This window comes from Numida meleagris, chromosome 5 (assembly GCF_002078875.1).
Source record: "Numida meleagris isolate 19003 breed g44 Domestic line chromosome 5, NumMel1.0, whole genome shotgun sequence".
Taxonomy (NCBI): Eukaryota; Metazoa; Chordata; class Aves; order Galliformes; family Numididae; genus Numida; species Numida meleagris.
In genome coordinates this window covers 29387073-29517939 of record NC_034413.1, presented here as the reverse complement: position 1 = coordinate 29517939, position 130867 = coordinate 29387073, and the positions used below count along the sequence as shown (strand labels likewise).

Genomic DNA, 130867 nt, shown 5'->3' with positions numbered 1-130867 from the left:
CCGCTCCGCGCCGACAAAAATGCGGGGGGGCGGCGGCGAGGCGCGAGGGGGTGGCGCGGGGGCGGCGGCGCGGAGAGAGGGTCGACGGCGGCTCCCCCCGATTTTTGGGGGCCCGAAAGATCGGGCGGGAGCGCTGCGGATCTGACAGGACCTGCGCGTATATGTCTAATATAAAGCCCATTTCCTGCGGCGCGAGGGGCGCTGCTCGGCCCGGCGGGGCGGCCCGCTCCGGGCGCGGGGTGCGAGACCGGGCTCTGCGCTCCCCCTCGCACCCCCCGCTAGCCCCCCCGCCGGTGCGGGATGCGCGGGGTCCCGGGAGGGCGGCGGCGGGGGGCGGTTATATAAACACCGCGCGGTGATGCTCCCGCGCAGGGAGGGGACGCGGCAAAAAAGCGGAGAACAGCCCGGGGCGGGTCCGAAGCCGCCGCGGCCCCAACGCCGCGAAACGCCGTGGGGAGACGGGGGGGGAAGGTGGTGGTGTACATAAATTAAATAAATAAATGGGGGGAATAAATGAATGGGTAAATAAATAAATAATCCAGGGTCCCGTAATGACGGCAGCGGTGACGTCAGCACCGCGCGGGGCAGCAACAAGTGCGGGGCGGGGCGGCACCGGGGCCACACGGGTGTGCAGTGCGGGACGCGCGGCGCGCCTGTGTCTTGGGCGCGCACGGGCTTCTATTTGTTTATTCATTTGCGCCGTCTCAGGTGGGTAGGGCCGCTCCTTCCCACAGCACGAGGGCCAGCAGCAGCTCCCATGTCCTCTCGCACCCGAATCCCTCGGCTCCTGCCCCAGACCGCCGGTGACGTGTGCCGCGCTCCGGGACGTTGCGGTGCTCCCGCGGCGGTCACGCACTGCGGGGCAGCACCCGCCTCCGTCCCCGCTCTGCCATCGGCTCTACGCGAGTTTCACCCCTCCCCGAACCGAAATAAACTAAATCCTCGGCTTGTTTATAGCAGAAATTGAAATTCCATATATAATCACAAGTTGGATTTTGTCCTGCGGGCACTGGATAACTTCACATGCATATTTTGTAACTTTTCTCCAGCCAAAAAAATGTGCAAAATGCTGTCATGTTTCTGTGCTCTCCTTAGAACATACCTTGTGCTGAAGCTTCTCAGAAGGGGCTGCTTTCAGTGGGGAGAGGGAAGAAGGCGCCCGGCATGCAGGGTCAGTGAGCAGTGTGCAGCCGTGACTCTGCACCCATGGCAGCAGCACGTTGTGGGTTACAGAGGAAACGGGATCAGGATCAGACAGAGCAGTGTCTGGAAATTAATACATAAAAACAAAAATAAGACTGTTCCTAATCAACAAAGTTGGACCCAAAAGCATTTAAAGCATTAATTCATTAAATAACTTTATTTTCGTGCCTTACAATTAAAAATAATTGTGGTTAAGAATGTTGGGAGTCATGAAGCAATTTGAACCGAAGTCTTCTAAAGCCATTTTCATACTTGGAACAGAACCCAACCGTGATCCAATCTCAAACCTCACGATCCAATCTCAAACCTCACATCTGCATGCACAGGGGCCAGGGCGGGCAGCAGCATTTGCTGTATTTCAGCAAATACATTGCTGCTCGGGGCTCTCCCCGCCGGGCTCTGCAGCAGCTGTGGGCTCTGTGGGCGCTGGGGCTGCTCAGGGCCAGCTCTGCACAGAGCAGGGGTCAGGTGGCTGGGGCAGTGCTGCGGTGTGTGCCCAGCTGCTGGCCGCGATGCACCTCTCAGATGTCGTTAATTGAGTCTGATGAATTTGGCTCCAGCGGGACCTATTACAGCAAGAATACAAGTGACATCAGAGCCATAACTCATACAAATCAAGTCCCTGAATTACATCTGAAGGCAATATGAAAATGCACATGGGACTGCAAACGGTGTCAAATAACTCTGTCGTACCTTATGAACACCACCGAGCTAACAGAAACAGCCGTGTTATCGCCCTAATGACATTACACGTGTGTAACGCGCACACACACAAACGGGCTGCGTCACCACAACGCCATCACTCCACTCACAGGCTGAGGAGTGCGCTGAGGGAGCACTCTCTCTCAGGTCTGATGGACACTGGCTCGCAGCAGCCTTCTCCCTGTGTAACGCTGTGCTGCAGGAGAGCTGGGCCACAGAGCTCATGCATCCCAGGCTGTCCCCCCATGGCCAGACACCCTGGTGCCTGTCCCAACTGCCCCTCCTCGCTGCGGTCCTGCAGCAAGGCACTGATCTATCTGCCAGCAAAGCTGCCTTTGCACAAATCCTGAGTAGCATCTCTCTGGTCAAAATGGTCCTCCGTGCAACCCAACTGTTTATTTTTTAATTGTAAAGCTCAGAAAGGAATGTTGTGTGCGAGGGCTTCAGATGTGCTGTGCTTTATAATGCCACACAGGTCATGCGCACACATCCCACATCCATCTCCTGTCATATCATTTACCTCGACTGCTTTCAGTGAGAACACCATACACACACACATCCTCACACGGTGGAGCTGCCATTGTAAATACCATCCAGGGAACGCCAGCCCATGTTTGCCCACGTTGGCGGCCCAAGCAAGTTGTGGCTCCCAGTGTGCCAGACTTACGTCGATCTCAATATGTGAGCTGACCTCATTCCACTCAGCAGGCCTCAGCCAGCATGGCGTGTCTTCTGACTTTGGTTTTAATGAATTGTCGTGTCTGGGTGGCCCCTAGAGCTGGGGGAGCTAGGCAGGGAGACGATGGTCCATCCCAGGTGAGGGGCACACCAGGCTCATATCTTCCTGCCCTCCTCAGATTCTGAAGTTCCTTTCAGGACATCTTTGCCTTGCCCAGTGCCCAGCAGCCCCGAGCATAACGTGCTGAGTTATCCAAGGGCGGCGTCTGAAGAGCACAGCTATCTGCCACACCAGAGTCTTTACCTCACTTCCAGCTCCTCCCTTCCCTGCTCAAGTGAGCGCTGCACGCATTGTTGAAGTACAAGCATCCCCGAGGTCTAACCGTGATGGATCCAGGCCTCTGAGGATGAGATTTTTTTTTTTTTCTTCAAATCCTCTTGAGAAACAGATGCTTTGGCTCATCTTCATTATACCTACTCTGATTTATTTTAATTGCTCTGGGTATCCAGAATACTACGATTGCACAATCTCATGCATATGCCTTTAAAAGGAAGCTTGGCTGCAGTACTGAGAAGGCAATGTTACATACTAAAAAAGTACTATGCAAAATCTAATTTATTTTGGAAATCATTGAAAGGAGTTCTACTGAAAATTCACGGGAAAACATACGCCACATTTGAGCAATGATTTTGAGAGGTGCTTTACCTAGCTTTTGGATAGAAAGGGCTCTGAAAATTGCATTCCTCCAAAACCTTCTGCCTTCCATGCCCGGAATGGAAGTGCAGTCAGTGGCAGCGATGTGCAGTGGTGTTATGGCCGTGGGGGCAGCTGCCAAGGGCTGTAACAGGACTGCAGAGGTACCTGAGTTCCATCCACCTCTCTTCTGATCTGATGCCATTCTCGAGATGCCAAATATTGTCTGCTTGTAAAAAAAAGCCTACAGAGACTTTCTTCCAATTAAGAAAAAAAAAATAAGGTACTTAATAGTTCGACCTAGAGGAAAAAGAGTTTATTTTGAAGTCATGTCATTCTGCATTATCTGTTATTAATGCAGCGCTTTTCTGGAGAGAGATCCATATCTTACAGACAGCTTTCTCTTTCTGCGTGTTTTTTAAATATCTCTCTTTGAACAAATTAATACCTGCCGTAAATACCATCCCTGAAGCCAGCGGGAGAGAACTATGAAAGAATTTAACCAAAAACTAGGGGAAAAAAAAAGACAAAAAATACCTTTGGCATATTGATATGCTTTCCTGTCTTACAGGGAAAGGAAATGCCATGGATTTGGTAGGCTACCTACACTGTATTCGTTATTCAAAACCACGGAGCTGAGGTTTTATCTTGCAGGAAATACATTAGATCCATCCCCAGCAGCCCTGGCATCCGCAGAGAAATGTGTCTGTGTGACCTGTGCCTCTGGATGGGCAAGAGGTACTGTGGGGGGTGTCCAACTAAACGGGCTTTGCACAACACTGAGATAAGTAACCCCAATAAATTTCACTGGTGAAGGAGGATATCCCTAATCATATCTTATCTTTTCTGGTCTTTAGGGGGAACCACAAGCACTTTTCCCTTCATTTCACTTGTATCATTTGTGTGGGATCAAACTGGATTCATGTCTATTGAAAAGGACAGACCCAGAACTGCAGCCAGTACTACCACGAAGACAGGTGCTTTCACAAGGGACAAGGAAGGTATCCATGCTAACATTGCTAATTTTTCCAGAACAACCAAGTTCATGGCTGCTTGGCACCCATGGGTCATGGGGACCTTGAGGAAGCCAGGGCTGCTGTCCTTGCAGCACGCAGCACAAAGCTCTGAACAGTGGGATCTGACCTGTGCCCGGGCTTCTGAGCCCCTGCTGTTGGACTCCTCAGAAACCACCACAAGCAGCAATAAGATGTGCTGTGAACAGGCAGCGACACCACCATTTAAAGGCTACACCTTTAAACGCCCACAAATTTACTTCAGGTTCAGAGGCTCTAATGAGATTCTAGTTGGGAGAACGAGCCCACAGAGACTATCAGGAATATTAATGTTATCACAGAAGTTTATTAGTGCCTGCACGTCTAGAAGTGGGTAAGGAAGCCCTTTGGGTTTTGTTGCGCTATCAGCAATTATCATGCAAAAAAAATTATTTTCCTTTTCTTCCCTCTGATTTGGTTTTGAAAAAGAGGCTCCAAGATTTAACTTTGCAAAGTGTTTTGGTTTATCGGCGGAGCAGATGCATTCTCTGTTGCCTTCTGTGTACCTCCATTTCTCAAACAAGAGCTGAGGGCTTCCTCCCTCCTCACACCTCCTAAATGTGCTGCTCCTAGCTCAGCTGCTCCGCATGTCTCATGTTCCGGAAGTCTGTAGGTGCTTCTGCCATTGCACAGAGTTACAGCAACCCTTCAGAGGTGGGTTTGCATGCCAGGTTTGTTTGCTACTTCCAAACCAAGCCAGAGCCCCTCACTTTGCTCTCCTCTTTCTGTTCCTGCTCTCATTTCTGCTGGTGGAAAGTATCGCCACTGCTTGATTTACAGTGGGAGTGATGAGGTCCTGTTGTTTATTCAGATGCCAAGAAGAAATCAGCGATCGGCTTTGTGAGGAAAAAGCCAACAAGATGTGAGCACGGGCTCCGGAAATGTGTCCCTGACATGCCAGAAATCCTTCCTGTCCTTTCTCTTCTTTTTCTTTTTTTATGGGTTAAGGGCTATAAAATCTTGTGCCTGTAATCTCTGCTGAGATCTAATGCCTTGATCGGCCTTTCTGAAGGGCTTGCATTCTTTTGAGCTCCTCATATGCTCAAAGGGTAGAAAAAATTCACAGTCACAATGACCGGTGGGATTGGAACCTCTAAGCAAAACTCTCAGTGCTGTGTGCTGAGCTGGTGGTGCTGCAGAACCAATGGGCTCGGTGTAGGAGGCTCAGGAGGAGGAACGTGCCCAGAAGGACATCCATCTCCCCTGCAAGTGTGATGCAGGAGGCCTGGCCAAAGACAAACTGGGCTTTTCTGACTTCAGAAGGAACCGTACCATCCTCGGTTCCAGCAGAGCAGCAGCATGAGTGCAAAATTTAACCCCTATTTACATTTTGAAAGAAACTATCAAATGCATGCTTGCTCTCAGAATGACCTGACCTGGGATGAGAGCTCTGCAGCAGCTGGCCATGCCCAGGGGAGGAAGGCTCCGCCTTTAGGAAGCAGCAGCAGCAGCACCCACTCATTCTCAAAGGCAGCAGAGGTGCTCCTCTGCCGGGCAGCTTGCCTGAAGCCGTGCAGGACTCTCCGCCAGGCAGTGCATTCCCTCGTCACACCAGTGTCATGAGCATCTCCCCTGACACAAGCCTATCAACAGAACTCTCCCAGCTACAGGCAAGGCCTCAATTTGGTCTTGGTTAAACTCCTGCTGTTCGGTGTGCTTTGAAAAGTGGGGCATATTGCTGATGGAGGAGCTCTTGGCTGTTACATTTAATTAAGGATTCTGCTGAAAGTTCTGCTTAAAATAACAAAGCTCGCTGTTTAGAAAAGCGTAGGTGATTCCCCCAGAGGCCTGGCCAGCATTCCTCCTCCTATTGTATAACATTATTGATTAATCAAAACTAATGCTCACAGCTGTTGCCTGATGGATAATGTCTTTGGTGTTTGCCTGCATATAATTATTTACTACTTTATTGATGTTATTTATTTCTTCATTAAGTATTGTTGGCTGTTTAATTATGTGAAACACAACGGCAAGTGTTGCTGCTAAAAGCCATGGGAAGGACTGCCCAGAGCTGAAATCTTTCTACCATAAACCATAAAAATAAATCTAAAGATAAAAATTTTTCAGCCAGCATTCTGAATGAAGACCATCAAACCGCAAATGCACTACATGCAATCTGGAGACCCATGCCAGCGTGCCATGTTCAGAGAGATTTGTAATGCTGATATGACTGCGTATGGCAAAGGACCTTTAAGACTTACATGTTTTAGCAGAACTCCAAAACACATAGGAAAGGTCCCTGTCTGTTATTCTTGGTAGCTGAATGTTTGAAATAAATCAAGAGGAAACTGATTTCCAAGATCTTACACCTTAGGAGTACCTAACAAAGCCCCTTCCAAAACCCAAATCCTGTGCCAAGTTCTGAGGACCTCCCAGGCCAGATGTGGCCCTGGTCAGCATTCCTGGTGAAAAGCTGGAGACTCTCTCAGAGCTCCCCCCATGGTGCTCCTTTTGCCTCCTCACCCTCCATGAGGGATTCAGCCCCCGTGTCCCTGCCCCAGCGTGCTCCCGCCCCTCCTCAGAACCACCAGGCAGGTCTCTGCCCAGCCCTGCTGAATCAGGGAGCCAACGTCTAATCCTTGGATCCGTGTGAGACGAGAAGGGACGTGCTGAGGATTACTTTGTGCGTGACATAAGGCCAACCTGGAACTACTTTTATTTGCCAAGACCAACCCATGAGGATGTGGGGACAAAATCAAGATCTTAAATTATCTCTGGAAACCAAGAGGCAGTCAGGACAAAGCAGATTTAAGACACACGATGGCTTTCAGCAATCTCTAGGTACCTACTGTTTTAAAAGGCAGCAAGGTGCATGACTGCAAATGTGCTATTAAAGAACATGGATCTTCTTAGTCTGTGAACAAACAAGAGGACCCACGAATCCCATTGTAGCTCACAAACCATTAACGCACCTATAATGTATCCAAAGTCACCTCTGTATCTCCTTAGCCACAAAATAAAAATTCCAGGCAGGCCTCAGTAGGCCCTTTCCCCAGGGCAGGAGGGCAAGCAGCTCTGGCAGTCGTTGGTTGGCTATCAGTATGTGTTACTTGGTACCTACTAGTCCAAATGTTTCCACACAGACCCCTGTACATCTCTTTCTCACTTCTGAGGTAGCGCATTAAATTTAACAAGGTCTTAGCTACCACTTTATGAAAAGTAGATAGGATGGTCAATTGCCAAATCTCTAACCTCCCTGTAGCCTCCCCCTAACACATTGGCCATCATTTTCTTTCTAGGAGCCCAGAAGAGGACTAGACTTATGCCTGGCACCATCATGTCACCTCTGCCTGGTCCGATGCTCCTCAAGCCCAGAGCATGACTCAAGTTTGCTCTGGAAACCAGATTCTGTCCAGATTCTCAATACGCCATGTACACTCACCTCTTACTTTAGACACATCTGGGAAAGACCCTATGCTCTCAGGTAGTGCCTCCAAGCGGGAAAGGAGCACACCTGCAGTACCGTGTTCAAAAGTGCTGGGAGTATGGCCGTGCTCAGCTGCACTGTATGGACACTGAAATCAAGGTGAAACAGCAGCAGAATCAGGCAGTGCCTGTCAGCTAGTGGACATCTCTCTGGCTAGATGCTCTCGTCTCATACTGTAGGTCACAAAAAAAACCCAACCAACTGTCCCAGTGGATTAGTTCCAGCTATCTTCTGCATCTGTTCCCTTTTTTTTTGGACTTATGGCATCATGAGTACCACAATGGGAGTTCTAAAAGATAGCACAGGGCTGAATGACAGAAGAGAAAATGCAATAGGAAGGCACTGAGAGCGGAAAACATGAGAAAAATAATAAACAGAGGGAGAATAAAAAAAGAAAAAGCACCATGATGGGCCTGGGGAATTTGGTCTCCACTTCCCTCCTTGTTTCCTCTCCAACCTCCACGTTTTCATGCGTTTCCTCTTCCTAGAGCCAGTTCCTCCTGTGTTTTCAAATGTCACCATCTTTCCTGTATCCCCTATGCCTACATTGTGTAGGGTACTGTGGGCAGCTTTCCAGCAGAGATGCACAGAGTGATGGGGAGCACAGCTAGGATTTTCAAAGGAAACTAAGGAAATCTTTATGGAGAACTTGGTGAGAATTTGGCACTTGGCACTCTTTTCCTCCTTTGAAAGTCCCACCCTACAGGAACAATCTAAACAAATGTATGCCCCAATGCTGATAAATCCATTTGGAAAGATATCAAAGAAAAGCTTGCTAGGTTTGGAGACCTTTGAAGAAAGGGAAATAGCCTGCCAATCTGATGCTGAGATCTTGCTCATTCCACCATGTGTTCCAAATCATCTGAGCCCTCCATGGCTCCCCTTCTTCCTCAGGGCGTGGAGGGCAGCACATTGCCTTGCTGAATTAAGAAATTTGGGAGCCAGGAGGACAGCATTATTTGAGGAAAATTCAAGTGAAAAATTACTTGACCATGGAAGTTGTTACTGTGCCTAAAAATATCTCAGTGACTCAGATTACGGAAAACGGCAAAGCTATAGAGCAAAACCATAGCCTCTTCTCAGCAGTCAGCTGGCTTCATTCACCAGCCTGGCATCTCTTCCCCTTATGGTTTTAATATCATAAGAGAATTTTTTTCTTTTTTTTTTTTCTTTTTTTGTCTACAGTAAGTTAATGTTTAATGAATCGCCACGTACTGTTCTTGGTGTTTACATGTTCTCCAACTAACCAAATTTGTAGAGCAAATTAAAAGTCTCTAAGACCAGGACAAGTGAGTTACAGATATTTGTTGCTCCGAAACTATCGCCTCGTTCAGTCCTGCATGCCCCCAGAATAAACGGTTTCAATTATGTTTTCACCTTCCCCAGCAATATCAACATCTCTCACAGTTGCTTGCCAGGGCTGTTGCTCCTTAGTCTGCAACCGTTACGGCTTTGTGCACATATGCTTCCTGTGAATGTGCAACCTTGCAAAGTACCACGGTCCCAGTGTTTGCAGTGTAACCTATTAAACCAGGCTGGCTCAGGACCAGGAGCGGTGGAGAAGCATGGGAGAAGGAAAGGTGGAGACTACAGTGTTGCTGATGCTTTTTTTACACGAATGAGATATGTAGGTGTGGCCTGGTCCTGTCACCGACCAAAATATAAATAGCAAATGGCCTCTGAGTGCACAATTCCCAGCCCTACACAACGAGTAGCTGGTGTGGTTCCTCCAGAGGCTGTTACCACGGGGAACCTGGTCCATCGCTCTACAGGTGCAGGGACCCCTCCTTTGCTCCCAGCACAGGTGACGCTTCAGGCTCTGGCCCCTGCTTTCCCCAAGGAGCACCCCACAAACAGCTGTGAAGGAAGCCACCAAATCCTTCAAAAACCTGTGACCCAGATGGGAAAGTGAGGGAGCCCAGGTACACTGCTTTCCCCACACACACTTAAAATCTACCACTCACTTTGCACAGTGTTGTGGGCCTGTTTCTCACGTGGCCGAGATGGTGGTGGTGATGAGAGCTGCGGCTCGTTTCCACGCTGTGGGAATGCCCTGCTACTGCTGCACAGGGCACCTCCAACACCAGCGGGTGCTGCGGGGAGCACTGCGGGACCTAGAGAAACCAACACAGAAAAGGAATGATGCTCATGTTACTGACAGTAGAATTCCCACTGGCTCTGGCAGGGCCAGGCCCAGGCCCTTGTGTTTTCCCAGGCTCATGAGGATTTTAAATTCTGGATTTCAAATGATAGTTTATTTCTGGCTGACCTGTTTGGCTTGAACTGTGTTTTTGACTGTTGGACTTATTTTTAATCTACTGTATTAGTACACAAATGTAATCAAGAACAAAATGTTACCAGCGTGGAGTTTTTTTCCTACCCGCTCGCATGAGCTGAGCACTTTAAGTTCCCCAAACCTATAGAGATCTGCCTGCGCCATCTGACTCCTTTCAGGGCAGCACTGCATTCCTTGTGCTGCAAATATACAAAGGGGAGGAAGAGGCAAACACAAAGTGCATCGGCCACAACTCTTGCTTACAAGAAACGCCACAGTGCGGATTTTAACAATTAACATTCCTGCTGGGTAGGCAGCTACGGAGAAAGCTCATCGTTTTTTTTTGTTTTTTTTTTTTTGGTCAAATAAACTTCTCACACACGCATGCATTTGAGTCATTTTTTGTCATTTGATGTCAATGGCAGGCTGTGACATTCCTCTGTGTTATGTTTTTCCTCCCTGCTATTTGAAGAACGAGATTTTATCTTTCTTCCCATCCCCCCTCCCCCAGCCCATGCCTATTTTCCTAAAACCTGCCTTTCGGGTCAGCGTGCTGCAAGAGATTAATTTTACACTGCAAGAAACAGCGAGCAGGCTATTTCAGCTCTGACATCTGAGAAGTCTGTTATAATACTGCAGTTTCTCTAAATTAAATATTAGGAAAAATTAAACTCAATTGTGGTTCGTACTCCTATGGAAAATATTTCTGTTCAAAACAGCCCCTCCACGCTACACGACCGAAGTAACTGCAAACACAATAAATATGCAGCAAGTTACAAACCCAGATTATTCAGGTTTTAAGGCTTATAACTAAAAGTGGTTTAATGTTTCATGCCTAATAATAGATTACTCCTATCACATTTCTAACCTTTATTTCTACCAGCTTTGAAGTCCAGCCATATAAAGGCTGTTTGTAGAACCACACGAAAGTTAAAGCAAATATTACTCAGAGTGATTCATATGAACAAGAATTTGCAATGAAGGCAGAGGGTTTTTTGTGTCTGTATCAAAGGAAATGAAATGTTTGCAATATTTTCCAGTTGATAAATGCATTAAAACATTTTAGTTGTGTAGTACGAACATTGCTGACATAAACAGACTTTGACCTGAAACAGATTGTATTAAGCTCTGTGGGGGAGGCAGCATTAAAAAAATAAAATAAGAAAAATATATCCTAGATTTCAAAATCTGCCACAAGGTCACTGCAATCCTTAATTAGCTGAATACATTAAGAGAAGGCTGGAACACGGACTCTGTAAAGAGAGCAAGTGTATGTTTAATCCTCTGTTCTTTGCTTACAGATTACCCTTTCAGAATGAGTAACCTTATTTTCTTTTTAAATATCTATTTACCTTTTTGAGCTTTGCATAGCAAAGCAGGTTTTTTTTTTCCTTCTCTGTTGCAAAAGAAATTAATTTGTAGCTAGTTGCTATGCATTGGCAGGATTTCTGCATAAAGAATGTAAACCATCTATCTTTGTATTCAAGATATAGTTAATCTGGCAGTTAAAATACTTTGGAAACATTTTGATGACTTATCTGGAAAAGTAGCTTTGCATTTTCAAAGAAAACTCAGAACAGTATTGCGAGGGGAAGATAAAAGATATATGAAGTGTTTGTTCCAAGCGATACTATTCATTTAAAGATCAGAATCTGACCCCACCCAAGCAATTATTGTGGAAAAACAAGACAAAAATCCTCATACAGCTTTCTGACACAGTCTTTATTTGAGAAACAAAATAACTATATTACAGTTATAGCCTAATGGATTGCAAGCTGTTTTATTGGAGGCAGCTGAATCCCGTTTAGCATAAAAAAGAACTCTGTTTGCTATCAAGAACACATTTACATTAATATGACTTTGACAAAGTAAAATAAAATCGCATTAAGATGATGTAAGTAGATAAGACAATGAAATCTCTGTGAGATAGTTTTGGCACACCAATTAGAGTCAAGTCCCTGCAGGAAAGGAGCATATTTTTACACCGAGTATCCATGTGCTTTTAAGTTGCAGAGCAGCCAAAATTAATTCCACGCTTAAAATATTTCCAGCAAGGGAAAAAGAGTTTATTATTATCTTTATTTTTCCCTCGAAAAGGTAAAATTTCTGATAAACTGCATTTGTGGTTGCAATAACACAAACACGTTTTGTTCTCCGCACCAGTCTGTAATCATCTTGATTATTGCAAGGGACTTTCCAATATAGAGCAGCTGAAAACAAGGTTTTAGATTACATGGTAATTTAGGAATGCATGAAAAGCCGAGCAGTCCCCATAATGGAGCGCTGCACATACTCCATGGCTTTTACAGCTAAACATAACATACGTTTTGTGATTCATTCAGATGATTTTTCAGGTTTTTTGGGCAGGGCTCTACCAAAGCGCGCCGAGCCCAAGTTCTGCCCTGCATTTGGGAGCCCCACCGCTCTGACAGCAACAACCACCCCAACACTTGGAAGCCGCTCCTTCTGCATGGTCACTGAAAGCAGGGCAGTGATGGATGGCGATAATACTGTGGGTTTATGTCTAATTGGGCCTTGGCAGCCCCAACGTTTCTTTTGGAGCTGAACTCCCCTATTCCCTTTGCAAGGTACACGCGGCGCTGCGTGGCTGCTGGTCCCAAAGGCACTGCACCTGGCGCAGCCCCGGCCCATGCCCCCTCAGTGCTGGACACCAGGTGTCCCCACCTCGCTGCGCTGCTGCCACTGAGCAACCAAAACAGTCCCAATGCTGCGTGTTCCATCGCCTCCAATCCGCCTGTTGCAGGGCTGCGTGCGCAGGGAGAACGTGTGTGCTCGCAGATATCCCTCAGCCGGGCTCATATTTTATGTTGTCACTCGATATGCCTCAGCCGGGCGAGGCAGGACTTTGCAGAGTTTGAAATAATCCAAATTCAATCACTTTAAAGCTGCTACAATATGCAAGTCCTGGCAGCCGCTTTAAATTAATGGAACATCAGATGTGCTCTGATCCTTTCAATTTCCTTGGGCAAGGGAAATTCAGCAGCGGCGGTGGGGGAACATCAGGCTATCAGCGAAACAAATGTCATCTTTTGTCTGCTGATAGAAAACGCGCCCAGCAAAAAGAGACACTGTATTTATTGCTCCATAATTAAAATGTATTTCTCCATGCAGAAGGGATTAACTCAGTGTTTTGGACAAGTGAACGCCACGCGGCCTGATCCATACAGACGGGCACTGCCATCGAACCGAAACACAACGTAGCTTCTTATTTGGGGCTTTACAAACACAGCCAGATATTTTGTCTGGGTGTAGGTATTTGGTTTTTGTGCCTGCTGGCAGGTATATCAATACAAATAGCAGAATGCCGGCTGCCAAAGCCCAGTCCCAGGGCAGAGATGGGATTTTGGCAAGAACTGGAAAAAAGAAATATCCATGGCAAGCCCATGCAAATTCCCTTGGTTTGGGGTTTACTTTGCAAGTGCAAACATTCATCAGGTTTGTCAGAAGGGCCGCAAACCTGACAACCTTTTGATCAAACCTTGGCTGTGTTTGGAGGAAACCTGTGCTGGAGTATGTTTTTCAAGATGCAGTTCAGTGGCTTTGCTTTTGAAACACAAACAAACCCAAAAATTCAAATTAGGGCTCTGAACCTTCGCACAGACGTTCATGGAGCACGGTTTCACTGATACATAGGGCTTATCACAGGGCGGTGTCCTGGCTGAAAGGGCACGTGCTTCATGAAGTCTTTTTCCTGAAACAATATGATAGAAGCTGTCAGAGTTAAATTCAGGACAAGGTATCTCTTTAATTCTGATTTTTCACTTATTTGATTTATATGAGGAGAGCCTGGCTGCTTCTGTGCTGAGCAGAGCTTGTGTTGCCAGACAGTATGTTTTAAGTTATTTTTAAAACGCTGCCTTTTGAAGGCTCTTAAATCCTTTGATGTAAATGAAAATAAAATCATAGTTTGGAATCTAACAGGGACTTTTAATCTTGATCTTAAAAGCATGAATCATGCTACAGCACAGAGTAAAACTATTTTCTGTCCTTTGCATTCACCTTCCATGCACATGCTGATATTTTGATATTTATGGGTGGCAATTAGGGATCTCAGGTAGTCCCAGGTGCCTTGTGCCAAGCTCTGTGAGCAGCTACTGCTGACAGCCTACGGATGAGATTTCCTCAAGTCTTACTCATTTAAATATGACATTTCAAACGAGCCCGATTAAACCCAAGCAGAAGCAAAATGTCTCAACTTCCACGCATGTAACGTTATGGCAACAAAATTTGGACTGATTACTGTCTTAGAAGAGCAGAACTAGTGGTAAAGCAGTGGTGGTGCAATAAAATCACAGAAAAACTTCTCCCATAGCCACCGTTGAAAATCCAGCCACCATTTTCTGCCAGAACTGAGGCCGAGCCCAGGCCTAGCCCAGAGCAGAAGCCCAACCGAGTGACTGCTCCTCCAGGTTAAGAGTAAGAACAACGTGAGCATTTCAGCTGATTGTTCTTCAGTCACTATTTGAAAAATGGCATCCCTACATCAAGCAGGGTTAGCAGCTGCCAGGATGTTCATTTGGGATGGACATCAGGTAGGAGCAGCAGACACCAAACCCCACTGGGTCTTCCGGTGGTCTCCAAATGAAGATAACAGCAAAGTCATCTGGGGATGCTCTCCTCAGGTCAAAGTGCTCCCCTCGGTTTCTCCACCAAGTCAACTGCCTGGGTGCTGCAATGGTGCAGCATGGCTGATAGCAGCCAGATTGGGGGCCCTCATCCCAACAGGCATCCCAAGAGCCACGGGATAGCTGTTCACAGCCCATGGACACCCAGCCGTGAGTAGGGGCATGCTGTGGTCAGAAAGGGTATTTGGCCCTTGAGGTTGTGCCATGGACATTGCCAGACTGCTCTTATATTCCAGAATCCTGCCTTAGTTTTTGTCCCAGAAAAATAAACTATGATCAGCAATAAATGAATCCCAGTGTTGATGCTCGTAAGTTGCACAGTCTGCTCCTGTTGAATCTGAAGAAAACCTACAATGCACTCTATAGTTACATCTGCCAACAGAGCATGACAAAAGAAATGATCAAGAAAGACCAACCAAGTTCATCCTATCTGTGTGAACCAGGCGCGGAGCTCCATGTCTGGATCCTTCTAGATTTCAAACTCTTCATGACCTCCAGTGGAGTTTTAAGATGAAGAATGTCAAAATTTGTTCCTAAATAAAAAGTAATAAAAAGTGCCAAATTAATATAACAGCATAGTGGAGCTCCCATTTACTGCATACAACAGTCAAGACATTCAGACTTATTGCTCTCACTACAATTGTAATTCAGTTTCCTTGTGCATACATAATGGTTTTATCTATTCTGAATGGGGTTATCTTTAGTTCCTTAACAAGCCCATATAATTCAGCTGTCACAGTTTCCATAAGAACAGTAACTTGGAATTTCCTGCCTTTAATTTGGACTCACGCCTGTCTACAGCACTGCATTAATGATGTTTCCAGTGTGTGTGGTGACTGTGAAATCAACCATTAAGCATGTTACATATATATTTATAATGTTCAAGTACCATTTGTAGAGCTAACATCTCAAAGTAATGTAAGGATCCTATCTTCACAACTCCAGCAGCCCCAGTTCAGCTGCCTCATCCCTACTGCAGGCTTTGCAGCTGGGCTCTCCTGCAAAGGCAGCACACACAGCCAATACAAACCTGCCCCAAGTCTCTTCCCTGTCATGAGGAAATTTCCCGCTGTCACAATACAAGAAGATGGTGGCTCCCATAACAGAAACTCCTCCAGGTGCACACAGCAGCACCTCACCTGCCGCAGAAGCATGTTAGGGGAGTGTACACAGTCAGTCTCATTGCACTAAGCTGTGCCCAGTCCCAGGGACTTCTACTGTTATCTCTATTTGGTACAGAAACAAAGCAAGACATTTAGTGGTTGAGACCTGAGGCTCCCAATTAGCGTGCTGACAGATGGCTGTTTTCACTTTTGCTTCCCTTACTAGGCCCATTCATTCAGGGTGCTCAGTTTAATTACACAGAACCATGTGCCCAAAAGCTTGCCCACTTTTTTCAGTGTGCATTGCTTGGTTTAACAGAGATGCTACCTTTCCCTAAAATACTGCTCCAGAGTTTCACCATGTTTTGTAGTATCAAACAAGATCTTTGGTTTCACTGTGCTCATACTTGGCTGCTGCCCTGCATTTCAGGAGACTAATAACTCTTCAGAGAAGAGCAGCTATTATCTCTCCCTTGGATCAGAGCACCCCCCATCAAGTACCCACAAGGGCAAGGAGGGGCATCAGTGCACAGCAGAAGGCAGCAAACATTCAGGACGAGGCGATCTGCATCAGCACAGACTTGAGCAAGACAGCATCACACAAAGACCCACTAAATCTCCCTTTCTAGGTTTCCTTCCTCTAAAGCGCAGGTGCCAAAATACACGTGTAAGCTGAACAGTTCAGTAGCAACATGTTGTGTCAGCCCCCTTCCTCTGACTCAGTATCATAGAATCATTAAGGTTGGAAAAGACCTCTAAGATCATCTAGTTGAACCATCAACCCATCACCACCGTGACCACTGAACCTTAGCCTTTTCTCATCTCAAAGATTTTCTAAAACGTTTATTACTCTTAAGCTAATCAGGTCCTAATTTGCAGGATAAGGAGAACTGGAGGTGAAAAACTAGACCCACAGAGGGCAGAGTGGGTGACTTCCAGCATAGCTCCAGGGCAAAGCTGTTCCCTCACAGGATGCAGGCTATCCTCCTAGGAAAAGCAAAGAGCTGGAGCCAGAGCAAGGGCCTCAGGGCTATCTGGGCAGAGCCAGCATAAAACCACCTGCCATTTCAGGAAGGATCTCAACCTGGAGCCCACCACTGTTACACTGCTTACAGGGAATGGCTCTTACCCATTTATCTCCTGTTTGCTTGTGTTCAATGGCCTTATGGAAAAACGGCATCAATAATGAATAAGCAACAAATGCCGTGCTCTGTCTCTCCAGCTCTGGCTCTAACAAAGACCATCAGGTGGTACAAATTACTTCACCTTACTCATGCTGATTTTTATCAGCTGGGAATTTGGCCTAAGTTTCATCTGGTTTAGGAGAGAAACAAAACATACAGTAACCTGGCTGAACTGACAGCAGAGGTAGACCCCAGTTTCCACAAGATCTGGCTGGTGGGGTATGGCTGTCTGCACTGACCAGCTGTATCTGGGCGCAGAGAGGCTGCTGCAGGCCTGGTTGGGCATCGCGCAAGCTCTGGCGCAAACTCTGCATGAACCAAAGCTTCCTAAAGAGCCTGCAAGAAGGTGCAGAAGCCTGTCCAAGGCTGAGCAGTGCCAGTGACACAGCAGATGCATATGTTTCTAAGAATACTGCCTGGCAGCCTGGCACTGGTGAGTGCTGGAAGCTGTACCGCACGTGCACACACAGCCCCTACTATCATTAGAGCTTCGCTGCTTTGGCACCTCTTCCTAATTTACTTAATATCTATTTATACCACCCTGTTTCTGTTTTGAGCCTTTATCAGATGCTGACATGTTTTTCTGCAGAGCCAGACTTTGGAAGGAGGCTGTGGAAAGGAATCATTGAAGGGAGCTTAAAACTTCAGAGCACTTGGAAGCGTCATTCCCAATCTAGCAGTGACCACTGCTCGTAGTGCAGAGGCCATTTAGCCGCTTTTCCACAGAGCCAGAGCAGAGCTGTCCTGCCTGGGAGAGGCCGGTTCCTGTGTGCATGCCGAACTGCAGGACAGACTGTGAAGGCACTCAGAACAACCCAGCCTTGCTTATAGCAGGTCTTGGCTTTCCACACATGGATGTGAGCCTCTGTTTTCCAATGAGGTCTGCAAATCAAGGGAGGCCGATAACCACAGCGTAATATCGCTCCAGCTCTATCTCTGGGGTAGTGGCAATTGTGCTCAATCATCAAATACTTCTGAAATAAGTTGCCTTGTTAGCATCATCATACTGCAAACATGGGGGTAACACTTTATTTCCTTTTCCTCCAACTGTGACCCAGTGATATGTTTGTCATGGGTTGGCTGGAGGACATACAGAGCTCACAGGGAACAACTTCTAGGAAAACTCTATGTACATTTTGCCTGATTCAGCTGTTACAACTCCAAGCTCAGATGCAAGTAGCAGATCAGAAGAACACAGCTGTTCATGTTGACATGTTGCTGGCCTTATGGAATGATGATAAACAGCTGGAAATGCATTTGATGAACTAAGGGATAGGGACAGAGCAAAGAATTTCAGGCTCGCTGGAACATAGCAAACAAATAGGCAATCAACTAAGGATGTCAAATTCTTCCTCTGCAAATCATTTGTATATCTTTCACTGCTTCTTACAGTGGGCTTCAGAAGGACACACATGGCAAGGCTGTAAGCTTCAGAGCTGGCCAAGACTGCACAGACCCCCTGTAAAAATCTCACCAGAGGGCAAAAATATTTAAGGTGGATATGCATCTTCAAGCAGGAGAAGAGAGATGAGAAATTCTCTCTGTTTGTGGATAAGTGAAAAGATGAAGAATAGCTTCAGTAGGAAATCTTGGAGGAGCTCGCTTTCCTTTCTTCCTCCCCTGAATAATGACACCCTTAGCAAGTCCTCCTGCAGAGCAATCCCCAAGCTCCAGAGCACACTTCTCCCGGCACACCTCTGTTTCAAAGGTCAGGTGGGCGCTGAGAGCTGCAGGACTTCCCCACAAGCTGTTCCCCAGGAACCACCAAAGCCCTGTCTCAGAGCTGCCTTAAACCAGGGAGCTTATCCGGGTATTTCAGTGGCTCCTAGTATCGTATTCTGTCATAAGTTTTAGTTGTTGCTATTCTGAAGAAAGCTTTTGTTCAATACAAATGCCTACTTCACGATGACATCATCTAAGACTGGAAAAAAAAAAAAGCACAGCCTGGAGTAGTCAGGCATGTGATGATGTATAAATAGCACTGACAGAACAATATTACAAACTCTATTGGTACAGCTAAGATAAAAATAGCAAGATGCTGATTCATCTGAGCTATCAGTGAGAGGGATGGCAGGAGGTTCAGCTACAATAAACCTTCCCAGCTGAAAGCATGCTGCTTCACCATGAATCAGCTGCTCAGATCTTTCATTCTGCTTGGAAAAGCACCTGTCTCTGGCTGTTCCAGTCCTCCATTACTGAACACATGACATGTAGGGCCTGAATTTTCTTCTGTTTCCCTTATGCTGAAACACGCTGCAGTCAGAAAGTTCTCAAAGGCTTTATAAGCAAGGAGGAAAGGCAGAAACATTTCTCAAACTGCTTGCTGGATGCTTGGCGACAGAATGTTTTGGTGGTGGCAAAATGGTATTGTTCACAGCTTTTTCTACTTTGCCTTTGTTTAGAAAAACAAGCAAGGAACCACTGTTTCAATAAGCCTGGAAACACTGAGCTATGCTTGCCACACCCCTGCATCTGCAAGGACTGGGTCCTTCTGTGGGTTTCAGTAAGATGCATGCAAAGTCAAGTACACCTCCACAGATGGGGTTCTTTTCAAACCTTTCAAATGAAAGAAAATGAAGCCAAGCTTAGAAATACAGGAATTCAATAAAAAAAAAGAGAACACAAGATCGCTGATTTGCTCCTTGGAACACATCAGCAGTGATTACTTGTGTAGTATCTTCCTATGGCCCAGACCTTTTGTTCTTGTTTGCCTTAACACCAGTCATGCTGATGCTCTTCAGTACCAAAAACTTGTGCATGAGAGCTGCCAGCTTGGGTGCTGGGGAGCAGGACTTTGCACTACAGCTTCTCTACTTCCAAAGCACGTGCCGCAGTGACAGTAGCAGCTACATGGACACGAGCACACTGGCCCCATCGAGCAGTTGCTTGGTCCAAGCAGAGCACCGTATCACCTGGCTGCATCTTGGTTTGCATCAAAGCACAGTTACTTGTTTAGGACCATTAAAATGAGCAACGCTTATACAATTATGGAACTTTATATTAATTTTTAAAACTTGCAGATGTTGCAATCTGTACATATGGGAATAATGCCAAATGTTACAATGGCAAAACAATTATACTGGCTGGCTTTTAAAGATAAAGAAGTAGAATGAAAAATCTCACCCTATCACTGCCACTACTAAGGCATTGATGTATCTGGTTTGGTACACACCTTTTAGTTAGCAGCTCTGCATTTCTGATAGTGAGCTCGTCAGCTGATATTTTTATGAGCAAAAAAGATGATAAAATAATGGGGGGAAATAACAACAAGAAGTCTTTGCTTTTTAACTATTTTTATATCAACATAATCTTTCTTGCTATGCCCAGAGTAGACCTTTGCTGAACATGAGTTTCAGAGAGCAAAGCCAACAGTACTGTACATATCTGCCACTTCTGTCAGCGTTCCCCTCTGGTGCACACAGTGCTGGGAAGAGGCACCCTTTGGACGTCACTGCTCTGTCGTGCAGCATCTCAAAGCATTTGAGATTCTAGTGTAATTTTGTCTGAGGTTGCTGGTTGATCAACATACTGAGGTACTCTGCAGAGAGCATTTAATCGGTGCTCTACATAAGCAACATATGTTTCATATTACCAACATCCCCTTTGTATTTCAATTGCACTTCAGTACTGGTAGATTCTACTGATGCTAAGCCCAGCTTCAGCTTTCAAGCTCAGGAGAATAACAACATAATAACAACATAACTTGCTATTTGTTTATGTTAGTAATAAAATCTACCGGTAACTGTGATTTGATCATGGCCACAAAAGCAAGACTAGCCAAAGGAAACCTTATCAATAAACAGGAGATGAAGAAAGTGGATGGGTTGTCTGTGGATTTTCTAAATCTAGTCCAAGAAGCTGACGTTGAGGTCTGAAGTCTTAACTTGTTTTGGATCCCAGCTTTCCAAAAGATGGTTTGGTGGACAAAGATAGATTAGCACTCACCTCTTCCTAGCATAAAGGTGTTGAGAGATGGAGCAGAGCCACACTCTACAATTGCTGTTTTCCTACACTCATCAGAAGCTGCCAAGGAGCAAGTGTGGATGCACCACCCCAGCACAGCAGCTCTCCTTATCACTGCTTTCCCTGGGCATTCCTCACTGCTTCTCCTGCCCTGCCTCTGTTCCTCTTGCCCCACGATCCTGTGCCTTTGGGCAGGAGAATAGTGTCTTTGTATTGCAGTTCTAAGCCATCTCAACAGCTGCATATGCATAATCACTGGACAGTTTATTGAATTGCTATAACACAGCAATAGCACTACAACTATAGGCATGCTACACGTGAACAGATCAAATGTATCTTTTGTATGTTATCTGTGCTGATGCATTAGCCTTGCATTACTGAGGTAGAATAAATCTGGTTTACAGAACACTCCTAAGCAAACAGTTTCAATTTCTGATATCTCTTCCCCAATATCTCCACCATGAGTAAACACACAAAGGTAATGTTGGCTCACCACAACCTGGCTCAGTGCATTTTACAATAGAGCATTCCGATAACACCATAGACTTACATGTGAGTAAGACTTGTCATACAGCAGGACAATTTATTCCCATTTCCAGTTTAATGGAGCTTTTCTGATTATTTTCACAGCATTGTGCAAGGTTTTTTTTCCTGCTGCACAAAAGGGAAAAGCTCCTAATATGTTCCTTAAATGCCTCATGAAGTTAATGTGACTTATTCTCGATCATCAAGAGAATGACACTGGAATGAATGAAAGTCAGTATTTTTTCTCCAAGTCTCTTAATATTCAGTCCTCATATGGCATAAGGGAGTAAACTCTCAATTACACAAAGGCAAATACAGAGAAATCCGTGAAAGTCAATAGAGTTATTCTGGACACCTGAGTAATTTGTCCCTTGGTATGATTCAGTCTCCAAAATCCACTCTGAATGTCCATAATGACCGTGTGCTGTTCACTGACATTTTTAGCACCGTTACAATTCTAATTTTTTCCATGTTTCACAAATAACTGGAGTCAGTTTCTTTCAGAAGATGCTGTTTCCCCAGCTTGACTTCTCTATGAATAACCTCAACCATCGTTATGCTACTTTTGCTCAAATGTTTCATTATTAACAATAAACATCTATCCCAGATGCCTTATTTTCAGCTTCATTAGACGTTTTACTAGTTCATCTTGAGTCACGTCAATATTTACCTTGGACAGGGTTCCGTATACTTTAGTTTCTAATACCAGAATTCTCCAGACAAGCTTATTGTTCCTGGCTTGACTTCTCCCAGTCACAATTTAAGACTTTTTCTTACACACTGAATAAGATGCAAATTCATCCAACTATGCGCTCCACCACATGCTGCCAGGTATGCCTATTCCAAACATCTCCAAACTGATTTACTTCAATTTCTGTGTAAACACAGGCCCCAAACCTGTACTCAGTTACTTTGAAGTAATTTCAGAGTAATTTAATCACTGCAATTAGCAGAAAAGAAAGCAGAAATTAAATACCAGCCTTCCAGGCCTATTACCACAACAGCCATTTCTACTTACCTGTATCCCAGAGAAATGGTGTCAGGAAACCACGAGGCACTGCCAGCCGCTGCCTCCCTTACTCGCACTTCTGTTTGTTCCAAACTGTTCAAACTCAGATGTTCTTCTGAGAGATGGGACTGCTTTTCTTTACTTCAGCTCTACCCCCTGCCCCTGACAAACAGGATCTACCTGTGCCGAGTTGAGCACAGCACAGAAATTGTTGTGCTGTTTCTATGTACTGAGAAGAAACCTTGTAAAATAGCGAGTGGCAGCAGGATGCCACATTCTCCAGGCAGGAGAGCAGAAGTACTGAGGATCTAAGCTTTCCAGTAACATTAACAATGTAAGCAACAGCAACAGCAAAAAGAATGGATGAAGTGGTTTTTAGGGTCATGGTGGAGCAATACAGAACCTGGAAGGACCAAAGGAAAGTGGAGCAGGTACTGCCCCTTGGGAGGCTGTGTAAAGGCAACCTCTGGCTTGGCAAGGCATTGGCAAGAACTGCTGTATGGCAGCAGCAGCGCATGTAAAGGAAAGCAGCCATGGGGAGGAGCAGTGCAGATGATGGGGGGATGGGGTCTTAGGGGTGATAATGGAAAGCCAGTCTGTCTGTGTGTGTACCCAGTGCTAGTGATACCTGAAATGGCTCAGCAAACGTATCTGCAGGCACCTCTGTGCTGTAGTCCACAGAACCCTCTGGATCCAGGCAGCTCCTTCCTCCCGTATGCACGCCTGCTGGAGAGAAGTTGTTCTCAACGAGAGCAAGACAAAGGGGAACAAAAATTTGAGAAGTGGGATTGTCTAAATAATTTTCTTGATCTTTATGCTGAGTTTACTTCAGGTCCTTTTTCAAAGCAGCAGCACAAAAAAGGCAGTGTGAGGTTTGATATATTTATATTATATATTCATGGACTGCATTGGAATAAAACATTTTGAATTTTATATTGGATATGAAAAAGCAAAGGTGTCAAGCTGGGAAAGTGCTTTGAAAATAACAAAGGACTTTATGTGGGATTGTTTGAGGTCATTTTATCTGCTGTTCTTGACAGTATTTAAATACCTCCTTTCAATTTGAAATGCCTTTGCTTGTCACTCACTGAAATCAGAGCTGCAGACTGGCAGGGCAGCTGGGCATGCACCATGCGGGGATACATGTAGAAAGAAGCACTTGGATTTTTGGAGATCTCCAAAGCAAGGCTTATACCTCTGCCCACAGCCCCTACATGTCATGAGGTGTCAGCATGGCTGGGAGAAGCAATGACCCACGTTCTCGTGAGAAGGGAGAGAACTGGAAGGCCAACTTCCCTGAGCAGGCCACTCCTTGGAGCAGGGCAAGAGACGGCTTTACATGCCAGGCGTGCAACATCTCAGCAGAAATTCAGGATATGAAGCTGAATTTACAGTGTAATAACTTCAGTGATGCCACAGATTCATGGGACTAGTTCTGAATTACTTTGCTTAGGTGCTTTAGTAATAGCAGTGCACGTAAATAATTTATGTATTTAGCCCACATGCCACTGCTAACGTCTGAAAAAGTTACACCCATGCAGTGTAATGAAGCCAGTATTTCTGTGCACCCCAGACAACATTGTATCCTACAGACTGCTCCCCTGTGTTTCGACCCAAAAGGGCCATACTACTGTCTCAATACAGGCAGGGAGATGAGACAGGATGAGGGACCACTGCTCCCCACAAACACATGGAACCAGAAGATAAAAGGGAAGAGCTGAATACTGGATGAAATGCAAGTTTCATGTAAATGATCACTTACAGAGGCCTAATAAGTGATTCTGTGCAATTCGTTGTCAGAGATTCTCCTCTGCCATTTTTTGTTTTGAATTTGTATTTAGAAGATTTTTTCCCTTGGAAGATAATGTTCAGGCTTTAAAATTTGTATAAATCTGTCATGACATTCATCTGTCTCTCTACAGAAGTGGGTTTTTTGTTTGTTTGTTAATAAAGTGTCTTTTCTTCTTTTTAATCTGTTGACTTATCAGAATGGAGTATTTAGGATAAGCAGTGCTGCATAGGATGGACAGCATGTAGGAAGGCTGCTTCCTAAATAATATGTTCTTTTTTAATCCAATCAGTGAATCAGTTTTGCATCTTCTGCATTACTCAGGCTGGGGACTGATCAGGGTCTTCACTGCAAATGTCTCAGCTCCCAAGGACTGATTTTATTTCCAGACAAAGGAGGACTCAGCTGGAGACAGAGGCTTTACTGCCAGCCACCCACCCACCCCTTTCAGTGTTTTTTCTCTCCCGACTGAGTTAGGGGTGCTACTCTAAAGAATTTACGAATTGCTCCCTTCTGACAGCCTCTGCTGGGTCCCCTCACGTTCGTGTCCCTGCTCTGCTCTCCATCCCACCATCCAACTGAAAGCCATCATCTTGTCCACTCCACCTGCTTGTCCAACACAGCTGTGAGAATCCCACTGTGAGATTGGGTTGTGTGCTGACAGGTGCATGGCCATCAGCTCTGTGCTGCAACCTCTGCTTAGAGCATGGACAGGGAAGGGACAATACAGAAAGGCACTGCAGAACAAGAGTGCAGAGGGTGCCTAGTGAATCCTCACATTTTCTGCTGTGGCTGCCCTCAATAGCTTCCTGGGAGAACTCCTTGCCCAGGGTCTGACTTGGGTTTGCACATCTGAGGCCTGTGGCCACAGAAGACACGTTCTCTCACTTTGCGCTTTATGAATGCTTAGTCTGAGGTTACTCTACCTTGTGACCTATCTAAAAATGACATTGGGTTACTGTACCACGATCAGTTTTTTCAGTTCCTCTTGTTCACCCTTTGCCTATATGTTTTCCATTATTCTTTCCTTCTGTTTTTTTCTTTCCATCAAAATACCTGGAAACATTCCACTACGTTTTTCCTGCTGCTAAATACAAACACTTTCTTTGCTAACTTCCACTTGAATCTCACTTCGAATGGCACGATGGCTTTACACATCATTTGTCAAATACAGCCCACGATCTCTGTGTCAATTACAAGATAAAGATATGGTAATCCCACCTGTTTGAGTTCTGTTTTCCTCTTAGCTCTGGTCAGAACAGGGAAAAAACTCTCCGTGAAAAGACAGGATGTGAGGATGCTTCTGGATTACTCACTGAAAAAAGGTCTGAGGCTCGATTCTTGTTACCAGTCTCTCCAGTGGAAACATTGAGTGACTCCAATAAAAACAGTGGAGCTGCAGCAGTACAGCAGAGACAAATCAAGGCAGAGGTTTTGGAATACACTGTTCTGTTGTTGTTTGTTATAGAATACATCTCATGTTCTGCTCTATGAGCTTTTTGAAGGTTTACACAGCAGCCAGCTTATACAAGAAAGTAGAGCAGAAGTTCAGATTATGAACTTTGATTGCTCATGGTTTATTCAATATTTTTAATCAAGTTTGTAAAGGTTTCCTTCCATCAAAGAAGGTCCTTTTTGATTAATCAATTGAATTTGATATTTTCTCTATGGAGCACACAAGGCATTATACTCCATTGCCAGTTATTTACAGGCAGCTTTGCAGCACACAATAGAACAATTATTTTCTAAGTAGAAGAACTGTGATCAGAAACATTAATAAACCACTTAATAGTGTAGCATCCTCTTCTTCCTTTAAAGAGGCACAATAAGGACATATCAAGCCATTTTTCATACAATCTGCATAATTTCAAAATAACACGTTCAGGAAAACAGACTTGTCCTAAATGCCCTTCATCACATTTACATCTGTAACAGCTGCAGTCGCAGCTCTGTTGGGCTTGATTTTATTCAGTTTTGCAGGATCAACATAAAATCTGGGCTGAAAATTAAAGGGAGTAAATGTACCCCTGACAGTCAAGAGAATGATTTTGGTCTTGGAGTATTTCTGGCCAGAACTCACTTTCAAAAGCAGCTTTGTCATTTGTGCTTGGCCTAGTCCCAGTAAGTGCTATTATGATTTGTTACATTTTCTGTAGAACCAGGAGACCATCTATTAGCCCCACTGTATTGTATTGAGCTTCAATTATGTAATAGTCATTATTCTGCTGCATATCCAAAGCTTTGTAAGAAAGTTTTAGCTCTGGAAAGAAATGTACAAGATTCTCAAATGATTTTGAGGAAGATCAAACTCCCTCTTTTTGCTAGTTGAAAGAGGAAAGGTTCCTTCTTGATATAAATCATGAATAATTTGAACAGACTTTTTTCTAAAGAAAAACTCCTTTTTCTTTGAAAGCCATTGATAGCTTGGGATTCAAGCGAAAGAGAATAAAAGAAGAAATAATGGCTTCTTCCTAGAAGAGAACGTGATAGGTATGCCTCCAAATTAGTGAGATTTTAATTTAATTCTAACAGAGGAATGTATGTGTGTGTGTGATTTGAGTGCTTATAAGTGAGGAATGAGGGTCTCTCCCATCTCTAACCTGAGTGAGGAGGGGGGCAGGTCCTCAGCCAGCACCAGCCCTTCTGGAGCCCCCTCGATGGAGGTTCTGCAGCTGACATAAGTCACAGATGTGCCCTGCAGTCCCGTTTGCTCATTTAGCTGCCCGCTGAGGTTCTACAATGCAAACTTAATACCTAATCAAATTCCAGAGGCCTTCCATTTCCAGTCAGTATGAGCCATCCTCATCTCCCAGACTTGTCGACAAATTAACTACCACAAAATAACATCTGCTACTAGTTACCTGGCATCATCTTCTATCATCCCTCAGTGTTTGTTTAAAAAATAAACAACCCAAAACACTGGCTTTAAAAAGCACGGACATCAAAATAAAATTTGATCATCTCCAAGCAACTGTCCCCTTCACAAACCATTTATCTGATGAAGGCTTCAGCTTCCAGTTCTCAGAGGAAGACTCGATCATGTGTGAATGCTCCCTGCTCTCTGCTGACAGCCGGACACTGCGGTCCCGTAACAACCAACCACCAGGTACAGTCAGTCCAGGTGCTGTCTCTGATTTTTTTCAGCTAATAACTAATGCAGCACATACAACTTACTCACAGCTTATATACGCAACAGCTGCTCTGCCTCAGAGTAGCAAAACCAATTATTCCCTGGTATTCTCAGGAAATGGAAGAGAAATGTTCTCAAGACTGACAGATTTCTGAAATGATCTTTCTTGAACGTATGCTCAGTTTAGCTGGTATTTTAGTGAAATGACTGTAGCTTTATACCAGCTGAAGGGAAAGCAGAAAGTAAATCAGTAAGCTTTCTTTCAGACAGACTTCAGTATCTCAAAAATTCGCAGCTAACAGAAATTTACTACCAAGGATGCATTCCTATTACAAAAACAACAATTTCAAACACCACTGTACAACATGACGTGACTACAGCCACCGCACAGCAGTGGCTCACGAGTATGTTTGCCCCTCTGAGATAGCAACTGAGAATAAAGCAGGTAGTAACACAGTTTGGCCACAACTATGTTATACTCTGGTTATTTTTGCAGTATGAGTTATAAATGGATCAGATGCATTTGCATTTCATTCACTAATTCCAATCCAAGCAGTATGTGTGTCCTTGTTTTTCATAAGGGAAAGGAAGTTGCATATCTATTTTATCCAAAAATAAGAAAAAAGGGTGAAAAAGAAGGAAAAAAAAAAGAAAAGGAGAATTGGAGTAAAAAGCATTTTCAAGTTGCACATTTATTGGATCAAAGAAAACAAGGCATTGAGCCAGAATCTAATCTTGTCTGCCACTATGTAAACGATGAGTAAGTCTGCTCGGGTCAACAGAGCAACAGCAGAGTCACATGAGTCACAGCACACTTCTCTTTGAAAAGATTTCTCCATGGCTAAATATACTATTGCAATTGCTTCAAGAAAAGCTCTGCATCAAAGTCTAATAAATGCTGGCAGTGATGCTGAGCTCTGAGCAATCATAAAGCCAAGAGGATGAACAAGAATTAACAAGTGGACTTAAAAACCTACTGAACAAAATGGAAGTTCTGCCTGAGAACTGAAGTATCAGAACTTTGGAAATGAAAATCAAGACCTAATTTTTCCACTACCTACACTTATTCACCTTCCAAATGGATCTGAAGAGAAAAAGTAGAAAAGGAAAGAATTTTATTCAGGATTCAATGCAGAAGATACACTGAAATCACTAGACCAAGTTCATATAAGTTACAACTCAGCTACGCAACAACACAGAGTTTGTTCCACTATCATTTTAAGCAGCCTGTCCCTAACAAAAGCCTTGCTCCTCCCACGAACAAGCGTTAAACAAGCCTATCCATTCTACCTGTGAACAGGAACAGCCAAACCAAGAGAAACCAATCCAGCACACCGCCCCATCTGTGATCTAGCAAAACAGTAATTCTAATGAATACCTCTTTTATCTCCATCTGATATACACAGTGCTGAATCTGGAAAAATGAGAGCTCACTTAACCATAAAAGAGATGCCCTTTGGTCTTTTATTTTTTTTCAATGAGATCATAATTTAGTGCTATTACAATTATAGTTTTAGGTAACCAAAATTACTTATCAAATGTGGGTTTGCATTTCCTATCAACAACATATCAAATTAGAAGAGTTATGAATTTCTCTTCTACCTAGCCTTTTCTTTGGGAGCCTGATTAAATGCGTATTATTTCTTCTTAAGTGGTTTTACAGGTCATTTACCTTAGATTTATGAGTATCAACCTACTTTAGGAGGTATTAGATAGCTTTAACGTTTGACACGTATTCTCTAAATCATTTACAGTGCTCTCCATTTGCACTAGATGATCAGTAATCTTCTCAATATTAGGTTTTATTGACAATGCACCATAGAGAGTTCTTATTATATGATAATGATTTAAGATAGGTGTAAGACAACGAACTAATAAATTCAAAAGCTTATTTTTGATTGTTGACAGAGAGCTCAGGAATAATGTGCATGCATCTAAATCACAATGTTTCTCAATAAGGTAAAACACATGCATGTTTAACCTGACAGGAGCACAGCACAAGGATTTGCAAACAGATCCACATTCCTGCTTTGGGACCAACAGCCTCACGCTCATAGTTCTGTATTTACTCACAGAAACCCTCCCATGGATGTGAGAGTTCACTGCTGTGTGGAAGTACCCGTGCCTGTCCCACACAGCGAGGGTGCAGGCAGTGGTGCTGAGGAGATACACAGGGGCTCAGCCTGGTTCTCTGGTTCCTGAGCACTGGACCATGCCTCCCTGCACCCAGCTCAGGGCAGGCTGCTGCTATCCATGCCCAAGCATGCCTCTGTTACACTTGAGTCACACCAAGGTAAATATACCCATTGAGATCAAGAAGCATTCTGCCAGAGTAAGAAGCCAGCCTGGAGATTAAGGTCTTAAAAAATTAGTCTCATTCTTTATGTTTGAGAGACAATATCCAAAAAGTGTTACATATAACACAGACCTTCATGTTGCCCTACACAATCATTTCACAGAAATACTGGCACTGACAGCAACTGAATTCAATTGGATAATTAATTTAACTTCCATAGAATATCAGCCCCTGTATCTGTATCACTCACAAAAAAAATTGGAGTAGAAGAAAAAAAAGCAGAAGTATTTGGTGGCAAATGAGTATCTCTCTGTAGAACTGAAGTCTCATCTGCAATTCTGCAATCCAAAGGTAGGTCTTTGAAATGTAGTCAAGAGATCTGTATCGGTCCTGCTTTTACAGTACATCATTGGAAATGACTTCTGGGGCACTGGCGCTGCCTGAACCGGCAATTTGTTAAATTGAAATGTGACATCTCAAAAAAGAAAAAAAAAAAAAAAAAAAAAAGGGTGGAATGATCTCAAAGCAAAAATAACACAAAATCCAAACCCTGCTTTTATCCAAAAAGTGAAAAATTGTGTTAGTGGCAGCATTGTCACGTGATAATTACATATGACTGTGAATGTGAATCGTAAGGAAGTACAGTACAGCTTGCTTAGCCTCACCTTGCTCATTCAGAAAACAAACAAACCCCAAATCCTTACTCAGACTAAAGACTTGGCAGACGCGCTCAGCTGCTTACAAATGATTTAGGAGCAGTGAACACTGAGAACTCAACTCCAATCAAATTACTCAATGCAACACAGTAAGCATCACTTTTATGTTGATTTGTTAAAACCAAACCCCGATTTACGGACAGAAGGGATGAGAGAAAAAAAAACAAAAAAAAAGACCTCCTCAAATCAGTCCACTCCAGTGCAGCAGGAACAGTTCTGGCCTTGAGATAAGGCAGTATCCCAGACCCCCTATTTAATAACACCTTTGCAGGCGAGTTACTAATGTGCTGTGAAATAGTAGAAACATCGCAAGTTCTATTTTTCTTACCAACGGATCTAAGCACATTCTGCAAGGCAGTATCTACATTTTTGTCTGCTTGTTTCATTCACTAAGTTCCTAAATCAGCAAATTTTAGCAATCTTCAATATCTCTCAGTGATGAGTGAAATTTCTTTTACTACTGTGAAGAAGGGAGGAGGTCAATAAGGCTTGGGAAAATTTGCTAGTATGATCTGTAATACAAATTTGGCAGAAAAGAAATTGAGAACATTTCTTTGGAAAACAATCAAAGGGCAAAATTTTCCCCTTGGAGCTGCATGGTAATTCAGTACTTACATGCTCCAAAGAAACTTGCGACTCTGATGATTAGGGTAGCAAAATATCCAGTGTCTGCCTGACAGACCAAACACAGTGTTTTTTCCTCTCTCTATATTTCTCTGTTCAGGCAGGGCCACGTGTATCTATTAAAACACAGACAAAGACTGAATGATGCATCTTTGCTCAGGAAGATTATAATCTGGGAAGAAATGAAAAAAATATCAGGGCCGGTGGCAGAGATTTAGGCTCAGACTAGCAGGGCGATGTACGCTCACTCTTACCTGGACCTTGGCTGCTCCTTGGGTACATGAAGTGTCAACAACTTTGTGGCTCGCCACTCACACCACCTGCACACAGACAAGTGACTGATAAAACTGAGGAGCTGGACAGCCTTTGGGACAAGTAGTCTTCAGCCTCCTGAATCTGTTAAGGCTTGTGTTAATCAGTACAAACATTAAAGTATGGAACTTGCTGCTACGGAATAGTATGGTGGCCAGGAGTACAACTGGGTTCAGAAAAAGACTAGGCAAATTAATGGAGAAAATGTCACTTGATTCAAATGACAGTTTGGTTTGGGTGCTTACTTCAGCTCCAGAAGTTTCTGAAGCACTGATCAACAGAAGGGAATGCCAAGGTCCTTCACTCTGAGGGTGCTCCATTCCTATGGTCTTCCATAAGCATCTCTCCTAAACAATGCCAAAGGAAGGAGCCCGTGAGATTTGGATCCTGCTCTCTCCAAACATGACAATTCTTAAACTATAATGAATGCAATCATAAAAACAGACTGTTTAGACAAGAAAATTGCCTTGGCTGGAGTTTATGAGCTCAAATTTTGAGAAAAGGTTGTATGAGACATCTTCAGAAAGGATCAAAATAGAACTCAATTACAAATCTGAATTTTTCACAGACTAACCTCCGTGGAGGGAGGCAAAATCCCGAGGCCTTCTTTGCCATCACTACAGGTACTGGCTCATCCAGAGGATTCTTCAGAGCACTTCCACAACTTCCCACTCTGAATCACCATCCGCATCAGCATCCCACATCAACACAATAGCCTTTTTTTCCATGAGCAGAGAAGTACTACACTCATTTAAGGAGAATGACTTCAATGGATCATTCTCCCTCATAGCCTCTGGATGATCTCCTTCTGCCAGAACACAGGTCTCCCCCCTTGCTCCCCCTATCCCTTCTTGCCAGGGCACTTACAGCAGCTGACCTTTCCCTTTTTGTACCAGCACACCTAGCCAACTGTCATGGTTTTGTGATTTTCGGTTATTGGTATTCCACATCATAACATCATGTAGTGGATATACCTGGTTCTCAGAAGAGGACTACTACAGTCCCCACGGTACTTTGCTCCTATGTTACCATTTCCAGCCGGAGGGAAAAGATAAAAGCTCGCAGTATAAAAACTTGCAGATCACGAGACCTCGTCCCTTTTTCCGCCGTCTCTCATCTTGGCAGCACCTCGCTCTCCAGCCGTCTTATCGTCGGTAGTAGAGTAAGGCCTACCTTGATTTTTGGGACATTCTCTCTCTCTGTATTGGATTTATCACCTTAAATTGTAATTATATTGTATTATAGTGTGTTGTTTTGCATTCCGATATTTTATTTAGTAAATTAGTTTGTTTCTCCTCAGATTGTTGCCGCTGTTCTTTGCTCTCAGGGCCATCTCCTTACCCTTTTCCCCTTTTCCCTTTTCCCGGGCGTGGACCCATGGATCCCCCGTCCCCTTCGTCACGGAATCGGGCCGAACGCCCGTAAACCATTGACACCAACACTGCAAGTGCAGAACTCTGTGCAACCAGAAAGCTCATACTTAATGTGGTCATTGCTGTGTCAGTGACACTGCAAGCTTTAAAGCAGTGGGCTACTAATTCTACTGTGTAAAAAGCCAAGCTGTTTCCACCCTGCAAATATTTTATATTCTGTTCTTTCTGCAGTATTACGAATTCCAAGTTCTGTTTAATGCTCTGCATCTGAATGGGACTCCCAATTACATGAGTCACTGCAACTATCCTTTGATTATTTTTTTTTTTTTTTTTTTTTTTTTTTTTTTGCTCACGAACATGTAATCTGAATCCACAACTGCTGGAGTTTGAAGCTTGCTCTGCACACTTGAAGTGCCATGACAAAGTGGGTTGAAATGTTACATACAGTTTTGAGTTGCTTGTGGCAAGCACTGCTGCCTGAGTGTTTTGTCATTGCTGTCACTTTCTTGCGAATTGTGGCAGAGAGGTGGAGGTGATCTCACCTTCAGCACAACCCCTCTGTACACCAGCGGACTGGAGAATGATGTGGTTGCACATTGTGGCAGGGGCAGCTATAACACCATCCTAAAATGAGGGGAAGTGAGAGGAGAGAGGGTGAATTTCCCAGTTACCTGCAGTATCTTTCTTTCACCTTCAGGATGGCACATCACACTGATTAGTGCTAATGAGAGTATAAACATCCCTTTCAAACACCACTTACACCTACATGCATTAGCTGTGAATTCTTTACCAGTCTTGGTATGCATGTAAGCTCACCTGTGGTATCCACACTGCCATAAACAGCAACTAGCTGAGGAGGAGAGGGTACAGTCCACATTTGCATCCTTTCTTTTGAGCAGCTCCTTCTGCACACTTCTGAATTTTCTGGATGACACTCTGGGATCAAACCTGTACTATGGAGGCTCCATACAGCAGAAGTAGCATCAGAGCACAATCTTTCACAGTGGCTTGCGTAAATCTCACCAGAATGAGAGTGATATCATGGGAATGGCACTGGCACGGGCTGCCCAGAGAAGCTGTAGATGTCCCATCACTGGAGACACTCAAGGCCAGGCTGGATGGAGCCCTGGGCAGCCTTGTCTGGTGGGTGGCAACCAGCCCATGGCAGAGGGTTGGATCTAAATGGGCTTTAAGGTCCCTTCCAACCCAAGCCATGCTGTGATTCTATGAATTCCTTGTCAGGAGAGTCCAAGCACCTTATAGGATTAAGAGGCAGAAATAGGAACTGAGAAAGTTTAAAATATATCACTGGGGGAAATGAAACCAAACAAAGCCAAAAAACAGCAATGACAAAACAAACAAACAAAAGCCAACAAAATCCCACAATGTTAGTGTATAATACAGAGAAGTTTTGTGTTACACAGTATGAACTGAAAACCAAATCCCTCAATGAAAATAATAGACTACTCACTGAATAAATCCTTTCAAATAACTACAATACCCACACCTGCATAAATGCATTTTGGTGGTTAACTGAACCGTGTGCTTAAAAGTCTAATTTAAATGGGCAAATGCTGACTCTGCGCACATTTTGTGGTCATGTTGGCAGTGTAGGTTATTGAAGAAAATGTCTTTTTCTCACTTGTGAAAAGCTAAATTTACAGCCTACGCACAATGCTTTTCTGGGAAAGCAAATTTTCTAGGAATGTCAGTTACAATTTTAGGAAGGAAACAATGTGGTAATTTTAAAATTCAAATTAAGCATTGATGCAGAAAAGGAGAAGAAAGGCTTGAGAAGAGAAAGCTGTGGTAAAATACCATGGAACAGGTAAAAAAAAAAAAAAGTTTTCTCTTTTTGCCTTCTTTCTCATCTTTTTTCAAGCCAGCTTCTTATTTGAAAAACTGCTTTCCATCTTTTCAAAACTTCCATCCTCTGCCAGTGTAATGCAGGAAAATACTGCCTGAAAAGCTTTTCTTTTACTTGAAGATAATTACTAGTTGTTCACTATCTCATTACAAAATCCTCGCAGAGACCGGGATTTTACCACACAGATGCTAAAAATTGTCAATATTATACCTTACATAGGAAAAGCTATAGTGTTTCTTCTGTTCTCTTTCCCCTGGAAAATCCCCACTTACTTGGCAGGTATGGCAGACTGTAACACACCTCCTTTTCTACAACATCTGTCTGATTTAATTAAAAAGCTTTGCAGGGTGGGAATCTGTTAAGAACTACGTTAGGTATGTATATTATAAAGAACTCTGTCACGTCAACAATGCAACAAAAATCAAAGATTACTATGCCAAAGCCTTAACTTTTGGTAAGTCCCAGAAATGACAGTATACTTATTTTTAGAGACGACTATAGCAGTAACTCAACATGACACGGGAGACTTTAAAAACAGCAAGCCTGATTTAAACCAATGGAAAAGCCAGGAATACAGACTGGAGACTGTTCTTAATGCACCATATTGCATCTGAACATTTTGTCCCTACCCATCTATCCAAAGCATGACGTTTTGCATTTCATATTAACATTCTGAAGACATGAAAGGATTCTTCAAACTGATGTTCATATGCCGTGTCAGAGCATGTACTCCAACTGCTTAGAGAGATGTCATGTCCACCTTTTACTCATGTCCTCACCTTCCCCTTTGCCTTCCAACCATCTCTCCTCCTATTTCCAAAAAATCCCCGGGGCTGTTTTTATTGGTAGCACTATTTCAGCAGGAGGAGCGCTACAAATATCATTAGCTCAGCAGGAAGAGAGCTACAAATACAGTTTGTGGAATTTGAACTCCACTTTGGATTTCTGCAGCATGTCAGCTGTTATGCATATGTACTAAGAGTGAATGCTAACAAATCATTGCAGTAATGCTTGATGTTTATATACAAATTCTCATCTTCAAAGCACTTCAAAATTTCCCAGTTCTACAAAATCTGGGAGAGAGAGGAAGAGATACAGGCAAGAGCCTTTCTTTAGCGTTGATCTTAACACGACTATTGTTAGTCCCTTTATACTTCACCATATAGAAAGAATCTTGCAGTCTGCAAATTTGATTGAAGTGCTAAATTGCCAATAACATTTTCAGCAAAAACTTTTAAAAACACTTCCCCTCCATACAGATGGTTCTTTTCAGAAACTCTGTTCTCACCTTTAAGTTCAAAGCCAAGGAAGCTTGTGATACAGGCATAATGCTCTGGGAAATTAACTTACGTAGCAAAATAAAGGACATCGTGATTTCAGAAAGCTTTTCACGACAAAAAATAAATAAAAAATAATAATAAATATATATATATATATTCCAAAGCAATAAAGGAACATAGAACATAATAACGAATCTTAGATATTTATAAAGATTTTTATAGGGTAAACCAGTAATTCCTCATGAGTTACTTCAGTGTTCCAATGGGAAGAGAGAGCTTTTGTAGCTGAAAGGAAGCCCTTATTAACTTGCTGGCCAGCACTGGATAGAAAAATGAAGAAAACTTTAAGTGCATTGATACAGAGTTCACTTCTCCTGATCACGTAGCAAGAAGCATTTTCCTCAACGCATGAGACCAAGCACAATATTCTGCCCGTTGAACATTTCAAACAATTGCTTTACCAGAGTTCAGCGCCCACATCTGACACGTCCCCTAAAGACCATTTCCAGGCTGTTGGCACTGAAATGCAGCTAGCGGGTACTGCCCTGAGCGTTGGAGCTCCTTCTGACGAACAACGTGCAGGCAATGCCCCCTCCTGGCTGTGCAGGGCAGGCAGCAGCAAACCAGGCCGCCAGGTACACTATTTCAGGTTGGTTGGTTTTTTTTTGCCTGGGATGGGTCAGGCTCCTAAAAATGGAGGTAAAGTGAAACAGAACCTAAAGTTTTACTTAATGAGAAACAAATATGAAATTGTAATGAATGTAACATTCTTTTTCTCAAATATTCCATAACATTTGTACCAGCACTCCCGCTTGAAAGCATGACTTGTATTCAACATGCTTTCTAGGGCACAGAGTTTTGTAATATAACATTTAGTAGAGTTCATGATTTTGAAACATAGGCATTAAAGCAGTTCTTCTAATGTCATTAGGGATTCTAATGTCATTCCTCTTGTGTTTAAAGCATTTCTGTGTCTGACAAAATATGGAAGCATGTTAGCATACAGAGGGGTGGGAAATGCATTCTCAGATGAAAAGTTACATGCACTCCAGGAAATCTTTGTGGGACAACTGTAAAAGTGCAAACTCTTCTTTTATGCAATTTTATGGTGGAAATTAAAAAAGAAAAAAAGAAAGAAATTAGTTTGAAAGCTTAGGAAGTAATTTAAAATGAAATGAAATATATTGCTGATGAATAACTACAGTGAAAAGTGTTTACGTGCATGTCAGTTAAATTCTCTCCTTATTGTATCTGCAATCCCTCAAATGATGTTTTCCCTGCGTGTATTCTCCTTCTAGCAAAATATCCCGAAAAAGCAGAAACTGTTAAATATTTCACAACTGGAAGAAAGAAAGAGAATGAAACTAAAGAGACTTTTTTTTTTTTTAATTAAGACTTCTCTTCAGAATTAAACAGAACTTCAACATGCTTGAATTACATATCCTTCTGTTTACAGCCTCCCACTTAAGTCTAAGCTAAACAACAATGTTGGCAGAACAGAGTAAATTTGAGGAACTGAGATGAACTGTTTCTAGATAAAAGTTAAGTGAACCATTTTCCTGTACACCAAAACGATGACATTTGCCTCATCACCCACCAAACCCCAGTTTCTGAAAAATACAGTATCACCTTTCTTATCTGGTTAGTTAGGACATTTTAAATTTTCTGTCCTCAAAGTTTAAGCTTCTTGCATTTGCTGCTTTTCATTTATCTCCACCTGTAAAGAAAATCAGAAGAAAAAAAAAAAGTGATTATTCTGGAGCTATCTTTGGCTGCACATTGTCTTTGTGGTTTTGACACAGTGCGGTGCAGTAAGACAGACATTATCCTACCCACCCTCCTGTTCTGCAAACATAACGGTGTCTCAGCCTGTACTTATGTGATAACACTTTATCGTGTTACTCTGTGCGACCCCGAAGTATGGCATGTGTGCCATGGACAGGAAGTGATCTGGGACAGCCGTTTCTTGTATACTCTTTCTTGGGAGACAGGCTAATTTGCCTGTATTCTCAGACAGCCTTTACCAATATACACCAAATCAGAAAAATTGCTTTGGGATTTGGTTGTTTCCACTGTTTTCCTTTGCTGCAGATGTTTGTTCTCTAGTGTAATACATTTTATTGAAACTGCTGGAATTAGAAAGCATTACTGAAAATGAACAATAAAAAACATATTCCTGTGTTGTTGCTTGTCTTTCTTAATTACAAACACAATTATGAATGTGTATCATATTCTGGAAATCCAGACTGCTGTAGATTCTGAGCGCTTAATTTGCAATGCAGTATTTGTGGGGGAAGGCACAAGGGTTCTAAGATATTTTAGGGAAATCTGTGGTAGTGATGAAGTGTAGCAGTCCTTGATTTGATAGCATTTAGAAATGTGGGATCACCAGAACAGAGCCCACAAATATCGGAGTTTTATGGGGAATTTATGTGTATTTTTCAGTATCAGTATACATCACTGCAAAGAGATATGAGAAATAGGAGTGAAATAAGACAGTCCTTCCAAGAGCTGTGAAGGTTGTTGACACAACTGGAAATGGCTCAAAGGTCCTTCAAAGACTCCGCAAAATCTGACCCTGAGTCTAGAGATACATTCTCAATGTGTTTCATATAATTTTGATACAGTAAACATATTTGTCCCAGAAAAGCTTGCAGTAACTTGCCACATTAGGAATGTTTTGGCTTGCCCGTCCTGGAAATCTCTGCTATTACTTATTACTTATTAATGCATTTCTCTAATTTCTGCAGGTTTTGTAAAGAAGAAAAGCTCTTAGCACTGATGCCAATGAAATCAAGGTCAAGTGAAAATCATGCATTTCGTTTGTTCTGCGGAACAGGAATAAGACAACATTGGCTATGTTCTCTCTCTTTTCTAAATACACACTGAAAGTGAATGTGAAATCAAGTAGGTAGGTCTGATGACGGTATAATTGTTCCAACTGACAGTCCCCATTCATATATGATCCATATAAATCCATGCAAACACTATTTCCAGATAATATTTAATAAATTTCTGCTCTGTCTACAGTGTTCATTGTGCTGTATTGAAAACTGCAATGACACATGGAGTTTAACGTCTTCAATGCCACCTGGTTGCTGAAATTAACCCACATAACATTTCCGTGGTCTAACCAAGTTCTAGCTGGTTTACTTTCAATAATTTCACATGCTGGAGGGAGCAGTTTACTAAATAACAATGGTCTACTCTGCTGGCTTTCCAGAAGCTCAAATTTACAGACCTCCCTATAGAGAAGCAGGTTACCCTACCACAATTTAAGCCCACTGACAGTAGCTTACTTGCCTTTCATGAACCCTAAAGAAATAACTCACAGACTCCTTAGTTTCTGCAGACCACATACTGCAACCTGATCCATTCCATTAAGACAGCTCTTGAACACTTACGCACTGACCAGCTGAGGTCTAGAATTGGGATGAGTATGTTACTTCTTATATGGACTGGAGGACATGTGACATCGGTGCATCTAACCATGTATATATATTATGTACCATAATATGGAACATATTGCATATGCTCCATCCCAGCAGCTGATCCTGAACTCTGGAAAAGGAATTTTATCATTGACATCTCCCAGAGCAGGATTTGGCCCATGTTTCTTAACACATGCTGATGCTGAAGATATATGTTGTTATATTACTGAATATTTTTTATCTTATCACATGTAAGCTGACTAAACTAGGAGCTATTTATAGAGGCTAATTCACATTCTTATGGCATATGGATGTGCTTTTTGCCAGCTTTAGCATGAATACAGTTTATATTCATTAAAGTTGAGCTAGCTAATTACCATAGAATTATCGAAAAGCTTTTTTAGCAATAGTACCTCAAGGTTGCCAATAATTTCATTTGGGATTCGGAAGGACCGTGGGCTTCTGATCTTCACCAGTGAAACCAGCCACAGCACCTGCCTCGAAGGACTCTGCCTCTGGGCTGGGCTCTCCCAGGAGACCTTGATCCGACCCCTAGCAGTAACCAACCATAAAAAATATGTGAGTTAGAACATCCTCCCGTTTTCTACAGGACCAATGTGAGCACAAAGACGTGCAACAATACACAAAGCCTGCCTTTGAGAACTTTACTGACAGATCACCAGCATTGCTCCTTTGCTGCCCAAGCCAGGCAGATGCTGAGGTTATGAAACTGCATGGGATGAGAGCCCAGAGGTGCTGACTCAAATAAACGTCCTACTCTGCTGACTGGTTAATGCAATAAAAGCAACTTCATTCAAGCACTTATTTTAGAAGTGAATGCATTCTGGAGAAAATAGTACTGGGCACCAAAGGGAATAAACAAGGTTGGAGATTCATAGAATGATAGCTGGGGAAAAAAAAGGGAAAAAAATTCCATACCTCAGGTTCCATATCTGCAGCAATTGGTGATGCTAAGAATGATGCATAGATATCTGAAGATGTACCTTCCTCAGGTGGAGCAGGGAAGGGGGTAACTGCAGGTGGGGCAAGTTCAACCACATACTGCCAGTATATATATATAAAAAAAAAGTAATTCAGGTTTAATTAGTGCTTGGCAAATAGCAAAAATAATATATATTTTTTGTGTTACTCTCCAGGTGCTAAGAACTGGAAAGCATACCAAAAATGATTATAGATCAACTTTAATTTCTAGCTGCATCTCAAGAGAACCTGTTTATAACACTTGGAAAGAACATACGATTTTCATAATTTCATAACACTACAGCTTCTTACTCATATGGATAATTACATTTAGAAACACAGTGCTTAGGTAATGTGCAGTCTTTACAATGCAAATTTCACTTCTGAACAGGGATCTTGATGCTTTCTGGAATCGAAGATCCTCCTGACCTTCAGAAAAGACCCTCCAGACATTCAATCACAGGAATGAGCTGGAGTAAAGTTGTAGTGACACTGCATCAAATACTTTAATATGTGACTGCAATTTAAGAATCACCGACGGTCCAATTTTTGTTGCTAGATAAACTTGCTCCCATTTCTAATTCCTGTGCTCATGGGAACCTCACTGGAATTCTGCTGGTGTGAGAGTTGCTGTTTCAGGAATGCTCAGATCAGGAAAGGGCATTTTCTCTCCCGGGGTACCTGGATGCAGCACTTGTCCTTCATCCTCATTTGGTCTCTCTCAAGTGATGTAGAAGGCTGTCCTGAGTCCTCTAAAGGGCCAGGGTTTTGTGTTTCTGCTTTTGCTTTTTTTTTTTTTTTTGTGTGACATGTCAAATAGGGTGACAGAAGTCACTTTTGAACGAGTAAGAAGCAGGGTATACTAATGGTACGTTTTGGGCCTCTGCAAAGGGAAGTGCCCACTGAGAATACCAGGCAGATGTTCCAGTTCTGAGTCAGCTATTACAAAATAGGATTTTGCTTGCATGGTGCAAGTCAGCTGCATTAATTCACATCAGGGTAATTGCAGCTCCCATAAATTAAATTTCCTCATACCTCAGAAATCACAGCTAGATTGGTGTTTGGCTCATTTACAGTTACCTGCTATGGTTAAACGTGCTAAAAAATAGGAAAGATTCTGTAATTTTTATGGCAAATAAATAAATAAATAAATAAACAGTGATGACCTTGTCAGTTTGATTTATTCCATTAAAAGTCTCCTTTGTAGTCCTAAAAGCATTTCAATGGTGATGTCTGGACACTATTATCTTCAAGATTCCCTGCCATGTATCAGCTTAAAAAAGGCACCATTATCCCAGGCTTCTAAGAACCCAAAAGACTGAAAGGAAGACTTCAAGAACTTTAGTGAGGAAAAAGATAGATTTCATAGAGACCAACAATCCTTTCCAGCAACAGTTTTGACTCAAAATTTTGCAGCATTCTGCTAGTGGCTAAATACTCACAAAGGAAATAGAACGTTTAGGTTTTCTCATCAAAATGGAAAAACCGTTTGCTGAACTAATTGCTATTCTTTCTAAACTGAACCGGAAGCTTTGTTTTCAAATTCCAATGCTTTTTAAAACCAGAGCTCTTTTGGTTTAGAAGTATTTCAGTTTTCTCTGATTTCTCACCCTGTATTTTCTCACTGAAAAATATTTGCGAAATTGGATGAGAATTCACAAGTAGTTTCTGCTTCCTTAAAACTATTTCTTTTGGTCAGTTAGCTAAATATTCATTTCTAATGCTTTCTTTATTTAGATCAAATCATTTTCAATTTATTCACTTTGGCCTAAAAAAAAAAAAAAAAAAAAAAAAAGAACTAGGTGAGGTTTTTAAAACCAATTCCTAGCTATTCAAATACATTTCTGTAGTATGGATAGGATTTTTAAAGATACAGTTTTAGAACAATATTCTTACTTCACTGCATCCCTTTAAAGAGAGCCATTCTTTACTCATCTGTTCCGTGTCTAATAATAACCCTTGGATCATTAAGAAATAACTAAATTACAGCAGAACTAGTCTCTTTAATGAGCCATAATAGTCTCAATATTCAGCCAAAAGTTTTTCAAAAGTCCCTGAAACTGCAATGATTATGAAATATGCAATGAATATGAAATACTCTATTTAGTAGTAAGTTTGTGAGCAGTACAACATTTTACAGCCAAAATATAGTGACCTAAAAATGCCATTCTGCATTGTTCCTCCTATACACTGTGTCCTTAACAAGTCCAGGGGAAAATCTGAACAAATGAATTGCGGTGAGAGCCCGAAGCCAACCAATGTATTTAAACGAATCCTTCTGATGCAATACTTTCCTTTAAAAAATACAATTAAGTCTTTGTATTTCCTTTGAACAAAACCTCATGTTTAATAGCATCAATGGAGATGTAGTGAAACCCATTTAAAAACGGGAAAGGAGACACAGTAAGTTTTACACAGTTAAAGCCAGCTTTAAAAAATGTTGCTAATTTCTGAAGTCTAAGTAAATCTGTGGCAAATTACTTCCACTGACCTACATTAAAAAATTCATACTTTCTTTTTTAATTCCTGAAGATTTGTCATTATCTGAGCATTATTCACTCTGACAAAGATGTATTACTCAGAGTGTCCTTTTGAATCAATATAACTATTGAAATGTGAGAAACAGATTGGCAAGATGATAACGCCTTCAGATTAATTGGCAGTATTGTCAGGCACATTGCAGTCCAGTGGGTCCAAGAGAACTCAGGCAGAAAGAAACAGTAAGGCAGTGCACAAATGGAGAGGACACATCGGTGTCAGCTGCAGAGAAAGGGACGCTCTGAGAGGGGCGAGAGGAGCAGGCGTTAAATGCACTATCAGGTGCACAGCACCTAACTCCTGGGCGCAGCAGGGCACCAAAAGGCCCCTCAACACAGGGCAGCTAGTGTGGGCTGGAGGCTGCTCCAGCCTCAGAGAGCTTCAAGTGGGAAGCGTCGCTCAGAGCCAGCCTTACTTTCCCACCCCAGTCCCAGCTGAGGGCTGCAGCCTGTGTTAAAGCACCGCTCTGCACTTACACCCACGTGCCACCATTTTTTCCCAGAATTCTTTCTAGGAAAAGTTTGCATAAAAAAGGCCAAAGTAGAAAAGTGTCATGCTGTGCAGTAGGTAAGCCCGCAGACTTTTCTCTTTGTTGAGAGCTAGCAAATTACCTTGTTACAAATGTAGGCAGAGCAACGAGTAAAATAGCATGCAGGAACATTTCTAAAACAGGGTAATGGCAGGAGAGAAGATTGGTAAAGCATTCTAATAAATGAGTTCCACAGATGTGGTAGTTATTATAAAATTAGCTTTGCATAACTTACCAATATACCATTACATTTTCCCCCACATGTTATCTGTTACTTGAATTAATTTTGCTTAAGTTACTATTATTGCAGATTTTATCCACACTGTATTTTATTATTTAAGTTTCTGTGGCATAAAACAAGCCCTGGCTGATAGCATTACTTTTAATAATATATGTAAGAGGTTTTAGTATTATACAAATGGCTGCTGGGTATATCTTAATAGTCATAGCACAGAACGTCTGCTCTCAAAATATTATGTAGATTAAAACCAGCTATTTACTTACACTCTAATTTGAGACATTGGAAAGGTTTGCAGTATTTATGCATGTGGCATGAAGGGAACCAATCTACTCAGGGAATAAATGTCAGGGTTTGAAAATTAGCAAAGCTGAGGTCAAGGTCAGTATGGATTTGCTAACATACTTGCTGAAAATTAGAATTTACAGTGTATGCTTATTTATTTCTTAAATGAGAAAAGAGACAGGGGTGGTGGTGTATTTGCCTCTTTGATACAAGGCTTTTGTGTCACAGAAACATTTTTAAACCACCTTTTCAGCTCAGTATAATCTGAAATTCCGTACCCCTGCCCACAGAGACTTAGCACAAATTCTCTGTAGCTAATCTTACCAAACATAAGAAAATAATTATTTATAAGGATTGGAAAAAATATCCCAAGTTCAGCATGGACCATTTCTAAAGCCTTGTAACATTTTTCAAAGCTTTTCAATGTCCTTCGGTGGGATATGGATTTGATTTTCTATGGATGACAGATGCATTTAAAAATGTGTTTGTGTGTTATTCTCCATATTTATATCACTTGTGTAGTTTCTAACTGGATGTCACAGGGCCTCACGCTTTCAGAGACCTGCACAGATTTCTCATATGTGATATTTGTTATGAAACAAAATATTTAATATAGAGTTGACATTACTTTGCCATTCTTGCTAAGCATGCCCAGCTGCTTACCTACCAATCTTCTGAATTTCACTTGGTGGAATAAAAGGCATTTACAAGATATGGTTTTTTAGGTGTCTGTATTTCACATGGTTGAATTTGAATGAATAACTAATGCTCAGGGAAGCACTGCTGCATCCTTATTCAAACCAACTTTTTTTCCCCTCTTTAGCCTCCCAGCATATGCAAACACACTGAATCCACTCTACCAGCCTCCTAAGGCATTGCCCAACAGCGTTCTCACTGGTAAGGTTTCTGGGAGGCAGCCGACAGCTCTTCAAATACATCTGCTATCCTGTTTTGCAACAATACTATGTACAAGATCCAAAGGACTGAGGGATGTTATGAGGCGCACAGAAATTTAATCCAGAAACACGATCCATGCTGTGTGACTAAGATGGCAGAACTGGCTTCTGAATGCCTTCACTGCACACATTTGTATTAATGTTTAAAGTTGAGTTAAGATTAAGGAGGGACTAAACTTGGCCTCTGAAGAATGTTCCTCAGTTGCCAATGATGTACATGGAAAGTCCGTGTGCATGTTCCTAGGCAGGAATTTTCAAACCACTGTTCCTTGAATGAGACGAAAGTTCAGTAAGTCAAAAGTATTCTTTATGCTCTTTTTCCTGTATTTCAGAATTCAAGTTAATACATTTTAAAGACAGTTTTCCATATTTCTGAGCTGAGATGCGAATCAACTTTGCTGACAATACATCAGCAATTAATCTAGTTCAAAATGTGAAGCAATTCGGTGCCTACATTGACAAAACAGGATCTACGCCTCCCCCCAGGAAGCTGTAAATCAGTCGGTGACATCTGGCCTCAAGGACATCAGAGTCATCTGAAATGTGGTAATTTATATTAATGAACATCAATATTAATTTTTAAATAAAAAGAATTTGCTGCTGCCATTATGTTTACATAGGGAATATTATTTATAGCTTGTGTTCCTCTTTTTCTACATTTTGCCCATAAATAATTGTAAGGAAGCACACTGTCATAGTTATAAATATTTTTCCTCAGTGTTGAAGCTTTTACATATCCTCTTACTGTTTTCAGTAACTGTTTGAGGGCAACAACCAGGATATTCTTGCTACTCCAAGAATTGCTGCCAATTGTAATGCTTGACTGAGTAGAAAAGTGTGCTTCTACAACAACTAAAGCCCCCCTCTCTCTAGAGACACCTTAATGCAGGATGCCCTTAATACCTACATTCTTTAAGAATATCCTAATGTCTCAGAAAAAAAAAAAAAAAAAAAAAAAAAACAAAACCAAAAAACACAAAAATTCTGATTTTACTGAACTGGAGTCATGTACTTCTGCTTTCACTAAGCTTCCAATTATTACTGCCAATTTGCAGATGTGTTGAGGGTACATCACTAAATGATTCACCTTGGAATGGTCATTCTACATTCATATTGCGTTTAGCATTGCCAAATCTCCTAGAGTCAAGGGATTACAAGAGAATCTCAACTTTCATTTAAAAATAAAGTTCGTGTCTAGCTTTTATGGTTGCAGAGGAAAGATGAAAAACATAAATCTTGAAAGCTCAAAAACTAGTCTGTAAGCAAAAGGAACCAAACAATTATTTTTAAGCAAGTCTCCTGATTTTTTGGGATTCTTGCTCACCAGTTTAAATGCCTGAGGTTAACAATACCCTTTGAAAGTAATGCATACAGATTCTGAGAAGGTGTGAAGGACTTTTTTTAGTCCCTGAAAGTACATCAAGACTTTTCAAAGTGCCATCCTGCCTTTCCAATTCAAGAGCACCCAACAAAGAAATTGCAGCCAGCTCCAGCTGTGGTTGTATTGCTTTATTCAGTAGAGACTTAAAGCCTTAATTAAAAAAATAAGAAATAAAAAATATATATTTACATCTCTCTCTATATATATCAAGAGCCTTTTCCACAGTAACCACAGTACAAATACCAGAAAAAAAAAAATTGGTGAGGGGTTCTAGTCTTTTTTTTTTTTAACTAGTCATGTGGTCACATGAGAAAAAAATAGAAGTACATTCTGCTGAACTTAATGCACTACAAACAGTCTAGTATTTTGGTGGCATATAACCTATTAGGCCAGAGATTCACATTTCCTTATTGCACATCCCTTTTTCCAAATCATTTAATCAGAAAAGATCTGACATGAATACTGAAAATATTATAATAAAAATGTGAAAGCATATTTGGCGAGGTGCATTTTGGTATCTCCTTCTAGGAGGAGGTATCATACATTTTATAACGACTTGCTGCAGTCAAACGACTTGCTTACATAGTCAAAGAAAACCTATTTGCAACAGAGCCTTTGGCAACAAAGTGGGTTAGAGGAATTAAAATGTTCAGAGTAATGGTATTCCTCACACCCTCTCTTGGTGCTTTATCAACCCCCATTGTCAGCACTGAGAAGACTGCATCCCCTGAGGGAAAGTCAGAGCCACTAAGATAAATTAAAAGCCTTATAATTGCTTAATACACCTGCCTTGAACCACGGCAAGGGGAGCCTGTTACCTCTCCCACTGGCAATACAGGGAACACAAGGGCACCCGTGTTTGCCCAAAGCTGGGCGGTGTGACATAGTTCCCTTTCCTACTGAAAGGAGTACTGTAGGAACTGAGTGGGAACAAGTGCCCCATGTTTTGCACCCTCACACCAAAGGACAAGGCCAGCTGTCCCTAACCTCCTCCCAGACATCAGGCACATCTCTGTGAATAGGCTTCTCTGTATCGATTGACTCTGAGCTGATCGTACAGGAAAAGCTGCTCTAACATCTAAAAGGTTGCATTAAAAAAAATGTTACCTAAACAATATTGATTCCAAGCTAACAGTAAAAAAAAATGCTTATATAATTTAAAAACTAAAATATAGATTTAAAAAAAAATTATCCTACATTAGAAAACTTTTTAGGACAAACAGTCGCATAAAATGGAGAGCTTGTATTGTTTATTATCAGATCTAAACCATGAAGTCTTTGCCTGAATGTGTAAGTTTCTGTTAAAACAACAATTTGTCCTGTGGACTGTAAATTCAATTACTGTTTTTATTGGAATCACATTTTGCTTTGGAAACAATCATGCAGAAAAAGAACCGGTAACTTAGGCATCTTAAAAACATCTAAAAACAGGCACGACTGTGAGAACAAATCAGTTATGGTAATTCTTCCACTGTGAACTGCAATGTTTTTTAAATCCATTTCCATATTTTTAATTAACACCTAGTTAAAAAAAAATCTTACTGTAGGTCATTTTAATCTCAAATGGGAAAACAAATTTACTTTATCAGAAAATTGACTAGACAGTATTTTAAGGACTTATTTTTCATGTTTTTATCATCCAAATTAAGTTATTAACATACGTTTTCCAATTTGGGAATGCAGAAGTAAGCCAATTTTTCTTTTGAATTTCAGAGTTAGGCATATTTCAGTTACCTCTGTGTGAAAGGAGCCTATTTTAACACCAGAATATTGCATCAGTACACACACAAAAACACGTCAAAGGTATCAGTGTTACAATTGCATTTCTACATAACTTGAATCTGAAGTATTCTAGCCACAGTCTTTTAGTCAAAACAAATCATTACTTCCTTATATCATACTTAAATTTCATACCCCATTGTAAACAGGGTCTCCTTATTGCAGTACATTCTCATAACTCTGTTTATACTGGATCTCAGCTTGAAAGTTGGGGTTAGTTTTAACTCTATCTTACATGTAATACTGTCATTCATATTAACTGAAAATGCAGCTGTGAATACGGGCAGGTTTAGTCCAGTCAACACAAGAGTTAAACAGAGCTTTATATCAGCATAGCTTGGCTTGGTGGGTGATTTGAAAACTATTACGTTTTCCCTTGGTTAGCTGCCAAAGCCAACCACACCTTGGATAATGTGAGGTTGTTTTTGAGTAGGTAACATCTCCTTACAGTCTACCTCCTCCCACTTTGACTTGGAAGGTTTCTGAGAAAAGGAGTCATTTCTGTTGGGGCATGAAATGGTTTCTGGTGAAAAAGCATATAAATCTCATTCTGCTTTGACTTGTTAGGAAGCTCATAGCAAATCATATAGTCAAATGTAGACATTTCAACATTTGTTTAAGCAAAATAATTTCTCTCTGAAGAAAAAAATGTACACCACTCACTTAATGCCTTATTCCTTATAAACTCTGATTTAACTTCATCTTCTAGAAAATTACCACAAACAAAGGTAACAAATCCAAAATATATCTGAGATTTGCTCAAAGAGAATTTCCACAAACATACAGAATTTTAACAGAAGCAAGGATTGCATAGAAACACTTAGAACACTGAACTGAAATTCTTGCGTCACCTACAGAGAATGTGGCATTTAAATGTTTTTCAGCACTATTTATTGGCCTACATGGATTTCTAAGCAAATATTAGTCAAAGAATTTGTTACTGGCATACTTACATGCTACCTAACATTCATATCATTCCAACTACCAAATACCAACATTTCTGTATCAGTTATATGTTGCTCTGAAAAGTTCAAGGCTCACCTGAGTAGGAGCGCTGCCTACAGTTATATAAGGGGACAAAAGCTCATTTCACCAATTACACTTTGCTTTTGTAATGTATTTAATTACGCCATGTTTAACATAGTAAAGGAGCTTTAATATTTTTTTCCTGTCAGCATTATCATGGTATTGAAAAAACAATGCAAGAACTTCCGAATGGCTCCATCAGTGAACATGAAGGATACTGCATTCAACTGTGCTCTATGTGTTTTTCTCTCCCCCTTGTATTTTGTCCTTTCAATAAACTCTGTTCTACAACAATAGGTGCAGAGACTGTGATCACAAAGTTTAAACACAGTTTGCCTGAGACAAGGATAATACATCTGTGATGGCCAGCTTTTGATGAGGAAAAAAAAAAGATGCAATGATGTCAAAGGGATTTATTTATTTATTCACTCTAGCCTGGCAGCTTTCCTAAGTATCACAGAAGCATTGTAAGAACTCAAAGGTAGCCAGCGCCAAACAGCAGCACCTTCTCTTAACAACGTACAGCTCTACCAAGAAACTTGACACTGCTCACTCTGGAGGTACCCTCTTTTGGTCAAACCTCAGAAGGAATATCAGGAACACCACGTGTATGGACTGCCAAGCAGAAAAGTTAAAGAGAGGGTGAAAAAATCACTAAGAGCTGGCAAAACTCAGCTGGCAGTAGGGACAAGGGGGTAGATGGGGACATGGAACTATTCTGGTCCTGTGTAAGAGAGACTTATTCAACGTGCAGAGACTTATTCAATGTACAGGGCAGAGGCAGGGTGACCAAATGGATCCACTGTTACCACTCTGGGAGCAGAGTCCAATGCTGAACTGGAACATTCATTATTCCAGTCTCAAATTTATTTGCCAGGAAGCAGCTAAAGGTCCATCATGGTCTCCAACAGTGCCTATTCCTACTAAACCAAGATTTTAACTAACTTTTCCAATAGATTCATAACCCAAAGATCACAACAAAAACAGCACTCTGAAGACTTACAGAGATGGTCTCTGTAACTTCCTTATCTATGTCGGACTGCTTCCCTCTGATAATTACTTGCTCTATCTAGACAAAATGTCATGTGTCCTATGTCCTGCTATATGATTATTTTGATTTTTATATTTGGCAGAATGTAATCAACTCTTGCCACTGCTCCCAGGTTAGTGGTTTTATGTTGGCCACAAATATTTACCTATGTACCATAATACTTTCAACAGCTGACACAATACATTTTTGCATGTATACATACTTATATATCTGTAATTGTTAACTTTTTAAGTTTAGAAGGGCTAGGGAAAAAAAAAACAACAAAACATAACCACAACAAAATGGCCTTTAAGGCAGGAATCATTACCAAGACTTAAAAAGAGAAAAAGAAAACACACCCTACTTGCCCAATATAATAGACAAATTTCAGTATGAGTCCTCTGATTCTGCACACTCTGTCTCCATATTTAAAGCACTGACTGGTTTAAGTGTTCTTTGCAAGTATTCATTAAATCATTCATACACCCTAATAAATCATGCTGGATGCACAGCTCCATGTGGAAGAAATAAAGCTGATAGGAGATACTTTTTAAAAACTTGGCCCCAAAACCACAGACAGGTTCTTTTTACTGGATAACAACTAGATTCACAGGTATATTTGTCTCAATGGTGAATTAGTCTCAAAGAAATATCCTCCATCACTGAAAGACTCCACGGTGCTCCTGTAACACAAGTGACAGCCAACAGCCAATTGAAACACTTTAAGTGGATTTTTTAAAGCCTTAAAGTTATTTAAATTGTTGATTTAAAATAATTGTATTTCAACCAGTGTTTTACTAGTTCTCTCCCCCACCTCCTCTGATTTTAATTTTCTCACTTGTCAGCATCTCCCTGCAGCGAGAAGAAGAAAGACCTCAAACCTTTGCTGATTGCTTTCCACACAATCTGATTTCTATAAATTAGAAGCTGCTGATGGGGAAGCAGACAGCAATACCCTTTGATCAAGATACACATCTTGATCTCTTTTATCATTTTTTTTAAAACAATAATATTACAACCAAAAAAAAAATCATCATACAAGCTTTTCGATCAAAGTGTGTCACTGTCTGCTTCCCAGTCAACATGCTGCCAGTGAATTGGCAAGGTGCCCAGGAAGAGCAGGCAGCAGCTGGTGGATTTGATTACCATCTGCATATCCACTGATGTAGAACATATTATGTCTCCACCTAGTGGGCAACTGCACTTAACAGGAAATTTGAAAATGGGTTGGAGTCTACTTCCATGGAGGACAGAAGGAGCTTTTCTAGACTTCCCACCAGTAGAACTGGGCTCTAAGGCTGCATCATGTTGGAAATCATCTAAAACAAGAAAGGCACTGAAGCCTTTTGATTTCTGTGTTCTCCCAGCAAACTAACAAATCTTTCTTATACTCCTCAGTGGCCTGGAAGACTTACAGAGCAAATTTTGAAAATGTAAAAGAGAGAACAGGAAAAAGTACATGAGAGCAAGGATGCCATTAACATCCAGAGCTCCATAAATAAAATAACAAGGAATGAGATAAAAATGCCAAGACAACATCTTCCTTTGAGAAGAGCTAAACTACAGCATATTAAAGCATTACCTTGGCTCCTGGATAGCAAGAAAGGCAAAATACTGCATTAACTTTCTCATGCAGTTTCAGATATTACCCTTGACCTGCAAAACAGACTAAGTAGCACCAGGCAACAAAAGATAGGCAGATCTGTTTTTCAGAAAAGTGCCATTGAAATCATCCTCAGGAGACAGATTTTAGAATCCATGTGACTGTTTAAATGAAGGTGAAACTGAGGCGCAAGACAGTGCTGTGACAGCTCTCATCTGACAGACAGAGGACTAGAACAAGTAGTTACTAAAAGACTAATTCTACCATAGTCATTATACCAGCCTCCCTTCCATCGATTACCATCCTTTTTGACAACAACTCAGCTAGCAATGTACTGACTGGATGTATTTTATGCACAGCCACCTAGTGTGAAAACTGCATCCTAATGAAGAACCATCAGTAGAGCAAAATGAAATAAAAAACAACAAGATCATACTATTGATTTTTTTCCATCCACATACAGACTAGACCTAAATTCCCTTAGCTGGAGAAATCTTTTGAGATAACTCTCCAACATGGCATGATTATATTTCATTTAATGACTTCTCTGGGTGCATGATAGGTCCTTCTTTTTCTGAATATCTTTTAATAAAGTTGTTTTTTAAAGTGCATTTTGATTTGGCACACCTAAACTTGTTACAGTAAAGCATTTTCTGCTTTTATCATATATTTCATTGCATTAGAAGCAAGTTTATTACTTTATAAATAATTCATTCAAAGGAACTTCAGTTTAACAGTGCCTAATAGACACAATCACTTAAGGTAACATGCTGGCAAATTTCAGCTTTAAATCAGAAACTGATCTGTCTTCATATTAAAAAAACCCTCCAACTTATCAAAAAAACAAGCATCATTTTGTGCGAAACTCAGGCACAAGTGCTTAAAATTAAGTCAGTACACGCCAACAACTTTTGTGCCAATTTATCACGTTGCTTGTTTGTGCTGGAAGAAGATGGGATTTGTTTCAATCTATTCTAATTCCCTTTATATCAATAGAAACTACAAGAATTAGAAATGAATGTTGTTCCCTCAACAATTTGCTGTGATAGAAGCTTTATTTTTCAGGTCAGCACTCTCCATTTTTGATTGCACAATGGGAGTGCAACAATGGCTAAAAAAAGAAGGCTCTGAAATGTTAGGAAATAGAAACTGCTGACTACCTGGTGAAGGAATAATGATTTATAATATATGAATAGGGGCAATAATTGGAGAGCAGGCTGTACTCAAAAAAGCCTTAATTCACAGATCTTGACATCAGAAAGTCATAATCCATCGATCTAGCATCAGAATGATGGATTATGACTTTTTAGGAACATGCAGGCATGTCAGCTTCACGAGCATTCCGGGAATTGTAGTCCAAATTGTTTTACTGAGGTCATTTGAACAATTTCAGTTCTTTGCAATAAAACTGATGCAATAATATTTTGAAGTGTAAAAGTTCTGTCGGATCTCTCTCTCTCTCTCCTTTTTTTTTCAAACTCTAAAAACCCTCCAACCAAATACTGCAGATTGCCGTAACTTGTGACAGAAGAATACTTTCAAAATTACTTGAAGCCATGTGTCATTTTACTACAGAAATGAAAACAATTTTGAAAACCTAATTGGTTTTTACATCAAGAGAGTTTTGTATTCAAATTTGGAGGAGAAAAACACAAGGTGCAAAGTAAGGAATTAATTGCAATGATTTCTTCAAGGAAGAGCACTGACATTTACTATACACATTTCGCCTTGGACTACTGCAAACATATATTATTTTTGACTTCTGATTCCTTCATTTTTTTGACTGGAGTATCTCTTAAATTGTCACTGTCAAAGATAAAGTTGTGATGTGAATTTAGATGTCATCTTTCATGAAAAGAAATTATAGTTTTTTGAAATGTGTGAATAAGTAGAGCCTGAAATTTATTATTTCTTGTAAATAAGCTTTTGCCATATTAACTCAAAAAGACAACTTGCTTGTTCAATGAAATACTTTGAACTACACTTTTGTCACAAAAACAAATACAGGTAAGGTAATTGCATGGAAAATTGAGGAAAGTTCCAGAGCTCCTTTCATTAAGCATCATGTACTTACTTACAACATAATGTAATTCATAAAATGTTATTACCAAATCTTCCTGTGGCATTTTCCCCATTACAATTCAGTGAAACCACCTACAAATTAACTACTGCTATATGACTCTTAGATTAATTCAATGGCTCAGACAAGAGTTCTTCAAACAATACTTTCTGCTCCAGACAGGTGTTGAGAGGAAAAAGTAAAGCCTATGTTAAAAATGAAATTACTATATATTTTTAGTGTATACCTATATTAAAAAAAAAACAAACCTGTGACTTAGATTTCTTCCAAAGGTATAAAAGTTTTAAGTATCCAAGTAACAGGGCTAAAGGGCAAAGGAAAAAAATATCGAAGCAGGGTTGCTTGTATCTGTATTTTATCCATCAACTCCTTTGTATCTCCATTTATGTATTCTTTCTCTCTGATTTTTCTCACTTTCTCCTTTTTTATTGGTAAACTGTTTTTAAAGAGTGCTTATTAATAAAATACTTACATAACACTTTCAAATTTTGTTCATTTTTTTTGAGCATTCTAGGTCCAATCTCAGCCCTGATTGCAAAACAAACTATGACAACAACAACTAGGACAAAAGGAAGAGAAAAGGCAGCTGTGGAATAGCTTTAAATTTCAATTGTTCACAAAATGAAAGTGAAAAATGATGCACTTTTTGCGATACAGAAGTAACTTACTTCATTTTGACAACTAAATACGAAATGGCTAATAAAAATCACCACCATGTAACACACACTCCTTCCGCTTGACACATCTAATCTTCTTAGAGTCTCACATAAAGGGAACACATCACTGAAAAGCAATCACTTCTTTAAAGAAGTCTCAAAGAACGACTCCACACAACTGATCAGATGTGAGAGTACCTCATTTGATTAAATCTACTGAGGAATTAACACTGGCAGGCACTAATTTGGAAGGCACTCAGGAGGACACCATGGCTCACAGTTTTCTGTTTTGTGATTTATAAGCTGGAGGTAAAGATAAGTGGTCAGGATATCAATTTTGGATATTCTTTCAAAGAGCCAGCTGAGTAGTGCTCTAGCATCATCAAACTTGATTAATTAGTTAGTTCATTATTAAACAATTTTCTACCTGAATTTTCCTAGGATCACTCCTGACCCAGTATTAACCTACCTCAACTCAATCAAGCTTATGAAATCAAATGAGACTTGCACTGGAACAAGCTGCCCAGAGAAGCTGTGGGTGCCCCATCCCTGGAAGTATTCAAGGCTAGGTTGGATAGGGCCCTGGGCAGCCTGATCTGGTGGCTGGCAACCAGCCCATGGCAGAGTTTGGAACTAGGTGATCTTCAAGGTCCCTTCCACTATAAGCCGTTCTATGATTCTATGGGACCATGTAAGGTGGCTACAGCCTTTTTAATCTTTCCAGATCAAAGAATGAATATGGCCCTTATGATCTCACATCGTGGAAGATGGCTGCCTGGTAATTTTGGTTTCTCCTGTTTCCTCCTCTTTTTTGGACCTCTGCATTACTTCTACAGTTCTTTTCACATTATTAAAGTCGTAGTACCCTTTCCTTGTCTCAAGTGACAAACTAATTTCATGTCTATTATGAAGGACCAATCAGAGGCTAACTTTCTGTCTCTAGTGATGTGTACTTGAACCAATGACCTTTAAGTGAAAGGCTCTGTAGGTCTTTAGCATTCCCTTGACACTCCCAGCTCCTTTGTTTGTCCAATTTATAAGCCAAACCTGTGTGCAAAAGGAACACTTACAATTTCTATTACGATCATTCTGCTGTGGCAGTGGATTGCTCTGGAAAAATATGAATTATACAGTGCATGGGTTAGTAAAATTTAAATCAAGCAAATGTTTAATATTAAGCCATTTCATCTATTTCCAAAGTTAGGCAAATTTATTATGAAGTATTGAAACTGCACTTCAAGCCCTAAGGCTTGCAGTGTTGGAGCCTGCCTGATTAAGTAATTAAAGGAACAGCATAACTCAAAATTTATTAAAAATTAAATATTATGTGGCCTTATTGTTTACCTCCAACTGATAGCACGATTTCTAGTTAAAAAATTGCACTGCTTACTATTTGACAAGCTGTTAAAGCATATCCCCTTTTCTCCTGCTGTGCTTATGGTTAAAAGAACAGAGGTTAAATGCAGCAATAGAAAAAATCTGGGAATTCTATTTTTGTTCATGGTGGCACTAAGTTCCCCATTCTCAGTTTTACCATAAGCAGGTCATACTAAATAGGTGGAAAGCTCATGGCAGGAGGGCATCAAGCTGGAGAAGGGTAGGAAAATGCTTCCATAGACAGAATCTTCCTCCCTTCCACAGTCACTTCATTATATTGTAGTTTTATATCTTATGTCTTATATTGTAGTTTTCTATCTTAGCCAAGACCCAGCTTGCTGGAGGAGCCAAGCTTTATGTATCAGACTATAAAAAGCTTAGCTTGTAAGGCCTGATCCAGAATAATGTTCAATGTTTGCAAAGCTGGTGAAGTTTACACAGCATAAAAATATTCCCTTAAACAATGCTTGAGAGATGGTTGAGAGCACATGGCTAACAAATGCTGGCTAGCTTATGAAGGGAACCCAGAAGTCCAGGAGTTAGGCTTTAGGAGATGGAAATCTAATTTTCTTCACTCTGGAAAAAAAAAAAAAAAAGCTTACTTTTTTTTTCTGCAAAAGTTGTCTGCATGACTCCATTCTCTCCTGCAATTATGCTGAATTTTATTTCAGCCAGTGTACTGATCAACAGTCTCTCCCAGTACAGAATTAGAAAGGAAATGAAAAAAAAAATGAAAAGAAGTTGGCAAATGTACTTATATATGCAAATTTCATGTTAACACAGTTATGCTTTCAAAATTATGGCAACAGCAATAGAATTCTGCTGTTGTGATCATGGATAATCAAAGCAAGAAGAAAAAAAGCCAACACTAAAATATTTTCAAAGGTATGAAAGTCTTTACTGTTGTGCAATTTAAATTTACTTCCATTACTTGAAATTTCCTTTTGTCTGTGTGATCAGAATTTAAATGCTTCTGAAGTATATTAGCAAATATAATTCCTGTTATATTGCAGAAATACTATAGCACTCCTCTCTTAATGTTGAAAACTAAGTAAATTTCTTAATTTACAACTGAAATACTAAGCAAATTCAGTTAAAACACTTTGAATATGAACTCTTTACTCAGGAATGAGCTGTAAAGATGAACTAATACAGCACTTTTTACTCTACTCACATATACACACATCACCAAGCTATAGCAGTATTTTATACAACTGTAAACATGGGATGTTTGCAAATTTGCAAGAATGCTTTCCCATTTAATTACATACAGCTTGAGGACCAATTTTGCTACCAATACACACCAGGTTAATATAGTACCTTTTTTGGATACAATCCTTGCAGGATCCCTGAAATCACTTGGGGTGCTATGAATTCAGAATACACGAATTGGATTGTAAATCATAATTGCATACACAGAGTTTATATCAGAGAGCAGTAAAAGAAGCATAGGCATTAAAAACCTTCTCATGGGTATCACAATGAATTTGCCCAAAAGTCTCCCTCTCAACAATTCCTTTACTTTTCAAATTCAAAATGTCTTTGCTGAGTAGAAGTTTCCGTTCCTTGAAGACAGAGTTCAATACAACATTATAATCACGCTGGAGTTTCTATGCATCCTGTAACACAATGATGTAAATCGGGTCTTAACTGGGAGCTAATTTGAAAGAGTTAATCAGACCCCCAGGTAAAAATGAAGCTGCAATACCCACACTGCGCCACTACTGTTTATTGCAGCACTAGGCAAAATTTGGGTACTCTTAATGGGAAACTTTCTTTATTTCCCCTGCTATATTGATCTTCCTTTGACTTGACATATGGAACTCTCTAACATTCTACAAAGATGGCCTTTTATACAACCAAATTTCACAGGGCAGAGTTTAGCTAACATTCATGCTATCTTTTTTCACTCTTCACCTGTTCTTCTCCAGTTAGATTTGGCAGGAAGAGAAAGGGGAAAACAAAAATTTTAAAAACTGATTTCTATGTGTCTGTATACATTGAAGTTATTGGCGTCTGATTAAGCAATTACTTTTGCATTGAAATTCAGTAGTATTCTAACAGATAAGTGCTAAGAAAGCAGGTTGTCTTTGTAATTGTTTATTCTCGAGGCAGTGTAACAAGACCAATTTGTGTTACAGTCTGTGAAGTGGTAACTGTATTAAACTGGCAGTCCTGCACAGAAAAATTCTAGCGTCTAATTCCCCATTCCCAGAGCGACCCACAGTTCCTTATTTAACACACCATATCTTGCTGGTTGTTTAATGTACAGTCTTTAAACTTTCCTAATTCTTAAAGAAGCTTCCTTAACACAGACTTCTACATTTTATTCTAATGCATACAGTTTGTAATGTTCCCTCTGCTACGAGAGGAAAAAATAATCCTCAAGACAAGTTCTCATTTTATCTTGAACTTGTCACACATTAAGATTCTCCTACTCTGACAGACTTTCAAGCTTGTCTAATGTCTGTCGTTTGTACCCAAAAATTAACAAAGTCTATCCATGCTGTATGGCTTTCCAGTTGCTCTGATTTTGATTATACATAATAATTTGTAATTTAAATTCACAGAAAGCGTGCCTATGTAGCAGTGTGCTTCCCTTGTCAGTTTTAAAGGCTTGGCCTTTACTAACTGATACCAAAGCCCTGTTTTTTCCGCTGATTGCAAAGTTCCGGTAATGCTTGGACTGGCCAATTACTTATAGTAATTCGATTATGTACCCTTTTTCTTTTATTATTTACCCATTTAACTGATGATTGATCAGAACAAAGAGAGTCAATTAAATATACTGCAATAAAACTGGTAAAGCAGGAACTGAAGTCAAACCAGCAGCAGTTAGGAAACATGGAGATAAGGCTCAAATCTTGTCTTTAACTTCTCTTACTTTGCTTGTGAGTTGCTTTGCCAGGGTTCCAAACAGAAGGATATTACTCTTGCATTCAGTAATTCAGAGAGCTATATTTGCAAGCACAGCAGGGAGGGACAAAAGATAAAATCTCTGTAGTGGCAAAGTAAGCCACATTTGCCTCTCTACTTCTATCCTGACAATTGTTTGATTTCTCAAACAACAGTTGATTAAACAGAAACAAACATGACTGCACTTCACCAGTAGACTCAAGGGGTCATTCTCAAAATGGACAGAAACATAAAGATGATTTTAGAAACTCCTTGGGGCTCACCACAATGCAAAACTGGTAGGAATTTAAAAAAAAAAAAAAAGAACAAAGAAAGAAGAAGACAAGTCAGTAACCTAGCCTCTAGCTATTAGTTGCTTTTAACCTATGCCTAGAGGGAAAACAGTATTGCTAAAATTGATAAAAGTCTCCAGCAACAAGCTTAAGTGAGGGTAAAATCTTTAAGTACTCATTTGAAATATGATCGTTACAGGTAATTTAACATTTCTCCCAATGTAAATCTTCAGCTTCATCCTAACTCCTGGAGAGCACAAAAAGCTGGCAAAGTGTCTTCCTTAGAACAAAAGAAAATCATTACGAGTCTTAAATGTATAACAGATAGTGATGAAAATGATAAATGGATGCCATGAATACAAAATGAACACAAAGAAAAACTCTGAGAGAATGTTAGGCAGATATTCAAACCATAATAAATTCTACAGAACACTCCTATCATTCCTCAATTTTATTAAAAGTAGAGCAATATATGGAGTTTACAGACATCCCGATTGTTTGCAATGTATCTTTATTCACATCACACAACACTGAGTGAATCTAAAGGATATAGACCCTAATTCCTAACTGTTAGTGTCTGAAATTTCCCCCACAGCCTTGATCATGTCAAAATTCAAGCCTTCTCAAGCACAAGATGTTTTCACAACTCTGAGACCATATTTGGAAAGTCCGGCTGTAAATGAAGCATGCAACATTCATCTTTATCACTTAGAATCTATGCCATTGCCTTAGACTGTTTTCACAAGCCAACTCTGATATATAATGTCAAAATAAACTACTGAGCAATTGCAAAGAAGATATTGTGCCTTGTGTAGCATTAGATTAATAGAACAGAGCAAAAATAAAAGTTTTACCAAGTACAGAAATTCTAACATCAAGAAAACAGAGCATTAGCATACAATACTTGCAAGATGTCATCTGTTTTGAAAGTAGTAACAAAATTTTCTGAAAGATGTTTTTATAATAGGGTTAGACCTTCCTGTAGAAGAAATCAAAAAGATCAGAAGGACCACTTATCAGAAAAAAAAAAGTGGAGAGCAAAAATGTTAACATTTCAGCTGAAAACATCATCCATGGTTTTTTGGGTTTTACCCCGGACACAGCATCACCTGCAGCATAGCTCTGCAGAACCTCTGCAGGCTCTGGCATAGGCTCTGCAATCTGAGACAGATTTTGAGGGTGAAATCAGTGTGAAAAATAAAAAAGAAAGTAAATTCATAGAGATACCACCTTAGAATTTTAAGGTCAGCTAGAGATGCTGCCCATTTGTACAAGTAAGGGAAAGCAAACACCAGGTATAAACAGTTAAGCATTGCCCCCCAGCTGTTTTAAGTTAGTCAAGAGAACACTCAAGATCACTTGGCTACTGAATTTCCAACAATGCAATGGGAAGCCAAAGCATAAAACGCTCCAGATCATACTCTTAATCATAAAACACTCTTAAAGACTCCAGCTGCTGTCTTTCCAAGATGCCCTGAGGACATACAGTGTAGTCCACCTGTCCAATGCTGTTTCACTGAGTGCAATAGCTGGAAGTACATAATGAGGTCTTAACTTCTATAAGAAAACAGTGGATTGGTGGGAGACTCATAAAACACGAGGTTAAGTTAATGCTGATTACAGTTATCATTAAGAACCTTCTTCCTAAAACAGTGGAACAAGAGACAGTGAAACTCAATGGGCTGGAGCTGGTCATCAGTGCACACTGCAGAAGAGGAACAGAATGCCAAAACCTCTCCCTCTCTTCTGTCATTAGCAACTTATCAGTAACTCCTGTTTCAGTTTCAAATGACAAAAACCAAAACCAGTAGAGGATCTTGGTCATGGCCCCTTTCTTTACTTGCGGCCCCTTTGACTCTTCTCTGCATAGCTGCACTTGGGCTACTTCTGCTCAGACTTGTGACTATGCTCATGTTTACATTTTCCCTTCAGGCACTCAGTAGGTACAAGGAAAGAAGGACATTAGCCAAGGTCTATGGCTCTCTCTCCTGGACAATTTGGCAGCTTCTCTTCATATTTCTGGTGCCCCATGATGATGTTGCAGTGTATTTGGCCCTTTGTGAAAGACTCAGGCATTACTTTAGATGAAGTCTGTTTCTTTGCTGAATGTCTTCCCCATCTGAACCCTCATGAAAACATTCTGAACGATTACCCTGAACCTAAGTGGTGCCAGAAGTCTTCCAAAAGACTCACATGTTACAAACAACAAATAATACAAATGCTGAAGAAAACAGTTGTTTTATTAATGTTCTATTTACACAGCTGGGATCTTGGGAATTTTATCTATGTGTATATTCAGTAAGCAAGGCAGATTAATGTGAAGTGCCAGTTTATAAGTGGGAAAAAAAAAAAAAAAGGCGGCTCTCCCTAATCTGTCTTTCTCAGCTCCATTCCCCATGCACCCGCATGCCTTCCCCGTAACCACAAAGTACGAAGTAACTGGAGAGGATTCTGCACAGACACATGTAATTTATAACAAAGACAGGAAAAGGCAACCCTCACTCAGAGCTTGCTGCCCTTCCTATAAAGTTCACCTCCTTACCAAGAAAAAGCAGAGAATAATTTGTTTGGTTTCTGTACTCAACTCGTTTTTTTCTTTTATTGTAAAAAGTTTCCATTGTCCTTTTATGTTTTGATTATTGAGTAAGTTTAAAGACTTGCCAAATAGCCCAAGATTGTTAACAGACCTCCACTATTTAACTTTGAATGCTTTAAAAAAATAAAGGCAGAGTTCACATTAATATTCTATGCCCTCATTTTATTTATTATCTTTTCTTTGATACTTAAACAATTTTCCTAGCTGAGGTTTATTAAATGTAAGCTGAAGTAGCCATATAAATTACCTCACATACGAACCAGACAGCCTATAAAACTCAGCTTTCTAATTAGTAACACTGTGTTTTGCAGAGGGTAGCATATAGGAAATCAAAATAACATTTTATGAATTAAATATTCAAATATATCAGAATCAATGTTTAGTTAAAATTCTTCATATTGTATCTTATGACAAGTTATAAAATTAAAGGTGAAAGTAGAAGACTTAAAATGCACCAGAAAGTTTTGTATAAAAGGAACTTTAAAGGTCTTATCTGCTATTTAGACTTGAATACATTCATCTTCTCATAAAACCAACCAAGAGGATAAAAAGTTATTAAAATGTATATTGATTATAAATCATCACAGTAAGGAAATGCCACACTATTTATTTATACGAATAATGTCAAAATTTTATTCATAACATAAGGTCACAAGATGTATGCATTTGATACATACAGATTCACCCATGGGGATACATTCCCGTGAAATATTACATTACTTGTCCATTCCGCAGATACTTTTAAGAATACAATTTAATCTTCAAGATGATGAAAACCTGGAGATGAAAGTAGTGGGTGCAAAAATAGTTGTGCACTGCAGTGTAAGTTCATGGATTTCTACTTGTCAGTTAATAAAAAACGATGCCGGAAAATTTGGAAATATGGGAAACTGCTCCAGCAAACCAGTCACCAGCGTCTTCACACTGGACGAGCAAGTACCCAAATGGTACCTGCCTGCCCTCAAGTACTTTGCTTAAGCACTTTAAAGTTTTCCTAAGTCTACATTTCTGCCAGTCTCATTGCCTTACATTACAATTTACATACATAAAAATACTGATCTATAAATATTTTTTAACATGTGGTAGTCTTACGATGCAGCAATTAGTCTTCTGGATCTTTAAAACACTCTGACAGGAAAAAAAAAAGCTGCCCTTAATGCTGTTCTATCTTTCAAATCAAAGGCTACAATTCCTACTTGGCCTGCATTCCAGCAAATAAATAAGCCATTACTGCTGTTATCAGAACCACGCATGTTAACATCCACATACACAGAGAAATCAAGTCACTTTCTAAATAATTAAAAAAAGCCATAGAGCTTGTCTATGTATATATAAATTCCTGAACAGTTCCAGAAATGTTTCAACATCAACAATTTAAGGTTTTTTCCTCTCTCTCCTATTTAACATCATACAATCAAAAATGAAATACTTTGACGACTATACAACTGAAACAAAAACAATGATAAGCCTCAAATCCATATATATATTTTTGCTCTGGTGTCTTCAGCTTTTCATCCTCCAGAGTGACAAGCAACGTGATCTCAGTCACTTCTCAGTTTAACTCTGTGTATATGAATAGATCCACCAAAATAAAATTTTACCAGTACTCAAACAGAGGCATCTGTTTTAACACTGGCTTGGTCAGAACCATATTGTTCTGTATACTGAAGGGCGTGGCCTACAACAGCTATTCTGCATTTTTCCTGCCTGAATTTTTACTTTCATGAGTTCCTACACGGTACTGAATTAGAAAGCATGCTAGTTTTGTATTTGACATTTCCTAAGAAAGTAATTTAAAAAGCATTCTGTTCATCATTCTCTAAAGCACGATTTGCAAAGAGACTCAACACCTGCTTATAAATTCCACAAACTCTCTCTCTGGAGCTGCTCCTGGCTTCAAGTCAGCATAGTTGAGCTACCAAAACACAGGTATGTTAAAATAGAGGTAGAAGATCATCAGCATGTGACCTATATGAAAACATAACTCTTAAAGGTCAGTATATCTTCACTACTGGTAACTGAGTATAGCAAATTCAGTCTTCGTAAACCAAGAGAGGTTTCTAATGTGCAAGATATGATTAAAATATTTCAAGTAATAATGCACACAATCCCAACAGACTTCACTTTTCATTCTGTCTAATCACAAGTCCTTCAAGATCCCTCTGGTTATAGCAATAGCAAAATTCAAGATCAAAGGAGAGAATCACAGTTATTTTTGTCACCAAAAACCACTGGCTCTCCAGCTGCTTATTTCAGTAATCAGGTCCTTAGTAAGACATACTTCTGGAGCGGACATCAAAAATTTTCCCTCAGACATCAAAAGCCCAAGTGCCAGTTTGCTAGTTTTAAACATTCATAATCGTAAAATAATAAACCTACTCCTGAAGCTGTAGTTTTGATCTTCATAGTAGTAAAGGCTTGAGGAACAAGTTTTGAAGGAAAAAATAAATACAGACATGGAAATTAAAGAAAAGTGGGATATAACACAACATTGGTTTATCAAAGATACATGATGCCAGACTAATTTCAGAGTTTACTTAATATGATAATCTATTTTCTAGGCAAAAAGAATGTGTGAGACACGATGAATGCATGGGAGGAAAGGAATATCATACAGATGGGACTGAATGACCTTGAAGAACATTCACTCTTGCATTTAATGAGAAACTGTGAGGTGACATTGTTGGGGCACAATTTCTAAAAATCTGCAGTGTGCTGAGAGTACCTCAGCTGGAAAACGCAGGGATAGAGGAAAAGCAGAATAGCAGATCTATGACAAGAGAACCACATGATACAGTTATGAAATGTGTGACTGATTCTAAGGCACGTGTAGATTATTCCCAAAGAGAAAAAGAAAGCAGTATTATCATTGCACAGGGCCTTGCTTTTATCTCAGCAACAATACTATGTGCAGTTCGGTCACTTATGTTCAAACAAAAGTAATTTAACATGAAACAATTACAGAAAATGACCAATAGGATGACTAAAGGCTGCAGTGTACGTAAGAATGCATATAACAAAAGCCCATCTTAAAAACAGAGATTAGGAAAGACTGGCTTTTCAAATTTAGCTAAATGAAGGCTGACAATAAGATTGCTGTCTCTTTATACGTTAGAAAAATAAACACTGTGAACTGAACAAGATCTAAAGGTCAGTACTGGCACAAATTGGCACATGGATAAGTGCATATAAGCCTGCTGTGAATACATTTAGACTGGAAATTAAAAGTTTTAGAATCATTATAGCAATCAGGCTCCAGACCAGCTTTCTAACTGGAACAGCAGAGACAAAAACAGTTAACTTCTTAAGCTTGAGTTTGACACATTTCTGAAGAGGATTATATACATTTGCTATGAGAAGGCAGCAATAGATCAGAAAAATCGCAGAGGTCCTTTCCAGTAGTATGCTCTTATTTCCTTTGAACTAGTCTTGATATCTTTGCTATGCTAATATTTACAAAACAAAGCTACAGAAAATCAACTCGGCGGTTTTTAAGCATTACAAATATTTGAAACCTTCAAGCTTTAAAAAGCATGCACTCTGTTAGCTAGGGAATGGGTCTCTCTAGTGTGAGCTGATACTCACAGAAAAGTTCTGGTTTCATACATCCTTAAAATGGAGTTCTCAAGAAATCACTGAGCAAATCGGTTTTAAAAAAATGATTGGTTAACCAAACTAAATGTGCAACACCTAATGAGAGTCATATATCAAAGTGAAGTCCCAGACTTCAGGACTTTTGCCGTGAAGAAAGCTTAATTTGCTTTCAAATAGTATATGGTTTCAAATAGTTCTTCCTATTCATGGAAGGGATTTTGGTTCAAACTTAAAACCCAGGTGGTAACAAGAACAACAAAAAAAACAACTAAAAAAAAAATTCCAACTGATCAACTAAACAAACAAACAAAAAAAACAAACAAAAACAAAAACAAAAAAACCCACCCACATTTGTATAAAGACCAGACATGTTCCAAAAGCTTAATGCTTCAGAAAGTAAGAGTACATGGAAAGATAGCATTAATGGAAACTGTTTTGGAGCTGTAAGTACAGGGGATGATACTTAGTGACTGCTATAATACTGAGTCTGCACTGCCATTAAACTTAATCTTCGATATTTTTATTGCAACCTGACCCACTATGACATCTCTAAAGAAAATTACATTGTACACTACTACTTCAAGAAGTCAAACTTAGCTAGTCATCTGGGCCATAAAATAGCAGATTACTCCATCAGGCTGGCTAAAGCAGCCAGGAATAAAACTAGATTTACCAACCACATTATTTTTATTAGGAAATGTTTCAAAGCAGACATAATCCCAGAAGACCTTAGCCTCATTCCATCCAAAAATACACAATGGAGAGCAGCAAAAAAACATGAACTGCAGTATAAGATACAATTTGTAAATCTGGAAAAAAAAAAAAGAAAAAAAAAGGGCAGCAATGCATCACCCTATCAAAGCAAAATAAACTAGCTGGAAATAGAAAATAATAAAAACTTCTACAAAATTCATGTATTAACAATTTAAACATTTGTTATAAGATCTGACACATTAATGGGAGTTACTCCATTGAATCCCTGCACATCAAGAGTTAGTCTGCACTCTCTTTGCTTTCTTTGAATTTGCAGGCTAATATAAGAGTACTAAAATCACAGCTAGAGGGCAAAACCTCCAGAAAGGATAAAAGGTAGAAACATTATCTTTAAAAATAGGATTCTTTAAGATCTGTGGTATGTTAGTCCTACATGCATTTTAATTTGGTTATGGTCACAGTCTCACTAAAACTGTTTCTTCTCCTGTCCATTTAAATGTGGAGAACTGCTCATAATAGTAACAAAGCAAAACAAAAAAAAGCAATGAATTTACTTGGCAGTCTTAACACATCTTATTTTCTTGTACCATTGTGATTTCTAACTGGTATTTGTGCATATGTAATATATAGGTCTTTGTAGATCTGGAGTGTAGGAGAAGTAAGGGATTTGATAGCTGGAAATGCAATTTTAAATTTTAAAGACTGCCAAACTAGGTTAGATTTATGATGTGTGTTTTATCATCTAGGTAAGCCTTCATTTCTTTCAGCGTTAACCTTTTTTTTTCCTAGGCAATATGATCACCTCAGGCAGTTTGATTTAAAAGCTTTAGCCAATGCAGAAATATATTTAAATTAGCCAGTCATTTGTTCCTTTTTTTTTTTAAGATTTAAATACTGTCTATATTTCACAAAGTTGGCTTTATTATGTTAGCTGCATCAAACTCAGAATATTAATCAGACTGTGAAGCACCACTAATTATGAGCTGTATTTAAGTAAGTTAGATTTTGTTAAGTGGCAAGCCCATAGATATTGTATGCATAATCTAACTCAGTTTTGAGTCATTTCCCTTTTCTTGTCTGATTTTATTCTACACAGGAAATGACAGGGTCATTTGGAAATAAATGCAGGGAAAGATCAAAAAGGAAATCTGATTGAGAACACTGTTTAATTGCCCACACCAGAGAAAAAAATAAAATTCAATGGGCGTATAATCCATTGCTACAGGATTTATCTGGAAAACGCATACCATGACTTCTATGAAAGGATATTCATTACAACACTAAGGATTGCTTTTATTTGTTGTAGCTGAATCTTTTATAAAGATGCAGGTCTTCTTATTAGACTAGTGGACTTTTATTCAGTACGTAATATGTTCAGCACACAGGGAACACAAATTGCTAAAGCAAGCCATCTCAGTTGGAGCAAATCTTTTCATTGACTTGACTCCAAGTCTTCATTTGCAAACTAAGATAATACTGATTAAGCTGTTACAATACTATGGTTCTTGTTATTTGGGCAAATGTGGTCATTACAATTTACTGTCTCTCATTCCAATAGAAGAGCTTTCATTGCTGAAGGTAATGGAAAAGTTTTTAGATGTTAGCAGCAGTGAGTTTAGGACTTACAAAACATCCAGCTGTTTGCCATGGTATGTCTACAGTGGCTTTATTTTTATTTATTTATTCTAAAGACGGTGATCTACATAGCAAGACAACAGTCAACCTTTCATCACAGATTTATCATCTACTTTTAGCACACAGATTTCCCAGACAAATCTCCAGTCCCTTCTGCTTGTTGAGCACATGCACTGCAGAGCACATGACTCCAGGCATGATCCTGCTGTAGCCATATGCATCAAACCACATCTGCCCCTGTAACTTGTCAGGTTTTGACCTCTTTATCTAAGGGAATAGTAGAAGATAACACTCTCCTTTTTTATGGATAAGCATTTCTTTAGAAAGAGAGCTTTAACTCTATGCTGGATTCACCATTATTCACATTTTAGTATATTAAACAAGAGCAGATTGTGCCATAAATTTGTATAAATTTGTGTAGCTTCAAAATGCTAAACTGTAACTTGTTGAAGAACAATATCCACCCTATCAAAATAAAGTCTACACACAAAAAAGTATTGATCATCTTGGGTATTGCATGGTGGTTGGCCAAATTAAAGAGTCGCCACTGTTGGACTTATAATACAAAACAGACAGTTTAAACCAAACCGAGGCACAGGTAAAAAGCCAGAAGAGAGCAGGAGCTAAAAATTGTCATGAAGGCTTTTTAACAGTTATATTGTAAATTGCACTTCTTCCTTTATGGATTACCACCAAAATCCTTCACAGAAACACATTTCTGCCATTCCATAGCGGAAGCTCTACCTTCAATACAGGTAAGTACTTCCAAACTGCACAGAGCAGTAACTTTTCTATGGCTGTAAAACTGTACTACTGTATGCGGATCGTAGACAGCGAGAAATGTATATCTACAACAGACACTTTACACAAATTTACTAAAGAAATTATTTAATCAAAGCCTCATCAAAAATGATTTTATCATTTAGAAAGCACTAACCAACCATCAATCTTATTGGCTAACATGAAAAAGAAAAAACAACCTAAACAACCTTAGCAGTAAATGCTAAAGTCCTGCTCTACTTACTCAATGAGTTTTGTCACTGATTTCAGAAGAGCTAGAATTTTAAGCCACTTTACAAATAACCTCCAAATAATTAACATGTACAACAAAGCTATTTAAAAATGACATGGGAAGAAATTATACAACCTTGTTTATAGGCCCAAACTACTAGCTTAATGTGTAAAAAAATATGTTCCAATGTGTTAACTTTAACTTTGCTGTGTACCGATAAGCTAAAATGCATACCAAAAAAGAAATTACGCTACAATACCTCTCAGAGCAACCACTTGTCTCCTAAATTACAAATGTAAATTCTTCTTGATGTATGGTAACATATATCATCAAAATGCACCATCAGACTAAGGGAAGGTGCATTTGATGAACTGAACCTGTCTGTTTGATTTAAGACTACATCCTGAGTCAACACATTTTTCTATGCATTTTTTCACAAAGAAGTTATAAAATATGACAAAGTTTACAGTCAATCCAACTCAGTGTTAACAGTATTTTCAAAATGCAGGATTTCTAGCTAGCTTGTTTCTCTATGAGTATATTTAACTATTTGTGACCTATGTCAATAAATAAATATGGCTAAATTGTGGATACATAAATATCAGGACTGTGGTCAGACTCATGCTTGGTACACAAACTTTTCTGATTTTGATTGCTGATTATAACATTGAGTCAGACTCATGCATTGCTAATTCAAAAGACATGCACGAACTTAAATACACATACACAAAAGTATTGCTGATTTAACACAATATTTTAACCAAGCCTTGCATTTATGCTTTTTTGAAATTCAAAATTAATTTTGAATTTGAGGATCAAAACATTTAACTTACATTCTTTAATCAGCCATTTTACATTAGTAATGAAGTAATGTTGACATGAAGTTGCTTTGAGCAATACAAAACATAAGCCAGAGTGCATTCATTAAGTAACTCTACATAATGAGTTCCATCTATATAAATGATTTACCTCATTACTTATCACACGTTCCTCTCTAGGATTGTGGAAGAGATGTTCATACAATTTATAGAGTCGAAATAAGCTGGAAAACAAGAGAAAAAAAAATACTAGTACAGCTGTGAATTTCTAGAAAGGCAGTATTACTAAAAAATTTGTTACAGTAAGAGTTACTCTCCAAACCAGTCATACTCCAAATGTTAGGAAGAGGTTGGTTAATTTCAGCAAACTGATGTTTAACTTCAGCTACAATATGCAGTGTGTTTAATTTATAGGATTTACATTTAGATTCCTGTAGGAAATACATTACATTACATCTGCTTTCTTTTATGAAATCAAATTCTGAGAACATTAATTCCACTTAGAAAATAAGTAATTTCTGAAACACTTATCACCAGGATACTCATGCCTTTAATATCAGCGATGGTGAACAAAAAGGAAACAAAGCCAAACGACCTTGCAGATTTTGGGCTACTGGTCCAGCAATCAAGTTTGATGCTGGAACACCGAAACAAAAAGGAATAGAAGCATTTATTCTCTCAAGAACATATTTCAAAATCAGCATATAATTTTCTTAAAGAAAAACTAGAAGACCAGATTGGCATACTGCAGTTTTGCATATTACAACAAAAGTAACAAAGCAGACTATCTCAATGGCCTAAAATATTTATTTTCCTTAAAACATTATGGCTTTCCATTTCATGCTTTAAATATTATTCCTTGTTTCCTTTCTTTATGATCAATGATATGGTATGACTTTAATCAAAGGCTCACTTTCTCACAGTCCATCTGTTACAATTACTTTTTTCTCTTAAAATCACAATGCAGAACTTCTGGCTTCTGTCACGTCATTCTGACATATGATTTAAAACACAGCTCTGTGATTTCATAGCAAGTTCAGACTGAAGAATGATTCTAAATTTATCACACTCCTCTGATATACTCATGAAGGATATGGCAAAGTTTTCAGAGAATGTCTGCAACTGGTTCCTATGCTTTGTGGCTAAGGATAGGTCACGGGCTCATTTAGTTGTTTTTTTTTTCCCAAGAGAGTCAGTATGGCTTTTTCTAACCAGCATGGCAATACCTCCCTGCTCAACACTTGCAAGGCCACATCTGGAATACTGAGGCATGTTTTCAGTTGGGTTTTGACTAGATGGCCTCCATACATCCTTTCCAACCTGAATTTCTCTATGAGTCTATGCAAGTAACTGTTACAACAACGTGTGCAATTACCTAACTAATACTAAGGACACTGCTGCTAGATACTGGATACCATGCTAATGATATACTTGCACATCTAAGCCTTCCACTGTTTCTGGGCCAGGAGATGAATTTTATAATGTCCCTTCAAAGTCACCTCTCAAAAGGAAAGCAGTGACCTGCTTCTACAGTCCTTTGGTCTGTAGGGTAACTGCTACTACGCAGACAGCACATGCGGACACTGACAGTCCCTTGTCAGAGGATGCATATCAACATTTTTAAACCTATGTTTTTATCTGAATACTTTTAGAGAAGCTCCTCCCTGCTTTGTCAAAAGTCTCTTGAATAGAGTGCCAGAATAATCCTGGCTAGGTCAGAAATATACGTGAATTTAAATTTTATTGGGAGCATAAGTATGATGCTTTCTTAGGAATGAAGCAGAGCTCATACACAATGTTATCAAGTTTTTTCTTTTTTTTTTCCCTTTCAAAAGATCAAAATCAATATCGTGATAGGCGCAGTACGTGCTAGAAAAATATGTTCTTTAGAGTAAGATTTCTACAGTAATTTAATCATACTGCAAATAGTTTTAAAAGTTATCGCAACATCCTGGTTAAAATATTACAGTAAAATATAACAGTGCAAGGAGTGGGGGAAGAGCAAGCAGAACATCTCAATGTCAACAATAAATGTTTTGAAGCATTTGTCATCTACAAAATAGTTAAACATGCTTTTTTTGAGTGAAATACTTCAGAAATATACTACTGAAAATGTGTTCATACATCCTTTCACATTGAAAATGTGTACCCTATCCAACCATAAAACTCATCATGGGCCGTTTTTCGACACGTGATGGTCCCTGAGGCTCTTAGGGAACCAGCCCCTGCAGCTGCCAGCCTGGCTGGCTGCCCCACACCACTGGGTCTCTTCTGTCACCCCGCAGCCATGCACCCAGCACAGGCGATGGCAGGGCTGGATCAGCCTGTGCTTGCAAAGACAGAGGTTGTTGCGCTTGGATGTAGGTGTCTGAAATCCAATCCTGGCTCTGGGAGGAAATGAGAAAACCATCTGGGAGAGTATATGTTCAGTACACACCATTTTAGCAGAGGGTCCTTCCCTGAGTCACCACCTTTACTTACGCAGCGCTGCCAGCCACTGTCACAGTACCACAGAGATTCCACAAAACACTGCAGACCAGAGATGATTTGCTCTAACGTAAACAGTGCTGAAGTGCCAACTAACAGACAGCAGTGATTCTTCAAGCCCCTGAGAGCAGCTCAGAATTCAGAGCACAAAGGTAGCACTGCCTGCCTCTCTTACATGACAATTCCACATTTTTCAGCACAGTTAGTCAAATGTGTCCATGAAACTTTCAAATACATTTGTCCACAAATGTTTCTGCAAATGGATGCAGACGTTTTTCAACATATGTACAGATGCATTTCTTAATTTTGTGTGAAGTATTATGGCAGCCTCATTGAACATTTGGCTCTTTCAGAGCCATATAAAAGTTTTATTCTACAGTTGCATTTAATTCAGTCAATTTGCATTTCAAAAAAAAACAAATTTGATCATTAACTTGCATAAGAAATTTGCCTACCATAAACTGCAAGTTACCTTCTCCCAACCCAAAGCACACAGGTAATTAAGTTGCTACAATATTTGCCATTTCATTTGCAGTACCCATTTACTGTAGTATTTCACCAAATAATTCCTGCCACTTTTCAGTGGAAATACAGGAATTTGATTATAAACTATGTGTGGTAATGACTCAGATAAATTCATGAAAATACAAGTGTCCTCGCACTCACACATCTATTTGTGGTAAAAAATCTAACAGGACTTCTTTGAAAAAGACGAAAAATATTATGAATATCACAGGCATACAAGAAATAAGATACATATATTTCAAACTGTATTGACAGAACCTAACATTTTAAAATTATTTCTTTTATTCAGTGCCTTGAAAAGAAGCCAGATTGAGAGCAGCTGAAAATCAGTACTTTCCCTTAGACTTTCTAACTGTGTTATGATATTCTTTATGGACTGTGTTACATGTAGAGATAATTCACAGTATTTCAAAAATATAAATATTTGCTTTTGGCAATTCTGAATTTATATTTATTTTTTCAAACAACTCTGTTTTGACCTGGGCCCCTTAATTCTATATAAGCGAAAGAATTCCTCCATTTAATGCTCTTTAAATCAAGTCACATCGAATATACATCAGTATTTATTTTAAAACCATAGCGTAGTTTTCTTTCTTCTATCATGCATGATGTAAAATGCTTTCTTTTTGTTTGTATCTGTTGTGAACAACTAAGAGCCTGCACCAATGTTTTTAGCAATTAAACAAAAAATATTTTACTCAGGCAAAGTAAGACCTTGAAGAATAGAATCTCTTATGATGTCATATGAGAATATGAAGGTGATTAATGATGACATATTTTCCTGGCTCCGATGCTTCCTGAAAGAAAATGTCAAGAGCTATGATGATATGTGTTTGCTGCAGGAGACAAAAAGATGATAACTGTCACCTTCCACCAAACCTGAAGGTATCATTAGAGTTGCTACACAGTTTGTGCCAATGTGGTTAAGCATTTGTCTCCATTTCCATTAAAAATCCCATGGGTTTATAGCTCACCTGTAAAAATGTGATCTGAACTAAAACATGTCACACTATCTTGAGCAGAAGAAAAAAGCTATAGACTTATCGTTTTAAATTAAGGAAAAAAAAGTGGAGAACAAGAAAAAATGCTGAAGCAATACATTAATTTGAGTTGTAATAAAACTCAGGCAACTGAGTTCATAATGTTCAAAATACAACCACATAAAAAGCATGCTGATTCAGTTTCTCTTTAGTAAAAATATTCAAATGACTCAAATAACAGATTATATAAAGTGGATATATACAAAACATTTCAGAGTTTGTGTGTATATATATATGTACACACACGTGTATATATTTATATATATATATGCATGTACTTCTGATAAATTGAACAGCTTGAACATCGTATCATGTCTGGTGGCCAAAATATTGCTGCTGCTAAAATATTGCATTCTGATTGTATTCTTGTTGACTTCATACTTCAGCAGTAGTAGGATGGAGCACCTCACCTCTCAAATGAAATTCTTGAGTCTGTGAAGGACCTAATTTAAGAATAAGATTGCTTTCAGCAGATAATTTATGCAAGAGCCATAGAGATCCTATCTGGAAAGAACATTTTTTCCAAATAAATATACAAAAGGCACAGACAGGAAAGGAGAAGTAGAAGAAGTTGAGTGAGACATCTTAAATGCCAATTTTCCTTTTAGTTTATGGCTTGTACTTGGCAGGACATTGGTTTGCCTTGATATAGAAATTTGACATTTAAAAATATGTTCTCATTTCGTATAGGAAGATTCTGAAGCTATTTTTACTTTCCATGATAAAAAAAAAAAAACCACCAACCAAAATACCACTAACAACAACAAAAACCACAGAGCACCACCATTCTGGTCAGGAAAGGGACTAAATGGCTATAATACTGTACTGTGTATAAGCAAATGTTAGAATCGTACCTTTTCTATTTTCCATCTTTTCTTGGCCCCAGATATTCATGGGCAATTCAATAGCTTGAGGGACCATTCTGTTCACCCCATACTCAAAATAGTGGTATAGGATCACAGACACTTTCCTAACCATGGTATTTCAAATGACAAAACTCTATACATGTTACTAGAGATCTAAGACTTTATATAGAGATATGTGTGATTGGCTACTCTCTAACCTTCTTCTAATTATTACCTATATTTTCTGAATTATCATTGTTTGTCTTTTTCTGTGTCTCTTTAAAAACTGAGACTTGACAAGGAATCTCTTCATGTAGAAATGGACTTAGGCTAACTTTGTAATACCAAATTTTTACTACTCATATTGATTTACTGTAGCCTTAATTCTATAAAGAACAAAACTTTAAGCCACTTAGGAAGTCCACTACAACTAACAAGACCACAAAAATACTGAAAGTTATAGATGAGATCTAGGATTTTATTCAGCTGGTTGGTATCTAGAATTAAATAGCTGTAAAAACAAACCAAGAATATTCTCTACCCTTTCCTTTAAATCACTCAAATCAAAACATAGGTCAAATATTTTCAGCGTAATCCTACATCAAGATAAGTGTCAAGCCCAAATTTTGAATTTTTCACTCTTTTCCACTTTTTAAGTTATGTGTGTGCAGCATACTGGCGCACTACAAGCATATTCAATTAAATAATTTTAATTTATTTTATCATCAGATTTCCCACAACATTAAATTATTTGAATAAGAAACAATATATCCTGGAGTAGTACCTGATATTCATGTAATCAATGATTGCTTTGGCCTGGTCAATGCTGAAGACATCCAAGTCATCACTTCTTTCTGAATCGGTTTCTCCTATTCCAGCCATTGCTTTCCCAAGTTCTTTTATGTTATCTTCTAAGGTCATATGTTTGTCTGCAAAGTCATTCCAAGGAACAAAAAAATAAGTGTAAACGTAATAGAAATATTTTAAGCATATTCTAAAGTGTAAGCGGTTAGATTATGAGCCATAAGAAAACTTAACATTTAACAGCAGTCAAACATTTTTTGTCTGTTGCCATTATTCTTACCAATAAATGAATTAAAATTCCAACATAAAATCACTGATGGGTCCTCATGATGGATATTTAAGATGTAAGAGGTTAGTCTTTTATGTATGCAAAGAGAACCACAGGCAGATTAGTATGTAAATTCAAGATGCATATACAACAATTTAGTGATGTTCTTTAAAATTAACTATTGTTTTTGTACTGTAAAATATTGTTCTTCTGACCATATTCCTTGCCGTATAAAACAGTAATATAGGAATTGATTATTTAAAAGGGTAGTGAATGTTTAAATACTTACATTCATAATTCATTAAACATGAATATGCTTAATCTTCATACTCCATTGTTTGCACCTCTCAAAATAGATAACTACCTTACCACTTTAACTTGAAAATCAAACCAAATCCTAAAACAGTTTTGAACTAGAATTTATATCCTTTTTATAAACTGCCTTGACAAAAATCTTGAAATATATCAGTTTGCTGGTGCTTCTGTTTAAAGACAAAGGATTCATTTTTCTAATTTGTGTACAGTGTGTACCATCACTAAAACAATAGTGAAGTTAGAAAAAAATAAAGAAGTTATAAACACAATTTACTTGTTCTTTTTAAGCCTAAAACATCTAGAATACAAGATGGGGAAATATCCACCAGTGGTGAAACAGATTTATTTTTCTTATTGCTTTAATTCTCTACTGATCTGCTCCCTGGTTCTTTGTACAGAAAACAAATTAAAAAACTTACAAGATTCTGGTCTTTATAGTTTTGCCCTTTGGTGGTACAGCTATCAAAACCCTGAAAATTTCACCTCAGTTTTCATTAACAGAGACAAGCAGAATATAACTAGAAAGAAATACAGAGAATGCGAAGGAAATGGAAGTTAAGCCATGGGAAATGAGAAAAAGAACCAGAACTATCACAATTAGTGGGGAAGTAAAGCCAGATAACAAGATCAGGAGATGTCACAACACACAGGCCCAAATCCTTTCTCCAGCTAGCCAAAATTTTTTCTTTCTTTGCACAAGTGATTTTCAGGCCCAACTACTTCTCTTCGCAAGGCTTTCACAGTACATCTGTGAAGTAAGGAGCACTTTAGCCTCAGTGTATAGAAGGTAGACTAAATCACGTTAAGTAGCTCACCCGGGGTCCTGTTTTCAGTCCCTATCCTATTCCTCTTTCTCTGTAAGAAACCCTCGTACAGGCAGCAAAGATCCCTTGGCTCTCAGTTTCTCTTCACCCGATCAACCAAAGCCTTAAGTTTCTAAATATCAGTTCTCCCTTCTCTGTTACCAGCTTTAAATGAGTTTCCAATACCTTCCTTGTCTAAATAGATTCTTTCATGTTCAAATGAGCTTAAATTTCCAGGCTGCTTGAATACACTGTAGCAAAGGAAAAGAAAATGGCCATTAGCCATTAGACTAGCATTTTGCTGTTAGTTGCACCAGCTGAGAATAGTAAACACAAGGAAACTCATCTCAGCCCTGGGTGGGCTACAGTATACTTTGTAAGATAGATTATTTGGGGAAATTTCATGGGGGGAAAAAAAAATATTAGGAGCCTCTTGTAAGCATTTACGAACTGCATTTTCTTTCCCTAGATTCCATGCATCTTAGCTAAACATGAATGGATTTTCAGAGGCCAGCAAAAAACAAATTCGTAACACTTGCTTGCCAAACCTTTACACTTTGAAGTGTAGGGGTATTGGAGCTGTTTGGGAAAATAAATACATACATACGTACATAAATAACCAATCTCAAAGTAATGCATTACTTTTCTGCGAAGCCTCAGTTTTGTCTTGAAGCCCACTGAACTGCTCTGAGGCAGACATTGCCATGGAAAATTTCAGTTTAAAGACTTAAAGATTTGCCAGACTAAAGATCCTGAAAAATGTCAGCCACATTTAATAAGAAATTGTGTTACTAGCCAGCCTAGTACACATGCATTGCAGTTTCATAAAGCTAATTTGTGACGTTTCCATTCTCCTCCATGGTTATATTAATACAGCTAGCACATGTTAAGAAACTTTCTCATTGGAGACAGGAAGGACAACTGGAATTCCAATGATCATAAAGCATATACATATCCTGTCAAAATTCCAAGACAGAAAGGTCCTTGAATTAAACTACAATGAAAGAGTATAACAATTATTAAGGGCTTGATTTTAAATATTCATCTTTACTTTGAATGGAACCACTGAGACTTTTCACTTTTCCTTTGGGATGGACTCTTCTCAACATAATCACCTTCAAAGTGAATATAAAGCAAGCGCTGTGATCTCAGAAAAAGGGGTTTTGAGAGGAAGCTGCTACAATTGTTTTCTGGCTATTTTGTTCCCACCAGTCCCAAGATACAGGTTTTTTTGCAAATTTCCTCATAGCCAGAAGAGCTAAAAGTCCTTCCACTGTAATTTTTTAACTTCAGCAGTGATGACAGTATACTTCCCTCATCATTCTTTAGTTAACCCATACGTTTTGTGCCCGAAGTGCAAAATTTGCCAAATAGAAAGCTGCCAGAGAGTTGACCTCCAAGGATAAAATACATATTATTCACCTGGTGTAATTCTATAGCATGCACTGAAAATCTCAAACAGCAGAGAAATGTGCCCAAGGCTACGGTGAGTCAGTCACTGAGACAGCTGGAACTAGAATTTAGATGTTCCTTGCTCTCAATCTACTGGAATTATTATTTATTTTAACAAGCCAATGGTGAGGTCTTTTCAGGACCTTTCCCTTTTATAGCAAATACTGTACAAAGATTGAGGTATGTTCTGCTCAACAGACTACTACTCTCAAAGTTTAATGTCTTTTGAAGAGAATTATTATCAAGCACAAGGCACTGTATTCAAGAGGAAAACAAATCATTTTACAATTACTTGCAATTAAAAAACACTTTAATAAAATGATTGGAAAGCATTCTTGCCTTCCTCTTCAGGTGTATGTATTTTATAACTTTTAACTATACTTACCACGGAGGTTTTCCAGCAGGAAGTTTAAGAGATCCATGAATCGTGACAGCTGCATAAGACTGAAATTCATTTCTTTAGCCCAACAAAATCCTGCAGTATAATAATCTAGCAAAATAGCTTCTTTCAAAGATGTCTTTAATTGTCTGAAATTCAGAAACTCTCCCAGCTTTCTGAAAGAGATATCAAAGTAAAAGAACGGAGTTTCTACTTTTAAAATTCCAAAATTTAATGTAATGATTATATATCTATTATGACCATATTACACATATACATGTACATATTTTCCAGAAACAGTACTTCATCAATTTCTAGATAAGAACACTGATGATCAGAAGAAAAAAAAAAAACTGAAATAAGTATATAAGCACCTACAGATTTCAACAGACACTAATTAAATACTAAGATATGACTAATGAAATAAAAATAATAGATTCACAAAAACCAAAGAGAAGCATGCAAAATGCATGCAAAAAGAAAAGTGCTGAGGAAGGGGTTTGGTCAGTGAAATGACACAATTAGTCACACACTCTTCTTTTGAAATAAATTTACAATAATAAAAAGATCTTGTTTCCCTTTAGTTATTATTTTTCACGCAGATTGTGAAGAAAAATTATATTTTAAAAATAAAGTAAATAATATGAAATTACTAAAAGCACCTAACATATTTAGAAATTTATATTCCACTTTCATAATTGTCAAGGCAATTAGGAAGAGTCTTATCCTAAAATACAAAAAAATACATTCCTTTCTAGGAGACCATGCTGTTATTGACATATTTATGTTACTCTGTCCAAACCTGGAATTAACTATGTCTTTTATAATAATTATATGCCTTTTTCCACATGAAGAGATTATAGAGGATTAGGGCTATGACTTCAGTTTGCAATTCTTCCCGTGTAACTTTAGCTATGTTTTTAGTGAAGTTTTACATTCAAGCAGCCCTGGGTTTCTTAGCAATATCTGACAACACAGGTGCCAGCTATGGTCGCAGTTTCTCCTCCCCTGTAAGACTGTTTTCTTTCCTGCTTCTCATTCCTTCCTAATAACAGCATTAATCTCAGACCTGCTCATAAGGAACTTAGTTTTTCAGGGTTTTCACCAGGCCAGTAGAGATAAACTGTCAAATAAAATTACTTTTGTTGTTGTTGTTTTTTAATTAAAGCCTGAAAAGCTAACAAAGTAAAGCATAAAATTCAATCAGTTTTGTTTAAAACCATGCATTCTATTGTTCTGCACAACAAATTTGCACGGCTGTACACATGCAAGCTGGTTAAAAACACTTAACTATGTACTGAAATAGAAGTGGAATGTGGCCAGCTGAACTTTCCAAGGTTTGAAACAGTCCATATCCTCTCTTTCTGAAGCTTCTGCCAACTCTGTGTTTTCATAATCAGAGCTTCTCAGGGATTTAGATCTTCTGTGATGCCGCTAACAATGCCAGAACTCATCTTTTCAACATTCCGCAAGGCCTGTCACTGACAACAGTATCTATAAACGATCAGGAAATTACAGGTGATTTAGATTTCTTAGTTACATTGATTGCTATTTCTTTCTCCATGGAAAGTTCTCAAGTCCTATGGAGTGTAAAACTCCAATATATGGGAACACAAGACTTCAAAAATCTCATACTGAATTAGATAATCTTTTCTGATTTTCCAGCCTTAGCTGCAGCCTCCAAATTGCTCTTTTGTATAGAAATGATACACTGTAATAAACTAACATTTCAATTCTGGTGTTAAAACCTACACAAGATACCATGGAACTATCCCCTTCTGTTTGATGCAGTACGTACTTTATGATTCACTTGTACAGTGAATATATAAATAAAAACAAATCTTCATGTGATCAGCTGAGACAAAAAAAAAGGAAAATATGATCTTTAGTGCTTTCGTTTTTAATCTTAATGAGAAATTTTCATGACAAGTTGTGTCACTAAGTGCATTTTACTCTCCTGTGAGTTGTATGCTTCAGCCTTCTCTGAAGTAATGGGTCATCAGTTGAGAGAAAACAATAAATGATAAAGATCTTATTATTTAAGGGAAAAATCATTTTTCCAGTTTTCTTTTTTTTTAAAAAAAACATCAGGTAAAGAATTTTTCTTTCCTTAAAACAGAAGATTATATTTCAAGAATAATATTTTAATCTCTCAAACATTCTATGTATTCAGAAAGACAGTGCTGGTTCTGTTGTTTTGCTTTGTTCTTTCCCCTAAAACCAGTTAAGAACACCAGCCCTTTGCTTTTAATTCCATAAGAATTTGCCAGTGGAGACAAGCGCTCCTGAATTATTTGGGCACTTCTGTAAATCCCATCCTAAAAATATAAGTCTAAGGTTTCAAGCTGAACTTGGGACGTCCTAAATTTAGCTCATACTAAGCACTAATAAGAAGAGAGAGTGTTGCTACAGTGAAGACAACACGGACTTACTTCAGAAGTCTTTGGCTGCCTCCTATTTCCCCAGTGCACCATAACAGCTACCTACCTCTTAAGATTTCCATCCCTTTCAAAACTTCTAAAACCTTTCTGATTTTTTCAGTAACTCATATTAAAGCATCCTAAATGCTTTAGCAAAAGACCTAACCAAGTGAGACTTATGGAAAAGCTCAGTATTGGCCTGTGCTCATTTATATCTTAGTATTTCATTTACAGAATATTTAGTAAGAATGTAAACCCACAAACCCCATCAATGTGAAATACCTACCACTAAAAAAAAAAAAGTATAAAAATTAAAAGTTATGGGAAATACACTAAAACAAAGTAGATCTGAGATCAATGACATTTCTTTCCACCTTTCAGAAAACATTTTAAATCATAAATGATTTAAATTGACCAGTTAATGCGGTAGCTATCACAAAATAAATCTGACAAATTGTCTACAAATTTTATTTCATGATAACATTAGCTCTAGCGTTGTTACAGCTGCCACTTACTTTTGAACTCCTTCTACATTTTGATCTGACAAAGCAGTAATTTGGGAAAGAGAAAGAAATGTGTGATTAATAGTCCTCTGTCCACCTACAGCATCCTGATCTTGGTCTTCTTCCTACACACACATACGTATATATGAGTATAATTTTAAAAGTTGTATTTAATTATGTCAGTAACTTATCTAAATAACATTTTGATTTTGAGGAAGTAGGCAAGGGATTAATTCAACAAATGCAAAAAATATAAGAAAGCTATAATTATACAGCAGCAACAAAATGCCCTAAAACATTTTCACTAGGCAGATAGTGCTAGGCAGATATATGGAAAATAGTATTTCTATCTTAAATTCATGTGGGAACATAATTCAATCTTGTGCTGCTCAAAATACGTCACTAACTTATAAGTAAAAACAACAGAAATGTAAAGGTACAGAAAAGTCCAAGAATCTAGATTTGACGGATAGTGCAGTAACTAAATTTTAAACTCAATTTATGCTGGAGACATTATGAGCACATGTGCACATTATCATACTATTTGACCTTCACCCTGTATTTCTTGATTGCACTTGAGGAATTTACTGTCCACATTTGCTCCTTCCTTAACCCAAGAAAGTCCAACATACAACACCATGATACACATAGAAGAATCTGGCAGTAATGTTTCAGAGAAGGTCTGTGTATCAGAAACAGAAACGTGTTCCTTGTAGGAAATACGATGGTGTACGCGTTACATGGGATAACAAACTGATCTTGAAAAAATTATGCAGTGATCTTCTAAAAAATATTTGACAATACTTTATTTAGTGTGTGTGTCTGGTCAAAATCACTTCATCGTGGACTTTGGTACGAAATCTATGAAATATATAAAACATTGGAAATCACTGTTTTACTATATAACATTTAGGTAATGGAATGAGGTGTCAAAGCACATTATAAAATCATCATCTATAAAGATATTCAAAGCCACATTTGACATCTATCTATTGGACAATCTCTAGGCTGTTAAAATGATGTGTTGCTGATAATGATTATCAGTAGTTATTTAAAGAAGAACCAATTATATTCTGACACAATCCCAGCAAAGCTCAAAAGTATGTATAGTATCACTTTATCAACTTTAACTAAGTCTTGCTGAGATTTGAATATTATGTAAAAGGAAAACAACAAAAGTGTTCTCAGGTTTTCAGAAGGAACTGCTACGTGAAATGACTTTTCACCAAATGCTTGTATCCAAGCTGTGTTTATCACCAGTCTATACAGATGGACAACTAGATGAGTGAAAAATTTAGCTGTAACATTAAGCGCAAAGAGTAGAGGTTAACAGTTTATACTCTACCTGGATGTCAGTTACAAGTCTGGATAAAATCCAAAAATTATTTACTCACAGGAAGTATATCTTTACACCTGTGGGGCCTTACAGAAGCACAACAAAATGAAGCCTGAACAATGTTTCTACATCAGCTTGAGAAAGAAGTGGAATATTTCCTAACATGAGCTGATTTTAGACTGAAAATCATTATTCTGGGCTAATCATCAACTAAATCTAGCACTGGTCAAGGAGAGCCCCCAAATAAAGCTACACTACTCCCCCTGCTGCTGCTGAACTGCATAATATACCTAAAACTCTAGGACAAGCTGAATTACATTGAAGACTAGATGAAACAGGACTGACAGCAACCAACATGAGATTTAGTGGACAAACTAGTTTTTCTCTCTAATTAAGCACGAGTACTTTCCCATGCACTTTAATATTAAAAATTATCATTTCCAACTGCAAAGAAGTTAGTCTCAGATACAATGTCTCATCAGAACAACAAGAACCAAGTAAACAAAGGCTTCCTTCAGACAGTTAAGAACACGGCATTAGTTTGTTTTCATTAGCAATAATTTGTGCAGTATAAAAAGCAACACTTCTGCAGTCAGTAATATTGATATAACTGAAGCTGTATTCCCCAGCTAGGAAAACAGGAAGGAGTAGATCAACCTAGTAACACGATAGAATTATTGAAAGATAGTTTTTAATAATTAGGAAAAATAGGAATGCTGAAGTGACTGCTGGTGTTACAAATCCATTGAAAAATGGATTTTTTTAGAAGCAGTGAGAGAAGAACTAAAAGAATAATTGATAATGATTCTTTGGAAATTGAATTAATACAAGTTCATCTCTTTCTCTCAGAACACCCAATTCATAAGATACTATACTAAATCTTTTTGCACCATTATATAAACAGCATATGGTTCGCTGGCTGGTCAGTTAAAACCTTACTGACCAAAATGTTACCATTTCACAGGAATCACTCCAGATGGACACTATAAGATGAGGCATTTGGCACTGTTAAAGAAAGAAAAGTTTAAGAAAGTTCAAGGCATAGTGTTTCTGTTCTCATCACCTTCTAGACTCTCATCCGTGGCTATAAGCCAGGTGTGGGCAGAGGGGACAAGGGAACTGGAGGACTGAGCAAGGAGAAAGACATTTTCAACCACTGTACACCACATCTCCAACATTCAAGGCCACAATGGTAGCCCAGCAGTAGAGGCCCACCAGAAGCCTTTTTTTTTGCCTCCCAGTTCTTACGTTTGTGCTCTAAGCAACAGGTTAGTAGGTAAAAAATTGAATATTCTGAAAAAAAAAAAAAAAAAAAAAAAAAGAATTTCCAGAATCTATACAAACTACTCCTCGCTGTTTCTTGAAAGGCATCAGGCCATGTTCATCATTTCAGAAAATGCTTGTCCAAAAAGTAATTTCCTCCTGCCTGCAGCAAGCAGCTGGCTTACTATAGCATGAAGCTTTCTCACCTACACGATGTTGATAGGCTGTGCACACTTAACATGCTATCACTAAGGCTCATCTCATTCTTTGAATTACAAATAACAAAAAAGACCTTTAGGAAAATTTGCTGAAGTCTAAGTATTTACTGTTGTATTGTAGCAATATACAAACTATGTAAGATTACAAAAAAAATATTTTAAAAAAACCCACGTACCTTGTACACAGTCTCCTATGGTTTCTTTCAAAACATTAAAAGAGCTTTGCCTTGAAAACACATTATTTAACCAACTAAAGTTTGTGGTTTAAACTTAAGAGAGACTCAAGTTATTGCAGCTCAGTATTGCAGATGAAGCTCTGTAATCTGCACATTAAAATCCATCAGTTTACGTGGCAAGGTGAAAGCTTACTGTACATTTCATCACCTACTGTCTGTAACTATTCTACAGCAACAACATCCCTCCCTACCCCCAACTTCTTGATTTTTAGGATGCATTTGTGTCACTGCTGTCCATAGTAAGTGCAGGTATCACATAATACGAAATACAGTTCTAAATGGCCGGTGAGCAACTGTGGAAGATAAATCATATTATTTAGAAGATAAATTTTTAAAATTATAAGTGTCTCTGTAATTAAAAAAAAAAAAAAAGTAGTGAAATTCCATGAGTCACTTGAATGATCCTGTATTCATAGAAAAATTCTTTTTGGGCAGAACCTCACCTCCACTAAAAGTTTATCACCATTGTCATGAAATAGTGTTTTGCCTTTTGATGGCTGTCTTTAACCACCACTGAAAAATGAAAGGGACGCTAGTTTTTGCATGTTCACTGATGTGCTGATGAATTTACCTTTCCTTTTAATGTTAATGACTATGACTGACTGAGATAATCCAAGGTGATTTCATTCTGGTAACGTTTTGGGGGGAAAAAAACCCAAACACTGCCAATATATATTGTCAGCAGTAGACTTAACCTATTCAAATATAGATTACTAAAAGCAAATCATTTGTTCCCTTTATGCTTTATTTTCCTTCGAATAATTTCTAGCTGTTCTGAATGCATAATATGTTTCTGGCTGTTCAGTATGTCACTCCAAGTGCTTTGGGCACCTCTTGTCAACATCATCAAATCAAAATATCAAATCAGATGTTTTGAAACAAAAGAACAAGATGCTCCTTGGATTCCTCAGCCAATGTTTACAAATCACTGTGAAACAGAAAATAATAACAGAAGAGTGATAAAAAGCTTTGTGTTGGGTGGGGAAGAATTCTAAAAATAACCACTCCAGCATCTGCAGTTTTGATGAGGGCCTCTCCAGAGTAGTAAGACACTGAAAGATAAAAATGGAAATTAGCAATAGAGTTCCTGAAAGGAAGCAAGCTTGTCCTTTGGGATGAGACCTCTGCTCTGGCTGAAGATATTAGTTATTCACATTTTGTTTGAAAATACAACAATACAGTTTGCAAAATCTTGCCTTTCAAAAATATATTCACAAAGAATAGCTTGCCAGCTCTCTTAAATTACGTCAGCTACCTGAAGTGTAAGGAACGAGATCCTCCTGCCCTCACCCTGGGGAAATGAAACTGGACTAAACTCTCTGCTGCCACAAACAGATAGTTTCCAGTACTGAGCTGGTTCATTTAAAGCTGGCTCAGCTACCTCAGCCTGAGCGATATTGCTGACAGCAGTACAGATGTATCCTGAAACAGTGTTGCATATCAGTTACAACTTTAATCAAAATGAGAATAAAAAAAAGTAGCAACACCGGCTGTTATTTGTATTATTACATGCATTTTGTTATCAAGCTGTCAAATACTTCAGCAGAAGCAGAAAATCTTGAAGCTGTCTACCTAAATGGTTAAGGCAGAAACAGAAATGCATTCACTGTTCCTGCATGTTAAAAACAACAACAAACACTCACAAACCACTACTGACAGAACAGACAAACAACAAAAAAAACCAAACCACTTGTCTGCTCCCACCATGGGAAGTTAAAATCAATAGTTGCTATTTTAGTCACAGTATTTATTTTGTAGTCAAACAAATGAGGGAATACATGATAGCATCACTAATTTCAACTGCATTCAAAAGAGAAATGTGTAGATATGTCAAATGCAAAAAATAAGACCTGTATGGAAGGACTATTATAAACAACAGAGGTTGATGGTGTCCTCTCAATAACAAAATACATTTCAAAAAACATATACAATCCAAATGCCCAAATATACGGGTGACCAAATTTACTATGGCATTAGACTTTACTAATGCTTTCACTGCTGCAGGCTACTAAATGGAAAAAAAAAAAAAAAAAAGCATTTTTTAAAAGAAAGCAGTAGTGGGAATTGCTAAGATCAGCATTCAGGTTTTGTAATGTACTTTCTGCTGAAGGCTGAGCAGTTATAAAAATATTTTAATTCAAAAGGAATTTTCTCAAGATTTAAGAGACAAATATAACAACAACAGTGGCAAAATAACATGTTTGCTATGGCTTACATATAGAACATGCTGGCTTCAGCCAAAACTGAAAGCTATATCATAATAATAATAAAAAAGCACAAATCCGCAGAGTTTGCAATAAAAATAAGTCACAGAGGATAGGAGGAATTATCAGAAAGGTACGCTACCACATATCACACAAACTTCAATGCAGAAAATACATGGAAAAAATCCTATAAAGAATCCTTTCATAAAGCCATGAAGTAATAAAGAGGAAAATTTCAGTGCTCCTTTTCAAATAAATAGAGAACAGCCTTTGGACAGCCTGTGCTTTCCCATACAGTGCACCCTGTGTCCTTTCTCTTGGGTCTGGCTGACTGCATTGCCCCATTGTCACACCGCTCCCAACAGCCACGATATTTACAGATAACACTAATAGAAAGAATACAGTGAGAATAGCTTGTGTTTCTCATAAAGCATTAGAATAATGCATTCTACAAAGAAGAGGATTTATTTATTTTAGGAAACCTAAACGTTAAGCTTTTGTGCCAGCAGTTGCTATAGCAGCCTCGTGCCAACAGATGCACACGCACTATGATGGTGGCTGTGCCCAGGAAGGGTCCCGTCCAGTTTCGGACAGGTGGCCTTCTCTCTCCTACGTGCTCTTTTGTGACAAGATCGTGCAGAAATACGCACTCACACTGCCCTCCTTTTATTCTCCAAAAACATTTTAACGTTCACCCTTTCTTTTTAAGATTCCAGGGGCTTAGGGAAGACATTTAAAATAAACTCAATTAAAAGATCAAGGAGAAGCAAGACAAAGAAGCGAGAGGGTGCCAACGCGTGGGGACTGCTAGGCGAAGAGCACGAGCGCTGCCCGCGTCCTGCCCGCAGGGAGCGAGGGTACCTGCCCAGTCGCCGCCATGCTGCCGGGCTCGGCGTCGCCGTTGCCCAGGGAACGGGGCGGGCCCCGAAGCTCCTCCCGCGCGGCGCTGGCCTCTGGTCTCAGCCCGCCGGGCGCCATCTTAGCGTCTTGCCCCGGGTCCGCTGGTTGCGGACGTGTGAGGGTCCGTAGCGTTTCCCTCGCGGCCCGGCATGGTGCGGGACATAGCTGTATGGATAGCACCTTGCATTACCCTAACGGCATCACTATGTCAGTTCTTGAGACACCATGTTGGAACCCATAGCTCAGTCCAACACAAGAACGTACTGTGTGTTGCTGTAGGTCAGGCGGTGTAAAGCAGCGGACTTCTACTGAGACCAACACTGGCAGCTTTACAGGATCTAGGCTTACACAGTCGTGTTTTGTGTCTGAATTAGGAATAATACACTAAGGGGAAGATGACTTAGGGATTGAACTATTAATTAGGATTTGCAGGAAAAATGTTTAGTATACCTCAGTAATTGTTGTTTCTCCTCTTTGCCCTATTCTGTCTTTTTGAATGTGGAGTACTAATAAATTAAGCTAGACGGAAGCAGTTTTGTCAGTTTTGTGTGGTATGCAGACTCGTAGCAGCAGCAACGGTCAGAGTAATGGCACTTAACCTTCAAGACTGAATAAAGCACTTGGTGCGTGAACGTGATGGGAACAAAGAAAAAGCCAGCTTACTTTGCAAAGTTTATGGATGTGCTGAGGGAGCTGCTATGACAAAACAATTTTTTTGCAGTGCCCCCACATAAAGAAAGGAACCTCTTGGGATTACTGGAACTGCTTTGAGGTCTGCTACTGTTTCCAAGCATTCTTCCTCTTTCTGAAGGTTATCATCATTGGTATCTCACACCATGGAAAACACCAAGCTCTGTAACCGTGTCACAAGAGAATTGAACTTGCCCGTGACGCACCATGACTGATGTAGAGTCTGAGATTCAACATGTATGCAGCTCCTCTTCCTGCACAACAGTCTGGCCCGTACTGACACATATACACCAATCACGCTTCCAAAGGAATCAGAGAACTGTTGGAATGTGGTTGAGAGAGCTGGATCCTGCAGTGTTTTGTAGAATTATTCACAGTATTTTAAAGAATTGCATAGCTCTGTGCAGAGCCCACACTGTGAATTCCTGCAATTTGTGCTGTGCTCTGTAGCTGACAGCCGTACAGCTGCAGTTACTTCTCCTTTTACTGTGTATCTAAATCGAACCAAATAAGAACATTATTTAGAGCTGCAAGCACCACACACAGTAAGGTGTAAAAACGGGGGAATTAAATGCGATGTTTGGATGCAATACAACATTGTATATCTTCATACTGATAATCTAGTCAGTAACAGGTAGATTTTGGATTTAACCCTGCATTCCTCTGGTATTGAAAATATGCATTGACTTCTATAAACATTTTTAATGTCAAAGATGTAGCGGCTTAAGGCCCTTAAAAGGAACTAACTCCATTTCTCTTATTCAGCAGTGAGGACTTAGCACTATACTGTATTCTTTCTTACATAAAACCTGCACTGAGCAAGTTTGTTGAAGCTGAGCACTGATAGCAGCTCAGCACACATTTCCAACAGTAAGCTCCTAAACTTCCTATTTTCAATTTAAATAGTTAGGTTCAAAAAGATTAGATTTAGGAAAAAAAAGAGACGCCAACAAAAAAGATTCAACAGTAGAAGTAAGTCATTCCTTCTAATTTAAGATGACTCTTTCATGTTTACAATACCCACGTTTATATGCAAGTGTAAGTATTTAAGGCAGCTCATTTTCATTTCCTTCAAATCCAGGACTTGTAAGTACAATAGAAGTAGTGGTCTTAAAACTCTGATCTAGTCCTTTCCTACCACAAGTAGTCATGGTAGATTTTATGATTGCTGATGGTCACAGATACTGCAGGTCAGAGGAGAAGAAAAGCTCCTCTGTGTAGCTGTGTTAGATGAAAAAGTTCCCTGAAAGTGTCTGTTCCAGCATGTATAATTTAAACAGTCCGTATTAGAAAGTCTGTCCTTACAAAGCATTACACAGTAAGAGCTCTTCTACTTATCTGAGGAGCAACCAGAGTTCAAGTTTCTGAGATTGTTTTGCCAAGGCTAGTATCACCCAGCACAGGACTATCTCAGGAGGTACACTTTCCTCCTCTTCCTTCCATCTTTGATTAAGCCTCTTCAGCTCACAGTGCCTGGGCCTATTAAGGATAACCACATGGCCTGCTTATATTCAGCCCTGACAGGAGGTTGGTGAAGAGCTGGTTGCTCTCCTTAACTTTTGTCAGGTCATTTTGCTAATGATGCTGTGATGCATGCTATCTTCCTAGAAAGACTTTCTTCTTCCTCAGTTTATCAGGGAGCAGACTCACCTGGATCACAGAGTTCCATGTCAGAAGGGGAGGAGAGGTCACAGCTGCACACTAAATATTGCAGGGCTTTGTCGGTGGTAGGCCATCTTCAACTGGGGAAAAAAGGAAAAAAAAAACAGGCCAGCAATTGCAATAGGGCTCCAAAATACTCCACTAAGTCCCTCAAAGTCCTAACCAAGTTGATTCAGTCTGATTTTTTTTTTTTTACTTGTTTGCAGATGTCTTTGGGTTTCAGCAGAAGATGAAGTTTATGCAGAATTCAGGAAAATGAATGAATTTGCAGAAGACTTATTTTAAAACATAAAGTTTTTGTAAACTCCAAGCATATTCATACATCCTCCTAGTGATAAAGGTCTTAGAAAACATTCAATTGCAAACATGTTTTCATTCGCCTTTAGTTAAGCATCCCTAAGCATAGTAATTACATGTAGGCAAATTGAGGATGAAAAGCAGATGGAAATTCCTATTGGAGCCTTGCTTGTTACATCAGATAGACATATAGCTCCCCTTGCTGCCTCCTCTCATGACAACAAATTGCTTGAATTCTTGCCCTGTGAGACAAGGATCAAAAAAAAATCACGGGCATGCATGGAGATCTTGCATACAGTATTCGAGTTTGACTCCCTTGGTAACAAACAGATAATTTGTGAAAGCAACAGTACATTAGTGTTACATGGTTCTTAATAACGAATTGTGCATTATTGCATATAGGTGCATTAATGTGGCAATTAATCACCCTCTCCTGACTCTTTTATAACATCCATCACAGATATTTTATCGAGGGAACAGTATTCCTTCTAGGTAATGTTATTCTGTTTTACATACTGTATATCTTTAGAAAAAAAAATTCAGGGCATGATTATGCACTAGAAAAAGAAGCACATAAATCCTAGGTTGTCTGAGAAACTTGTTTTTAAAACAAAAAGGTAATTCTGCCCTTTCTCAGGCAATGTCCAATTAAAGGAACTACAGTAACAACTACAAGAGGATAACTGGTTTTGTGTATCAGGAGAAGGATGGACAGAATCCTGAATTATTTAAGGCAAGAAATTGCTTGGGCTTCAACATTCTTAAATACAATGTAGCTCAGAATTCCTCCCTCTCTATTTAATTAATATGTAGGGAAAATTTTCATGTGATTTGAAAGTGATTTTAAGAGACTTGTAAATTTAGTACTTGGCACAGCAATAAGAAAGTGCAAGTTAAATTTAGCAAATCATAATTTTTCAATTATTCAAAACAGTATGCAGAGCAATGAGAGAAGTAAAACACGTACTCTATCAATGATTCCATTATCCTTTCCCTGTAAAGAAAGGTGGCTCAATGGATAAAAGCAAGTATTAGAGTGATTCTATTCTTGATCTTATCCAAAAGGCTGCTGTATCTAGTGCCAAGAAATTGGATTTAGGTTCATAGAAATCCTAGAAATTAGATAGAACAGACTTAAAAGGACATGTAGTCCATCTCCAGGGGACATGTACTTTTTCCGGCAAACAAGAACTTCAAGAAGAAATATGAATTTATTTAAGCCAGTAGTTCAAGACAGTACCTTACCATGTATTAAACTGCAGAAGTAATGTAAATGGGGATATAACATTTCAGTTTGCTATCAATATGAACTAAGGAAGCTTAGGATTTTCTCCAAGTACCATTTAGTTCAAGAATCTAAACAGCGAGAGCTGATGCATAAGATAAAACAATGTGGATAATTTAGTGGGTAGCTATTTCAGTCCATCTAACTGATTTCTCACAATCAGCACTCAGACAAGACTAATCCAGTAAGAACTCCAAAATTCAAGACTCGGGCAAAAAGAACAGCGCTCACCATTGTGTGACTTTAAGCCCCATGGGATGGAAATCGACTTTCTGCATCTTACACAGCCATTTGAACATCAGTGACAGTGAACAAACAAATAATTTAATACCAGCTTTAGATTTTAAGTTTATTAGGAGTGCATAAAAAAGCACTGTTTCACTGACTGTGAGAGCTATGTTCTTCAGGGGCCAAGCTGTTCAGTACAGAACATGCCAATTAATGTAGTAAGGAAAATTACCAGAAGAAATGTAAACAAATTAAACAATGTATATTCTAATGGTAATCAGAGATATTGAGTAAATAGAATATTATATTAATATTATTTAATATATATAATATTAAATATGTATAACCTATAGATTAAACTTTTTTTTATATTATACACATACGTATTATATATATTCTTTCTTCAGACCACTTTTTATCTCAGATTCCAATCTCCTGTACATCTTTTCTAAAGATATAAATTACCACTTATTTTGACAATTTTGCAAGAACTGGAATATTAAATTCCATGCAAAAGACCAGACATCTGTCTTCAGTTTTCATTTAGACAGTCAAAACTTGACTTTTCAGCTTGAACTACTGTTTCATTCTGTTGGTAGACTAAAGAAGATAGAAATGCACTACCATGTAAAGTAAAAGGCTTAAACTATTATTACATTTTAATAACACAGCAAAGCCTGTGAAAAAATATAAATTCACTGATTCCATTGTTCCTGCCCTTTTGCCCCCAAATAGGAACATCATTTCTTTCAGAGATTTCATATTTTACTTCTTTCATGTCTTTGTTGTGTAGCTCTATTGATATTTTGCCACCTTCTCCATATGATGTTAACTGCTTCTTAGAATAACATATAACAATCTAGGGCAGAAAGTAAAAAATGGCATCCAACTGAAATTACAGAGGGATTTTCAATAGGGAGGCTATAATTACCCAAGATACAAGTTGGCTTGTACACTGGAGCTTACGAAACTACCTTTTGAAAAAAATTACCTGTGACTGCTATGCCGGCCTAAATCTGTGTGCAACTTTAAGCACATCACTATTTCCAGTTTAAACTGACTGTATTTTTTCTTTGTGCTTTTGTGAGCAATGTGCTTGTTAGACTACACAAACAGCTTCCAAGGTATCCTAGCATTTTTTTTTCCTTTTTTAATATGGACTGGCAAGCCTGAATTACTGACATTTATCATAATGCTTAAGTGATGTTTTGGAGCAAGATCACAGCTATAGCAACAATACCTGTAGAGTCTGTATGGCAAGTTTATCACCACTTTAGACAGGGCAAAATTTGTTACTGTGCAGTCTAGCAAAAATCCCAAGAGCCCCTTCCATCAGAGACAAGTAGTGAAATTGGGGTAGATGGTACATGTGTCTTCTCTTGGCGTATGTGGAATCTCAGAGTACAAATCCCAGTGAGTGGGTGAGCACACTCAAGAAGGAAGAATGTGTCCAAATAGTCTCCTTAAATATTTAAGCATAAAGGTTATTCTGTGATCACTAGGCAATATGGTTAAAATTACAGTGAAGCTGTTTGTTATTGCCCTGCCCCTTTTCTTCCCTGACTCATTTGGGATTATGGACTCTTCTTGGCAGGGTGCACTAACAATAAAAGGGTATATAACTCAGTAATCAGTCTCGGGAGCACTTTCCTTCCTAGATTCTGAATTTGAAATATCTGCTGCGCAAGCAGATGTTTATAGAGGAGGAGTTAATGTCCATATTCACTCTGAAAAGATTATGTAGTTGCATGTAAAAAATGAATTTGGAGAGCTCTAGAGAGCTTAAGTGCATGACTCCTTGTAAAAATAAAACTCACTGAACTGAGGACCTGAGGCCAGCACATATATTTGTACTTATAACTGCAAACCAGCTCTGTGATGTCATGAGGAACATTCATGGGTTTACTCTAAAACTGGGGTCAAATGCTTCCATAAGATCTTTATTAAAGTAATTTAAAGATTTAGTTAAGACAGAAACTAGAATTAGGCTCTCAGAGTGTGGAAGTCTAATGAATTATTCTATTCCAGTCTAACCCATTTCTTCAGTTCTTCAGCAGCCCAGAGCTCAAAAGTCAAAGACAGACAAGGATGGCACACAGCTCATGCCAGCCAGTATTTCTCTCAGCTCAAGCACCCAGACATACTCTGTTGATAATTGTGACAGGTGATCTATAAAGATCAATGGCATATTTTGGTCCAGGGGAAGCATAGTTACCCACAAGCTTATCACAGGAAATTTAGAAGCAGAATGAAAGCCTCAGTGCAGTGTTCCAGAATGTTTCTTGAACATAAGCTTATGTTTTTGTCATTTACTTGAAGAGAAATGTGAAGAAAGATGATAGAAGTTAATGGAGTTTCATTACTGTAAAATACCAGAAGTGAATCATCCTCCTTGTTTTAACATCTGTTAATGGCCTTCCCCTCTTTCTCACAACTGAAACGTGACATCCTGCTTGAGTTTTAATGCTGTTTGGCATCCATGCATATACTGCCAGGGATATTCAGAACTATTTATATTAACAGCAAATATTTTTACTCCAAGGAAGGGAACATATCCTTATTGATATTCAGTAAGTGGTGTATTGTTGCAAACAAGATATAATTTACTCACTTGTCTGACAGGATTACAGTACTCCATGCATTTTGTAGTTTCATCTGTGAAAAATCGAACTTTGATTCTTTTGTTGTCATTTCCCATAATTCTTTATAAACAATCTGTGGCAAGAAGAGAACAAAATAGCTCTGACAGAAACTGCTCCTGAGGATAGCATTTGAAAGGACATTATTTAGAGTTAATGAATTAGACTAAGAAGTTTGTCATACTTTTTACATGAGTTGTGAGCCAGACTTTGTATACAAGTGTTTCTTCCATTTTTGTACTTTGTAAAGGCCATGACTTCCTTTGTTCCCTGGGAACTCTGCAGTGAAAGCATCTGTCTTCAGAAGCACGAAGCTTTTTAGGTTGCATGACTAGTATTTCCAGTCTTCTCCTCAGCCTTTCAGTTTGCTTGGAGCCCAGCAACGCACCCCGTCTGTTGCAATCCCCAGTCGTGGCTCCCTGAGCTCAGCCCTGCAGCCACCAAAACACGACAGCAACTCATCCCATTACAACAAAGCCCAGAGCAGTTCAGACTACATACGGATGGCTGAGCTGAGCCATTACTTACATTATTAGCAATTGGAACTCAAATGCAGTAAAAATGTAAAGTCCCAAAACTGTAGAATGAGGGGGATGCTTTTTCAACTGTGATTTCTTCCTGTGCTCTTTCAGCTATGAATTTTGAAACTGCCTTTGATGAAGAAAGCACAAGCTCCAAAAGCAGATTTGGCTTCAAAGGATGATTACTGTCTTTCCTATCCATAACTAACTTAGGTTATCTCCTGGACCCATCAAACACAGTCTGATGTTTCTTCTACTTCTTGCTTTTGTGCTATCACATGGATCGTGCATTAGTTTTTGGTTACTACCTTTTCCATGCTACCCAAGCCAACAAAGACATTACTCTTGATAAATGACTATTTAAATTTTAACTGCCTCTGCTGTGTTTTAAAATCTAAACTGTAACTGGATGTTTGATATACATATACAAGGCATATTTTTTTCTCATAGACACATTGAAAAATGACTTTTTGAAAATATGGAGAAATTGAATGCAGTCAAAAAAATTTTTTTTCTTTTCTTTTTTTTCAAGTAGAACTCAGCTCTGTAATTTTTCAGTGCCAAATGAGAATTTCTAAAAGATCAGAGCCTGCAAATAGAGGATTATAAGGGAAGCCACTTTTTCCGTCTCACCTACACATATTGCTGTACACATTAATCCATTTCTGCTCTTGCAATAATGGTAAAATAATCATAATTATTTCTTCATCAGTCAAGAAAATTCTATGATTTCATCTGATATTAATAAAATTTAAATCATTACACTAAGTTGGTAATATTTGGCTGGCTATGGAAAAAAATCGAAACATCTTTTTTCTTTCCACCCTATATAATTGAAAATATTCATAACCTGATTTTTGGCCAAGCATTCATCAGAGTACGCATTGTTAACAGGTGTTGTGTATTTCATTTCCCATGCACACAGTGCTGGAATGTAAAACTGTAATACTGCTCCTAGGAACAAGCAGCATAATTAAAATTCTTTGTGAGTTTGATTTCCTGGGTATTTTCTTACTTTAAAATAACTACATTCTAAACAAGAGCCAATTTCTTAGATTTGATCTATGGGTTGTACAGCTTATACTCCAGGTTCAAAATGGTGATTTAGATAATAATGCATAACAGCTGAATAGTTATTTATAATAGTACAGCACCTGCAGCAGACTGTCAGCTGGAAAAGCAAACCTAAATGCTTTCAAATTCTCTTGTGTATTATAACAGAAGTAGTAGTGGTGACTATAGATACAATACTTAGGATGTAATGTAACTTTTGTTTCCGATAGCTTGCCATTTTCTCAATTTTATTCCTTTAAGACTGCAAATGTTCATTTTTAATGTCAGTCCGTATGCATTTTTAAAAGCTCAGGCACAATTTAGCTTTTTACTAATTGTGGATGTGTGTCAATGAAATTAAATATTAAATAGAAAATCAAACTCTTTTCTCATAATTTCAAGATTTCCTACATTTTCTAGACTTTTGTACATGCATAATAATTAATGCAACTTTGCACTCTTTTTCATCTTGATTAATGCTGCTGATCTCTCTGGAAAAATTGGATCTGAAATTTTACAACTATGAAGATGTTTTTTCTCACCTCAGTATGGAATGGGGTTTTCCCATGAGTAGCTCCCACTTAAAACTCTGAAATGTTGCATATGTAGTTTCCTTTCATATCTTAATACCTCATGGATTCCAAAGAGCAGTGATCACTTGTATGATAATGCAATAATTCTGCAGTGATCTGAAACACATATCAAGAAGAAATGTAACAGCTAGTTGCACCAGATCCAGGACCATGCACAAACTGTCACTGTGCTGATGTAACTCCCCCTCACAACTTGAAGCCTGCTTGGATGTGCACAGTCCATCAGACAATGTTTAGATTTGCACCAAAAAAAACAACTAGTATGTGAACATACAAACACCATCCCAACATGCAAACGCTCTAAACTCACTAGATTTTTTCAAGGCATGATAGAGTTTTCATTTCTCTTGTCTATTAAATACCAATAAAAGTACTTGTTTATCTTCTGAGTGTTACAAGGCATAAGATTGGTAATACACTCTGAGATCTTCAACTGCAAGGTGATGGGCAATGCAAGTACAATGGTACACTTCTATCTGAACAAGCAAGGGCGTATTAGCTTCTAATAACACTAAAAACATAAACAGAAGTAGAATCATTCTCTGGATGAACGGAAAAATAGTTTTCAAGGAGCTAATTGCTTTAGAGTAGGAACAGAAAAAGAGAAGAGAAATGATTGGTCCTTGATGGAGATAACTGTAAGGGAGGCTAGCAATCCACTTGCTCTGGAGTGATGGGATGATGTCATTGCCTATCAGCATGAGTACTTTCTTTTAAACATTCATCTATTCAGTGTACGACCTAATGTAGCGTACAGCTACAGAATCATCTTTGGAGCACTTCCACTAGAGCCAAGGGAGTTACTCCAAGAATTAGTTTGGCCAATGAAGTAGTTCATATGCAATAGAAATACTTTAAAACTCACTCGGAAAAAAGAGTAATAGAGAGATTTGTTCTTGCCATAAATTTTCTTGGCTTTGTGCTAATGTTATTTATCCACTTGAGATAGGGAGGACATCATATGAAGTATATATATTGTGTAATATAGGATAGTGGCTTTCTAGTGTAAACTCTCCATTAGTAATGCAAGGCAACTTACTTTCATCTACTAAATCGTTACTGCAATTTTTTCTCCTGGGTTTTGACATGTTATCAATCTTGATAAAGTCAACATTTGTTCTGTTTATCCTTTACTTCTGTTTGATTGGCTCTACTTAAAATGAAGATAATCAAACTGTAAGGCCACTGAGAGCTGTGTGATTTCAGTAGCATGGTGCTTCTGCTCCTAGGAACTGGCTGATACCTCTGCAAACTCAGCTTGTCAATTCAGCTGGGGAAGACTCAATTACTCCCCAGGTACCCCTCACTCCACCAAAAGACTCAAAAGGTTTTAAATGGGTTGAAGCACAGATTGCATAAGCCAAGAACTGTGTCAGTGGCTCAGTGGCCATCCAGCCACCTGCTTAGCAGGGTGCCAGAGCACAGGGTGTAACACCCACTCTGGAATCCCCTTCCCTAGCAGAAATTAGTGTCTCTCTAGAGTGGCATGAGCCTCTCAAGTACTGGATAAAGCAGCTTTTGGCTGTTTGGAGGACAGCTGACTCAGGGTCTGACTCACATTCCACTCAACCTCCCTTCCTTCAACTGCATGAATACTTCTTGGCAGTGCTTTGTAAATTTAACAGTAAGATATTGCTAGCAGTACATTCAGCCTCTTGCCAGCTAATGACACCAAACAAAATGTGACCGTTTTCACCAACTCAAACAAGTTGACGCATGCTAAGTTTGTAGCCATAGGTTCACCGGGGTTTATTTCCCATGGTAATAATAGTTATTTCACAGACTCTCCATTCAGCCAGCAAAAAAGAAAAGGTGGAATGGAAGCCTCAGTAGTCTAATACTCACTTTGCAACATCTTCAGGTTTGGTGAGAATACTTGGGCTTATTAACCCTTGCCTATAATGCCTATATAGTACAAAAGGATGTCTTCATCAGGTGCTTCTCATCAGTCAATCTGGCTCTGCTTAATACAGCAGCATCTACATTGCTGCATCCAGTTCATTCCATGGAAGAACAATTGTACACCAAGAGGGTAGCTTTGCATTCCAGTACCAGGATTATTTGCACATTATAGATTATTCCAACCACTTTATAAAATAACAGCATTGAAAGAAATAAATGGGGTTGTAGAGCACCTGCCCTGTTCCATTTCCCCCTCAAGATCTGCATCAGAGTCAGAAAGGCCCACTGACAACATCTCCCCGCTCGGCTTTATCCATAGTTTCCTTTATCTAGCTATTACTGTAGCCTCAATCGCCAGCGTTCAAACCCAGGTATGTGGGAGCACAAGCTTGGTGCTGTACTGTCACTATAACCAAGTTAGTTGCATATAATCACAAGGTACAGTAAAGACTATGCCTGGTGTCTCATACTCATCCACAGATCTTATGGTATCATTTCACTGAATATCATAGAATCACAGAATCATTTAAGTTGGAAGGGACCCTTAAAGGTCATCTAATCCAACTCCGCAGCAATGAACAGGGACAGGTTGCTCAGAGCCTGGTCCAGCCTGACCTTGAGTCTCCAGGAATGCTATACCCACCACCTTCTCTGGGCAACCTGTGCCAGCACCTCACCACCCTTATTGTAAAAAAATTCCTTATAGCCAATCTCAATCTCCCCTCCTTTAGTTTGAAACAATCTCTCCTTGTCCTGTCACAGCAAATTCTGCTAAAGTGTCTGTCCCCTTCTTCTTATAGCCCCTCTTTAGATACTGAAAGGCCACTATCAAAGCTCAACCTACTAGCACTTCAAGACAGATGAGCAACACTTATGCATCTTTGGAATCAAGAAAAAAAAATCAGACCAGTTATACAGTTTTTTTTTAAGGCAGAATGATCTAAAAAATGAAAATAAGGACTTCCATTTTCAACTCTTAATTTTGCCTCACTCATTTTCATGGTTTTGGTCAAGTCATTAATAATTGAAGTTTTAAAAAATGATTTCAACATAAAATAAGCATCTGAGATTTTCAAAAACAACAAGGCACTAATGTAACTTAAACCTCAGTTTTAAAAAAATCCTTCAAATTCTTGGTTTTATTATGCAATAATTAGATGTTTTCTAGATATCTAAGTTCACAAGGATCTACTAAACAATTATTTCATTAATATTTATAAGCCACAGGTAAAGCTATAAAGCTTTTTTTCCTACAGGAAGAATTACTATTTTAGTAATGCATTTATATACATGTGTGTATCATGGGAGCTATTTACTGGATTTATTAATCTCTAATCTGTTGGAAGCCTGCAAAAATTAATATTTATCTGACATTCATTTATCCAGGAAATGCCAATTAGTGAAATCTTACATAGAAAATATAGAAAACTAATGTGGTTTCATCTTCTCTTTAGGAATGGGATGTGGGGACCTGAATCTTTCTCTTTGGAAGAGTATTAGTAGTGAATTTCAGTCCAGGAATCACAAACTTGTGCTTTTCTTTCTTTGTCTTTCATGCCCATAATCCATCTCTTACTCTTCGAGGTTATTTTTAAAATGGTACTTTGGTCTTTGAACAGGTTGCAAGTAAAAGCTGAAGGCTAGTAAGATAAAATCATTAAGCAAACTTTCTTTGTGTGGATTTTTTTTTTACCCAAGATGAATTCCTGAACTTCATTCAATACATGAATACCGTATTGCCAGATAACTAAACGTTGTCATTGATAACCATCTTTCAACCATTGACAACCATCTTTCCCTCACCGTAATTAGAAAGGGTTATAAAATCTTGTGTATTCTCCACCAACGTCTGTGTGTTACAACACGTTTCAAATTTAACATCAGGGTTCAGCCCAGTTCTGTTCAGACAGCCTTCTGGACAGGCACAGCAGAATTGCTGTGTGCGCATGAGTATCAGGACCATAAGCAACAACGTACTTCTCCTGCAGAAAGGATGACTGCCTTGCTTCTTATTGTAAACACTTTTTTTTCCTAGTTATCTGCACCAGTCCTTTTTGGCAAGAACAAGAGACAACCACAGCTAAACAGCCAGCAGCCATGAACAGTTGCCAAGCCTTCCACATAGTAGGTAATTTTTGTCTTCAGGCTACAGAAGATGATATACCAGCTCCTTTGCATCTTCCCCCTCACTTTGGTAGGCAGGAAATGCCTTTCTTCTGCTACATGTATTAGGAAAGGTTTGATGAATGATGAGCCTGTACCATCTTGTATTTACATCAAAGTGGCAGAATCACATTGACTTGTTAGCCCATACCATTTAGTGGTAGTCACTGCACCATTGAGCCCTCTCTTAGTTAACTATTTTGAACTTAACAAGCTGCCTGAAAACATGACACCAGATATTCCTAAAGCCTTATTCATTCAATATACAATAAAGTAGTATGAGCCCATAGGTTATATATGACTGTTGGAGTTAGTTTGTTAATGGTAATCCATCATATTTCAAATTCTTTGGCAACAGACAGAGAAACTCTTAAAAGATGTAGTAATTATAAGGCTGCATAACTTCTTTACACTTCTTTATATAGTATGTATTTTTAAGTGTCCTCTCGGAACAAAAAGATGTTTGTAGAGATAAAGCTGTAGGGAGTAATACATTCATGCCAACACGCGTAGCTCAACCACCAATTTTGTTTTATTAATTTAGCTGCTGGATTTGTTCCTGATATCTACATCTGTATTATCCGCTCCTAGAGGTGGATGAGTGGGTGGAATGAGGTTGATTACAATTGATTTACTAACCAGACAGTAATTTTTCCCATTGTTTGTTCTGCACATTACTAACCATGTGGCTTAATTACAGTTGTCTTGTGTTCTTTTCAGTCTGGTATTGCTTATTTTACTGAGACACTGATTTATGTAAAATATTAATTGAAATAGAAAACAGACTTACCGTGAGAGCTGACGTCCATGAAAACATTAGTTACTCGTATTTTGCACCCAGTGTATGGACTTCTCAGAGGAATTGGTGTTTACAGCTTAAAGTGGAACAGCATGGGCACCCTCCTTCAAGAAACTGTGGAAGTGCGTGCAGTGCATGCATTGCATCCTGGAGAGCAGTTCAGACACAATTTACTTTTTCCACCAGCTGCAAAATGAAATCCTATGAGTTCCTCAAAAACGTGCTGAGGTAGCAGTTCCATTCCAGTGTGATTGCAATAATTGTACGTAACTGTCTCATTAAAAGTAATTCAACTTTATATAGCTATAAATAAGCTACTGTGCTGTTATAATGTGTTTCTATGCCATTAAGTAATACAATAAAGATTCATTGATTCTCTCAATAGGTTAGGTAAACAAAAATAAAATAAAAATAAAGCAACTATATACTGAGAGATTTTGTTTCTTTTTTAGAGTCATTTCTTCAACTAATCTCTTTGTAATGAATAATTCACTAAATATAAGTAGAAAATAATGTTCTGTCATGGAACTAATAACTCATTATATCCTGGGGGAATATTTTTTATCTCATTTCCTATTCAGGATTTTAATGCAATCCCTTGAATTTCACTGTCTCTTTTCAAGAAATCAAACCTAATATATGTAGATCCCTCCAAAAATAATGCTTCCTATTTATTTCCATGGAAACTACAACAGATACATAGAGCACAATAACACTATTCGACAGAACAAATTCTCAGCTACAAAACACTGTTTTTCAGCATAGTCCCCACTGTTAGCTTTGCATTTTTGCCAGCGATGAACAAGAGCCTGTATGCCACTTTAGTAAAAATCTGCATGGCCGTCTTTCATGCCGTTGTTGCCACTGCTGAAATGCACCACCCACCATCTCACTGTGCTCACATCCACTGTTGGTCTCCATAAATGTTCAGCAAGCACTGATGAGTGTCAATGAAAGTGTGCAGTTCTTTCCTCATGGGGGAATCCAATTCCACATCTTTGCTTCATCTGCATTTCCATGTCAGACGCCATTTGTCTGACTGCCCCTCTGCTGCCACATGTCACATAACAACAAAATGTACTGGAATATAGATGGGAAGGTTCAACCTCTACTGCCATACCACCACCATCCACCTCTGATGTATAATAAATAAAATAATAATTAAAATTATAAATGAATAAATACAATTGGAGGCATTACTTTCAGAGCAACCCTTGTACAATTAACTTTATAACCAGATAGTTGGAATACAAAATTAAATGATTTTGCAGAGACACATGTAAAATCCTTCCAAATATTTTTAGGAGAGAGTATTAGAATTTTGTAACCTTCACTATTCATTAGTAAGATTCAGGTAGACACTGTAAAATGATCCAAACATTTCCTGGGTAACAGTCTCCGTAGTTTAATATTATAAGTTTAAAAAGCAAACAAATGGAAAACAAACAAACAAACAAAAGCAGAAAAAAGAAAAACAAAACAACAATAGCTAGAACAGGTATCTCTACTTTACAGTACATAGACAGTTGTAAAAGCCAAGGCTACATGATGAGGGGAAAGCAGGAGTGGGCCACAATATCAAAACTGGCAGAAATACCAGAAAAAGAGAAGAAACTACAAGGGTTTGTGTTTGCAAACCATCAGCAAGTCTCTATCAAAAGTAAGAAATATAAAGAAAATCAAAAAGTAAACTTAAAGCCTGGAATATGAGGAGGTTGGGTCTAGATACACAATTTCTCAATGGTGCCATTTGGCAACCAAAATCTGTGTGCACTGCAGTACCACTCTGCAGGGGAGTTACTGTCTCCTGAATTCCTCTCTGCCTGACCTAGGCTTCACTGAGAAATAGTTTTAAGCACAGAGGAAAATACTGAAAAAAAATCACGAGATTTCCTAATAAGGATCAGAACTGTAGATACTGTTCTGATGCCATAAAGTGGTGTTAATATGGATGCACGTTACAGCTTCTCCTTAATTTAGCCTCCACAGGTTTCCAAGGATTCAGAAACAGGAGGAAGTACAGCTGGACTCAAAGGAGAAAAAGAAGAGGGAGGAAACAGGAGTGAGGACAATTGCTGAGGATTTAATGACTTTTTAACTTTGGTAACAAGAAGGACAGGGTGATATCATAACATTGTGGGACAGCAGGGAAAAAAAGGGAACAGAGAACTTGGAAGAAAGGCAGGGGAGTCATGGAAGATATGGTTATCCTCCCCTTCAAAGTTAGCTACAGCTGAAATAACCATGGTAAACACAAGGTACTATTGAACATGCGGTTACTTTTAAATGACAGCCACTGTGCACAGTGTCTGGTTTGCTTCTGCGAAGGGAGTAGAAGGCACCAGGTCTCCAAAGGCGGCACTTCCTCCTCCCCAGGGAATTCAAAGAGGTAAATTCGAGCAATTCTGAATCAGGGCAACTCCTAATGAAGTTAATGGACAACTAGCAGCACTGACAAGCAGGATCTGATTTTGTAAACCTTTGAGAACTGTTTTCAAAAACTCTTCAGGTGATAAAGACTTGCCCTTGTCAATGTCTTGATGTCTTGCATCCTCCAAATAGGCTGCTTTGTAGCAGCCTATTGGTAATAGTCTTTGTATGGTATACCCCTAAACCTTTCTTCCTCTTGGAATGAAATTGCAGTTGAGGTGAGATGTGACTCAGTGATAACATGCATAATGACAATTTTACAGAATGCAATTACAGGAGAAAAAAAAACCAAACCCATCACAGTCACCCTCACATATTAGCCTGGAGAAAGATAAACCAACAGAGAAAGAAGAAGAGAAAAAGAAACTCCAAAATGAATTGTTAATTCAAGATCACAACATAATCTGTACAAAATATTTTCTATCTATTCCTGAACCTAGAGTGATTAAAATGCAGCCATAATACACTATGTTGTTCTTTTTTTAATCACAAATGCAATTTTATGGAAGTAGACTTGCATAGGAAAGTCTAGGAAATTAAAGTGAATATTTATGTTCATATAAACTTCTTAATGGCAACACTCTTGCTGTGAGCACAGCAGCTGAAGAGGGTGGATTAAATTATTTTGGCCAGATCCTGTTAATATTGTTTTCATTGGCAACGTTCCCACTGACTTAATGGAAGCTGGATTAGATCCTGACTTGAATAAAGTGCAATTCTCAGATGCATATATAACATAATCACTGATATTTCATATGCTCTAGTTTTCACATCTGTTTGCCTTTACTGAGTTTTACTAATACTCTGAAAGCACTAATCAGGTAAACTACATGCAAGAGATTTAAGGTGTGCAGTCTCGTGTTTCCAGAATTTGGGGAAAATGCTTGTGTTTTACTTATACTTGGATTCGGAAACCATAGCCTGAATGGTATCCAGCCTCTTGAGTACTGAGCTTCAAATCTTGGTATGCTTAGTTTCTCCCCCTGCAGGCTTTGCAATGCATATGAATAGCATTTATTTAAAAGACTAGGGAATTACAATGCATTTGGCAGTCAGCAAATGCAGTTGGTATGAAGCCCCCTCTCTCTATTTACAATTTCCATCATTAAAAAATATTTAAAGGATGCTGGACAAGCTAGGAAGCTCCTATGCTTCACTCCTTCCATTTGGAATAATGATCTAGGTGCAGAAGAGAACAAGGGGACAAGTTTGATGTCCTAGCCTCCACAAACCTTAAGAAGACATGTTAATATGAAAAGGACACTGCTTCGTCAAAGGCTTTACAATAGAAGTAATAATTCTCCTGACATCTCCCTAGGCAGTGTGCTTCAATGGCTGGAGTTCTTCAGGCAGATACTACGCCAAGCTTCTTGTCAGCAGGGACAGAACACCAGCCATCACAGCAGCGGCTCCTGTTCCGACAGTGACCTGGCACATACATCTGAATTTGTTGTTCTCAGCAAACCACTTGTAAACATTGTTAAGTGTGTGCTCTGTAACATCTACATTACCAGACATGAAGTCTGATGCCTAACTCTCTGACCTCAGATGTACACAAAGCCCTCTGAAAGCTGGACAAAGGCTTGCAATCCTCCAAGTACTCAAAGAGAAAAGCCCGGGAAGGAGGCTTAGTCAGAATAAAGATTAAGTTGTCCTTTAAGACATCTTGTTCTTAGAAAAAACATGGCCTAGAACTGTGAGCCTGTGAGGTTCCCAGTATGACCAGGGCTAATGGGAATTAGTGAGAGTGGAACTTGATATGCTCTGAATCAGCTTCTGGTTTTCAAACCCAGAGGGGAGTGGGCTTTCTGAACAAGTACTCCAACCTTGTGGAGCTTTATCTGTGGTTACTGCAGGCCCATCTTTTTTTCAGTTTGAGAAAGAATGTTACTCCAAAGTGACAGTGTAATTTCCTATGCAGAGGCTGTTTCTCAGTATGACTCATCTATGTATTGTATTCCAAGATGTAAGTATGAATCATCGGTAGCTGATGGAAGAATACAAATGAATCTATTCAATTTTTTATTATCATTATTTTTCAAAGCAGGGCAACACTTTTTTTCTTCCTGACTGTGAATCTTACTGGAAATAAATTGGATCAAATCCAACTGAGAAATCTTTACATTATAGAAAGCCACAGGGTTTTTGTTGCTGTTGTTTCGCTAGGGGGTGTGAACATGAAGGATGCTGTTGGTCGAGTTGATTTTTTTTTTTTATTTTGCAGTAAGCTTACAGCTGAAGCTTATGGCAAGTGTCATTAACAGCAACACAATTAGGACTTTTTGCTGTTTTAAATATATAGAAGGCATAAAAAGAAGAGGATACTCATAGCTGTAAAAAGAGAACACGCACACACACACAAAAGGACACATGACATGGCAGGAAAGATTAAGCTCCTCTCCTGGACTATGCCACTTCTCCAACAGAACTGGAAGATGTGCAATTCTGAAAATTGCATATATCTCTGATTGAAGTGGCTCAGTATCCAAATCCATTTAGTCTTTGCACTGTTATTTGGCCTTAAACCATGACACCTGCATCAATTACTCAAATTAGTACTGCTCTGAACTTTAAGGAGTGCAGAACTAAACCTGTGGGTCTAATGAAAGCTGACAGATTAACAACAGCAGATACAGAAACGAAGACCTCCTTCTTTGCTGTGTTGGAATTTAACTATAGACTTACCTCGTCTCTGAGATTTTGGCCATTACAAATAATCCAAATTGAAGTGCATGGGTTTCTTGATATTTTTCTCCTGTATACTACTGCTTTTTCTATTTTAAGACTATAGAATTGACTCAGAAAAAAAGAGACTGTTATGGCTGGCATAATGACCAAAACTCAAAATACCTTTTCCTGCAGTCCCTGAGGCAAAGGGACTTTTATTCCCTTGATAAATTAAACTGACAATGTCAGCTTAATATTCGTCCATAAAGAGATTAGCTTGTATTTAACTGTATTTTGGAATTCAGTAAATGTCTACCTGTCCAAACTTCTGCTTTCTGGAAGAGCTACTGCTAGGTCTGATCCCTTACAAGTAGAGGTAGTTTACAGGGTAACTGCCAAAGAAAGAAAGCATAAGAATGCGATGTTAGATCTAATATTTACTTCATGCTTTTTGAGACATCATGTCCTGAAGTGAAAATACAAAATGTAAACTTCACAAATCTGAAAATCTATAATTATGAACAACACCTGAAAAGATTTTTTTTTTCCAACTGACAAATAAACTTCACTTTTAAAGGAATCTTCCACAGAGAGGAATAAAAACAAACAAAGGGGCAAAAATTGTTCTGTCTTCATTGGTAGAAAACACGGAGGGGTTTTGATGTGTACTTACAATGACTGCACTGTTGACTTGGCATACACATCAAAAGGCTGACAGACTTGATTCAAGTTTCTGAGCAATACAAACAATGACACAGGAGCTGGATCTGAGCAGCTCTCAGTAATTGAAGGTAGCACAAACAGATCCTAAAGAACAAGCAGTGCACAGTTCCACTGTTAATAAAAAGAAGTGTCAGCATGGCATGCATATTACTATTTCATGTTTTACTTCAGTTATGTATTTAATTTTAAAATGTCCTTTTTGCCTTGGGTCAGGGAATGTGGAGGCTAACTGATACAGTTACTGCACAAGATATCACAAAGCACTGATTTCTTGTAGCTGGCAGAGCATTTCTGCAGCAACCAGTATCATTTTACACAGATGATGTGCCTTCTATTGCTGCAGAAGTGAAGATGCGTTTGCAAATGAATACATGTTGACCCTGTATATTTCAAGGCAACAGAACTGAAACATTTCTAGCTGCAGTAGCTTTCTGTAGTCATTTCACTTTGGGGAGTACTGTTCTAAATAATACAGTACCAGCAGTTCTGTTTTTAAATACAATACTCTTTTCACTGGTGCTGCAGCAGATGAATAGAAAATTACTAGCATCATAGCAAATCATGGTAGGTCAATACATAATGCTTTCATTTTCCAGATGTCTGAATTCAAATCATCTCCTCTAAAGGTGTTCATATGTATTTCAAATTAATAATGCATTTTCTTGTTACATCTTATGAAAATCTATACCAGTACATCATTCATATTGAAGTCAGAGGCAATACAGATTTAAAAACAAGAAAATTGAGAGCCTCAGTATTTTGTGGGGAGAGGCTCAATAGAAGGATAAGCTAACAGTTTGTAATTCAAGATTCTTTACTTTGTTCACTTAAGTATGATTAATTCTGCTTTAATCTCCAACATGCTCTATCTTAAATTGATTAGGTAAACCACTGTCCTCAGATAGTTGGGGAAGGTGAGGAGAAGAGGGATTCTTCCTTGAAACAGAAGATATGTGTGACGTTAAATGCTCTATATGTAGTACTGATCAGAAATACAGAATTTCAACTTCCCTGAAGTTCAACACGTCTTAAAGTGGGCATTAAAGCCACTTTCAGTGTGAAAGGACACAGAAATCAAAGGCTTGTAAATCTTCCATGTATGCTGTCTTTTCACCACAAAGGTACAAGTTTTAACTAAAGATTGCTAAGTGTCATGAAAAAGTTTCCCCTGACTGGAAAATGCAACCCAGGGCTCCATTTAAAAAGAAGAGATTCCATTTTTTGAATTGTGGCTAGCTTACATCACCATCATCATTTAAAGCAAAAATAAGTTAGTTTAAAAATTCATATTGAAATTACAATTTTGTCCAGGGGCTTTCTGTTCCTTTAGTAAGTTCTATGCCCATTTTCACTGAAAATTAGTTTAAACAAGTCCCTGATTTGAGTTCTCCAGCATTTAAATCTGTGAAGAACTCATTCAGATAAGCACAGCCAGGAAAGCAAAGCAATAATCACATCTGGAGGCAAACAAAGCATAAATCACCATGCTGGCAACCAGCCAAGACAGTAGGGGACAAGCATAAAAATAATACTGAAATAGCAGTACAATATTCTAACCACATGCTGTTAACAAGACAAAACAAGGTCAAACATTATTTCTATTGTCACAGATCATTGCATATTAGTAGGAAAGAAGAGTGAAGACTTACAAGCATAGAGTCAAATTCAGTTGTGGAATGACAGGGAACAAGTCCTTTTAGAGACAACACGAAAATAGCACTTCTTTAAATCAATACCATGCTTAACCCAGCTACTCCCATGGGGGAAGATTAAGCATTCAAAAATTGGTATTTCCAATGAGTGCTTTATTATGTTCCTGATCTAAAATACAACCACGCAAGTTCAGAGCAAATCAGGCTGGAATGGTAGAGGGCACTTGGAATGCTGCACACACAGGTGACAGTTTAGTTTGTCATCAAAAAGGAAACACAACTGCATGAGATGAATGTCAAAACACTTCATTATGTAAAGACTTACATGATGCATAAAATTATTATCAAGTAATGTTCAAATCTGAGCGAAGCACTTCAGTCCAGCTCAAGGATCCATTAGTTTAGACACTGCCGAGAAAAAAATGGATAGCTTTTGCTAGAAAAAGTAACTTTTAAGGAGTTTGACTTTTATACACTGATCAGATCATCACAAAGGTAAATTCTCCTATGATAACCTTGCAATCAGCAGTATCAATTGCAATCTGCCATGATTCCCTCTGCTCTAGAAAAAAACCCCAGCAAATTACAACAAATTTCTCTGAAGGTGATAAAGATTGAGAGTTTAGAGAAGCAGAAAAGGCATATTTAGAGACAGCATTAAATGACAAACAGAAGTGCCAGGCCTCCGGATACCACAAAACAGATTTAAAATCAATAAGCATAAATGGATCCAAACTGGGAGGAAATTATTTTTTGCCATTGTCTTACCATCTAGGTCTTAGATGATGCTGGTTTGCTGGAATGAATCATTCACTAAGGAGTTCACAGACACTTTTTCTTAACGTGTCCAATAATTTGTTTGCAAATTATTCTGTCTGTAAAGCAAGGAAGCACTACTATGCTATAGCCTTCAGTTTGGTGACCCCTTTGAGCTCAATGACACATTTTATGAATAATAGCACAACATAAAAAAGCAAATAGGTCTTCTTTTGCCTTAGCAAAGGATGCACTGATATCGAAGGGCTAACAGTCACTGTAAAGCTGGTCCCCCTATGCTATAAATCCCATAAAACTAGCTTCTGTACAGGAAACCACTGTACAATACACTTGGAAGGAGGTCCGAGAGGAAGAAACAAGTCAGAAAGACAGGGGGAAAAAAGCTTAAGAAGTTTGATGAAACAGGATGAAAGTCCAATTGATGAGACATATTACTTCTGTTCCTGACAGCTTAAAGAAATTTGCTCAAGCACGAAGTATGTACAGTGCGCAAAGGAAGCATGCAGTTAACTGCCTGATGAGTAAGGGAGGCAGAGCATTCACCCTTTCTTCTGCTAGCCAATTGCTAGCTGTGGTGAGACATGTTTAATCTTGTGTTTTCTCCAAGAACAGATAAAATTGAAAGGAATTATCTTCATTCCTGATATTCTGCCCTTGTGGGGCAGCACTAATAGGATACTGACACTGCTTTCGGGAGCCAACCCTCCGTGCTTCTGCTGGAGTGTTAGTCTCTCTAGTGTCCTTCAGTTTCTTCATCAAGTAGCAGAGAAGATATTGAATATGTTGCTCTGAAGTGGCTTCTGTGTCTGTGAGTTCCTGATTTCAGTTTTACCAATGCAAGACAGTTGTTTAAAGAAAACAATGCAAATTCCTCTCAAAATATCAATCGTCTTTCAACACTCTTTTCCTGCTCTCTCCTCTCTGGATTGCATCAGAGCACTGTAATCTCATTCTTTTCTACATCACGTGGTAATTAAATAGAGTGTTAAAACATTTACATTACCAGCAGATTCTTAAAAAATTATTTCAGAAATCCATTTTAATTTTCCATTCCTTAGTCCCTTCCTAGTTTTGTAATATCTCCCTTTCCCTACCACAGCTTTATGAGTCTGCTCACATTCACTTCTAATTTTTTGTCTCGCAGCCAGTGCTGATCCATGATGTATAGGACAGAGTCGGCACACCCAACCCATGACCCAGCACAGCTCACACTGCAGCCTGCTCCCTGCCCTGGGCCATCATGGCAGCAGCTCTGTCCCGCTAAGTGGCCCAGCCCAGCCCTAGGCACACAGCCATCACCCAGGACCAACCAAACATGGGTGCGCTATAAACCCCATCTGGGCTGAAATCAGGGCACGGGACACAGTGCAGTGCTAGCTCAAGTTATGGCAAAAAAGTTCATGGACTTTGATACATTGGCTAAACACAGTCCTATGAACAGCAAAAAATATGCAGCCATGCTTTCTGTTTTGGTAAAGGAATGTGAGAACAGGTTTCAAGATTGCAAAGAAAAAAAAAACTATCAATTTTCTAGTTTACTTGTGACTCCATTTTCAGCCTACATAAATACATTACTTGTGAATTTTCAAATGGACTGTATGAAGATGCAATCCAAAATGTGATTGTGTCTCTTTATAAAACTTTTATAGCCCTCTCTTACCAAAGAGAAATGTCCCTCTCTTCACAGTCATGTCTTATTCAAGTCACCACTTTTGGCAGCACATACATTTATGAACAACTTTTTCTAAGGATGAAGTACAGGGGAGTAACATTTCATTAAAAATCTCTGACAAACACCTTGAGAGCACACTACAAATTGCATCTACTGCAATGAAACCAGATGGATGTGTTAGTTTCACAAATACAAGGTCACATATCCCACTAGTTCTGTGTTTTTGTTGCTCTTTTTTTTGTTTTAATTTAAAAAAATAAAATAATTTTTGTCACATATACATTAAAAATATTACACATTTTATGAGGGATGATCTGAAAATAATGCCTCCATACAAAAGAGGTTATATCTGCATGGCTTGCTTAATTACAGCACATGTTTCACATTCATGGATAACCTGCGCAATAGCGTCCATAGTGAAGTCCATCCCTCAATCCCAAGCGTATCTATAGTTTGCATCTCTTCCTTAATGGCCTGAAGTGTCATGGGCCCATCAAGCTAGAAATAGTTCACCCTTATGTTGCCAGTCCAGATCTACCTGAACTACTACTTCAATCCTAGCAGCCCAATCCACCTGCTGGTTGTTTTGATGCTCCTCAGTGGCATGACTCTTAGGTATGTGAGCATCTACATGATGTATCTTTACAATCATGTTCTCTACCCAGGCATCGATATCATTCTGCATTGCAGTGGTCCAGATGGGTTTGCCTTTGCACTGCCAGTTGTTCTGCAATCTGGTCTAGTGGGAGGTGCCCCTGCCCATAGAAGGAAGGCTGGAACTACAAGATCTTAAATGTCCCTTCCAACCCAAACCATTCTGTAATTCTATAACTATGGTTGAAATATAAATAGAGGGAGGCCTGGCAGGTGGATAATATCACACTCCCACAAACTCGCAGTGGTAAATGCCATGTGCTTACAACAGTGGAAGCAACCACCAGATGGCTAGGAATATATCCCGTGCCTCATACCACCGCCTGAAATACAGTCTTGGGTCTTGAAAAGCAAGTCTTGGGGTGACATGGCACCCCAGAAAGAATTGAGTCAGGCAATGGGACTCATTTCTGAAACACTCTCTTAAATACCTGGGTGAAAGAGCATGGCATTGAGTGGGCATATCTCATCCCCTATCATGCATCAGCATCTGGAAAAATGGAACAATACAATGGACTGTTAAAGACTACGCTGAGATCAGTGGGTGCTAGAACTTTGAAACATTGGGACACACATCTAGCAAAAGCCACCTGGTTAGTCAACACACAAGGATCTGCCAGTTGAGCTGGTCCTCCCCAGTCAAACCTCCTGCATACTGTAAAAGAGGATAAATTTCTGGTGGTGTACATAAAGAACATGCTGAGCAAGACAATCTAGGTTATTCCTGCCTCAGGCAAAGGTAATCCTATTCATGGGATTGCTTTTGCTCAAGGACCTGGTTGCATGTGGTGGGTAATGCAGAAGGATGAGGACATCTGTTTTGTACCTCAAGGTGATTTGATGCTGGATGAGAACAGACAATAATTTAAATTGTGTATGTTAAATTGCTACATAATACTGTATGTCATCATTATTATGGTCGTTATATGTCTTGTTAATGGTATTACAGTAAGAACTACCCAGGTTAAAGAAGAATGAACTCCGATGGAACCAGAACTAGCTTCTGCATGCAGTAACTCAATGCTGTGAATCATCCCTCCTGCACTGAAGGACCATTATGACAGATGGAGCTTAAAGGTATGAACTAAATGAATACCATGGACAAATTAAATGGATGGCTGATACACTGTGGAAATAACATATGGGTATATATATAAAAAACAAAACTAAACAAAAAAAACCCAAACAAGATAGGTGATGGTAATTAGTTAGGATGTGTAGAAATTGGTACCTGAACATGATGTAAATGGTATGGAATAAGGGGTGGATAATGTCTTAGTTTCAGCTGGGACTGAATTCTTCTCTTCCATGTTCAGTATGATGCTATGTTTTGGTTCTAGGAGAAAGAACAATGTTGATAACACATCAATGTTTACAGTTGCTGCTAAGCAGTGTTGTATAGAGCCAAGGCCATTCTCAGCAAAGGGCACAAGGACCTGGGAGGAAACAGAATTAGGACAGCTGACTTCAACTGGCTAAAGGGATATTCCATATACCATATGACATCACGCAGATGGAGTTTTGAAGGGGGTGGGAGCTCAGCTTTCTCTTTTCTGCTGCTTGGAGGGCTAGCTGAGCATTGGTTAGGAGGTAGTGAGCAATTGCTTGTGCATCGCTTGTTATATACATTCATACATATATATACATGTATATATAGTCATAAAACTATTATCATTTTCCTTTTCTCTGTCTTAGAAAATAGTTTTTATCTCAACCCACAAGTTCTACGTTTTTTTTTCATATTCTCTTCCCCATCCCACTGGGACGGGGGGGGGGGGGGGCGCGAATGAAGGACTGCGTGGTGCTGAGCCACCTGCTGGTGTAAACCACAACACCTGGTTTAGGAACACCCACCTTCCCTCAGCAGGAACTGCTGCTGAAGAGCCTTCAAGAAGAAGAGGAACATTACAGGCTCAAATCATTATCCTTCTGCCTTCACCATACCCCCAAATATCCCTGAGAATAGATAAGCACTAATTTTCTCTCAGCAAGGTGATCTGCAATAGGAGGAATCATACCTACACCTCTTCTCTGCTTTCTATGTCTATAGTAGCCCTATGGGTATTTCACCTGGAGGAATAATCTGACCATGCTGCCAATATTTGAGTATGTACATCAATCATAAAAAAACAAACAACCCAAGGTTACAAGCTCCGTTACATGTGACAATAATGCCAAACTAATTAGATAGAAGTTTGTCATATCCCATCACTTTGCTTTCAATACCTTATTCTGATCTTATGCCAGTTTAACACAACTAGTTTGGCATCAGTAGAGGTAATGCTGATTTGCAGCAGCAGGCAATCAGAATAAGACTCTTATTTTTTCTTGGCAATATGTCCCCAGGGAAAGCTTGTCCATCTCCAGCAGCTGTTGCTTTTTTACATCTGTCTAACTTTCCTTTTTTATGTCCATTTTTCAAGTGCTTTTTTTTTTTTAATGTCAATCAGCATGAGATAATATCATTCAGTTTTCCCTCTTGCAATCAAGTTTTAGCAATCACAGCCAGATGTTGTTTTCATTACAAACCCAACCCCTTTTCAATAAAGTTTCAATGTTTAACTATCAAAAGCGCTCTTTCCTTTCCTTTCAGTTTCCGGATCTTAATGCTTTCATAGTCTATTTCATTCTGACATCCTGTCCATCCATAAATATGACCTGTTTGATCACCCCTGAATGTTTGCCTTTGTGTCCTTCTCACTTTCTTTTCCTCTTTCTTCTGCGTAGCGTACTTTATCCTCAAATGAGGTCGGTCAAAATACTACTATGCATTTCTTTACCTAAAGATATTTAGAGTTGGTTAGACACCAGGTGGGGGCGGGCACATGGAGGCAGATGAAAATGTATCGATTTCAGGAGCTGAACTTTAAAGAACCGCTTGGTACTTTTCTTTCAAAATTCTGCCCATACTGAGGAAAGATATAGTTAATATACTCAATATCATACTCTATGTCTATAGGGATAAGTTCCTTCACAACCAAACCTGCATTTGATTTTATGTTATAAGATACAGACAATTCTGCATCCAAGGAAATGTTTCTTGTATTCTTGCAAGGGATGCAAAATAAAAAATCCTAAAAACAAACCCTCAACTTTACATTGTACATTGTTCAGGGGCACTGTACATTGTTCAGGGATATAATCTTATCATGGAGAGAAAGAAAGAAGTTCAAACTTCTCTCTGCAGAATATGGGTGTTTAGACATACATTTAAGATTCAACAAAATCAAGTAAGCCTAGGGCAGGCATGAGGAACAACGAAACAGAATAAAATGTATCTGAATGATTGCATGAACTATGTAATCATTTCTGTCCTGAGTACAGTCCAAGTTTACTCTCATCAGTTCTAAAGCAAAGAAGAGGCCAAGGCCAAGCCTTTATTTCTGTGTATTTGCCAACTCTCAGCAGCTGAGCAGTGACTACATTTTCCTGAAGGAGCTGCCTGGCTCTTAGAAATGCAAGTTAGTGTAATATGTGTCAGATATAAGAAAATGGTTTCAGAAGAAATTCTGAATTCAATTAGATTACAAGATTAATTCCCAAATGGTGCTATACATGAGTAGATCTTTCTCATATTATATTTCCTCTCCACAGAATACAGAGGTTCTTATTTAGGCTCCAGTCTTGCAACTCAATACACATGGCAGTTATATCCAGAACGGGCGCCTTCTTGCAATGAATTAACAATACAAGTTTCATCTACATAGATAAGATTGCAGTAAAACTTATTCTGAAGTAAATTTATATTCTTTCAAAATAAAACTGAAAAGGATTGAGATTTAAACAGTAATCAGCACTAGGTTTACTCTGCAGTGTTTTGAAGAATCTGGCATATGAAATCAATAGGAAGTGTGACAATGAAGCCATTTGTCGTCATGCACCTCATCATTACCTGCATTGTGCCAACTGCTGAAAGGAATGGAGGGTGTCTAACATCTGCTAAACAAAGAGTAGGCTATTACAGAATTACAGGGTTTGTATCAAAGATTCCTCCTAAACTTTTAGTGGAGAAAGAAAGAAAACTCATGTTAAATTAAAATACAAATCACGAGCACATCAGTGAACACAACTGAATAGTTAAGTAAATTACTCAACTCTCCTTTCCAAAATTCTATTTCAGTTTCAACTTCTGCAGTTTCATTCCTAAGAGCAATGACATTTAACAGGACTCTTTAGATCACTTCTGTAATGCAGTGTCCTAATTATAGTAAACTGTCTATGTACTTCACCAGCAGCTTGATGAAATTGAAGGGAGCTTATAAGCAGGAGGGGGATTGACTTTTTACACGGTCTGATAGTAATAGGACAAGGGGGAATGGTTTTAAACTAAAAGAGGGGAAATTTAGATTAGACGTTAAGAGGTAGTTCTTTACTCAGAGGGTGGTGAGGCCCTGGCACAGGCAGCCCAGAGAAGCTGTGGATACGCTATCTCTGGAGGCATTCAAGGCCACATCGGATGTAGACCTGGGCAACCTGATCTGGTGGGTGGCAACCCTGCACATAGCAGGGGGTTGGACCTTTAAGGACCCTTCCAACCTAAGCCATTCTATGATTCTATGAAATTGATGTGATTTTTCTTTTTGTTAACAAAGGAAACAAAAACTTAAGCCATAGTTAGCTTGGGAAACAGAGTTGCATTATGCTTAGAACCTCCTATAAAGAGAAAATAAAATGTTGAAGGGATTCCTAAAGAAATTGAATATTTGATGTTAGCACAATTGAAACATATACAATCCAATATGTTCAGGTATATATTAATGTATTTTAGAGACATCAGTTTAAAAAAAATAGTGCCTAATTACAGTTACTTGGTGCTGAGTACTCACATTTTTATACAGAAATGTCATAATACCAAAATGCAGTCTGTGTGGTCAAATGCTCTCAGCCCAGAGGCCATAACGAGAAGAAAGCTCTAGATGGTGATCCACCTCTTGTGGTGAGCTGTAAAGAATGAGAACATAAAAGTTGTTGGCCAAATCCATTGCTTGGAAAGATGTCAGGAGCTCAGTAGCCATTTCAGTAGAGTGCAGAACACATCCCACTCACACAGTCTCATTTCAGGCATGTCCTTAGGTGCAAAGTCTATATCAGCATTTTGGGTAAGAGCAACTGGGAAATGTATCAGCTCCCACCCGGCACCAAGACACTGTGTTCCCTGGTACTTGTGACAGTTTGCTGAACAGTCAGGGTAAACTTTCAGGCATGGACAGCAACTAAGGTAATGGGTGGACTGATAGGTGTTAGAAGAGAAATACTGGCCAGCAGATGCTGCTGGGAGGTAAGAAGGAACAAAATCTATATCCCTTTTGCCTTAGCTCCCATTTATCTATTTGAATTTAACAGTAAACTTGGTTAAGCTGGCATACTCTCAGTTTCAAGACAAGTTTCCAAGGCCCACTGTTTTGCAGCCCTATATGCCTGTACTGTCACAAGGCCCCAGATTCACTGCTTAAAGTAGCAATGATGAGCTTTACATTCCATGTCCCTGCTGGCCTCTCACAGCCTTTCTCACTGTACAGAGAGAACTGAGAGGAAAGGAAAATCACAGTCTGTTAGGGACAAGAGGAAGGACTGGGTTCTCACTTGCCTCTGAGGCAGCTGAGGAACATGGGTTGGGCGTTTTCATTTCCCCTCTCTTCATCTTCCCACCTTTTCAGCAAGGTTGAAAACCTTCTCTCCTCCCAGTGCTTTTGTGGAAATAAAGTCCATTTATGCTTATGAAGCATTCCTCACAGCAGCAAAGATGAGAAATGTATGCAAAGTGGAAGCAGGGTTGTGTAGCCTGGGAGGAATATAGGGCTGTTGTCCGCATGTGTAGAGATAGGAACAGGAAAGCCAAGGCACAGATGGAGCTGAACTTGGCTAGGGATGTGAAAAACAACAAGAAGGGGTTCTACAGGTACATAGGCAGGAGGAGACAGGTCAAGGAGAGTGTTCCCCCTCTGATAAATGAGGATGGAGAAGTGGCTTCCTCAGACATGGAAAAAGCTGAGGTGCTCAATAAGTGCTTTGCCTCGGTCTTCACTGGTGGTCAGGCTCCCCGTGTCTGCCAGGACCCTGAACCTCGAGGTGTGGGTGAGAGGAGTGGATTCCGTCCCACTGTAACAGTGGAACAAGTCCGAGACCTCCTCATGAAAGTGAATGTGTGGAAGTCCATGGGGCCAGATGAGATCCATCCTAGGGTTCTGAGAGAGATGGCTGAGCTGGTTGCCGAGCCGCTCTCCATCATATTTGAAAAATCATGGCTGTCTGGTGAAGTCCCTGGTGACTGGAGAAAGGGAAACATTACTCCCATTTTTAAGAAAGGGAGAAAGGATGACCCGGAGAAGTACAGGTCGGTGAGCCTCACCTCTGTGCCTGGGAAGATCATGGAGCAGATCCTCCTAGAAGACATGTCAAGGCACATATGTGACAAGGAGGTGATCCGAGACAGCCAGCATGGCAAGGGCAGATCTTGCCTGACCAATCTGGTGGCTTTCTATGAGGGAGTGATGGCATCGGTGGATGGGGGGAGGGCGACGGATGTCATCTACCTGGGCTTCTCCAAAGCCTTTTACAGGGTCCCTCACCACATCCTTCTCTCCCAGTCGGAGAGGTATGGATTTGAAGGATGGACTGTTCGGTGGGTTAAGAACTGGTTGGCTGGTCGCAGCCAAAGGGTTGTGATTAATGGTTCTATGTGAGGGTGGAGGCTGGTCATGAGTGGTGTCCCCCAAGGCTCAGTCTTGGGACCGGTGCTCTTCAGCATCTTTATCGATGACACAGATGATGGAATCAAGTGCACCCTCAGCAAGTTTTCAGATGACACCAAGCTGAGCAGTGCAGTCGATACATTGGAAGGAAGGGAAGCCATCCAGAGGGACCTGGACAGGCTGGAGAAGTGGGCCCATGAGAACTTGAGGTTTAACAAGGCCAAATGCAGGGTGCTGCACTTGGGCCAGGGCAATCCCAGGTATTTATAGAAACCGGGGGAAGAATTCCTCGAGAGCAGCCCTGCGGAGAGGGACTTGGGGGTCCTGGTGGACGAGAAGCTGGACATGAGCCAGCAGTGTGCGCTGGCAGCCTGGAAGACCGACTATATTCTGGGCTGCATTAAAAGAGGAGTGGTCAGCAGGGAAAAGAAAGTGGTGTTCCCCCTCTACTCGGTTCTTGTGAGGCCCCATCTGGAGTACTGTGTCCAGGCCTGGAGGCCTCAGAACAAGAAAGACATGGAGCTCTTGGAACGAGTGCAGAGGAGGGCGACTAAGATGATCAGAGGGCTGGAGCACCTCTCCTATGAGGAAAGGTTGAGGGAACTGGGCTTGTTTAGTTTGGAGAAGAGAAGGCTCCGTGGAGACCTCATTGTGGCCTTCCAATACTTGAAAGGAGCAAATAAACAGGAGGGGGAATGATTGTTCACGAGGGTGGATAGCGATAGGACAAGGGGGAATGGTTTTAAACTGAGACAGGGGAGATGTAGGTTAGATATTAGGAGGAAGCTTTTCACACAGAGGGTGGTGACGCACTGGAACAGGTTGCCCAGGGGGGTTGTGGATGCCCCATCCCTGGAGGTGTTCAAGGCCAGACTGGACATGGCTCTGGGCAGCCCGGTCAAGTGGTTGGTGACCCTGCACTCAGCAGGTGGGTTGAAACTCGATGATCTTTGAGGTCCTTTTCAACCCAGGCCATTCCATGATTCTATGATTCTGTGACCATATGTTAGATAAGTGGCTTTCTGTGAGAAAGTTTTTTAACTCATGGAGTCCAAACAACTACTGAGCTTCGAATAAAGAAAAGGGATACGTTTTCTACTATAGCATTTGACTGTTACAGCAAGGAAAAGAATAACAAAGAAACCCTCAATTAACATACCTGGTAAATATGTATTACTGAATTAGCTGCATAAACATTTTCAGTTCCACTATTTGCTTTCCCTTTCAAGGTCCAAGCTTGAACACGTTTCTCAAGCATAACTTGCTCTACAGGCTAATCATGTGTTGTTGGGGAAAAGATTTTAGGCCATGGGTTCTACAGTCATATGAATAAGGAAGAAAAGTATGGTACATGAATAAGTTTTCAACATAAGGAATAGAGCAAATCTTATATTCCATTTCAGCCTATCCTGTGCTATCCGTTTAAAGAAGACAAGGTCAAGATAGGTATTTAAAAACAATATTAATCTGAAATACTGAAAGATGATCCTAAGGTGTACATGAAAGAAGTTACAAGAGATGTTTCTCTCTCCCTCTCATTTTTCCATTATCATGTTATTTGGATTGATTAGTGATCATGGTATTTGGATTCACTCATGAAACCAATGATGTCCAGAACTGTCACAAGTTTTCACGAAGTTCATGTCTCTGAGGTACTTTTTTTTCTGATGACATTAAAGATGTAACCAGAAAAATCCTGTTGGCCAAACATCTGAGGAGGCTCAGTAGGGTAAATTATCCCAGCTAAATGCAGAAATAATTGGTTCTGGCCCTATGAAATGTGATGTTGGGTGGTTTTTTTGCTGGTGGTGGTTTTTTGTTTTTTGGTTTCTTTTGTTTTTTTGCTAAATTGTTCCCCTTCTGGAGACTAGCCATTACAACTGCAGACAAAATGAAATCTAGGTTTTCTCAGTTCTGCTTTCTGTTGTTTGAGTGTGGCAAATGAGCTGCCTGCTGAAAGCTGCCTAGAGACAAAAAATCTCTGCTATGGGGCAGTCCATACTATAGAGGTGGGATGCAGAACTTGACCAAGGCAACATCAGTGCCACACTGCTAAAACCAAGAGGAGTGAGCTCTTGCTCCTTACTCTACAACAGCACTCTTGCTTCCCCCGCTTCTTTCCCTTGCAAGGACACTGTACCAAGTAATTCTGTAAGTAGAAATCTGAAAGGGCTTTGTCCTCTCCATCCTATGCAGAAGCTAAAGTGTAAGGCCAGGCAGCAGTGATTCAGGTACCATACAGTTTTTCAGGATGAAAACTTGGAGACTGCTGCTATTCTTGCTCTGGAGCTCTATTCCTTTTGCTATTGAGAGAAGATAAATATTAGCTCATTTCCTACTGAAGCACACAAAATATAAATATTACCATATATGGAAAGGATTTCATTTCCTGTAACAGCATCCAAACACCCTTACCAATGTTTACTTCACTACACCAACTCAATTTTATTCTTGGGTAATGGAGTTAGGTCATCAATTTTACAGGGATATTCTCTCAATGAGCTGTCAAATATATGCAAAGATATTTCAGCTGGTGTTACTGAGCTATTTGCTGGCCTGCCTAAGCTGCAGTGCATGAAACACAGGCTTAGGATAACTAGCTCAGCATGGTGCTCCCTGCTCAAATGTACAATACATTGAGCTGAAAGCATTAGAGCATTTGCTTAAATATCACATTTCATCATAGAAATATCCCGAGTTGGAAGGGATCCATAAGGATCATCAAGTCTACCTCCTGGCTCCACAAAAGACCACGCAAAAATCAGACCATATGACTGAGTTGTCCAGATGCTTCTTGAACTCCGGCAGCTTGGTGTCATGACCACTACCCTGGGGAGCCTGTTCCAGTGCCTGAACGCCCTTTGGTGAGGAACTTTTTCCTGTTATCCAATCTGACCTTACCCTGTTGCAGCTTTGTGCCATTCCCTCGGGTCCTGTCACTGTCACCAGAGAGCTCAGCACTGCCCCTCTGCTCCCCATGAGAGCTGCAGCTGCCATGAGGGCTCCCCTCAGCCTGCTCTGCTCGGCACTGAACAAACCCAGAGACTCAGCTGCTGCTTGTACATCTTCCCCTCTAGACCCTTCACCATTTCTGTAGCCCTCCTTCGGACATTCACTAACAGTTTTAATTCTTTTTTGTAATGTGGCACCCAAAACTGCACATAGTGCTCACAAATGCAGAGCAGAGTGGGACAATCCTTTCCCTTGCCTGGTTAGGAGTGCCTCATTCTATGCACCCCAGGATATAGTTTGCCTTCCTCGCTGCCTGTGCATACTGTTTACTCATGTTCAATTTGCTGTGAACCAAGGCCCTCAGATTTCTTTCAGTGGGCCTGTTCTCCAGCATTTCATCTCCCAGTCATTACGTATAGCCAGGGTTGCCCCTTGCAGGTACAGAATCCAGCACTCGCTCTCGTTAAACTTCACGCAGTTGGTAATTGCCCAGTTCTCTGATTTGCCTACATCTCTCTGCAAGACCACTCCAGCTTCGACAGAGTCAGCAGCTCCTTACCAATTTAGTATAATCAGCAAACTTTCTCAAAACACCTTCTAGTCCTATATCCGAGTCATTTATGAAAACATTAACGAGAACTGGCCCTAAAAGGAAGCCTTGGGGAAACCCACCAGTGACAGGCCACCAGCCTGATGCAACTCCATTTAATATAACTCTTTGGACCCAACTCATCAGCCTGTGAGCTGATCTTTCTACTGACCTTGAAACAATGATCACTGTGGTAAACCAAGTCCAAATTCTCATTCTGCATACCCCACTTCAATTTTACTTTGCATATTTGCCAGTGCTTGGTATCTCTCAGCTTGCTTTGCTGTCCAGGGGGCTCTCTGCCCTGCCTCCCAGGGCTGCCCCAACACTCCTCCCTTCCAAAAGCATGGGACTAAAATGGCCTGCAGAATGGGAAGGGAGCAAGACCTGCCTCTTGTGCAGTTAAGGGCTGTGTCATGGTTTTATGATTTTTGGTTATTGGTACTCCACATCATAACATCATGTAGTGAATGTACCTGGTTCTCAGAAGAGAAGGACTACTACATTCCCCACGGTACTTTGCTCCTCTGTTACCATTTTCCAGCCGGAGGAAAAAGATAAAAGCTCGCAGTATAAAAACTTGCAGATCACGAGACCTTGTCCCTTTTTCTGCCGTCTCTTGTCTTGGCAGCACCTCGCTCTCCAGCCGTCTTATCGTCGGTAGTAGAGTAAGGCCTACCTTGATTTTTGGGACATTCTCTCTCTCTGTATTGGATTTATCAGCTTAAATTGTAATTATATTGTATTATAGTGTATTGTTTTGCATTCCGATATTTTATTTAGTAAATTAGTTTGTTTCTCCTCAGATTGTTGCTGCTGTTCTTTGCTCTCAGGGCCATCTCCCTACACTTTTCCCCTTTCCCCTTTTCCCGGGACATGGGCCCGTGGGTCCCCCGTCCCCTTCGTCACGGAATCGGGCCTAACGCCCATAAACCGTTGACAGACTGCAAGAGAAATGGGCTGCTGAGTATCCTCACCCCAGTTCTGTTTCCCAGCTTTTGGAAAAGACTGAAGATGAGGGAGTGAGAAGACAATTTTCCTGGACTTTGAAATGAAATGGCAGGCCATAGATCTGAATCACTGCTACTCTCATCTCTTGTGATCATCTAGCTACTTTGCACCTGCTCTGCCTGCCCTGCAAAAATCAAGGAATGTAAAGGAGGGCATTTGGTCCTAAACTATTATTTTGCTTTAAATCTTTTCCTAAAGAAAATTCACTTCAACAGTTTGATTTTTTTTGGAATAGATTATATTAGCTGCCTCCTGCAGGTATAACACTCCCTGTTTTCACTCTAATACTTTGATTAAAGGTTTCAGGAGATCAATTTTGGTCATTTTAGCTTCTTTTCTATGGAAGGTGGTAAAGGTGAGACTGAAGAAAAAGAAAAAAAAAAGCCCTGAAAACAGACTTACATTACACTTTTCTGTAGTCATATAATAAAACGTCAGTCTCCAAAAGAAGTTGGGATAGTAGCACACTAGGCAACCCACATGTATACTGTATATGAGTATTGAAGCACAGCCTCAATAGAGGAAAATAAAGGTCAGCTGAAATCCCTGGAATGGCTCTGCTTCAGTTCAGGGATGGCCATGAATTGGCAGACCTATATGGAATCTTTTGGCAAACTTCAGCTGTTGGTAGGACAAACCACTGGAACTATCACTGGGTCAGGTGCTACGATGTGCAGAGACAGCTTAGTGTGTTCACCCCAAGTTGCCTGCATGGGAGCAAAAGACATCTCAGAGCATGCAAAAAGTTGACCATTCCCACCTCAACCCTATGGGGAGTCTGACTGACGTAATTTCACGTGTTACTTTCTGATTCTTTTCACTGGCTTAAGTGTTGGATGTTACTTCCCAGTTTCATCTTGTATGGCTGCCCTGATTTCTCTGGTGTTAAACTTATTCCCGGTAAGAGTCACTTAGGTTTTATGTGTAAGTGTGCACATGAAACCTTGCCCTTTTTTCTTTTGTTTTTTTTTAGCAATCTGCCTTCTCACCCCCACATAAAACATCTTAGCAAAAATTGGCATAGAAGAAAAAAGAGCACACTGGAATGAAATTCATTTTAAAACATGTCTCCTGGAAACACTTTGCTTAAAGTAGCATAAATTGATCTCTTTTAAGTGTTATTTCACAGCTTGCCAGTAATAGCAAATATAACATGCCTCCCTACTAGCACTGCATACGGCATAAGAGTTGGCTTTAAGAAGTCAATAACAGCAGCTACCATGTAGGTAGTTCTAATGCAAAAGTAGTTTTCTTTTCCTGGGTCACTGTGTTTGCTCCCTGCAATAAAACCAGCCAATTACTTTCATGACAAGTAAAGATATAAATAGAACCTCTCTACCCCAAATGAAAATCCACTCTGAAACTTCAAAATTGACACATTTTTTAAAATTCCACACAAAATTTTTTCAGACTTGATAAAGAACTTGTTTCTTGAGAAACTCAAATGCCACTGCAATAAAAAACAAAAATAATTTCTGTGGTATCTGAGATGTTTTGAGATGCCTAACGTATATTATTTCTTCCATTATTCCTGTAAATACTGTTTGCCCTGACTCTTATTTACATTATGACATGTATTCCAAGCCACTTTCCATCATCTATCGGCGTTCCTGGTCAACTGGAGAGGTCCCAGAAGACTGGAAACTTGCCAAGGTGACTCCTGTCTACAAGAAGGGTCGTAAGGAGGATCCGGGGAACTACAGGCCTGTCAGCCTGTCCTCGGTGCCGGGGAAGGTTATGGAACAGATTGTCCTGAGGGAGATCACGTGGCATTTGCAGGACAACCGGGGGATCAGGCCCAGCCAGCATGGGTTTGTGAAGGGCAGGTCCTGCTTGACCAACCTGATCTCCTTCTATGACCGAGTGACCCGTCTGGTGGATGAGGGAAAGGCTGTTCATGTGGTCTACCTCGACTTCAGCAAAGCCTTTGACACTGTCTCCCACTGTATTCTCCTGGAGAAACTGGCAGCCTGTGGCTTGGACAGGTACACCCTTTTCTGGGTAAGGAGCTGGCTAGAGGGCCGGGCCCAGAGAGTGGTGGTTAATGGAGTTAAATCCAGCTGGCGACCGGTCACGAGTGGTGTTCCCCAGGGGTCAGTGCTGGGGCCTGTCCTCTTCAGTATCTTTATTGATGACCTGGATGAGGGCATTGAGAGCACCCTCAGTAAGTTTGCAGACGACAACAAGCTGGCAGGAAGTGTCGATCTGCCTGGGGGTAGAGAGGCCCTACAGAGAGATCTGGACAGGCTGGATCTCTGGGCTGAAGCCAACGGGATGAGGTTCAACAAGACCAAGTGCCGGGTCCTGCACTTTGGCCGCAACAACCCCAGGCAGTGCTACAGGCTTGGGGCAGAGTGGCTGGAAAGTTGTATGGAGGAAACGGACCTAGGGGTATTAGTCGACGCTCGGCTGAGCATGAGCCAGCAGTGTGCCCAGGTGGCCAAGAAGGCCAATGGCATCCTGGCTTGTATCAGAAATAGTGTTGCCAGCAGGAGTAGGGAAGTCATTCTCCCTCTGTACTCAGCCCTAGTGAGGCCCCACCTCGAGTACTGTGTCCAGTTTTGGGCCCCTCACTGTAAAAAAGACATTGAGGCCCTGGAGCGTGTTCAGAGGAGGGCGACGAAGCTGGTGAGGGGTCTGGAGCACAGGCCTTATGAGGAGCGGCTGAGGGAGCTGGGATTGTTCAGTCTGGAGAAGAGGAGGCTCAGGGGAGACCTCATCGTTCTCTATAACTACCTGAAGGGAGGTTGTAGTGAGCTGGGGGTCAGCCTCTTCTCTCTTGTAACTAGTGACAGGACGAGGGGGAATGGCTTCAAGTTGCACCAGGGGAGATTTAGGCTGGACATTAGGAAATACTACTTTTCTGAAAGAGTGGTCAGACACTGGAATGGGCTGCCCAGGGAGGTGGTTGAGTCGCCGTCCCTAGGTGTTCAAGAAATGTTTAGATATAGCGTTGAGAGACCTGGTTTAGTGGGGTTATGTTGGTGGTAGGTGGATGGTTGGACTGGGTGATCTTGTAGGTCTTTTCCAACCTAGCTAATTCTATGATTCTATGATTCTATGATTCTATTTGACAACTGAAAAAAGTTCAAAAGGTGCTGTTTCCTTCTGTAGCAAACAAGTTTGCTATCTAATGGATGGCAAGATGCCCACTGCAAATTCATACCCACCATTATATACAGGAAACTAGAGTAGTTGCATTCAACCTGAAAATCCTCTTTAATCACTGCCATTCAAATAGTACCTAAAAAGCTTTCAGTTCATGTGGGAAATGAGAAACAAATGCAAGTAGGGTTTTTTTGGCTCAGCTGCTGTGATTCACTGTTCCTGCATACCACAGCCATGATTCCTTTGGACCAGAGTATCTCCTGCATAAATATGCAATTTTTCTCTTTCAAGAAAGCAGTCTCAGTTCTGCAGAAATAACTACAGTCCAGGTGGCTGCTGAGGAATACCACTTATTACCACTCTGGAAACATAAATTTAAGGCAGAAGACAATGAGAGATGTAAAAATGAATGAGCAGAATAAGAGAAATGGAAATAGTTTGGGGAACATTTCTGTTCAAGCTAGTATACTACACACATCAAACACTTGCTTTCCCTCTCTCTTACATGCCTACGTGTTTTATATTATTTCTTTGCATGATATTGAAACTAAGTCTTCCATTATATTCTAACTTTGGTACTGTCACTGTCAGGTACATTACTGACTGCTAGTTTCATATGTGTTATCAACTTCTTTTTTTTCCTAAAATCTGGTTGCTTTTCTCTTTCTAATAAGAGACATGAGGTTTCCCTGTAAGCAGGGAAAGCAGAAGGAAAAGGTACACATAACAGCCAAGGTTGCCACCTTAAGCTGGAAGAAGTGCTGTTGTTCTCCACCAATGAAACGCCTAACTTCCCTTTGTTAGTAATAACAGTGCATCTAACGTTCAGCTGGGTCTTTAGATCGGCTTAGCAGTAAGTAGTCCTCTTTTACTTTTCTATGATGCAAAAACTGTACGATCATCAAAAGGTTTTGATTTTTATCCTGGTAACTTCATAAGGTATTGTGGATTTTTTTTCTTAGTGCTGTCTCTTCATATTTATTATTTTAATACTTCCGTTGCTAAAATTTTCCTGGATGTTGAAGTTTAAATAATTGTTTAATACAGTAGGCTTCACTATGTGTTTGCTTGTTTCCCCTAATACTGAACTGAGTTTCCAAACTATACACAGAGGTTCCAAGGCCTTCATGTTTCAGTTTTAGCACACACATTAGTTAGTCCTTGTTCCTTTTTTTAAACTATGTTAAGACTTAGATTTTTCCTGATTCCTTGAAATCACAGAAGTACATAAAACTGTACCCTAAAGACATCGCTTAACACTGTGATGAATAAATTATTTCCTGACTTCTCTCTTGAACTGTACTCCACAGATGATAAAAAGCCCACAGCCCCCAAGCCCAGTGATGAACCTCAAACTGTCCTTATGGACAAGGGACTGCAGGACCTTCATTTCCTACATCGCTATTACTTTGGAAAGTCTGTTCCACCTCTTCCTTTGAATGGCTTTCCTCAGCTGCCTCTGGAAGGAGCTGGCTGCATTGAGCGGGGCAGCAGGGCCATGCTCGGGAGCAGCGTGATGCTGCCAGCCTGCCCAAAGCACAGCTTGCCCAGCCAGCAGCCCCATGCTGAAACTGGCAGCTGGGGCCTGGAGCTCAGGAGCTCAGTAGCAAATAGCAGGGCACAGCTAGAGGACCTGGGCCCATGACAGGCTTGGAGCAGCTCCTTACCAAGGAGAGACAGGAACCAGGATCACTGCCTGGGTATGCTGGAGGCTGGTGCTTGGACTGTATGGAATCATCGCATATCAGCATCTCTTCATTGCTTCCTTCTCAGTAACATGTTGTTGGGACTAACCCCATTGTTGTGATCTATATATCACACACTTACCTCACCTGGCAGGTGTGCTTTTCTCCAATACGAACCAGTAAAGACCTTTCAGTGAAGACTTCAAGAACCACAACCACCGATCACCTGCCAAAAACTGTTCCAAATACTGTTCTTCTGTTCTGCACAAAGATACCCTCACTACACTGCCCTTTTTGTCCCAGCTTTTCCACAAGCCTCCCATGATTTTGCTCATCTCATAGAGACATCGTTTGTTTTTCAGCTTGGAATTTGGCTAGAAGTATGCTGAAGGCTATTCACCCACTGATGTACTCTGAGAAAACTGACAGCATTTTCATTCCCACCAGAACTGGCCGCTTAGTTGATTATGCTACATAATGAGTGATAGACTGAGCCACACGTTGCAACTCGCGTTCCCCAGTGGCTCAACATCAAGCCCTTCAGTCTCTTTTCAAAGCTTATAGAAAAAACAACCCTAAAAGCTCCACTGCATCAAGGGTCCCTTTAGGCCAAGATGAAAAGCAGATTCACATTTATCAATCCTTGAACAAGAAAACTATCAATCACTGAAAATGCTTAATGCAAAACAGCAAAGAATGTTTGCTAAAGGCAAATGGCACTGAGCACAGTTACTCAAGAATAAAGTCAAATACTGATTCTCTCTGCAGATAGGCACAACCTATACATGACATGAAGACACACTCCCCTTTGCCTAAACAAATCAAGATCATGCTGGCCCTCATCACAGCTTAACTCTCACCTGAGAAATTACAGCATTTTGCTGTTTATGACTTGCAGGGGTACAGGGGGGACAGAGTTTGTCCTTGTGAAATTTAACTGTTTCCAGGATATTTTTCAGAAGACTAGTAACGCCAGCAAGCCTTATCACACTGCTCAAAGTAAGGAGTGATGACATACTGTTGCATGGTATGCACTGTAATTGTTATTGCTGGAACAGATAATGTGATTTTTGCCTTGCAAGCCAGAAAAGGCAGAACTAGGACTGCCTGTTTACACGCAGCAACATATTTCCATAAAAGAGGCTGCCATATTAACTCTCACTAGCCAATTTTAATAGGATCAACTTGTACTGAAAAATGAATTAATGATAAAAGGCAATTACTTAGCACTGCATGTGTGCAAGCTAAAGAACTTTTAAAGGAAGGGAATAGAGTCAGTCTCCTCTAACAAGACACAGCCTGTACATGAACTGTAATCTCATTTGTTCTGTGGGGTTCCTAAGACATCTATTATAATGATATCCAATTACGGATTTCAGTTATTTCCTGCATTCAGAGAAACTAGCCTTTTACTGACTATTCCAACCTCTCAGAACAGGAAACTCAATATATTGCTAAAATTAAGGTCTGCAGACAATTAGCATGAGTTATATTTACTTGGTAAATTATATTCTTCAGTTTCTGCAGTATCATGAAACTCTTTGAAATGCATCCTATGTAACTGGAACACTATTTCAAGGATTCACCCCAGTTCCCATAAGATACCGTGATACCAAGCAACTGACAAATCTCCAAGAAGTATTTTGTGAAAAAGAAGCATTTGACAATTAAATTATCACAGGGAATACATCGGAAAGGGTACTATCGTGAAATTAATTTCCTCAGTCAAGAAACACCACCAAGGTACCTGATTTCTGATCTCTTCAAGATATTCAAACAGAGGTTGAGGCTCTTCCTCTGCTTTTATGACTATCCCTAATAGCTAAAAAGAGACATGACAATTTTTCTCCTGTTTGGTCACACATGTAAAAATTTGATAAGCTCTGACTTCCATCATTCAATTTAGTCAAAATGGGATAACAGTTACTGAGTACAGAAAAATAGCAAATAAACATACTGGTTTTTATAAACCTAAAAAGAGATCTAAATACCACTGCAATTTTTGAAGGAAAAACAACATTCAGATTCAGAAAATGTTAACATACATACTCATATATACAAATGGTGACATATATGTGACTGCTTGCAAGCAATCAGGAACATTCTCAACAAATTATTGAAATACGGCAATACGTCCTTCATACTCAGATGTTCTCTGACCAGGCAGAAGACTTTGCTCTCAGGCCTTGTTGGTTTCGATCAACCCATCTCAGCAGATGGGGTTGGAGCAGCCTAGTACACAGATGGGGTTGTTCTAATGCAAGCCAACTAGCTCCAGTCTGAATGTACCGCCAGCTAGCTGAAGATCATGACTACCTCTAATTCTTCTTACATTTCTGTCACAACTTGAAATGAAGGTGCTTCTGTAGCTTCAAAGGAGGTGAGTCCTATGTCTGTAAGGAAACTATAAGAACTCTCTTATCATCACTTGCTGCAAGATCAGTAGAAACAGAGCTGAACAAGAAAAACATTTCCACAAACAGTTGATTTTTGGGTGTATTCCCACCAACATTTATGTTGATTTTTCCCCTTGCATATGATTCACACAAAAAAGCAAAGCACAGCTCTCATTCTAGTACTACATTTTGAGGCCAGCTCTCAACTATAATTTGTTCATTGCAAATGAGCTATAAGCATAACTCAAATGCAGACACATGGCAGCACAGTTTATAAAGAGAAGTCCATAGAAGCTAGAATGCAGGGAATTAGTGAGAGCAGCTACATTTCTGGTATTAAAACTAAAGCAAAGTAAATGTGCATTGTTGGAGAAATTTTTTTTAAGTACCTAGTGGTTTTCTTTCTGATTATGGCAAAGTGTCTAGTGGAAATATTGCAAGAATAGCTTTTATAGCAGAACTTTCAACCAAGTCTAAATGGTTGCAATTCTCATGAGAAAATCTACTCGAGACACTTCCTACTTTATGTTTAGAAGAATGGGAACTAAACAGGCATCAAGAAAGAACAAAACCTAATATTTGATGATTTGTGTAAACATAGAGAAACAGGGAGAGAAAAGTGCCACACAGTGTTCACTTGAATAACTGTTTTCCCTCATTATTCACTCCCAACTAGACCAACAGGACAGGCAAAGACAGTGCCTACTAGAAGTGTCTGAAGCATCAATTCCCTG

The 130867-nt window shown here is 39.5% G+C and overlaps 1 protein-coding gene and 1 long non-coding RNA gene across 9 annotated transcripts; both read right to left on the bottom strand.

The window, feature by feature from the left end:
* Positions 11733-32346, bottom strand: LOC110399808. The gene is made up of 6 exons (XR_002439418.1): positions 31574-32346; positions 31271-31336; positions 31008-31132; positions 23090-25646; positions 15094-15210; positions 11733-13743 (listed from the first exon to the last, which is right to left on the bottom strand). It is a non-coding gene; the product is annotated as an uncharacterized LOC110399808 (long non-coding RNA).
* C5H10orf107 (chromosome 5 C10orf107 homolog) lies at positions 37214-87665 on the bottom strand. Of its 8 annotated transcripts, none has more exons than XM_021399105.1 (9): positions 87255-87355; positions 81149-81261; positions 78220-78389; positions 74977-75121; positions 73758-73790; positions 69447-69519; positions 40219-40341; positions 39693-39831; positions 37214-37565 (listed from the first exon to the last, which is right to left on the bottom strand). In XM_021399105.1, the coding sequence occupies exons 1-8, from the start codon at positions 87270-87272 to the stop codon at positions 39712-39714; spliced, it is 795 nt and encodes a 264-aa protein (XP_021254780.1). In that variant the 5' UTR covers positions 87273-87355; the 3' UTR covers positions 37214-37565; positions 39693-39711. The 8 variants fall into 8 exon arrangements, 7 of the variants coding, with proteins under 7 accessions (XP_021254780.1, XP_021254786.1, XP_021254781.1 ...); XM_021399111.1 differs by having other exon boundaries at positions 81149-81173; positions 87255-87271; XR_002439416.1 differs by lacking the exons at positions 37214-37565; positions 39693-39831 and adding exons at positions 55432-55471; positions 56341-65925 and having other exon boundaries at positions 87255-87358.

What these genes read in the sequence shown, in the direction of transcription:
- C5H10orf107 (XM_021399106.1), bottom strand. Translation starts at nt 87,371, where the DNA reads ATGGCGCCCGGCGGGCTGAGACCAGAGGCCAGCGCCGCGCGGGAGGAG. An exon ending in AATGTAGAAGGAGTTCAAAA is followed by an intron (nt 78,390 to 81,148) that starts GTAAGTGGCAGC and finishes TATCTCTTTCAG; the next exon opens with AAAGCTGGGAGAGTTTCTGA. An exon ending in ATTGATTACATGAATATCAG is followed by an intron (nt 69,520 to 74,976) that starts GTACTACTCCAG and finishes CTTGTTTTCCAG; the next exon opens with CTTATTTCGACTCTATAAAT.